General features: G+C 38.8%; 12 protein-coding genes and 2 long non-coding RNA genes across 19 annotated transcripts in view; 5 read left to right on the top strand and 9 right to left on the bottom strand.

The window, feature by feature from the left end:
• Positions 1-8,815: 8,815 nt before the first annotated feature.
• LOC146464896 (homeobox protein Nkx-6.3-like) lies at positions 8,816-11,231 on the bottom strand. 2 transcript variants are annotated; one of them, XM_085129326.1, is made up of 2 exons: positions 10,687-11,231; positions 8,816-9,752 (listed from the first exon to the last, which is right to left on the bottom strand). In XM_085129326.1, exons 1-2 carry the CDS (start codon positions 11,102-11,104, stop codon positions 9,406-9,408), a joined length of 765 nt encoding a protein of 254 aa, XP_084985452.1. In that variant the 5' UTR covers positions 11,105-11,231; the 3' UTR covers positions 8,816-9,405. The 2 variants fall into 2 exon arrangements, with proteins under 2 accessions (XP_084985452.1, XP_084985451.1); XM_085129325.1 differs by having other exon boundaries at positions 8,816-9,755; positions 10,687-11,223.
• Positions 11,232-17,344: 6,113 nt separating this feature from the next.
• On the top strand, positions 17,345-19,030 carry LOC146464895 (melanocortin receptor 4-like). The gene has a single exon (XM_085129403.1). The coding sequence runs from the start codon at positions 17,706-17,708 to the stop codon at positions 18,627-18,629; it is 924 nt and encodes a 307-aa protein (XP_084985529.1). The 5' UTR covers positions 17,345-17,705; the 3' UTR covers positions 18,630-19,030.
• A 3,857-nt stretch (positions 19,031-22,887) lies between these two features.
• Positions 22,888-53,946, bottom strand: LOC146464894 (uncharacterized). Of its 3 annotated transcripts, none has more exons than XM_085129215.1 (39): positions 53,713-53,946; positions 51,727-53,301; positions 49,885-50,282; positions 48,872-49,080; positions 47,831-48,057; positions 47,058-47,241; positions 45,965-46,611; positions 44,495-44,855; positions 43,265-43,478; positions 43,063-43,115; positions 41,964-42,014; positions 41,441-41,518; positions 40,527-40,658; positions 39,729-39,838; positions 39,268-39,345; positions 38,730-38,865; positions 37,831-37,938; positions 37,104-37,184; positions 36,589-36,702; positions 35,874-36,098; positions 35,337-35,416; positions 34,789-34,948; positions 34,149-34,221; positions 33,449-33,537; positions 33,192-33,294; positions 32,605-32,714; positions 32,387-32,484; positions 32,134-32,226; positions 31,922-32,030; positions 31,412-31,537; positions 30,992-31,093; positions 30,417-30,542; positions 29,806-29,859; positions 29,583-29,648; positions 29,293-29,487; positions 28,409-28,497; positions 27,209-27,295; positions 26,607-26,675; positions 22,888-24,078 (listed from the first exon to the last, which is right to left on the bottom strand). In XM_085129215.1, the coding sequence occupies exons 2-39, from the start codon at positions 53,073-53,075 to the stop codon at positions 23,727-23,729; spliced, it is 6,936 nt and encodes a 2,311-aa protein (XP_084985341.1). In that variant the 5' UTR covers positions 53,076-53,301; positions 53,713-53,946; the 3' UTR covers positions 22,888-23,726. The 3 variants fall into 3 exon arrangements, with proteins under 3 accessions (XP_084985341.1, XP_084985340.1, XP_084985342.1); XM_085129214.1 differs by having other exon boundaries at positions 53,785-53,941; XM_085129216.1 differs by lacking the exon at positions 22,888-24,078 and adding an exon at positions 25,627-25,698 and having other exon boundaries at positions 53,785-53,942.
• Positions 53,947-59,520: 5,574 nt separating this feature from the next.
• On the top strand, positions 59,521-69,288 carry LOC146464892 (twitchin-like). Its single transcript, XM_085129369.1, has 7 exons — positions 59,521-60,361; positions 60,457-60,867; positions 63,571-63,858; positions 64,222-64,533; positions 65,203-65,502; positions 67,174-67,473; positions 67,759-69,288. The coding sequence occupies exons 1-7, from the start codon at positions 60,301-60,303 to the stop codon at positions 67,869-67,871; spliced, it is 1,785 nt and encodes a 594-aa protein (XP_084985495.1). The 5' UTR covers positions 59,521-60,300; the 3' UTR covers positions 67,872-69,288.
• Positions 61,444-66,651, bottom strand: LOC146464893 (uncharacterized). Its single transcript, XR_014868419.1, has 3 exons — positions 66,585-66,651; positions 64,304-64,349; positions 61,444-62,894 (listed from the first exon to the last, which is right to left on the bottom strand). It is a non-coding gene; the product is annotated as an uncharacterized LOC146464893 (long non-coding RNA).
• A 2,766-nt stretch (positions 69,289-72,054) lies between the features above and the next one.
• On the top strand, positions 72,055-76,827 carry LOC146464891 (chymotrypsin B-like). Its single transcript, XM_085129516.1, has 5 exons — positions 72,055-72,227; positions 73,175-73,291; positions 73,985-74,038; positions 74,857-75,285; positions 76,324-76,827. Exons 1-5 carry the CDS (start codon positions 72,179-72,181, stop codon positions 76,689-76,691), a joined length of 1,017 nt encoding a protein of 338 aa, XP_084985642.1. The 5' UTR covers positions 72,055-72,178; the 3' UTR covers positions 76,692-76,827.
• Positions 76,828-77,103: 276 nt separating this feature from the next.
• On the bottom strand, positions 77,104-78,987 carry LOC146464890 (ATP-binding cassette sub-family C member 4-like). Its single transcript, XM_085129548.1, has 2 exons — positions 78,879-78,987; positions 77,104-78,401 (listed from the first exon to the last, which is right to left on the bottom strand). Exons 1-2 carry the CDS (start codon positions 78,979-78,981, stop codon positions 77,491-77,493), a joined length of 1,014 nt encoding a protein of 337 aa, XP_084985674.1. The 5' UTR covers positions 78,982-78,987; the 3' UTR covers positions 77,104-77,490.
• A 161-nt stretch (positions 78,988-79,148) lies between these two features.
• Positions 79,149-84,765, bottom strand: LOC146464889 (ATP-binding cassette sub-family C member 4-like). Its single transcript, XM_085129604.1, has 6 exons — positions 84,211-84,765; positions 83,273-83,652; positions 81,399-82,672; positions 80,675-80,913; positions 79,778-80,109; positions 79,149-79,221 (listed from the first exon to the last, which is right to left on the bottom strand). The coding sequence occupies exons 1-6, from the start codon at positions 84,763-84,765 to the stop codon at positions 79,149-79,151; spliced, it is 2,853 nt and encodes a 950-aa protein (XP_084985730.1).
• Positions 84,766-89,917: 5,152 nt separating this feature from the next.
• LOC146464888 (TBC1 domain family member 24-like) lies at positions 89,918-99,881 on the bottom strand. The gene is made up of 10 exons (XM_085129547.1): positions 99,096-99,881; positions 97,476-97,789; positions 97,118-97,243; positions 96,199-96,298; positions 95,172-95,257; positions 94,320-94,490; positions 93,521-93,606; positions 92,941-93,013; positions 92,087-92,292; positions 89,918-91,634 (listed from the first exon to the last, which is right to left on the bottom strand). Exons 1-10 carry the CDS (start codon positions 99,463-99,465, stop codon positions 91,487-91,489), a joined length of 1,680 nt encoding a protein of 559 aa, XP_084985673.1. The 5' UTR covers positions 99,466-99,881; the 3' UTR covers positions 89,918-91,486.
• Positions 99,882-100,795: 914 nt separating this feature from the next.
• LOC146464887 (ciliary-associated calcium-binding coiled-coil protein 1-like) lies at positions 100,796-106,399 on the bottom strand. Its single transcript, XM_085129404.1, has 10 exons — positions 106,247-106,399; positions 105,661-105,752; positions 105,020-105,106; positions 104,759-104,841; positions 104,295-104,439; positions 103,604-103,676; positions 102,859-102,990; positions 102,324-102,351; positions 101,748-101,872; positions 100,796-101,362 (listed from the first exon to the last, which is right to left on the bottom strand). The coding sequence occupies exons 1-10, from the start codon at positions 106,358-106,360 to the stop codon at positions 101,288-101,290; spliced, it is 954 nt and encodes a 317-aa protein (XP_084985530.1). The 5' UTR covers positions 106,361-106,399; the 3' UTR covers positions 100,796-101,287.
• A 7,821-nt stretch (positions 106,400-114,220) lies between these two features.
• LOC146464886 (protein Mdm4-like) lies at positions 114,221-127,444 on the bottom strand. Of its 2 annotated transcripts, none has more exons than XM_085129233.1 (7): positions 127,276-127,444; positions 123,078-123,124; positions 121,759-121,818; positions 121,117-121,302; positions 120,469-120,546; positions 119,618-119,816; positions 114,221-118,618 (listed from the first exon to the last, which is right to left on the bottom strand). In XM_085129233.1, the coding sequence occupies exons 1-7, from the start codon at positions 127,305-127,307 to the stop codon at positions 118,141-118,143; spliced, it is 1,080 nt and encodes a 359-aa protein (XP_084985359.1). In that variant the 5' UTR covers positions 127,308-127,444; the 3' UTR covers positions 114,221-118,140. The 2 variants fall into 2 exon arrangements, with proteins under 2 accessions (XP_084985359.1, XP_084985360.1); XM_085129234.1 differs by lacking the exon at positions 127,276-127,444 and adding an exon at positions 125,683-125,778.
• A 4,286-nt stretch (positions 127,445-131,730) lies between these two features.
• LOC146464885 (uncharacterized) lies at positions 131,731-134,615 on the top strand. Its single transcript, XR_014868456.1, has 2 exons — positions 131,731-132,070; positions 134,306-134,615. It is a non-coding gene; the product is annotated as an uncharacterized LOC146464885 (long non-coding RNA).
• A 1,393-nt stretch (positions 134,616-136,008) lies between these two features.
• On the bottom strand, positions 136,009-140,090 carry LOC146464884 (small integral membrane protein 8-like). 2 transcript variants are annotated; one of them, XR_014868455.1, is made up of 3 exons: positions 139,968-140,090; positions 136,472-136,703; positions 136,009-136,439 (listed from the first exon to the last, which is right to left on the bottom strand). XR_014868455.1 is itself a non-coding variant. In XM_085129549.1 (2 exons), the coding sequence occupies exons 1-2, from the start codon at positions 140,055-140,057 to the stop codon at positions 136,560-136,562; spliced, it is 234 nt and encodes a 77-aa protein (XP_084985675.1). In that variant the 5' UTR covers positions 140,058-140,089; the 3' UTR covers positions 136,009-136,559. The 2 variants fall into 2 exon arrangements, 1 of the variants encoding a protein (XP_084985675.1); XM_085129549.1 differs by having other exon boundaries at positions 136,009-136,703; positions 139,968-140,089.
• A 254-nt stretch (positions 140,091-140,344) lies between these two features.
• Positions 140,345-140,522, top strand: part of LOC146464883 (short transient receptor potential channel 5-like) — a 9,580-nt gene continuing 9,402 nt past the window's right edge. Inside the window, exon 1 of the mRNA XM_085129583.1 lies at positions 140,345-140,522. This exon is cut by the window's right edge and continues 27 nt beyond it. Within this exon, the coding sequence (XP_084985709.1) occupies positions 140,345-140,522 (178 nt within the window).

Raw genomic sequence — 140,522 nt, 5'->3', positions numbered from 1 at the left:
TTGACATTCGGCAATATCTGTTGAAGGCAGTTAGTGCAATGGTGTGAAGGGTTGAGAATTCAATAAAAAGGGTCATGAAGCCTTGAAAGTCACAAACTTGTTTTCCAAAAACCCACTTCCTTCCTTTGAGCAGTGTGACCGTAATTAAGGGCCCAATGAATATGGCGAACAGAAGCCCAATGATAGCCATAGCCGCGATGTAAACGTTTGTGGGAGTTCGCAACCTCGAACTTCTGTATATCGTTAAGCAAACCAGAATATTTCCAACAATAGCAATCAGGTTTCCGAGTAGAGCAAGTATTCCGGAGACAATGTCTGAGATAGGTAATTCCACGTCGCCCATGCCGCTGAATTGCTTGCTGAGTTCTTCAATGCGGTTTCACCAAGAAGAGATGGTCGACTGCATGAAAACTTGTGGGAGCCACAGCCGCGACGTCGACATAAACCTATATTCTGTTCAGTTTATGTAACGATGGCAGCGCGATGATCACCGCCGACACTGCAAACCTTTTCACGGTCATACACTAAAATGTTTCTTTCACAAAGCTCTTTCAATCCTTTTAGTACGATTTTGTTTTAGTCAATCAACGTCAACACTTAGTCAAAAGTCATCACCTACTCTGGCACTAGCCGAGCAAGCCTTTCACAGAATTTTATTGAGCTGCGGAAGTTTTGCCTTGAATTTCTAATAAGCCATCTGCTAATGGAACAGCCTTAGAGTCTAATTTAATTGCGGGGTCGAAGAAGTCTTTTTTCCTATTGGCAGAGGTGGTATGATAACGTGAGTAGTTATATAGCAGTTACAAGGGGTGGTTTAACCCATGTCCAATCAGATTGCAGCATTCTTACCAGGTGACAACGACTGACCAATCAGATTGCAATATTTCAAATTCGGGTTAAGAATGGACAAGCAGTTTAAAACATTATTATCCAGCGTCTGCCTTTTAAATAATCCAAGAACAAATGAAACAATAAAGTCAACAGGGATAAAAACAAGTGAACATATCACCTGCGGATGTGACACAATTAATAAACGTTTAGTTACTGGTAGCCAAAGATCATACTGTGCATCAGCCTTTTTGATTATTGTCATGCGAAATAGCGAAATTTAATGGGCAACGTTATATTTATTACACAAATGACCAAATTCAACATTTTTTGGATAAAGTGAGTGGTCTTAAATTGTATTAAAGTTATCGCGTATTGATAATGGACGTCAACAGTTCAGCTCGGTGGATATTTGTTTGGAAGGCCTCAATCGCTTCAGAAATCCGGCTTCAGTCGTAAAGAAAGTCGGCGACAGTTTTCTTCGGCAAAATGGCAGCTCAAAAATTTCATAACACTGGAAAACTAACTAATTTCTTGTCGTAGGTCGTTAAAAATATGGAAATAAAGGGCGGGTAGCATTGGTAAAACCAACAACAGCTGGTATATCTGAGTTATTATAAAATTCTCATTCCTAAAACTTTCTGCAATTTAAATTTCCTTGCTCGACATGCTCGAGTGTGAAATGGTAGCCCTTTTTATTGCTTACACGTACAAGTAAAACATTTTTAGTTATAGTCGCTCCTAGGCCGTGTGATTATACCGCCTGTCATTACACAACTTTACATAAAAGTCAATGTCCATATTAGCATGAGATTCGCACAAGCCTATCATGACACAGTTTTACACAAATGTCCATATTAGACTAATCAAACTGGATACGTTAAAGACCGTTACATTGGTGAAACAATAAGATCTATTTTTGACATAATGGAATTTACTGACACAGAGAATGTTCCTGGTTTCATGATCTTTATAGATTTTCAAAAGGCGTTTGACAGTGTTGAATGGGATTTCATATTAGGTTGCCTTGAGGCCTTTAACTTTGGCCCGGATTTTATTTGATGGATTAAAACATTTTACAAAAATGCCCAAAGCTGTGTAATAAATAATGGCACCACATCATATTATTTTCTTCTAGAACGCGGTGTTAGACAGGGGGACCCGCTATCCCATATATTTTTGTTTTGGCAGCAGAAGCGCTGCCAATCGCTGTTCGTCAAGGTGCGAAAATAAAAGGTTTCTCTGTAGGAGGAGAAGAGACGGCCAAATTGTTTCAATATGCCGACGACATGACTGCAGCTCTTGCAGATGTTAGCTCAGCTCAAGCACTTTTTGATTTACTGGAAATATTTAAGAAAGCATCCGGCCTAACAATAAATTTTACCAAAGCTGAAGGTATGTGGATTGGATCCTCCAAGAATAATCAAAACCATTTGGTGTCAAATGGCCAAGCGAACCAATTAAGGCTCTTGGGGTCTTTTATACTTATGATCAAAAGTTACTGCTTGAAAAGAATTTCATAGAAAATTTAGACAAGATAAAGAAGCTACTTAATGTCTAGTTCTCTAGAGGGTTATCTATTTATGGTAAAGTTACCATAATTAAAAGTTTGGTGGTCCCTAAGTTTGTCTATTTAACTTCGTTTATGCCAACCCGGCCCGAACAACGTGATCGTTGAACTGAATCGATTACTGTATAAATTTTTATAGAATGGTACAGACAAAGTTACTAGATTGTCAACAATGAATGAGTTTGAGAAAGGGTGGCTTAAGAATGATAGACCTGGAATGTATGATTAAATCCTTGCGTCTGGCCTGGTTAAAAAGAATATTTAGCGAAAATGAGGGCACATGAAAAAATTATTTACGACATCTTTTGGTTAGTTTAGGAGGAATTTTTTTTTTCAACTGCAACTTCGGCATCAAAGATTACACCATCAATTCTCTTTTTTATTCCGAAATTTTAACCTGGTGGTCAGAGTTTCGTGAAAACTTTGCGTCAACTAAGGACTGGTGTAACATTATATGGAACAATAACAATTCTCCAATCTTCTACAAAAATTTCTTTGATTCTGGCGTAGTTCTGACGAGTGATTTGTTGTTTAATTCAAACAGCACTGAATCTTTCAATATTATCAAAAATAGAGTTGACAAAACAAATTTTCTTACCTGGGCTGGCCTTCGTCATGCTGTTCCCCGCGAGTTAAAAAATAATATGATGTCACTAATATCTTCACCATCATATGTAATTAATGGTAATGTTTTTGATATCACAAAGAAGAAATCAAAACATTATTATTCATTGTTAATTAATAGAAAGGCACAATTTCCTAGTGCCTTTAAAAAGTTGCAAGGTGAATTTCATTCCTCCATTGATTTTATGCAAAAGGTGTTTATGCTTCCACATATAAAGTCGCACTTGAGCCTTATGTTAAGGCCTTCCAATACAAGATACTTAATTCCATCCTTTATACTAATACTAAACTTTATAAAATTGGCTTCAGTATTTGCAATAAATGCACCTTTTGCCAATTAGATTTAGAGACATTGCATCATCTTTTGTACAGTTGTCCATACTCGAAAACTTTCTGGAATGAATTTGAACAGTATTGGTTTTTCATTACGAAGGAGAGAATTTGTCTCACTAAAGGGGATATAATTGCAGGTATCATAACAAGTTCATGCCCCTTGCTTAATTATCTTCTTATTATTGCAAAACTTTACTTATGGATTGCAGAAGGAATCAAGCCTTACCAAATGTGATGGCGTTTAAATTTAAAGTTCAATTGAAATATGAAACTGAACTCTATATTGCGCGTACTAGTAACAATATGAAATTTTTAAGAGAAAAGTGGGCGATTTTTGAATCGTCGTAACAACCCTTTATTTTTAGAAAGGAGTGCGGGGGAGGGGGGGGGGGGGGAATTGAGAGAGTTAAGGGTTTATGTCAATTAATTTTGTACTTCAAGAAGTCACGGTAATAAGGATAGTGTATTATGTGATGTATGTGTTATGTGTGTTATGTAGTATTGAAATAAAGCTATATTAAAAAATTAAAAGAAAAATTCTTGAGAGTGCATGTACATCATTATTCGAGTGCTCAGGTCTGTAACCTCGCGTATACAACAGCCATTGCGATATGCTAATTGAAATAAAAGAACAAGCAGGGGGCCAAGATGTCATAGTACAAGAGAAGCTCCATCAGGCTATTTCTCATGAATAGGAGACACCACCGTCTTTGTCCACTTGCAGAAAACAAGTTTCATTCAGGCAAATTTTACATCAGTCCCCCCTGGAAAAAATGATGTTAAGTCAATAACATAAAGGGCTGTGCTACAAAAAAATCCACTCCTACAAATGGCTCTTATTTCGGCCTGCCAAGCAAACGTAACTGGCTAAACCGATTCATATGCAGAAAGGACCCACTGCAACGAAACCAAAAATTGGATTGACTCTTCTCATAATCCCTCATGACGCCCACTTTTGAAGTCTTTGTTGACTATATAACCCTCACTTTATCAGGTCTAAAATCTGAACGAAAAGAATCGAACCTGCCTCTGCAGCTGTTTTAGTTACCATGCAAGCTTCATTCAAACAGAATGTGTCATGTCAAATTTTAGGGGAGAAAATTTTTTCCAAGAGGTTCCTCAGACATGTGGACAGTCTCGTATGCGTGAAAATCATTCGTTTACTTACTGATGTAATTTTGGTTCATAAAAAGGTTTCTATGTTGGCAAAACTATATGCGGCTTGCAGTCACAGCCCGAAAACTGAGGTGGGCCGTCAGCTCCAGTTCACTCCAGTTACAGAATCACACTTTTAGTATCAAAGAATGCTTTGAATTTAAAAATTTAACTTAACCTTTAATTCGAAAATTGAAAGAATCAGGGCTCCTGCAACAATTATTGTGTTAAAGATACTGAAATAAAGTTTTTAAAAAGCTTTAATTTGTGTAGATGCGTTATTCAACATGAAAATTTGAAAAGGCATATGCATGACGCAAACCCAAGTCCGTGTCATGGCGAGTTTCTGAACATGGTTACCATGGAAATTCCAGGTTTCCACGGAGACATCAAGTTTCATTAGCATTGACATCCAGCAATAAAATGCAAACATGATGCTATTAGAGATGTGCTTGGCGGAAAGTACCGTGTGTGGGCTGGGTGCCAAGATGTCATTTCCATGTGCCTCTTTATTAACTCATAAAGGCCCTGGCAAACAAAAGTTAATTATCGGTGAAATGAAGAGAGGTTAAAAGACTTAACACGTCTGGATGTGGGATTACACGATTAAAGCATCAATAGGCATCAGACTAGTGTCACGTTTGTGTCACTTACATTCTTGCTTTGTTGCTGCAGTTGTTGCAGTTCTTACTATTCCATGCTGACTGAGAGGTTTGAGGTAGAATTCTGACATGAAACGATGCATGATTTAAATGTTGCAGGCTAAGTCACTCTCTATGAGTCATCTTGTAATAAATTGGGTTCATTGTTAAGTGCGTTACAGTTACTCTTTACGTTTTATAGAAGAAGGCAATCTTATTAAATTTTGAGGAAGAAATTCAGATCACAATACCTAATACATTTCGTCGTTAATTGGTGAATTAAAATGCTGGTGGACAAAAACTTCTGCTAGCTTCAAGGTCAAGATAGTAATTCTCTTTATTTTGCAATGTTTTTAGAAAAATTTCGACAATTTGTACAACAAAGACTACATTTTTATGATAAAGATCTTTATTTTCGCCGTTTCGTTACGCCAAAATGTGTTAAACAGAAGTTTCCGGAACTTAGGCGGACAGTTTAAACAATTCAACGTTTTCTTGAATCAACAAAGGAGAAGACAAACAGTTCACATTTGCATTTCCCTTGTCAGTGTGTTTCTGAGTCTTACGCCTTCGCCTTCGTTCAGCTAATACTATTCGTTTGAACATCGAAGTCCTACACTTTTAATTTTTTTTGTACAAGAAGCTCGGGTATTTGCTTGGCCAACTCGTTTAACTTTAGCACGAGAGCCTTAATTATAACCTGGCACTTGAGTATTAGTTAATAGTTTAAAAATTTAATATGATTTTAAACTATTATAGCTTGAACCATAGCACCTTAGTGACAAAGGGCTATAATGTAATTTAAGTTAGTGGCACATCACATCACTTCATCAACAGCAAAATCATGAGAAAAAATCAATGTATGCGTATCCAAATCCTACATTTTGGAATAGATTTAGGAAATAAAGCTTCAAAATTAGCGTGCGCGATAAGTCAGCTTCAACGCTACGATTTAGATATTTCCGGAATGCTTTTGCCGCACCATAATTAAAATTAAATCAAGACAAAAGAGTGTAAGCTTTTTATTTAACTTTGTTTGACGTTTGCCATGAAATTTCCTGTTTAGCTTTTGTTTAATTTCTGAATGAGGTCAAACCCCATCTGATAATAATGTACTTCATTGAATGAGTGATTACCGAGATTATTGTCACTTTTCTTCGAACTAACAAGATGAGTTAAAAAAAGAACGATACCCCACGTTTGACTGGCACGCTTGCTCTAAAGGATTAATCAGCGCGGTGAGACAAGCCTTGTGATGTACGTCTGTGTTGATTTAATTTGAGTAATAAACTTGAGCTGACTTGATTTGAGTAGACGCTGCAAAGAGAAATTTTACGTTCGCCTTAGAAAGGTAAAGAAAACAGTCTGTATTTTGGATGAATCTTTTCAGTGTCAAATTTAAGAGGACATTACAAAAAGTGATTTTAAAGCTGTAAATAAACGCCAAATTCGATGCATGTAAAATATTGTCTACCATTTGTGTTGAGCTTTCATTTTATTTTTCGGTTATAGAAACTGGATCAGCACGTTCTTAGCCTGGGTACGTGGATGGGTTGGGGGTGGGGGTAACTCTAACTGTGAGCCATGGATGGAGAGTACGGTCCTAAGGATGATTTTGGTGCCGTTTTAAAGGAAACAGGTTATAGATATATACCGCTATCCCTCAAAGGGAAGATATTTAGTTGCTGGGCCTGAAACTTGAAGATATGGAAGTATTCTAGGATGAAAAAACAGGACCAGAACTTCAAGCACCGGAAGGGCGTCACTCCTCCCTCAAGAAGTACAATCCTCGGTCTGTAATTGTTGAATACAGGTAGTTTATACTAAAGGCGGCACTGACAAGCCGACTGCACGAATGTGTAGTCAAAGTCGTCAATCTGTACTAAAGAAGTAATATACGTCTCTAGGGACTCACACCTCTGCTATAGCTTGTTCTTAAATCATTTGAAAGACGTCCTCAAATAAACAGCCCACCTGTCAATAATAAGGCCGCTATACACCAGTGTTTAAAACCACACCGTCGCTTGTAAACCTACAAATGGTGCTTATCAAACTTGTAAAGCGTCGTCTATTTGATCGAATGCAGTTGTTTTACTCATAAACTCGATGGTCAACCGGCATAGGAGTAAGATCACTTGTCAACTTAAATTTTTAAATGCACAAGGAACAGTTTAATCAATCGGAATATTCGTTGTTTCATGCAACAGAAAATAACGACTAAAATCCCCAGAACGACTGTCTTTGCTACCGCGATCACTGTTCTGCCGTCTGGTGGGTTGGTACATTTTTGCTTTTTTTATATCTTGCACAATTTCTCCAGCGTTTTCTTGTGTACCATCCTACAACTCAATGTCATTAAAACGTTTCGTGGCTCTTTCCTGTAGTATCGCTAGGCTTTTCAGTTTATTCTAAACCCGAACAAATTCCAAAATTTCTTCGAAGTGCTGTAATCTCTTTAGGGTCCACCGGTGGGAGCTGACTAAGGGATATTTACACTGGATTCCACCACCGCAAATCAATCCATCCTCAGATCTCATGTCAATAAAATGCTTACTTTTTCATGCATCGCTACGTACACCACGTAACGTTCTTGTTTTTTTTTAAGTTTAAGTTCGTAATTTTACAAGCATCCTTGAGGTGTGGTTATATAATAAATTTATTCACTGCACAAAATTCCAAGTTTAGTTCCAAGAAACAAACAGTCGCTATCATAGTTCCGTTATGAATATTTGCTTTTATCAACAGATTTGATAACGTAAATTGGCCACTGTAAAGAAATTCAAATGCTGACGTTTGGAGCATTAGCTAGCCTTTCGTCAGAGCGTATCAGCACGCTCTGATATCTCTGATACGATACGCGCTGACGAAACGTCACCTTTTGTATCTCTTTACTTACGGCGGCCAATTTCTCTTATCAACAGGCTGTTGATAAAACCAAACATCACTCCCCAAACTACGCAGCGCCACAGTTTCTTTAGAAAATATCCTCGGTTAGTGTCTTCTTGTTTTTCTTGATTGCTCGTGCACATTCTTCGAGTCTTGAAAATACGTCCAACGGCGGGCAAAAAATGTCCAAAATGACAGAGAAAGTTCAACAGAAAAACAAACTAATAACATTGACATAAGTTTGGCTCCTGAATAGTTCACAAAGCTCATTATTATCGTAACAGGTGTTAGCCGGTGGCAAGCTTTAATTGTCTTAGCTTAAATATTTAACACTACAGAGGTTATAAAACGTTATACCAAAACCGCAGCCTTGATGGCCATATCGTCAACATGTTTTGCCACCTGTTAATTATCGCTCATAACAAACTAGCCACCAGAACCGCACAAGACATTGATGAAAACTTGGCACTTGTTCATTTTCTGTTTAGTTGATTAAAGGCAACATATTATTCACTTGGTTAAAAACAAGCTTGTTACATTATTTATTTCACAACTAAGTTGGAGGAATGATTTCCGAAACAGAGACTGAGGAAACGCATCCTAAAACATAAAAATTTAAGTGTCTTCATGATAAAGAATGCAGGCGCACCGAGTAATTGTTTATTGCAGTAAACGGCCTTTAAAAAACCTATTATTAAAACAGGGAATAGTTAATGGTTTGTTTAGGTGACCTACATTAACATGTATGTTCGTGGTGAAGAAAGAAAACAAAAGTGAAACCATTTTAACTATCATTTTAATAGTTCTGTTAAACCTTTCATTAACTTTGAAGGCTTGTTAAATCGGTAATAACATTGCAATACTATTGAAAGAGAGGAAATTTTCTCACTTTTCTAAGAACAAAAAATATCATCAAAAATTAACACTTTAAGCAATTGGCAAACTATGAAAAATTATCAAAATATACCTCAAACTCAAAGTACACATGTACACATCTACACATCTACACGAAATAAGCATTTGGAGCACTGCCGGGTTGGAGATATATATTGTGGTCCAAGTAGTTGTTTTTAATCACTTGTGTGGTATGGATTTATATCTTCATGTATTATCAAAACGCATTCATTTCATCATGCAATAAAATATACAACATGATGATATTTTATAGCCTATTATTTTACACTTCATGTCATTTGATGCTTTTGAGAACACGCCTTATGAAGCTGAAAAGCTCAGCTTTTCTCGATCGGGGAAACCTGCTAGTGGATCGAATAATTTAGTTCGTTATTGGTGTGTTAATATTCACCTGGAATTGCCTCACCCTAAAAATATTTTACAATGGAACGTTTTGGTGTTTCGTGGTTTATATTAAAATCTATCGTCATCTGGAGACGGACTTCTGTGTCTTTCGTCCTCATCAGCAATTTGCGATACTTCACGTTCTTGTTCCCCGCTGCTATCGTTCGGCTTCTTCGCGCCCATTTCTGCTGCGTGCCGTTTGCGCCACTTGGTTCTTCGGTTTTGGAACCATACTTTGACTTGGCTCTCTGTCATTCCCAGGGAATAAGCCAGACGCGTTCTCTCCGGGCCCGCTAAGTATTTGGTCTGTTCGAAGGTTTTCTCAAGGGCGAAGATCTGATGGCCGCTAAACGTTGGTCGAGTGTGTTTTCTTTTGCCGTCTGCATCCCTTTCAGCGCAGACCGAGTGGTTCTGTACTGCTAGAAACATAAAACCAAATGGCTATAGCTTAGTTTATTCGGGATTAGCGGTATTAAGTCTGGTTAGACTATGTAATTAGCTAAAACGCAAGACTTAAGGTATAATAATTTCAGAAATATTGATACGATCATCAATTTCGCGCCGAAGTAAAAAAATGCTACTTTCGGTCGGTTCGCTGTTTAGTCAGTACGGGTTACGTGAAAGCATTTCATTTTTCCTAAACCTGAAACAATCAATTTGCCTTTTCTTCAAGATGCTTTTTTAATGTGTAAACGTGGTTTGTTTAGGTGAAGACTCATGTGCAAATAAAAAGCGTACAGAGGAAATGAAGAGGATATATGTTATTCTCAAGGATTATAGTAGCCATTATCGTAATACTGTCAAATTAGTGAAAGGGATAATGACATCGCTTTAGTGTAAGCTTTTATACAAAATAACTAATAAAATAAGGTAAACTAAACTTCAGTAAAACTAATTTTATTACTCCTGTGGTCGGCTTTAGGAACGGCAATATACTATCTTTTATAAACGCATTAAATTCCTCTGAACGTTTAAAAAAAAATGAGTCCGTTCATTAATGGTAAAATATCGCTATTAGATCATTACTTTAGGCTTTAAGCCAAACTGTGTTAGTTTCTGTAGTTCAGCATAAAAGTAAAACACGTTCGCTCGAAGACGAAACTTCACGTCAAAATTTTGTCCCGAATTAGCAACAACTTAGCGATCGCATTGTGTCGCCTCTTCGCCTAAAACCCACCTCTCAGTAACTGTTCAATCATGCACGATATAGATATCTTGGTTTAAAAGGTATTCCGATAAGCACTGAGTTAAATCTTAATTCCTCTTTACTTTGTGGCTAGTAATAAGTAATGATAGTTTCAGAATGACTTCAGGCAACAGATACGCGAAGGACGGAAACACGTTACATACCATTGAATCTATCTCGCCACTGCGACTGCAACATAGCGCTCCAAAGCAACGGTACGTTAGGGCCATAACCGTACCGGCGCGGCGGTGGAACGGCGGGGTACGCACGGAAGTGAGCTGTCGTTGGTACACCAGCGGGTGGAGGAGGGTCCGGCTTGCTGAGTATATCGTCGATTCTGTAAGATGAGGTCGGTTTTGTGATGGGCACTCGAGGTGTTGGAGTAATCGGTTGCTTTACTGCTGGAGTTAGCGGTGGGGGATACGGGGGTATATTCCTAGGCTTCACATCCACGAACGGGCTGAAGAAGAATGAAGGCCGTTCCATCGTAACTTGATGGTTCCTGTTCGTTGGTCTATCGTCTAGAAGTGTTGCTTGGTTCTGTGTTTTGTACTGCTTGGGCGGCAGAGAATAAGTTAACATTAATAAACTAGAGTTGACTTTAGTTTTGATGCGCCTGTCAGCAGCGCCTCCAAGCGTAACGTGTTGATTGACAGGCTGTCGCGGCAAACATTAATTGATATAGTAGGTTTGTAATGGAAGATAGCGAATAATGGAGTGGTCATAAGCCAATGGCACGAGCTGATTGGTTGAGCCGTGACAGGTGTTTTGGGAGGAAGCCAGCTAAAAGTCTCCTAAGTGATTGAGGGTTTGTTAATGAATTTGCGTTCCACCTCAAAATGTTGGCACGGGACAGAAAAAGATATAGAGGGACTCGCTTGATAACGCCAGAAATGCAGGAAGACTGACTGGCATCCACCTTAATAGAACTTTCTTAATTGGCATCCTTGAAACATTGATCAATCCGTTTACAAAGTGGCTTCATTTGAGAAGATGAGATGAGCCATATCAGCAGTCTATTTATAGACCAATTGAAAACAATACGTTGGCGCGTGATTAGCAATTTGGCCGCCTTTATGCAATAATTGTTTGCAATGAGAGCAGCGCATGTGTTAAATGTGTATATTGGTTTATTACTCAAGGTAAACTAAACAATGGGTTTGCCAAATGAATAACAAAAGGATAAAAAGCTGTAATCTTATAAAACGATAACATCAAAACAGTGTGTTAATCACCATATCCAAACATATAAGCAGTGTTAGAATCCGCCACATAAATTAAACCATCTAAACGAAGAACCTACTCAATCATCCATACGAGCAGTTTTGGGGAATCGTTTGTTATCAACCACAATTAGCTATGTGATGGCGCTCTTACGAAATTTGACACAATTTCTTAAAAATTTCATAGCAGCTTGGGACTGATGATTGTGTTCAGTAGCGTTAAATTGAATGACCACGCTTAAGAGGTTTTCTTTTTTTTACTCTCGTTTTAAGAAAAAGGGTCAATGAAACTTGGTCTATCGCAGCAAAATTCATTAATAAAATAAATCCCATTGAATTGCCTTTTTCTACAAAGTATTCATATTGTTATACATTCTCATTTAAATTAAAACTTTCTTCTTTCATTTTTTACGAGTTTCAATTCTAGGAAAATTTATTATTGTTTGACTTCCCTGCTTGCTTAAATAAAAATCTATTACAAATTAAATTAAATAAACACCATTTCGATAAAACAAATTGAAACCTATTATCTCGCTGAGCCTTTTATCTTAGTTTATATCTAAAAGCGAACAATTATTGAGGCCGGGAAAATTGAGCGATCCCAATTTCGATTCTGGGATAGTAATAGTAAAGGTAATGAAGGCAAGTCTTACATTTTCCAAGAAAAATTAGTAAATGCATTTAAACAGTATAAACAGCGAAGACTCATGCCAATTTCCTGCATTTTTCTGTTTAAAGGCTAATATTTTTGAACAAGTTTTTATTAATAGTAGTAATTCAATTGTGGAATTGGTATCAATCGATAAAGCCGTTCAAACAAATTCGCGTTTTGAAATTTCAATAGAAAAAATAATTTGGCGTTAAGTAGTTTCTTTAATTTGTTGAGTTCAATCTACATTTAATAATTATTATTTGTCTTTCATGTACCCTCCTTTCGAAAAACGAGCTGTCAAGGATGTTTACAAGTTTTCACCAAATTAGCCCTATCATAAGATGAATGATTCAATTTTTACCGAAGGCCGGGACAGGTGAAATTTAAAAAGCATTCATCGAGATTCAGAAATCATATTAAAAAAAAAAAAAAACGACAAGAGACAGTTGAAAGTTCCTTTTCGGCTCCGAAGCGCGCTACTTTCGCCTTTTTTCCGTAAAGTTAAACGAACTGACGCGGTGATACGAAGCGTTTTGAAGACACTTTCAAAGGTTGAGACTTTTGACTGGAAACGATGACACTGTTCTAGGGTCATGACAGGCGAAAAATGAAGCGCTACAAAAGTATGAATTTTCAAACGAAACCGCACTAGTAATGATACGATAACGAACAAATTATACCACCATTTGGAGAATAGCCTCTAGTTTTCAAAATGTGATAGTTTTGTTTAAGTATCTTGTACACCCATTTTAGCCAGCTTTAACCGAACCAAAAGAGCTGATTGTTATGGGGAAGTGCCCAATGATATTTATACTGAAGTGAAGAAAATATTATTTTGGAGGGAGAGAGAGGTGCAAGTAAATTTTAGCCACTTATATTTTTTTAATTTTGTGCTGAAAGTAGAAAAAAAAAAGAAAATTTACTCACCTATCCCAGATTGCAAACATTTAGTCATTGTAAGATCCTAAGAAAAAATATAAACTGGGTAAAGATGAAAGTGAAAAATATTAGTTAAATGTCATGCTGATTCGCATTCAAGCTTCAGGATTTCGTTCCGCAAACCCATGACGTCTATGATATTTTTTGAGGTTTTTTTTTTCATAGCTGCTGATGTTGCGCACATAACTGCGGTTGTTTCTCATTTATCAAATGAGATAAATTTCAACAAAACTTTCATTTGTATTCAAATAATGGATAAATCGTGTTCAAAGCATAACAAATTATCATGGACCGCTCGCTTGAAAGCGTTCTATCCGATGTCCCTGTTACAGGGGTAAAGATGACATTAGTTTTGGTCTCCCTGGAACCAAGTGAATTATCTTTAACATTTCAGTAACAAAGAAGTATCTTCAGTGTTGTACACACACAGTAGATTGCAATTAATAAATAAAAATGAAAACCCTGTCCGTGTTTTCAAAGAGTTTTTAGTATATATCAACTGATGTCCAATCACTTATGTTGTAATCTGATTACTGAGATACGTTGCTTACTGCCTATTCTGTGAATGACCACGGTGAGTTACAAAAAAGGTGCTCCACTCACGCAGTTTCTGAAACCAATTCAAAAACATGATAACACTGTAATGAAGCAAAACTTCCAGTTGATTCAGGCTGCTCTGTCTGGTCATCAACTATCACGAAATGCAAATCACGAGCTAATAACCTAGTTGCTAGGGAGAAACACGCACATCTCGAACTGTTCAAACCAAAACCTTCTTTTAATAACTGTAGAGAAGCATGGGCAAAATATTTCCTCAGGTCCTTTCCTCGCCGTTTTCATAGAAACACCATTTTCTGCCAATCAGAGAACGGCCACCAAAATTTATATTTTATATGATTGAGTATTTTAGTCTTCATGCAATTTTCTTTCACATTTTCACGATATTTAACACTGACATCAATTTTGCTATTTTTCTGTTCAACCGAGCACATATCATCGCGGCTAGTTTATGTTGTACTTGTGGGACCATTTGACCTCTCTGCGATAAGGATGTGTTTTGGTTAACGAGTGTCCGTAAGGATAGGTTTGAGAATTAAAAACACTCGCTTCAAATTGTTAGTAGGGATTACTGAGTCTGTTCCCCAAGATCGTTCTGTCATTTATGTTTACGTTTTTTGGTTCCACGAAGACTCAAGGAATGTTCTTTCAAGCCGCCCAAACCGTAGACGTACAAACAGTACAGTTAATTACGAACGAAATGAAATTAATTAACAGGTCTTAAGTTAGGATTAAAGGATTAGTGTCAACAAAAATCAAACTTCGCTGTTTTCATTGCGTCTGATGTTTTGAGCACCAGATACAGTTTGCACTGAAGGATGAATAACTACAGTCTAACTACATTGGTTTTTCAATCACTGCAAACAGGGAGAGATGAATTACTTAAAAGATGGAATAAGCTGGTGATATCTCTGTAGCTAAACAGTTGAAGAACTTTTTCGCGTTCGTGGCCATTGGGTGGAAATAATTGCATGATTTTTGGGAATATTTTGAACAAACAAACGCCAATTCTGTAATTAAACGCTTTCTTCGCTTTCCATTTGTAAAAGAGCAATAATGGACACCAATTTAGGGTGAACAAAAGAAAATGATTTAAGCTAACAAAAGGGTTGAGCCGCTTTTCAAATGTACTTTATTAGAACTTGACTGATGCAGTTCATGTACTTTTACCTTAAAAAAGAAAAACAGGTATGCCACAACGTTTAGCGCAAGGGGTGGTGACTAAAGTTGCCGTCTAGTATCATGGTCATGAAAAGTTAATAAACTGAGCTGGCAACTGTTATATAACTCGAATGGCAACATGAGCTTTTTGAGGTTAAATTAAACGTGCACTAAACACGATAGGTTTGACTGTGCCAGTAGGAAAGCTACCGTTGAGTTATTCAACCCGCCAGTCAGTATCGACTAAAGCAAACATTGCGCACGCTTGTGGTCCCCACTCTAGTTAAGCTTCCAGCACAACATGCAGTACATCTGTGATCAGCACTTCAGTTGTTTGGAAGGGTTTCATGTAGACATAGAACAGTATTAGTTGTTTTTCTTCAAGTCTACGACGTTTAAGTTGATTTTCTCGTTTATTGGACTGATATATGCATTACCGCCCTCTCAGTGTTATCCCTGAACACCCAGTATGAAACATCCTATTTCCTCGATAAAACACCCTCTCGCGATAAACCTTCCCTTGTATCGCGGAATCTGTAATAACTATAGACCCTTTAACAATAAAAAGAAGTAGTTATCAATATTGCGTGAGATACGAGATTGTTAAATTTATCGCACGTTTACGCTAAGGACAATAAATCGCCGTCGAAAGTTCAAATCAGTTTATTGATTAAATGCAAAAATACGAAATTTAAAGTAAGCGTCCCGCTTGTTCGAGGCATTGCAGTATTGGATGAAAATATCTTTGAAAAAGAAAGGCGCGGTTCAGGCCCTCACCTGTGTAACGAAATTGCGTCAAGACATGTGTATGACTTCCACGATGCGATGAAGTTATTTCCTGTTTACTTGTCATAAGCATCGTCTTCATATAAAAGCTTTGGACTTGTTGTTTACCTGTGTTTGACAAGTTTCTTGAGTCGAGTTATTACGGTTTGTCTTTGTGGACAATTACCGACTGGGGTCGAATGTCATCCAAAAGTAAAGGTCGTTTGATCAAAGTCCCCCCACTCTCGTAGCTCTAAAAATAGCCTTTAGCCTAAGTAAATCTGTAGTCAATTTTTTCCTTCTTAATTTTTTTTTCTTATTGTGATCAGGATAAGAGGACATAAGAGACATCAGAGGAAAACCAGCCAGGAGTTGACATTTTATTATTCTCGGCCCGTGGTCGGAAATTTCCGAGGAATTCCGAATCTTACAACTTGGTCCCATTTATCGCGATAAAAGCACAATTTAAGCAGCGCTCTTATTTCCGCCGATCTTATCTGGTCACTCACTAAAAATTTTGTTCTCGTTTCCCGTGGGCGATGGTTTACGAAGCGAACTTGACCGCAGGGGGAAGTACTCAATAAAAGGAACCCCTAGGGATACTTTTTCAGTCTGGAGGGATATAAAAGGGTAGGGATTTAACGAGTTGAAGTATAGAAAGGGGCGCCAGGGAAAACTGTTATTTAGTTGCCTGAATCAGGCAAGTCATTTAGGTGCTTTCAAAATATCTCGTATAGACAATAGATGCAGAGATGCAGTGTTTCTCTTGTATGTATGTGTAAGGGGTACCGTTTTCTATGGAAGATATATGAAAGGGTCACCTTTTCTGTCAAAAACGGTATATAAAAGGGTGAGGGTTTGGACCTCTATCTCTCCTCCGCAGAGGTTCGATGGGGTGTTATGTATATCCGCTGAACGAAGTGAGTGCAGGCACAAAAGCTGAAAGAAGCAAACGCCTGCACTCACTTTTCTCAGCGGATTCTCCCACGCGGAAAGCCCTTGAGCCTCTGCGGAGGAGAGCCCCCACCCCACCTCGGGTAATTTGAGATGTTTGCACGTTCGTGTCTGGGTCAAACCAAATGGAGCATCATAAGTTTCAATACTTTCACTAAAAAGAAAATGAATTTAAGAAGAGGTTCGTGCTGAGGAAATTATTTCTTGTTTTTAGAGACCCTATTTTGTTATCTGCAATTTATTGGCCTTGTCACTAAACGCAATAATTTAAAAAAAAAGAGAGACACTCAATGTTGTTGTTCTGAGATTCTTGCTTATGAACATGGTATTTCGGAAGTTTACTGTAGAAACAATCTGACTTTATGAAAAGAACTTCTGGACAAATGGCAAACATTGGAAATTAAATATAATTTGCATATTTCACAAAACTGTTCATTAAATCTTGTCTTTTTCAAATTTTTTTCGTTTGTCGGTGGACTATATTTTTGCGACCAAAGAAAAATAAAGCAAAAAAAGCTGATACAAAATATCTCATGCAATTATAGTTCAAACCAGCGAGTCGGTCGAAACTGGCAATTAATTTGATGAGTAATATGCAATATAAAGATGAATTAAATCCCCTATATTTGAAATGTTTGTTTATATTTCATACCACGAAACAATTAAAACGTAATGTATTTTTTCCCAATATATCACTGATATATGAACGTGGAACACAGTTGCCTATGTTAATCTTTAGTTTTGCCATCGTATCGTTCATAATTTAAATAATCATTTCTATAATTGTTTCCTCATGACAGTTCGAAAGTAAAATAAAGTTATATTTGTTTTGCAAATTGTGACATGAAGATTTGGCAATGTTAAAACCGCTTCTTTGACATCTGTGCTTGACTAGTTGACTTTGTTTCGCTTTCGGAATCAACCCCCTGCAATGATTTCCTTCAATTCCTCTTTTAACGAGAGTATCATCTCAAATTATTCCCTGCCTGATCATGATAGCAAGGAAAAACACAACCTTTACTGGTATGTACCTGTAATTGTTAACTGTGCGTTAAATGCACCGTTATCGATCACTGCAATCATGGGAAATGCAATAATCATCTACTCGATATGGAGCAGCCCATCGCTACATTCACCTTCCATAACGCTGTTGTTCGGCCTGGCCATTTGTGATCTTAGCGTGGGAATGATCGTGCAACCTTTTTACGTTATCTATCGCATGTTTTACGTCACGAATCAACGGCAAACAGGGGCTATGATGAAGGCATTTAACGTCATTTCAAATTTGTTATGCGGTGTTTCCTTCCTCACAACAACGGCGGTGAGCATCGACAGATACCTTGCAGTTCATCTTCACTTACGCTACCAGGAACTAGTCACTGTGCGACGAACTGGCCGGCTTCTCGTAATTCTCTGGTTCGTTGCAGCTTTGGTCGCTTCAACTCTTTTATGGAACAAGGATGTAACTTTCTTTGCGGCGCTCTTTGTTATTGCCACCTGTCTCGCAACCACCATCGGCGTCTACGCAAGAATTTTCATGGTAGTACGAATTCAGCAAAAGAAAATTGTCCAACAGCGTGCGGGACAAACAACAGGAACAGCTATGGAAAACACCAAGTCCGCTTTAAGCATGTTTTACATTTGTTTTGTCCACACGCTCTGCTATCTTCCCTATTTCGTGTTCCTGATTCTCAGAGATGGTTATGCGACCACTGAATTCACGTACTTGGGAACAGAATTTTCTCAGACCCTTATATTTTTGAACTCCTCCTTAAATCCTATCCTTTACTGTTGGCGTTTGAGGGACGTTCGTGCAGCTGTCAAAAACACGCTTAATAAATTCTGCTGCAAATGAACGGTCCGAATTTGTCGCTGAAATAAATATAATGTAATTGGCCATTTCCGAGTTGGTTTGAACCTCAGTATGACAACGAAGCTTCGTGCAAAGTTTTTATTATGCAATTTAGTTTTCATTCATATGCAAGCGAAAACTAATTTTCACATGAAAAGATTTGCCCTTAGCCTCGCTTTCATAATGGGGTTCAAAGCAACCGGCGTAAATGGACTATTTCTGTTGTTTTATTTCCCTATCCTCGTAGCGAAGTACGATTTTTAATACATCGACACTGGTCTAATCGCCGCAACTTCCGACTTTCTCTCGCATAACCTTTAATCTGGCTCTATTAACTCAGTAAAGAACTTAAGTTCGAAGTTGTTACTGCTTAAATAATTTGGAAATAAAGTATTCTAACTGTGCTTGTTTAGCGTGCTAAAATTTTATAGAACTCCCTGATACCTGGTCTTACTGTTCGAAAGTTAAAATCAACTATGCAAAAGCAAATGCAAAACCACTGCATTGCGCGCACAAGTAATCTAGCTGAACGAATCTGATTGGCTTATTTTTGCGCGCGCGCTGTTCTGCCTTTATGTCACAAAGGAAGAGGTCATTCGCTAAACGAAAATCATTTGCTTTAGACGTGTTCTTGTGAAGAGAAAAATGTCTGCTCCATAAATCAGGATGGAAATCTCTTTTCGCTCTTTCAAACAACGGAGTGAGGAGAAAAAGGAATTTGAAAGGTATGTTAGACTTCATTTTGTTTTCTCAAAGGTGTTTTTAAATTTCGTTTGTAGGCAACTGACAAGATTACGTACTTTTATATAAACCATAAAATCAACTCAAAGAATATCCCCCGCACCCCTCAGCCTCCCCCTTCCAAGAAGCTAAAATATTACCGCGATGCCCTCTCGATTATAGATTAGACGGTTGTTATTGTAAACTCAACCAGTTTTGAAACGCGACGTTTCCTCCCCGAAAGCGTGTAAAACTCTAAAGATGTTCTTTGAACGAATTAACATCCTGGACTTATATTCGGAATCTTGCGTTCCTTAGCTTAAATTTACTGGCTTGTGTTGCGAGATGGATTCTTTGTTTCATTTAATCTATTTAACGTTGAACAAATAGTTGTTTTATTCAGTTGTTTTGTATCAAGCATACGTTACTACAAAACATTATCGCGTCATTAATTGAAGCGCAGGCGCGCGCATATTCATCGGAACATGGCGCTTTTTCTTCGACGGAGTTATGCAAACCTACCTTTCTGTAAACCGTGAAACGCCGAGAAACTCCGAGCTAGACTCATGCATTCTCCAAAACGACCTTGAGAAACTAGCCCAGTGGGAGCAAATGTGGGATATAAAATTCCACCCGGATAACTGCGAAGCCATCCAAGTTGGCCGGAAATGATCCCGCACGACTATATTCTCCACAGTTCAAACCCTACAATTAGTCGACACTTCAAAATATCTAGGGGTTACTCATTCTTCACACCTCAGTTGGCATTGTCATATTGATAACATCACAGGGAAAGCAAATAGCACTCTTGCTTTCTTAGACAAAATCTACGGGTGAATTCCCCTAAGATCAAGGCCTTAGCTTACTTTGGTCTAGTTCGATTGGCCCATGGTGGAATATGCAGCTACAGTCTGGGATCCTTACATGGATATAAACATCAGGAAAATTAAAATGGTACAGCGGCGAGCTGCCCGCTTTGTAGCCAGAAATTACAATCGTACGGCGAGCGTAGGAGTTTTACTACACCAGCTGGGAAGGAAGTCATTTCAAAGCAAAACGAAAGCAATGAGACTGCATGTTGAACAAGTTGCACCAAGGCCTAGTGGCAGCAGATGGAATGCCGCAGTTAATCCCAATGCGACGGGCTAGCAGGCATCTGAATTCAAATGCGTACGAAGTATCCTATTTAACAGGAGTACCCAACGACTGGTGGTGCACGCGGGTGGCTTTCGTGACATCAAGGGCTTCAAGCACGGATTGGACTTCGCTAACCGTGAGCGTTAACAGGCCATTTCCGAGTTGCTGTGAATCTCACTATGAAAGCGAGGCTAAGTGCAAAACTTTTCATATGAAAATTAGTTTCGTTTACATATGAATGGAAAATAATTCTCATAACAAAAACTTTGCACTTAGCCTCGCTTTCATAAGGAGGTTCGAAGCATCTATTCCAACATATCAAGAGAAGCTGGTGCAATGTCAGCGCTTCCAGATGAAGAAGGGGGGGGGGGGGGGGGGCGAAAGGGGGTGTCATGGGCGAAAACTGATGCGACGTAGGAGTTTAACAGATTGGCTATTTCCCGAGGATTTTCAGCTGAAGATCTTAACGACGTACGATTACCTGGGTCAGTGGATGCACTGGCTGATATTAGCGTCGAAACTCGATCAGGAATTGTGTGCGATTTGGAATTTAGCTTCAATATCGATAAAAAACGCTTTGGGTTTGTGTTGAGGTCGGACTCGACGGAACCAAGAAAACTCTCTGTTTTGTGCTTTTTTTTTTTAAACTCCTCCCTTAGGTGGCTCGAGGGAGAAAGGGTTTTTAATCAGGGTTTTTGGTGAGGCTTTTATAAAAGCGTGAGACTGGAAAATAATGACGCTATGGTCTGTAAAAAATCCCCGTAACTTTTGGGGACAATATGTCGGTTACATTGACACGGTTCGGCACGCGCGTGTATGTTGTTGCCACGAGTGGTTTTTTTATTGAGTTGTGCATGTCAAGAGATGGTTGTGAAGGGTTTCAATAAAGGCTAGTTCGTTAACACCCAATGCGCTGTCAATGGAGTCCCAGAGGATGTCTGGCAGATTAAAGTCACCCGAAATTACCATATTGTCGAACTAGTCACAAATTTCATGCAGAAAATTATCGAATACATCCACCCAACTTGCAATCTCGTACCCAGAGTCTTCAGGCTTTTTGGTCAGCGGGGAAAGGTCGGGAAGACTCTGGGGACATCGAATTTTATCACTGCAGGATTTCTGCGGTAAAACAATGGAAACCGTTACGGAACAGCCAATCAAAAAAATTGAATTTTTTCGATGTCCCCAGAGTCTTCCCGGCGTTGCCCCGCTGACCAAAAAGCCTGAAGACTCTGGGTACGAGATTGCCCAACTTGGGTCTTCATTGGGTAGCCCATAGCAAAAACAGAATAAAATTCTTCGACTAGTAAGCGTAGTAATTTTGGCAAAAATGATCTCAAGCTGTTGGAGCTCGGCTTCCAATTCAGGTTTAAATTCTTTGACAGCTTTGAAGGAGGCTGTTTTGATTGCGATAAGAACTCTACCACCGCCTCGATCAGACCGATCTCTCCTAAATATTGTAAAGCCAGAATGCAAGATTTCAGAGTTGCTGATATTTTGGTTGAACCATGTCTCATTGACGCATCGGCGTACACCAGGTCCTGGAAGCGATGGAGGTTACACACGGATTGCCAGTTTGCTGAGCTGTCTTTGTGATAACTTTTTAAGGTTCTGGCATTAATCACGAGGCAATTGATCTTACCAACAGTCGAAGCAGAAACCGGTTCAGGGTTAGCATACATCAAGAGGCGAATGGTAGCATCTGAGTTGTTGTAGTAACAAACGTGAGGCATTTTCATTACATGACACAGTAATAAGTGTTGACGTAATAACCAAAAACAGAAAAATAGCAACGGCTTTCACAGAGCTCTTCGAGTGACGTCCTGATTCCCTTAACCATGTCAACAATCCATCGAAGGAGCAATCGTTTTCGGAAAAACGGCAAAAAAATTGTAAGAATGAAAGAAGGTAAAAGGAGTCCAAGACTAACGGCACCTCCAAGACTACAGGTCGTTTGACCACGAGTCGTCCTTCTGTCATTATATCGTTTGAGCCCGTGCGCATGCTCAAACCTCAAAACGTACCACATGGAAGACAAAATGAATAGATTGTCATATATATACATAGCTGAATCTCAGTTTAAGTCAGTAAGGTGGAACTGAGGTGCCAACGAAAGGGGTCTGTCTTATATGGTCTAGGAGCCGACTTTTTTCTCCCTCACTGTCTTGTCGGGGACAAGGTATCGGAAAGCAGCGCGGGACCATCTCCAGTTGGCATAAGCGAACCGCGGACCGAAATGACGGAAAAATGTCAGGGAAGCATGAAATAATTACGGTACTGCAGGATATTAAAACTCGGGTAATTCGAAATCTTTTCCGTGAATGTCACCGAGAAATTGGGAGGATATTTCAAATTTCCGGAAGAGGGTAATGTTATTGGACAAAAATGCCTGGAGAGGCGCATGTGTATTTCACGGCCTTTTTGAGTGGTTTTATTGGGCAACAACATCAAACATCGAGCATCTTGGCAAATTTTACAGTATATATGTTGAATGTGTAAAAATACAATCATAAAACAGTAATAAAATAAATGGCACAGTATATATATATACGTAATGCAGCTATTTAGTGTAATAAATAATTCTTTTCTAGGAAGTTTCTTTCCGCGCAACTTTGAATTCACAAACGTTTTTCTCCCTTTAAAGGATCAAATAATTTAGTTATCGTGTATTAACAAAAATAAATCGTCCATTGCAGTCAGCAGAAGGAATAACGGATGGTACAATGTAGTATGAATGGCGAAGGTAAAGGAGAGATTAAAAATGCTGAAAATTCTTCGCATGCTGAAGATATAAATAGAATATGTACATTAAGTACTGTATGTCCGAAAGAGGACAGGATTTGGAGCCTTGGTTGGAACTCCTTCAGCAGAAATTCCAAACTTTGATCCAGTCATCGAATCGACTTCACATCAATTGGACCAAATGTATCATCGTAATCAATGAATGATGAAAATGAACATTTGGTCCAATTTGCCACACGCCACAAATTAAACGGGCGCAGTATATAAAATCCTCTATAAATTTTATAAATAAACTATAAATAGTTAATGTAGTAAAGGACGGAAATCGAGCTGAATAGTTACACTTCAGCATTTTGTATACAGACTAAAAAGTTACAAGAACACTGTACAACATAACAAAGTGCCTTGAAGAGGTACTGCTCAGTTTTCCTTCTGACTTACAGAATACACATGACACAACGATTGTCTGTACGAGTAAGTTTTACAGGTTAAACCGTTTACTCAGGACTGTGGATCCTCGTCATCTCTCACTCGTCTTCTGTGCTTTTTACCCGATTTCTTTCTGTTCTTCTCCGGCGAATCGCCGAACACTTCGTCCACCAGTTCGTCATTGGTTTCCTCAGTAAGCTTCTGATAAGATCCCTTTCGGTTACCGATCGGTTCTTCTCGCTGATCATCGTCGCCTCTCGGTTCAATTCGAGTGGAGTTCGGATCCTCTTCGGTGAGTGAGCGATAACCACGTAACGATTCGTTAAGATTAAATCCCTTTCTGCTACCTTTAAAATTTATAGGAGGGAGAGATTGATCGTTGTCTTCGTTTTTCTTTGTCTTTTTCCTCTTTTTGCTTTGTTTTCTACAAGAGAAAATATTTTATAAGAAAACCGTATTCTGTGGCGTCAAGCAAATACATCCCATGAGGCGGGGGGTTGGGGGAGACAGGGTACTCAATAAAGTTAGAAATGGGGAGGGGGTGGGGCTCCATGGGGCTTCCACCCCTTATCCGTTCTTTTACCGAAATGGTACCTTTTCTTAACCCTTTAACCCCTAACATCAAAGAACAAATTCTCCTACTGGGGATAAGTTATTGAAATAGCAAGGATCTTCACCTTGGGTGATCATATCCTCTGACGACCTCAGGGGTTGAATAAGCATTGATATTACATTTATTACAATTGGATGCTGATCACTGTTTGGGCTTAAAGGGTTAAACCTCAGATAATATAAGCCTAAGCCTCACTTTTTCGGGCGGCAAGCGTAATCCTTGCGTTTGAATTTATCAATTATGCCAGGAATTTCAGTGTAGTCTTGCAATCATTTTTTATTCTTGGATTTAATGCCACCTTTTCGGTTCACAGTCTGTTTTTGGGCCCTTTTAAAATGCTGAAATGTTAAATTTTGCTACATATCCGCATACTCAAAGATGAAAAAGGCAGGCCTTTTGGGCGCCGGGCCGTCCCTGCATAGCCCGGCATTTGTGGGGCAAATACCGTATTTCTCGATCAAACAGCCGACCCGAATAAAAGCAGAGTCGGAAGCCTCGAAATGAACTTGAATCAAACGCGGGGTACCAGCGTTTATTTAAACCCACCCTTATGTATGTGACTCGTAAGTTATACAACGCGGAGGGATATACAGGTTTCTATTACCATCTTCGTATTTTAATTGAAATATCAATTATCTCCGGCAAATAATATGGCTGCCAAAACTGACAAAGGAACCCCAGTCCCCAATCAGACGCTGGATCAAAGATAAAGAGAAAAATACTTATAGGGGCTTACAACTCCTGACAACAGCAGTTGTATTATAAAGCACAACAATAACACAATTTACTATATATTAGTATAAATCTACTAGTGTTCTATCACGAATGCCGTTCTCTGATTGGCTACGCTACTCGCTATCTATTCTGTGATAGATAGTGAGTGGCGGTTTTCAACAAAATGGCGGCCGCTTCGTCGCGTTTTCGAAGTGTCTGCGATGAGGATATAATTAATTTACTTGTTTAGTTTTGAACGACTAGTAGATTTATACTAAAACAATTAGATTATTCGCTCTCGATTTCTATGCGTGATAGCTGATTCGGGCTGCGCCCTCATCAGCTATCACGCGATAGAAATCTCGAGCTCATAATCTAATTGTTAAATAGAAACGTTACTTATTAGGTCTAGTGCACTTACAGTTTTATGGTTAAAAAAGAAAATTATATGCATGATTGATTTATTGCAAAATAAACTGTTAAAGATTTTACTTTTAAAGAAATCATAACGAAATTAAAACACTTTAATTTTATAAACCCGTCCGTCGAATAAATAACGTCGAAACTCAACAAAAATATCAAAATCAGTGTGCGTGACAGCGTTGCGTGATTTGTGCATATTGTGATGGTCACACACTAACTGACCTGTAGATGTCACGTCCGTGCCCTAAGCTGTCCTCTTATTGGTTGTGATTCAGATCAGTCGCAGAGCTCTCACTGAAAGCAGTGAGATCAAATTTGATTTTTATACCAAACATGGTAAGGTACCCAGTCACCCAAAACTATTTCCTAAGTAATGATCAAAAACGGTCAGCACATGACGAAAGTGATGCTTTAGCGATGATCCAACCTAAGGACTTCAGCCAGACTCAGAATTAACAGCCGCCTCATACTACATAGGAAATAGCACCACATAAAAGGTCTGGTTAACGACCGGTCGTGAGACACGGATAGAAGGGTCTTCATATAGACTAACAAACAAATCGCGATATAAATTGACTAACGCACCGCGGTTTAACAAAACTTCAGTGACAGACTGAAAGAACTTCAAAGGCACAGGGTTCTAAGAGTATCAGCCACTGTTTATTAACTTTGCTGCTGTTTAGCTTATTAAGCGCATTTCATGGCATATTACTGGATTGAAGCAGCAGTAGTCAGCTGAACATCTTAAAATTTATAGAGGACAAAAATTATTCTTATTAATTAATTTCACATTTTAATGTCACATTCCCCAGATACAGCTCCTTTAAATCACCAAAACCCGTTCAAAACGCACTTTCACTCCCGTCCATAACCAAACGACGCAAAAAAACCTTTTGAAGTCCATTTCCAATCAAAGCAACGTTTCGATCATCTTAGGGTGTGTTTGATTGACTTCACTTAACAATAAGAATCGATAAATATAATTACTTTAAAAAAAATCCCTCACAAGACGTCTTTGGTGTTACCGGAATGCAGAAAACGAGAAATCCCAGAATACAGTCAATCGAACGCGACCTGTGCGTGCAAATATTCATTTGAAAACGACAAGTAAGATTTATTGTAGGCATTACTATACAGCTTAGCTATATAAAATGGTAACTTATTCGCTCGATCTAAAGTGACTCTTAAAGGAAAAAACTCACCGTATAGGGGGTGTTTCAATAGCAACAGAACTTTGCCCTCGGACCCTAGCTTCTAATGTACTTGGTCTTCTGAATATCAGCAAAGAATAACAAAGTTGCTCAGCTTAACTCTATTCTCACTTACGTTACGACAAAGAAATTTAAATAAATTTTTTCAAAAAATAGTAACGCGTTACATTTGACGTCATAATTGCCAAAATATGCGCCATCTTGGACTTGTTACTGTTTTGCAAAACTGCCTTAATTGACTCAAAAAGGATCAAAACCAATACAAGAATGTCATTAACTACCATTAAAATATTAAAATGTAATTCTAGTGCAACACAGCTAAATGATTTCATATGAAGGGACAACTAAGCAAGAAAACTAAAAAAGTCCGATTTCGGGTAAAGAAGGTTCTCATGGAAACATCAATGTTGCGTGGGCGACAATACGTCACACCAAAATATTCTCAGTTTTTGTTGTTAATAATATGACACTACAATAATAAAACCAGCTCACTCTCCCTTATCTCAACAGACTTTATCTACGATAGGTTATGAACTAAATAAAGCACAAATGACCAAAACAGAGCAAAAAAGCCCCAGTTGTTGGAAGTTTACCTTGGGCCCAGTAAGGCCTGTCGGCTGCCCTTGGTATGGTTTGGACCATATATCTTCGACAAAAGTTCCTCAATTTCGTTTGACGACCTGTATATACGTGAAAGAAACAAGGCGAGAGAAGGTGTCAGCCTGTGAATACCGATTTGTGTCCAAACCATTAAACCAAGAGTCAGTAAAACACATTTCCTTCTGCAACTTTTTAAACGAGTTAAATAGAAAAAGTGATAATTACAGTCGAGCTAAATGAGCGTATTAGGCGGTTGCAATGTGTTCTCTTTCCCTGTTTCCTACCTTTGTGTTCAACTTCCTTCCATTTAACTTGCGTCTTTCAATTTTTAACATTCCCTAACTAAGAGTGCATTCAATTCTTAATTCATCCCGGGCCACATGACAAAGACAGTCGCCTACAATTGACAAGAGTTTACACTCCCCTCCCCTTTCATTAAGGTGGACTCACAATCGGCGACTCTCATTCTTGAGTCTGAGCAAACTTTTAATTTTACTGGAATCCATGAGCGCTCAAACAGCCATCCACATCAAAAAGTCTCACGCGACCTCAAAGTATTTGAACTCTCGTTAGTTCACGTTTGGCCCGTAACTCTCAAATCCTCTTACAAACTCTAATGACCTGTATGTCTCACGCATACTTACAGACTCAAATGCGATCTCAAAGAGTTTGGTCCGTCTCGTTATTTCTTGTTTTCATTTAGCCTCAAAGTCTGATGGACAGTTATTGACTATCATGCGATCTCAAAGAGTTGCAACTCTCGCTAACTTTCGCGGCTATTGTTTTTCTCCTGTAATCTCACTGACTCTGATGCGCTGTGAAAGGGTTTGAAACTATCTCTCCCGTTTGTCCTGAACTTTTTGGCAGTGCCAGAGTACTACCCTCGTCGCTGGGCAAGGCACTAGTGTGAACAGGATTTTGTCAGTTCCCACGCTATTTCCTCATGCCTCCTTACGATACAGTAAACTGACAAAATGGCGGGCGCTTAATTAACGAACGAGAACACGATTGCTTTCAGTGCCCGGGCATAGGGCCCTGGCGCGGACACCTAGTCTGAACAGGGCCTTACTCCTTCACGTTCTTAAAGAGTTCAACTCAAGTTCAACTCTTGTAGACTCTTGATTTCTCTTTACTGGCAGCGGTTAACAACAGTTTTCTGTAACAGAATCACACAGATGACGGTGACAACTTACTTTGTGGGGAAGAGGAACTTGAGTACCCCTTCGATCTCGTCCTCTTTTAGTTTACCTTGCTGGACTAAAATTGAAATCAACTTTAAGTTCTGAAATAGAAAAAAAATCAATTTCACGACTGCTGCTTTACGACTAAACTGAACTGCTTGTCATGTCCAATGTACTACATAAACGAACTATTCAAACCATCAAAACGTTATGACAACTACTCGAAAACAGTCCAGTATCGACCCTATTTAATGTACAAATGTAAATATTCTACAGTAAATAGAAACTATACAAGATAAGGTGAGACACACTGCCAAGTTTCCAAAGGTGTTGATAAATTTTTAACATAATGACAACATAATTTTATCTGGTTTAAATAAAGGGTTTGATTTTGATTTTGATACCTTTACAATACCAAGAACGCAAATTTGAAAATCGTAACACTTATTTCCCAAATTGTTGAGAAATACACAGCACAACATGAAACATTGTTCATTACAATAGCTTCAATTCAAATGGTCACACTTGAGGATTTTATTCGCAGACTCAAAACTTAGAATAACCTTGTACATCATAATAAACAGCACCACAGAAAAGTACTGCTCAGTAGCTTTCATTTGAATGGTCACACTTTAGAATTTCATCCACAGATTCAAAAGCTAGAACCACCTCCACATCATCGTCATCACCATAACATTAAGTTATACACGAAGTCGTATCATTACATCAAATGATCTTCCTCGACTCCGTGTGGAAAAAAAAAAGCGTACAGCTTGACAGCTTTCATTGAAGTGCGGGCCAAACGTTAGGAATTCGTCCACAGATCGTAACCACTTTATATGATTCTAGGGAAGGGAGGGTTGAGTGTCACCAGTGTCATCAAACCAAACGTTTACCTGAGCCTCTACTGCTTGCATCCTTCGGATGTCTGACGTCATCTTTAACTCGTTAATTGATTGGTCAATCTCCTTCTGCATGCGGTTTCTGAGATCATTGAGTTCTTTTTGGTGTCTTGCCTTCAGAGCTGCTTTTCTCAACTTCATGGCCATGTTACTCACGTTAAGGTTGCTGACATAATTAGAAAGCTCGTCCTTATTGAAAAGAAAACAAATACATTTATTATCTTACGAGGACACAACACAAAGCTTGCCTACACAAACGTTTTTGAAATGAATGTTGTGTATACCTTTTGTTTCAAAACCAGTGTTTCCTCTCGTTGTCTCATTCTTTCCTGGAGACGATCTCTCAACGCCTGTTAATAAAAAAATAACGCATCACGCATGCTCAGAATAATAAAACACAAAGACGATGAAGTTCTATCCTTTATATCAGCACATACAAAAGGTAAGGCTGCTTGGCATCCACCAAGAAGTAATAATACAAATGAAGAAATAATAAATGTCACCAACCTTTTCCTGTTTTTCTTTCTGCTGTTTTAAGTTTTCTTCCAGGTTTTTCGTGTCCTGATACGAAAAGAAATTATGAAAGAATTGAATAAAACGCCCATGCGAACCACGTAAATTACTGCGAATCTCATGCACCTGTGAGAAAAACGTAATCGGCAAGGAACAAAAGAACATTGTCTTTGATGAATATACGAGCGAATTATAAGTTTCATTTGACACTAACATCACAGAGATATTTGTCTCCGGGGATTAGCCATTCGATTAAGTGACTGACTGTAAAGCTTATATGAAGGAAGGGGGAGGGAGAGAAAGGGAGGGACGAGGGAGGGAGGGCGGAAAGAAAGGAGAAAGGAGGGAAGGACGGCGGAAGAAAGGAAGAAAGGAGGGAGGAAGGGAAGGTGGAAGAGAGGGCGAGGGAGGAAGGAGAGAGAGAGGAGGGACGAAGGAAGGGGAGAAGTTAGGGGAGAAGAGAGGGCGGGAGGAAGGAGAGAGGGAGAGGGAGGATGGAAGGGAGGGCGGAAGGAAAGAGAGAAGGAAGGAAGGAGGGAGGGAGAGGGAGGGGGGATGGAAGGAGGAAAGAAGGGAAAAATTAAAATTCCGAGTTGACAGAGTACCTTTTGATACTTGTCCATAATCCTTTGTGTCTCGGGGTCTTGGAATGTTCCCTTAGATTCCAGTTCATCAACAAGTCCCGCTTGAAGCTGTCCCAGAGCCTCTTGCTGCATGGCAATCTTAGACATCTGCCAAAAACAACGGGATGTGAGAAAACTTAGTCACTCCCATGTGGCTACCACGCCGGCCCTGATTTATACAATTAGCTCCGACTTCCGTTGCATAAAGTAACTAGGAGCATAGTTATTCTCCGCGTCACCCTGAAAGGGTTGCCAGTTGATTGCAGTCTGTATGTCACTCTGCGAAGCAAACACTTGGGTGGGTTTTTCTGTGCGTTAAAAGTCCTTTTCCCTTTTTGGCCGCACTGAAGCTGGAAATTTAAATTATGCAACTTCATCATCGATTTTTTCTTCACTTCTTTCGTTCGTTCGTTCGTTCATTCTTTTACTCACTAACCAGTTGTTCACCACCGCGCCAAAGGAAAGGCCAGGAAAAATGTTTTAACATAAAAAAGCCCTTTCAAAAAATACATCAGTCAAAGGAAAACGAACGTGAATAAGAGTAAATGAGGGTATACCTGTTTGGCTTTCTCTATCTGCAGCTGTGCTATTATTGAACCCAGTTTCTCGTGGTGTGCCTCTAGCTTCTTAGACCTCTCTGCGAGCATTTCTTCACGAACCTGCAAAAAAGTAGGCAAAAGAAGCAACATTTTAAAAAAATTGAAGATACAACATCACGGACACAGGAAGTGTTTTGTAGGCCAAACACCATTTTCAAGCCTACGTGTAAACGGTTCTACGGTGGTAAAGTAAGAGAAAACGACATTCGGTGAAATCGGAATCACAGTATAAGTTGTGCTAATGTTTTACCATAGCTCTTAACAAAAATTGTCAGTGTTCTTCAATTTGCCTACAAAGTGCAAGTTAATAATAGGTTGCAGAGATTTTATCTCCAAGATGCTAAATCAGAGTGATACGTGGAAAGTATACGCCCATACCGCCTCCATCTCATCTTCAATGTGTAGTTCATCTTCCTTCATTGCTGCCATCTTCTCTTGTTCGTGTTTCTTTATCATCTCGATATCTTCACCTTCCACCAAGATTTTGTCGTCGTAATCGCGGTCCTAGGGTGCAAGGAAACAAGAATCCTTACGTACTTTGGCGAACTGTTAAAAACAAAAACGGACTAACAGCTCAGACGGATTTCATCCCCCAACGCATAACTCATCCAAAATCAAACTAACAACCCGACCCGCATCCGACATGTAACCTGCATCTAACATAAATGTGAAAGCTAATTATTATCTAGCATAAATAACTTGAGCCAGTGTAAATTGAGGAAATTGAGTCTTTATTTAGCGAGGTTAATACATAATAATCCTTAACACCAATAAACTTGTAAATAAAATTGAGGAACGTAGCAGTAGTGGTAGAGTCTTTATTTAGCGAGTTAATACATAATAGTGCTTGACACCAATAAACCTGTAGCCCTCAAAGTGACGCCGTACCTTGGTCTCTTCCACTTGTCTTTTTTCCAGCTGCTCCATTCTTCTCTTTCTCCGTTTTGACAGTTTTTCCTCCAACATCTGACGCTGTCGCAGCTTAGTTAACGTAAGACTTATGTAGAGGAAAGATAAATATCATGTGGTTAACCTGCGACTTACTCAATACTGGAAGGATTATTTCCAATTTATTTTTGCAAGACAACAAAGCATGGTACCTGCTCTCGAGCTCAGCCAGATTCTTCTCGTGTTCCTGGACAATCCTATCTCTTTCCTCTTCTGACATCACGACTTGGTTCACTATCAAATCTCTGCAAAATTTAACAACGAAATTAGTATTAAACGAAAACATGGAATATTGCATAATTCAGTCATTCTCGAACTATGCCACCTCTCCTAAGCCCACTACGGCTGTTACGATGAATTACTATATTTCTTAACATCTCACATCTGTCCCAGTATTGTACATACCCCACTATCTTGTCCTCTTGTTTTCTTATTTCAGCCTGTTCCGCTTGGTCTTCCTTCAACTTCTTTTCTAACATGGCGCGCTGCTTTTCCAGTCTTCTCTGTCGATGAAAAAAAAAATTAAAATTAAAGAAGGTTAATGAGTGTGTAAAGAGGAAACTGAGAAGATTTCAAGCATCTTTCTCCGCCCAGTTTTGACTGTTAACAGTTGCTTCACTTACTTCAACCATTTCTCTCTGCCGCCTTCGCTCCTCTTCCCGGGCCTCTTGTTGCATAGCAACGTCTGCCATATGTCGCTCAAGAATGGCTTCTTTCTCAGACTCCGACAAACCTACCATTGTGGAAAAATGTAAATATCCTTTAACTGCTTAGCGGTTTTTATCCGCTTCTCAGGGATCTTCTCTGTTCACTCTTCATGGGGTGGGGTGGGGTGGGGAGGGGGATACCAAGAGAGTTGGCTTTGAAGGGAGATCACCTAAAGAAACAAAGACGTTTGATGGCACAATGGATGTAAAAAATTGCCAGGAACATCAATTTTAAACTGTAACCAACTTTTCTTTCCTCTTCCCGTTATTTCATCAAGGGGTGGGGGCACCTGAAGGGGGCTTAGCAAAAACAGTTTTGGATTGCTTTGTACGTGTGATTGTAACATTCGTGTCTGAGGTGTGGCAAATACTCCAGTACGATTTATGTAAGTTTTACTGGGGGCTAGTGCGGTAGTTGTCACGCAATCTTGGCCTCTTTTGACTCTTCCACCTGATGCTATATTAAACGCATGCACCTGTCATTAGCTGCTGTTGGCAGTTACCTTTATTCACCAGTTCCTGGTACATTTTCTGAGCATTTCCCTTTATCTGTTGGTTTGCCTCACGAGTCTGTTGATCGCGGAGACTTTCAATTTCTTCAGCGGCCTACAGAAAAATGGTGGTACAATGATTCTAAACGCTATAGCGACAGACACATAAATACAGTTAGTTGAATTGAACCTAAACAGTCAAAGGTTGCAGTATCAAAAGCTGTTAGAAGAACGAACTTTGCAGAAACACTTTCAGGAGAATAACTTACCTCTCTGTCTGAATTTCTTTCGATTTCCTCTATTTCTTGGCGCTGTTTATCAAGCAGTTTCTGTTTTTCAGTAATCGCGGTCACAGTGTCTAAGGGTCAAGATAGATGATTAATGACATTCTTATGTTCACTTCGTCATAAAGTATCGTTACTTGACTGTGTAGCTCTTTACTGCTTTTTTTTTGATAGACTAAACCAAACTTAAACTCGAACAGTTAACTTTTTTTTAGGACAACCGTTCACGCTGGTCATAAAACATGTAAAGGAGGGGGTGGGGGGGGGGGTGGGGGGGGCAATCTCATACCCAGAGTCCTCAGGCTCTTTGACCAGCGGTTGCTCGCCAGAAGGGACTCTGGAAAATCGAAAAAAAGTAAATTCTTTGGTTGGCTGTCCCGTAACGGCTCTGACTTTCACTTGCATTGTTTTACCGAGGAAATCCTGCGGTGAAAACATTTCAGTAACTCAGAGATTCTCAAACTGACTAACCGCAAGCCAAAGAGCGTGAAGACTCTGTGTACGAAAATGAAGGCGTGGGGCGGGGGGGGGGGGGGGGGGTTGCAAACGTAACGCTGGTAGTGTTAACGTAAAGGCTTCGAGGATAATTGACTAATCAAAAAACAGCAACAGGAGTAAGGTAAGCTGCTTATTACCACGACTGATAAATAGAAAATTCAACAAACTAAAAGCGTTCGGATTTTACCTATCTCCACTTGTTCAAATTTCTCATCCTGTTGACCATCAAACTCCTTAATTTGCCGCTGATGCTCGCGAGCCTACAACAAGTAAAACCAGTTGAACAAGTTAAAAAAAAAAGACGCCAGAAAATCAACAAAAGCATGCAAGCTAATTAAAAGCAAACCGCACAGTAGATATATGTACTTTTATCTTTTTCACTTTCTCTCTTTTTCTTTCAGTTTTAGTAACCATTTAAGCTTATTTGTAAACATTACTAAAAAATAAATGAATAAATAAATAAATTAAACGATTAAAAATGACTGTGTGGGAGGCTTGTGTTTGTAGCACAAGGTGCTAGTGGAACCGAGCATTTAAACTTAACAGAATAATTATTCAAATTGTTAAACTTGTACTTGTAGTATGTAGTTTCTACTTGTAATTTTGTTTGTGTGAAGTACAATGTATATTTCTTTGCAATGGGTTGGCCACTTATGTAATAGATGTGAGTGTTCCAATAAAAAAGTTAAAAAACACACTTGCATAATTTGGAGCCCTCCGGTTTTACCAGCTTTGATAAGGTATTTTCAGAGTTTCCGCTTACTAAACCAACTAAATAAGCAATTCTTTGCTCATTTAGGAAAATGCAACTCAAAACACATCAGCACCTTTTCCTCGACTTTCTTCTGTTTGAGTGCAGTTAGCTTCTGGTGTAATTTCTGTTCCTGTCGTTTTCTGTCCTTGGCAAGTTTGCTATCTACAGCTTCCATTTCTTTTCTGAGGCGTTCTAGGTAGATGGCAGCATCCTCAGAGCTAAGCGTAGATGATCTGATGGTAGGGAAGTCAAATCGACCATGAATATGAATATATGAAACATCATATATTTTTTCGCAACTACTTAAGTGGCGTACTAACTGCGAGGATCTTTCTTCTTTTTAAAATAGGCCATCATAAGTTGGTAAAATCTTTGATTATTGGTATGATTTAGGGAAGAAGGTAAAATTTCGAAATCCAAAGCATCATCGACAATTTGTCTGTCCACATCAAATTTCAAACTTTAGAAAGTCTTCGAATTGAACAAAAACAGGGTACACTGCCAAAAATACAGATTCACAAAACTGGATTTTTATTCTGCAACAGGCAAATGAGGCAATGCTCAAACCTAACAAGTTATATTCCAGGCATGCCAAGCGAATAAAGGAATATAACATCACACCTGACAAGATTCTCCAGCGAGTCAGAATGCATTTCCTGTAATTTTCCCAAATCTCTCTTTTTCCGTTCTTCATCTTCTTGCTGTAGAAAAACCATAAAAACTGGTAAGCTACAATTTAAAAAAATAAATAAATAACGAGGAGAAAAAAAATGCTAATGATGAGGTCGATAGTCCATTTCAGACTTTACATGTATATGTATATCTATTTATCTTTAGACCCAGGTTCAAATCCTGGCTGAACCACATTTTCACCCATTTCTTTAGTTGTGTCGACTTCTGTTCTCCCAAATTAAACGTTATATGTAAATCTTTGTATATCTCCCCCTCCCCTCCCTTCAACCACCATTAGAGTAGATTAGGCCCCAGGCCACTCTCCTGACAATACCTCCTTATTTCGTTCCATTACAAACGTTTACTAAGTGGAGCGTGTTCTGATAGGAAAATCCATTTGAACAATACAACACTCCCCCCCCCCCCAATCCCCCCGTGCAAACTGACGATTATATTCCAAGCATAACTGAGATGTCCATGGCTCACTTTCTGTCGAGCCAGTGCTCGTCTTTCCGCCAGTCTCATCTCCAGCGCCATAACACGCCTGGCTCTCTCCTCATCTGTTGCTTTATCAATGGCCGCCATATTGGCCAGGTGATCTTTCATGATGGCACTCGCTTGCTCTTCGTTTAGATTTGCGTCCTTGATCAAGCTCTGTATTAATTTGTTTTGAGCTTCTTTCAGAGCGAAGCGCTTGCTGATTGATACCTCCTACAAAATAAGTAATTATAACAATCTGTATTTTAGTTTGTCTACGGTTTAAATCAGGTTTGTATATAACGTGTGTACTCCATGTTTTTTGTTTAAAAAAATTTAGACATGCTCCTCAGCGGGGTAATTTTTTTTTTAGTAAAAACGCAATTTGGCTGATAAAGAAATTAAAAAATATGCACCAGGCAAATACAATTGGCAGTCTTTAGCAAGTCCAGGCATTCGCCTCTAGCCAAAAGACTCCATATTCGCCAATATTTAAAAGTATCTGTCGAATTTTCATTCACTCAACCCTCGAGATTGATAATATGATTGTCAATTGACCAATCTATATTGTTGATTGTTGATTAATCAATATTGCGAGACCAAACGGTTCACAAAGATTTTCCGAGTGTTTGCAATGAGTCAATCACTAAGTCAAGCAGTCTCCATTTTCCGTGCCTCCACCCAACCCTAACCTTAATACAGACAAATGAAAAATAGTTTTAACCTTTCTCAATTTCTCCATCTCCACGTCTTGCTCCAGCTTCAGGTTTTGTTTCAGCTCTTGTTCTTGTGTCTCATGCCGTTGTTTCAGAAGTTCAAGAATGTTTTTCTTCTCGCGCTAAAACAAATAAAATTCACTATGAGCGGAACGTCTTCCTCCAAGCGAAATATCCAGTTACCAAACAATGCAATTTTTGCGACAACCAAATTTTATTAATTTAATTTTCTGCAGGTTACATCAGCATTACTGTGAAAACATTGTTTCCTTAAAATTAAGATGTTCTGTTCGCGAAAGTTAAACGAAAAACGTTTACAATAATAACAACACGTTTCTCTTTTACATTAAATCGTTCTACTTCTAAAATATTCCAACCTAGTTGCTGAACGCAGAAACCTCCCGTTGTTAACTCAGGTCACCTTTATCTTCTTAGCAAAGACATTATGTACTGGGTAAGACAATTCTCTTTGGTGCACACAGTTTATGGAGGAAGTTTTAAATATTCATAGCAATAGCCCCACCTCGTTTACGAGACCTTTAATCTTATTTTCTGTTTCCTCTCGTTCTTTCCTTTGCTCACGATGTAAGGCATCTAAACGATTCTGCAAAATAGAGCAGTTACAACGAAACTAATGTGAGTTATTTGTACAAAATAAATCAAAGAAAAGTTAACCTCTTTCATTGGCTCAAAACTCGGACATGTTAAATGAAGCGAAGTATTGAGTACGTGGATTAAATCCTACAATAACACTTAACCTGCCTAACCATTCTTACAAACATGGCAGTCTGTGGTAACAGAAAGAAAAAATTTAGACCCAAAGTGGCGCTCTCAATCCCCACAGAATCGACGAATGCTTTTAACTGGACTGATATATTTTTGTTTTTCACGTTACGACGCTCTCATAATAGCGTGGCTCCACTGGTCGCTATATAAACACACAACCTACAATTCCTTGATTCGCGAAGGGCCAACGCTCGAAACATCAGCTCCCACTGAATCACTTTACAGTTGTCAAATTACCTTATCAACTCAGCCTTGACAACACCAAATATTCGTTTTTACTCCCCACCGACGCTAGTTTCTCTCAGAAAGTAACCCCATTGTACGTCTCACAATAACCTTTCAAATGAAAGCTACTCAGGCATGGGCGCATCCAGAATCACCAACCCTGATGTGGCTTGGAGCATCAGTCAGTGATAGGCTCTACTGCTCTCGTGCAACATACAAGCAGACAGAGAATGTTTTACCTTCACTTCAATTGCAAGTTTCTTCCTAAGTTCAGCAGATTTTCGTTTGTATTCCGCGGACATCTTGAATGCCACTGCGCCGATTGCTTGTTTGATTTCCAAACCAAACTAAAAACAAAACAAACGTCACGAATATTATGCTGATGTGGCACTAATATAACTGATCCATATAGATAAGCTGACAAGTTTCAATTTAATTGAATTTAATAAATGAAAATACATTCGTTCTCCGTGTTCTAACAAGCAACTATTTACATTCTACCTTATTGAAAATTAGTACTGCTTCCCTTTAAGTAAACACTGTTTGCAATTGTTTTATCCAGATTGTTTGAATTTATGTGCTATGTGAGTGAGCAGATGTTCCGTATGACAAACTAGGTATACCAAATGTAACGAAACAAGAGTTCGCTAGCATTATCGTTTGGATTACAGTCTAAGATTGGTTTATCCCCAAGGGAAATTACAAAGAACTTTTCGACTGCGATGACTGGGAATGGGATTGGCTTAAAGGCAACGTGCTACTGATTTGTCATTTGTCGATCTGTGGCCCATTGGTTACAGCTTACGACAGGCTTGATGAAGATCCTGTTCTGCCAAGAAATAGAAATTTTATCCCGAGACTCTATGCAACGACTGAGACAGCATACTCTACTTAGACCGCATTTCCAAGATCGGCGATAACATCATTTATAAAGCAATTATTTTTATTGCTTTACAATGAGTTGTACAATAGCAAAAAAAACTAATTATTTAAACACAAATGGCGTGGAAGCCCAAGGGAAGCCACCGGGCTTATATAACTGTTTCCATGGCTAAAATTCAAATCACGTTCTTTGACAAGTTTAACTAATTATTCTGAACACGTTTAAGTTTTTCGCCCAACTTGCTTTTCAACTTACATTGCTTTCTTTCTCAGCGGAAATTTCTCTCTTGACTCGCAGTTTTTTTGCCAGCAGTTTGATGGCTTTAATGAACATGTTTTGCCTCTGAGTTTCCAAGTCAGCATCCAAGGCAGCAGTGGCTTGCACATCCAAGCTGAAAGAAAAATGTGGCAGAAATTCGCCTCGATTATGCGACAATTCACGCGAGCAGTTTATCGATAAATGGCTACTTTTGTTACCTTACCATTTTGTCTCGTTTTGGTGACAAAGTGGGCGAGGTTACCCAAGCCATAATTTGTATTTTGGTAAGACACTGTTTCCGTTAACTTGGTTGGAATTGTTTTGCAACGACTTGCTTCCGAGCAAGCCAAAAAACCTCATGAGCCAAGTGCTGCGTTTCAGTCGTTTAGTGCTCCATGCCGAAATTTTGGCGCGGAATTGTGATAAAGATTGCTGTGAGAAGCGAGGAGCGCACGCGAGCACAACTGACATTCTAAAACGGACAAAACATAAGCAAAGAACGTTGAGAAGTCTCGCACACAAGTATCATGATTACCTGTTTAATTCTTTTTCTGTTTGAGTAGCGTTGTCCAGAGTCAGTATGGGCACGATACTTTCATCTGTTTGAACAATGCTGTAAAAAAAAAAAAAGCGTAACGAAATGTTAGCTCCACTGTTGAACCTTCCACTTGAATAACACAGCAACAAAATGTTCACTGTCAGCCCTGTTTGTCCCTTGATTTTGCAGGAAGGTCTAAAAGGACCATCATGTAAGTGATGTACTAACTGTAAATGGTTTGCAAAAATTAGTCTAGTATCATCAACTGAGTATGGAACCTTTTCGGAATTACTGATCCAAGCAGTATACAGGACGCGTAACACCAAGCAAATGACCTAGGTCACCATGAATCTCCCAAAAGCTCAGTGGTTGTAGCAGTCCACCGGTACCCTAACGCTAATTCCCCCGAATAAGCCGACAGCCCAAAGTGACGGTTCTCAGACGCTGTCTGATCTCACCTCGTTTCCGCGTGTTTTTCTATTGGGTTGTTATCTGGTAACTCTCCTCCATGATAAATATACTGTGATCCTCCGGTAAGTACTGTCATGGTAGTGGTATTAGTGAAGCGCTAAGAAATTACAATAAAAACATTTCAAAAATCTATAGCTTGAACCAGAAATCATCATGAACTGGATGCAAGAGACATTGAACTAAAGTCGCAAACGAGGAAAGAAATGTCTCTAAAAAGAATCAAAAACATTTTTTTCTGTCTCGGAAGCAAAAAATGTTTCTGCAACAAATGTTTCGTGCGCGCGCAAACGAAGAAACATTAAGGAAATTATGTTTCTACAAAGATGTTTCCTCATTAGCGGAGGCCGTAACACAGAACAGGTCACTTGTGTGTGGAAAGTCAAGAATTCAACTCAAACCGCCGGGGAATCCATGCAAGTTTGTCTTTATGGTGTATCTTTCCATGCGGCGTGGTCGAGTGGTTAGAGGTGCGGACTTGCAATGCAGTGATCTCGGGTTAAAGTCCACTCTCTGACCACTATATGGATTTGTTTCGGGATAGTCCCATGTTAAAATCCTCGGCCACACTGTGTAAATAGCCAACTGGTAAGCCTCCCTACAAGTTGGGATTTTTAAAAGATGTTTATATTTAACTTCAATATTCCTTTCATTCATTTACAGTGTCCCCTTTAAAGTGCTAAATAAATTGACACTTAAACAAAGTTAACATTATCATGCTCATGATAAATTGAACACTATTTATTTAAGAAAATTTCAATCTGCAGTTGAGTGAACGAACACCTTACCATGTAGTAAGGCGCCATCTTTCCCTTGTCGCAGCATTTAACAATCACCAGCACCACGATGGCGGCAATCACTGCACCAAACAACAATCCAAGCACAACACCAAGAGCGAAATAACCAAACACTTTACGAGGCTGAAAATGAAACAGAAACAAGAAATATTAAACCAGTTTTCAGAATTTGCAGTCATGTACCTTTCTCATTAAAGGTCTTTTTTGAACCGAGGCTAAAAATTCTTTAAACATTCTTATTTTTGTAAGAAAAAGAAAGAAAGGGGGAAAGCAAAAGCACTTTGAACATATAACAGACCAGTGTCGAGAGAAAGGTCAACGAGAAATAACCGATTAATTAAACGAAGGAAATTGACAATGAGGACAACGGATCAATAACGTCACATTTCTAGTAATGAGGAGTGTAATTTTCAACTGATTAGAGAAGCAGAGACCGATACAACATAGAATTTCGTTTTTAAGTGTACTATATTTCGGCTGGCCAAACCAGCCTTGATTAGGTCCCTATGCAAATTCTCATTGTACCTGAAGAAGGCTGGTTTGGCCAGCCGAAATATAGTACACTTTAAAACGTAATTCTACGTTGCATGGGTCTCTGCTTCTCTCATCATTTGTATTTGTTAAGCCGATCAGACTAACAATTGATCCAACGTATACCAGCAGGATTATCGTCCACGGTTGTTGCTTAGATTTTACTAATTTTCAACGAACTTTTTTTTCTCTTCCGAGAAGAAATTTGTATGGAAAGTTTTACACATGTCAGTCATTGACTTTCTTAAATAGAAAAGAGTTTGCAAGGCTGAAGAGACAAGACCAGTGGTGGTGGTGGAGTGATGGCGCCTGTGTTTGGATGCACGCAAGTCTCCAAACACAGACCAGACTCGACACACTACTGTTCGCCCTACCTCAGCTTCATCCACGTTATTCCTCTGCAGGCAAGCGGTGCTGGTATCACTCTGAAGTCGGTAGGTTTCGCTGTTTAACTGTGAAGCCAAAGAAAATACGTTTAAAAGAAAGTGCAGGTGAAGGAATTCATGTAGAACCCAAAAGTTCGTTTCATTCAGTTGATCACAGTGTTTTTTTTTTTTTAAATACGTGTTTTCGGCAGGCAGAGGACGGAAAGAAAACCCGTTTTAAAACTCTTCTTTTTTGGTCGTTTGTTGTAAAATGTTAAAAAAATTACAACTTTGGGCAGTGTTTGTTATAAAACTTTGTTTCAACTACTTACGAGTAAACAGGGGACCTAGTGAAATATCTTTTCTCAATTTTCAACTAAAACTGCGCACGTCCAGACGCTGAGGGTCAAGAAAGAGGTTTTAAGGAAATGTAACTAAAGTGCGAAACGCAATGAAAACAAAACTCGCAGACTTTACAAAACAAGTAGTGAATAAACTTTTTAAAAACAATAGATCATGTTCCTTTTTGTACCTGTACACTCTTCCATGTAACTTCAGCAGGAATTCGTAACGTGGTCGGCTCCTGAGAAAAGGTCAGAAACAAACGGTTCAGAAGTAAACATATGCCAGACAAACACTTGCGAGTTTTCCAAATATTCCCCATCGGAAAGTCTGGCTTTCCTGCGAAAATTTGCCTATGTTTGTCCGCTACTCGCCAAAACAGCTTGCAAAACTTTGTTGAGTCACTCTGGCTAGACTCAGGACTCTGATCACGTGTGCAAGTTACACCACTCGATGACGTCATTCATGTTTCTATACTCTAAACTGTTACTCTATACTTTAGTCACAAAATATTCCGCTACACCAATCAAAACGCGAGTTTTACACAGTTAATTGAATAATGGAAAGTACACAACACTACGAACCAATCAGAAATCCAAGGAAACACAAGAAAACGCGCATGAGCAAGTCACGATTGGCATTGGTTTGACTTCTGATTAGTTAAGAAAGTGCCGCGAGTTTTTTAACCCCATCAACAAAGGGCAAAATGACGCAGACCCAAAGATAAGGCGCAATATCTTCGAAGCTCAATTGAAAACCGCTCTAAAGAGTTAGGTGGTGTTACACTGGGTAGCGTGTCTCGCAAAGATTCGTACAACTTCAACCTCGCAATGGTGTCAGGAGACAGGTCGCACAAAACAACAATATACTCGTTTTTTCTCTAAACTTTAAATCAATAGACGTGAATCAACGAAAACACGAAGCTTGCGAGGCACGAAGCGTCCAGAGCATTTCCTCACTCGCTTCAGGCCTTATGTTCGAAAACCGGGCATGTTCGTACGCAGATCAAAGCAAAACAGCTAACTTTTTTCTGTGTCATATTACACTCATTTTTAATAACTAGGGATAGTGGAGCCAAATGACAATTTCCGAGAACTCCATGTTCAGAATCTTGTGTTCGCCATATCCTTCCCTTCTGTGTGACAAACTCAAACATACAGGACAATTCTTTCCCAATGACTACTGGCTTCAATTTAAAAGACCAAGGCGGAAATAATAACATGCCTAACTATGTAAAAAGACGCTGGAGTAATAAGCCGAAATGTTAAGGTAAAATTCACAGCACCAACCTTTACATCGACTTTGAATCGAGCAACGTATATAAAAGACCTTGTCTCGCCAACTGCAACAGTACAGAAGAGAAAGAAACAAAGAATGGATCGTTATGATAGTATACTATGAAATAAGATGAACATACCACCATTAGAATTGTCAAAAGGTAATTCCGTGTTCTATTGACAACAAAGAAAAATTTGCTCAAATTCTACTTGCCTTTAAGACTTGGCAACGTAAAAGTGACCACAAAAGTGTTCCTTATTGGAGAACTGACAAAGGCGCCTTTCGTTGAAATATCAGAATCGTAAAAATCCATGCCTCGAGTTGTGTCTCTGACAGTCACGTTTCGTGCATGGTAAAGAGAACCAACAATGTTACTAATTGTCACGTTAAACACCACAGGAGGGGAGTCACCTTCTTCCTGTAATACCTGAAAAATACCAATGGGAACTTGAGAAAGAAATCCAATCATTATACATGTAGTGAACACTCTCGAGATCTCTCCTCTCTCACAATTATTATTCAATGCTTCTTTAAAATTCTCATACTTCTGAAAAAATATTGAATGGCCTTTAGGAGGGGGGAGGGGGTGGGACATGAGTCCCTCATGAGCTCGTGTTTTCGTTCTCTCCGTTTTTCTGCGGAGTGGGGTTGGTGGGCCTCGTAACTTCAAGAGCATCAAGACTAAGACAATTAAACCCAGTAGGCATACAAGATATCCAAAGCTGTTTTCTTTGACATCTGCAAAAATGGAACGATGACGTCGTATGACATGACAATTACGTCACTGGTATTGCCCATCCGCCATCTTGAATTTCTCGATTTCTCCAAAAACTGCTCAAATAACCAAAATTTCACACCAAATTGTTCCTTCATAAATTTTGGGAACGTTACGAAGTCTGGTTGTGTTAAAAAGCACAGACGTTCGTCAGCCACGGACGGCATCCGGAAGCGACATGTTCCCTGTGCTGCCTCGGTTCCTACTTCCGCCTAAGACTGGAAAACTCGTTTGGTGTCCGGTGTCTTTTTGTTCCACATGCAATGGTGTCAGACTGTCAGACTGCGCCTTGAGGGAAACGTTCAACTTCATGCCCTCCCTCGTCTGTGACCCACGAACGTCTGTGCTTAAGTTCCGGTCTGCTGTATGGTGTGTTACCCAAAGTAAAACATTCTGACCTTTAAAAAGGTTGGTTGCACATGAACAACTTTCCTTGACCATTTTTTTCTTTCTTTTTATAATCATGGTAATGGTGATTTTTACTTGCTCATGTATAAAAGGTTAACAAGTTTTCAGTGAATTTGTACAAACTTGGAACAAAAGTTTCTGAACAACGAGACTCGGTCAAAAAAAAAAAAAACTCGACTAATTTTGTCGCACACACGACAATAATTATGTAGACTTGTCAAGGAAAATTTCCTCGTGTACAAGCAGCCAAGCCTTCTTACCTTTACCGTCTTGTTAATTGTCAGAAGCGGTTTTAGAAGCGGTCCTACTATGAGAAACTTCTTAGTTATCGTATTAGAACCAGCGTCAAAGTTCAATATGGCCGTCAAATCCAGAGGCCGGCCACTTAGAACTAAAGGTTTGTTTGCAGTTTTAAATTGCAGGAAAATCTCCACAGTGTCATTGGGACTGGAACCAGGTAGATTCACCACCAAACCAAAGGGAATGCTCAAAGATGCGACGTTTGGCTGTGAAATCGTTGGGGGAAGTTGTAATATTAAACCATTTCCATGCTTGACATAACTTTGATTGAGCAGAGGAGTCAGGACATACACCAGCCCAGCAGTGCGTTTAACACGAGACCTGATTAACACAAAACAGAGAAGACCCTTATGCTTATGTTTCCACTTGTGCTTACTTAATATGGTTACATATCTAAAGATAAGAGGTTAACCTCTTAAGAAACTATGGTGTTGCGTTGGTGGGGGATTAGAATGAACGTTTGGTTTATCAACAGATGACGAGGGTAATTTGGCCACAGTAAAGAGATTCGAGTGCTGAAGTTTCGAGCGTTAGCCATTTACTCATTTTTAAGAGCTAACACTAGAAAAGTCAGCACTAAAATCTCTTTACGGTGGCCAAATTACCTACATGTATTCACCTCAGTTGATAAAACCAAGCAATATTAGTAATGGTAATAGGACTGAGTGGAGTACAATTCAGGGAGTAATCGGGCGACTAATTTCAAATCAGCCGAGCGCGTAGCGCAAGGCCGATTTGAAATTACGAGCCTGATTACCCCTGAATTGTACGACACGAAGTCCTATTACCAATTAATTGTGCCAATAACAAAATGCGAGAATCTAGCTCAGTTAGTGTCCTCCATTTTTCTTCTCTAGTTGAAGCTGGACAGCTTACCTGGTCACAGATTTTTCATTGATTTTGATTGGTTATCATGTGCCATTTAGTGAAATTTCATTGGCTAGTGGCAGTTGCTACTTGATTTTCATTGGTTCTTTAACTGTCCGATTTGACCTGTCCGATTACAAGCTTCTAGTAATCGGACAGGTCAAATCGGACAGTTTTGGAATTACATAGCAAAATTAAGCTATAAATATGGGCTGTTAAGAACCAATCATATTCAAGCATTTTGTTATTGACACAATTAATGGTTTAACCGGGTGCGGACGTCCGCATCCGCGATCAATCCATTCGTGATTTCTCATCGCCTGTCAAATCTATCTGATCTACACTGTATGAGTGAATGTGGGGACGATGGACTTCAACATGGTTTGTTCGTTCTATTATCTACTTTCCCTTTGCATTAAAGTATATTTTTATAATTTACATGATGTCAAGTGTTTAAAATAAAGTGATGGCATACTACACTCTCTACGCTAATTTAGAACAGCGATGTGTGTCTTGCGTGACAGTGGAAGAACTCCAAATATCAAACTGCTAGAGGTCTTCACCTGCGTCCAGCATCTTCACTGTCAATACCGAACAAAGATGCATCCCTCTTTCTACGAGACAGATCGATGACACTGAGGGGAACAGAAGGCAAATTAAAAACAGCAGTTAAGTTGGTAACACATTCTGGGATTTGTAAATGAAGTGTAAAATTCACAGGATCACCAGCTTGTAACTCTTCAGCATTCTGACTTGTCACAATAGTGGTATTAATGGGCTTGGTGGTAAAATTAGCATGTTGTCTCTCCTTGTAGCTTGCAAGCTGTGGTGGAGCATTGCTTAGAGGCAAACTATAGTACTCTATGTCTACCGTTTGTGATATCAAGCGCTCAGGACTGATGCGATTCTGAAGAAATGATGTATAGTTGCAATCGACACTTTGCGATGGAGCAATGGAGGAAATAGACAGTGTAGACCCTCCGCTAATGTGGTTGAAAGTAAGTGAGCCTGCGCTGCAGCTAATGAAGACTCTGTTTGTATCAAGAGCCTCGAAGGTCACATCGACGGAGACATGGTGAGCTGTGGTTGTTGTATCATTGTTCCTCAGTGTTAGATTATACTGTACTCTGTCGCCAGCATCAAACGAACCAACGGGAGGTTGAAACGTTACAGCTACAAAAGGTTCAGGTCGGAATGTTAGGAATGTGCCCTGTGTGAAAAACACTAGATGTTAAACAACTGTCACTTTGTAAAATACCACGCCTAATGCTATGAATCTCTAGAACAACTGTAAATATGCTATTTCCTGGAACAAGCACTCTGCACGTTCATTTCAAATTCACCTTCACTTAGCTCGAGCGCTGCACCTAGTCATCTTGTCATGAAGAGTTCAAGGTTATTTCAGCAAGGGTGCTTAGCCAAGAGGCTGGCAAATAGGCCAGGAAACATTAGCTATGTACATCTTTTACAATTTAAAAAAAGTTTCCCTGTCCTGACAAGCAGACTTTTAAATCGTGTTTGAATCTGTTTTCCACAATTTTCCATCCCTTATGTGAAGATGGATGGCCTAAAAAGGCCATTTTCAAACAAAAACATTTTAGACACATGGCTTGGACCCAGGTATCTTAATGTTACAACTTTCAGAATTTACCCCACCTGAATGGAGTTATGTGTATACTTTCGTCCTTCCCGAGGAGTGAGATTTTTAGGAAGTGTTACATAAGCCAGATGAACAGGTGAAGACACATAAACGCTTGGTGGAAGGTTGCTGACTGTTGTGGCTTGATACTTAAAGGAGACTGTCTCACCAAGCAGCAGTTCATCTGCCTGGTACACGAGTCTAAAGAAACAACACAGTGAAAGAGACTGAGCTTGAAATCATCAACCATGCGATCTGACATACATCATACAAACAACTACAGTTATATTTAGCAATTATTCCATGAGCGAGCGTTGGATATGAGATGATAGATAGCCAACGAGGCGCGTAGCGCCGAGTTGGCTATAATTATCTCATATCCAACAAGCGCAAGTGGAATAATTGTTTTATTAAAAACAATCAAGAAATATTGCTAGATCTTACTGATTTCGCTGTGCAAGAATAACCAGCAGACAATTTAATGGTCGCCATTTCTCAGCCATGGTACAATGGCTCATATACCATGGCCGCTAAGCCAATCAAATCCCTCGAATTCTATTATCCAATGATTCAGTTTTTAATAAACATGTATAGACCACTGCAGCTCCATACAAGCAAGGTATGGAATTATTCACAGAAGGGTACCTTAAAGTATTTGCTAGGGTTGGGTTTATAGAACTCTATGAATGAATACAATATATGTCTGATCCAAATAACGGCCTGGGAGGACACATCACTGACACGCATCTAACACAAACAGTAAAAAACTTCATACAGAATATAGCAATACCTGGAATTACCATCTAACAGTGTTATGCCCCCTTTTGCTGGTGACTCTGTTATTCGGGCATTAGTGAGGTGATCACGAGGAACTGTAATTTTAAGAAGCACTCTGTATGCATGTGAAGTTGACTGTATGGTATGACTCAGTTGCACAGTGAAGGACATGTCGTAATTTTGTGGCACTCCAGTAAAACGAGATGCTGTAACACTCACTGACAGGTCAGGTTCGATTATCTTTAAATAGCAAGAAAATATGCATCAGAATAGTTCTGTCATGCAAGTAAGGGAAAATGTGAGGTCAGGTCACACTTAACTGCAGGCTGCACATACAGCCGAGATTAAGCTTCCCACCTTTGGGAAGGGAGGGGCTACTATTGTTCATATTTAATTATCTCAAATATAAGTTATTGTCTTTGAATGAAAATTGACAATGTTTAAACAGTAAGGTTAGCTCTTATCTCCAGGTTAAACAATGGCATTCTTTTCTTCGCAAAATATGCAAAGTCAAATTAAAGAGGCCATCTTCATTAGAAGAGGACAAACCAATCTGAATAGAGATGATGTCTATGATCTTCCAGATCTGAAATTATCACATTGCAAACAAGTCATGTGACTAACAAATTCCATAATGATAAGACAATAGTTGACTTAAGTGAATCAGCCTCAAAGAAACACCAAGTTGGTGGTTAGATTCTCATGAATCAGCTGGTCCCAGTTGTTCAAAGAGTGGATAACTCTATCCAGTGGATAAATCTATCTCCAGTGCATAACTTGAACTCCAACCAATGTGCAGTTCCAGAAAAAATCCGTACCCACCTAGGGGGAGGCGGCTTTTAGAAGCCAAAATTTTAGAAGCAAGATATGAAGCTAAACTGCAATTTCCTGGGGGGAGGGTGGAAGCAAAACAAAAATCTTCCATGGGAGGAGTATGGATATTTTCTGGAACTGTACAATACATGTTATCTGCTGGATAGTGATTTACCCAATGGATACATGTAAGTTATCTACTCTTTGAACAAACAGGGCCAGGTTGTTAGTGATTAATTACCTGCAAAGAAAATGAATCATCTGCTTGCTTTTTGCCACTAGCAAACACATCAAAATCAACAGACACTTGTTGACCATTTGTATTCTGGCTGGTGTTTGAGACCCGTACTATTGCCTGATACTCAATCTCACTGTCAACAGCTTGGGAAAAGTTTCCAGTATTCACAATAGTGCCAAAGTTGCCAATGACTTCTGAGGTAACGTTAAGATCTACACAAATCAAAACTTCCAGTAAGGATTATGATACCATAAAATTTAGGAGTGCGGGGATTTCATTTCAAATCAGGTTAAGGAGGTTCAAGAGCATTTACTTTAATACCCATTCTAATGTACAAATTTGGTTACTATTGCAACAGGTGACACAGGTGGGCTCCACAAAAAGTACCTTTAAATTTCAGTTTATGAAAATTATCTCAAATTCATTCAATGACCTACAATTTATCATAATTTTTATTGTTTTGTTGGAAAGCCTCACATTAATCTTTAACTCCTCTGCAAATATGACAAAAAAACTTATCCGGTACATGTAGATCTTCTGTTATATAAAAAAACCTCTACTGGATAACTTTCTGCCAAACGTTTCTTAATTTTAACTGGTATTACTCAATATATGTTGCATCCACAAAAAAAAATTAAGATGGTCAGGTGTACATGTAGGCCACCACACAAAATTCTGAGATCAAAACAAACATTTCTTGCAGGTATTTGAATTTCTGGTCTGTACAAATAATATTTTATGCTGCATTTCCACTTGTTGCACTACACACACAACTTTTGATAGAAAGTTGGATTCATTTCGCTGACACATGCACCAGTTAGCTATGGAGGGGGTGAGTTACATGTCGCAACATGTGGATGCAGTTAAAAACCCTTTTAAGCCTTCTTGAGCCCATTGTATGATCTGGCAAACATTTAAAACAGATAACATTAACAGTCCATGGACTCATATTCAAGAGGATTAACATCAATGGGATGATTAAAACTCAACCAGCAAGGCCTTCTAATTTCACTTACCAGCTCCCCTTATTTGCCCATGAAGAGACTCTATATTGTTACCAACACGAGTGATGTTCCCAGCTACACCTTCAAAACCTTGTCCAGATATTGTTATGATGAAGTTTGCATTTGTAGACAGAGGAAGAGATATAGTCCTTTGGAAAGTCACATCTTCACCAATGGTGATTTTGTTTAAGTCTTGAGATGGTTTAGGCACATTCGTGCGTATAATGGAAAGAGATTTAGACGTCACTGGTTCTATATCAATCCGCAGTGCATCCCCAATATTTGATAACGGTAACCAGCCAGTGCGAGTGTATTTCAGAGTTAAGTTGCTGTAATGGACACTGCCAGCAGCCACTGAGCGTTTGATGAGAGTCACAACCCTTCCATGCACCCAGGAGGATGAATTTAACCTATTGACAAGTTCAAGAAAAAATGATTTATTGCAATGTACATGTAATTTTGTGAATTGGGCAGTCAATTAAGTCACACTTAAAGATCACCTTGTGTCAGAAAGGTGACCCAATTTCTTTTCACATCATGCAAACACAGTCACTTACACTGTGTACGAGTTGGATTAATATTAATTTTATGTAATTATAAATTATATGTGTGTAGGGATTTTAAAAATGATATTTTGGCTTCAACTCAATTCTGATGTCCTTTGTTCGAGAGTATAGAAACTTTTGATAAGACAAAAGAAAACAAATAAAATCTTACTTGACCCTGGGGCTTCCAATTACAATCATAGCAAAGAACCATCAGCTCCTTTTCAGTTACACTGACAATGGCCAGGTGTTAATGGCACTTAAATTATTTTTCTGACAAAAAACCCGGGCCAGGAGTCAGTCTATACATGAAGTCTATACATGTATCACATGAGAGGGCAAAAAGAGGTACCGTTGACTGATTAGCTGACAGTTGGTAGAGTACCGGACTACCGTGCGGGAGGTCGTGGGTTCAAACCCCAGCCAGACCAACACTCAGGGTCTTTAAATAACTGAGGAGAAAGTGCTACCTTTGTAAAGACATCTGCAAATGGTTAAACTTTCTAGTCTTCTCGGATAAGGACGATAAACCATAGGTCCTGTCTCACAACACAATTAACACAATATTCCTGATAATAATCTTTGGGACATTAAAGAACCCTTGGCACTGTTCGAAAAGAGTAGGGCGTGGAGTTCCTGGTGTCATGGCCTATCTGATTGGAGCTGTTGTTTATTGACCCTGAAAAGCCCCAAGGGGGAGTGGTCAATTACATATACATAAACACATACACAATCCATGTACTTTGTTCGTTTGTTGAGTCCTTACAGACTTGTTCCTTTATTTGCAAGATACTCAAATATTTTTAATCTTCAAGTAAAATACTGATTGCATATGTTATTGGAACTCTACCCTGTGAATTTCACTATGGAAATCAGGTGCCATACTTTTTATTGAAAATTCTGCTATATTACGCTTATGTTTGAAAACGTACTGCATCTTTCAATAACATACACTGTACAGACTCTAAACTTCAATCCCAACTGCTGTCAATCATAATTATGGTGACAACTGGTTGACCGCAAAAATACAGACTGACAAAGTCACGGATCGAAATCCGCTAATCATGGTGCATCGAACATGATCGTTCGACAAAGTTGAGCCAAACGTTTTTGTTCTTTTAGTGGACTCCACCACAGTGATTGACAGCAGTGAAAATGTAACGTTTGATTGAATCATGAACTTCAGGGTCTGCATGTAATATTGAAAGGTGCAGTAATGGCTAGGACAAAAAATCGCCCCTCTCAAAAACTGCAGGTTCATCAATAACAACTATAGCATTGAGAACAAAATTATTTACTGTAATCTTACCTTGATACATTCACTGTCAATGCAGAGGTAGTATTTGTCAACCCGTTCCCATTAGTTCCGTTAGTTCCTGTTAAATCAATACAAACCAACTTGCTGTATGCAGAACTTTGATTTCCAGTTACATTGGAAAAGGTACACAAGTCAGCTGAAATCTTCTGTATTACTATGTCCGCTGAAGCAACATCAATGCCAATAGTGACATTCAATGCAGGGGCTGTAGAAATGTTAGGATTCGTGACTTCAAACATCAGTGCAACATTATCATACCCCTCATGGCAGCATCTGGAACCTTCAATCAGAAACTGGCGCTCAAGTAATGGCTGGCCAAGTTTTAAAGTTAACACAGCTGTCTCACTAACCACAATGCCGCTCAATGAATGATACATAAGAACACAGGTGACATTCCCTTCTACCTCAGGAACATACACTCCTTGCGATGAGTCCACCATTCCTGTGACTTCCACAGTTATCAACCCATTTAAGGAGTCATTTGCCTGGTTAACAGTCTGTCCAAATAAAAACTTTGCAACATTCGAAGAATGTGGAAACCGGTGCAAGTTCAATGGGCTGATGCTTAACTGTGGTGGTGACCCAATGCCAAGACTTTGTGATACAATCCCTTGAGACAAGTTCTTTACTGATCCACTATTGACAAGAAATTTCATAGGTGTGGAATTTCCAAAAGTAGGAAGCGTTATCGCAAGTGTAAGATCTGCAGTTATCCTTGGAAGTTTGAAGCTTGCAGACAGTGTTACCTGTTCCTCTGATGTCAGGGTGATATTTGGTGTCTCAGGAATTGATGTACTTGTCAGTCCAAGCTGAAGATTTCCAGGAATTGGAGTTTGGTATGATGCAACATCAAAAAGCCTTGTTTCATTTGCAACAGTTGCATTTGCTGTGATGTTTAATAAACTTCCAGCCTTGGCCGAATGCAGTAATCTTAGCCGCACACCAAGTGCTGCTGTCCAGCTAAGATTTTGTGAAAAGATGTCAAATCTTAAAACAGTAAAGCCTGGAATGTTACTTCCAACAACCACTGAGTTTATCTCCAGAGATGGAGTGATTGAACAATTTGAAAAATCTGTGACGATGTTCCCAGTATGGTTTGTTGCATTTTCTGGATATAAAATTTCAAACACAACTGGCAAAGTTATAATAAACTTTAGAAATACAGTTGTTTTGTTCAGCTCTTGACAGGCAGTTGAATTCTCAAGCAATGCATCTCTTGTTCCATTAAAATCCAAGTGAAATGTCAAATTTACCAAATCACTTCCTTGGATTAGGGTCTGAGGAGGAGGGAACACCTCCGAGGTTATTGAAAATCCATGACCAGCAAAAGCTAATGCCATTTTGATACAGAGTGACAACGTTGTGCAAACAATGCTATTTTACATGCTGGCATTAAAGATCATGATGAAGATCATACATGTTTATAAATTACCACAACTTTATACAAACAAGATAACAAAAGAAGCAAGTGATAATTTAAGTCTTTCGCCGACACGTTAATCCCTGTCGTACCAAAGATGAAGATTGTGAGGCAGAGATGAATAATAAACTTAACTTATATATAACCTGCAAAGTAAGAAGATAAAAAAAGGTGTGATGGAATGATAAATTAAAGTTCTTAATCAGCTTACATTTACTAAGAGTGCGAGGCAAGTGTTCCCTATTCCGGAGTGGAAAAAATTATCAAGGTACATCGCAAGCGATTTAAATCAAAGGCAACATCGCTAATTTTCAACAGCTACTGAAGAAACTTTGTAAACTGGCGGCCGAATTTCCGAATCGTACTGAATGAAGGACATCATCAGCTTCCAAAGGAATCAGGAAATACTTCTGCATTTTCAGAGAATCATATTAAACTGTCGAACATTTAAAACGTCATTTGATTGCAAAAATAAGAAGCTTAATAAACCTTTGAAAGGATCTTTGCAATTATCGTAATCAACGATAAAGATAATATAATATAAAAATCTAGCTTACCCCAGTAAATTGTAATTTTTCGCCTAGGCAATTGCCTCGAAATGATTTATACAGACGTACAAAATTACAGACCTGACAATGCCAGTGTAACGTCACTTTCTTTATCCGTGAAGTGAGCGTCAGTACAAACAAATGCTTGACGTTCGGAGCTCAATATATTTGCATGAAAAACAAAAGCTTCATGCTCCTTGATATTAGCGCGCGAATACGCCATTTTTCTTTTTACTCTGTTGTCATGGTTACACCAAATAGACCAAAACAGCCGCTGGACAGCGTTTTGTTTTATCAATTGCGTAGTTTTCCTCTTCTTTGTTTTTCTTTTCTTTCTTTCTTTTTTTTTTTCTTAAAGAGAAGACGAGAAATCCACTGGAAGGTTTCAGTGTTTTGTGGGAAAAGTTGTTTTCCTTTTTCCTTTATGTATTTATTATAGGTATGCGCAAGAGACTCTTGGTATGCGTTATTGCTCTAATCAGGAGGCCATATGCATGGCCTAATCTGGTCTAATGCGTGGTCTAATCTGTATATTTTTCTATAGTGTGTAAATTGCAAAAGATGGGTGTTAGCAAACAAAACCAATTAAATCAGTTTCCAACCGCACTTGATACCGCAGTGATCGTTCGCGAATTGTATCCATGGACATCAGTTCGTTTGGAAAAACACTCCGTCCTCTCACAATTTCACGCTCATTGTTTAAGGCAGCAACGCAAAATAAACTTATATTTTGCCAACAAAATTATCTCAATGACCTGTTTCGAATTCGATGCGATACTGTAACATTCTAGAGACTGAAACTCTCTGCAGAGCTAGTTTTTAAAGCACATGACAGTTACTCATGATAAAAACTCAAATCACACCGACTGAAATTTAAGTTGAGTTTTGATTGTGTGTCCCATTGCTTGTTACATTTCTGGTTATTACAAGGTAGTGATTTTTACTTTGAAGATTTAAATATATCGCTCCGTGGTTATAAAACTTCCTTCTCTCCGCAATTTTACTTTCATTAAGGCAGAAAAGCAGTAAACCGTGTATTAAGAAACAACCTTAATTTCGATTGTGAAATAATTTAAATTAGCCAGCGATATGTTATTTTTACACACGGCGTCCCTGAAAAGCAGGTGTTTTCTTTTCATCTTTATTATTTTAGTTTTTATCTTAGATTCTAGTTTAGTTAGGTAGTTAGTTTTCTATGCTTGAATACCTGAAGGAAATACCGCGTATAAATAAAGTTGCCACCACCACCACCAAATATTTTGACATTTTTGCAAATATTCGGTAGTACATCTCTCCTCAGAGGTTTCAACAGCATATTACAATTTTTAAGTTTGTTACAAGTTTTACTACTGACAAGAGAGGATGAAGCCGGTGTATCCTCTCTTGCTACTGATAAAATCATATCATAATGAGACTTAAAGGTTGTGAAGGACACCTGAGTTAGCAGTCGCTAGAAAGGGAAAGAGAAGATAATATTTTAAGGAAAACTACGACAAAACTTTTGAGTCTATAAAACAGGTTTCGACAGAAACTTCTGTCATCCTCAGTAAGTTAATTAAAGTACAAAGCGGTAGAAGTTGAATTTATAATAATTAGACAAAAATGTTAATTATGGTAACGGTAATAACAAAATGAACGTGAAACGTGACAATGTGAGAGTTATAAGGATAATTTAAGATTTACATGGTGTAACTGCTGGTTCAAGGAGGGTTGTCAGGCCCGTAGCGGAGGGAGGGACAGGGGGGGACTTGAGACCCCCCCCCCCCCCAAAAAAAAAAAAAATTTGGAAGTTAAAAAGCAATGTGCCCAAAAACATATAATTAAAACCAATTAATGTTGAATTCTGACGCTGCAAGTGCCTTTTCACAACCTATAATAGTCAGTTTCCTTCGCTAACAGGCACTCCTATCTTGTGAATCGGAAATAACAATCAAAATGGATTGAAATCAACCAATCTGAAGCCGTGAAAGCTGTCGAAATAAACTACTTGTTTTCTAAGACATCCGCTCATTTTGAGCAATACAAATGTCCTTAGTTTATAACAATTTAGTGTTCCCCCTTGTCACACAAAAAAGCCACACAAATATGTCCTCAAGACCAGAGAGAAAAATTCTCCTGCAGTCGGATTCTTACTGCCCGATTCCAAATTTAAAAAGAGAAAGAACAATTTGTCGTCGTTTGTCTACGTCCTCCTTCAAACGTGAAATTAAGAAACTTCACGTAGTAGTCCACGTTAAAGAAAAGGCAAAAACATGCACCTAAGAGTGTGATCCAGGTGCAAAGTTGTTGTTTTACTTACTAAATCTACGGGTTTTTTTATGTTCTCGTTGCATCTTAAACTCCCAAATCATTCTTTTTTTGAGTGACAAGGGGGGGGGGGGGTAGTTTTGTTTAACCTTTTTACTAAGCCCCCTCAGTTGTTTTATCCTTGCTACGGGCCTGGTTGTTCTTTTGTTTTCATCTTTTAGATCAGGCCTCTACCACTTTCTAACTTAAGATAAAAGAGGCTATTCATATTCAAAAAGAACAACCCTCCTTGAACCAGTAATTACACCATGTAAATCTTAAATTATCCTTATAACTCTCAAACTGTCACGTTTCACGTTCATTTTGTTATTACCGTTACCATAATTAACATTTTTGTCTAATTACTATAAATTCAACTTCTACCGCTTTGTACTTTAACTAACTAAGGATGACAGAAGGTTCTGTCGAAACGTGTTTTAAAGACTCAAACTTTTTTCTCGTTTTCCTTAAAATATTAACTTGTCTGCTACTATCAAGACCCTTTGGAAAGAGAAGACTGATGAGAATCAGAAGCGCGCGGCCTGGATCCCATCTTCCCTTTCTTAGCCCAATTCCCCTTTCCCCCCTCCCCTCCCCCCACCTTTCTAGCGCGCGCCTGTCATGCAGGCTATTGTATAGGTTAAAACAGATGTCTCCGTGATTTTGTACACTGACGGGGAGACCAGCAAATAAACTTACTGTAAACACTGATAAAAGTTGTGAAAAAGTGATCGCAAATGGCACTTAAATAATGCACTTGCGCATTACCTCCGCTTTGTCATGTTTACTTCTTTGATGTGCTTTTAGTCTGTAAGGCTAGACTGTACAACAGGTTCTATGCTCTGCATCGGTCTAAGGTCTGGAGCGAGCAAGGAATTGGAAAGAGTGGTTTGCCACAGTCGTATTTCGCGAATTGGCGCTTTCGTTTTCTTCCCGGTGTGAATTTCAAGAGTGAAAACGACTGCTTTCTAGTCTACTGTAAGGCATAAATAATTCATAATTTATGGTTTTGATAAGCGTTCTTGAACACTTCAACAGAAACCTTTCAGGGCCACCGAGATGTCGTTTTCTAGTATCCCTTTAACTGCACATGTATGATCTGTTAAAATTGTTAAATGAATGTTGTTGAAGTCGGTGGAAAATTTTAATTTTGCAACCTTATTCCCTGAGTTGTTGTTCCCTTTTGCGAAAATCCCGGCTTACTGCCAGGAACTTGAGGGTTTTTTTGTCATGAAAACCAAAAGGTATCATTATACTGACATCCGAAGGATCGAGGTGAAATAACAAGAACTTTGACAAAGTAGGAAGTCTATATTCTTGTTTTTAAACTGGATACGTTCCACCCGTCTTTACCTTGATCGTTGTATATAATTTTTATAATTAAGGCGGCTAGTACGTTGCCACTGTTGTGGATTCGATGTTATTTTAATCGATAAAATAAGGAAAATACTAACAAGAGCAAAAATTAGTAACTATGAATTAGTCCATCGCTGTAAACCCCTCGTTACCATGCTTGCATTATACTCACTTCTCTGCAGAGAGAACGAATCCCCCAGTGGTACCTCCCTTGCCATGAAAACTGATGTTCTCGTTGATCGATCGGAGGACATGGGGCAGGTGGGCGTGGTACCATACCAGGCATAAGTGGCACAGGATGGAGTGACATGTTCTTTATTAAGATTTGTTTCGGGTTAGGGTTGGGGGATTGCGTACTGATAATGACTGGATCAAGAGCCTTGAATCGCCTTGGAGAAGGATACTTATGTTCCAAACCAAGGCAGGTGGTCCAGGAGTTTGTTAGTCAGGTCACAGTCGTGAAAAGGATAGAAATCCTGAGAAAAACCATGGTCAGCTCCAGCTTGGAGATTGGGCTTGGCGCTAACTGACTTTCATACAAACTAGCTTATAATAGAATGGAAGACGTTCACAACACAAATCATCATCGGAGAAGGTACGAGGTCCTAGAGTAGCAGAATGAGGTATCTGGGTGAAAGCCTCTGGAAACCCAAGGGCCGACAACTTCGATTGTAATATTTAAAACCATTCTGATTGACAAGATATCGTGAAGCTGTCCTTAAGTTAAAATGAACGCTAAGCATTTTGTAATTGAGAGGTTTTGTTGTTTCCACACAATAATTTTGAGGACATCTTATATTCCAAGAGCACAGCTTCCTGAATCTGACGCCATGTTAGGAAACTGGAAAGTTTGAAATTGGACTGAAAAGCAGCTCAAATATCAACAGAGATTTAACGATACAAAGTAGATAAGGCCAGAGGGAAAACGAACAGCTGGGACCATTTCACAAGTGCATGCAAAACAACGAGTTCTCCGCGATCAATGTTGTTTACACAAACTTTCTTAACACTGTTTACTGAACTCATTTTTGTATGCGTTTGTGAAACGAAGGGCACAGCTGAATTGTAAATCTGTTGAGCCTTTGCACTTGTGCAATTTTGTACGCGTGTAAGCCTAACGTTTGATTGCAAGAATTTGATAAAATAATCCCCTTCAGTGAAATTCACAAATATTGCCCAAGTCATGATATAAGTGCAGCCACAACAATTGACAGCTATATATTTGAAGATTTCACTTGCGTGCAGACGTCTTTGCAAGAGATTACACGATAGGAGACGTCTACACGCAGGTTATTTTCCCTGATTGTTCTCATATCTTACAGATGTAAACAGTATATTACAGTTCTTGTTGCCGGAAGCCTCCAATTGAAGCTCGGAAGTTTCGACACTCAGGAATACGAAACTTGTCATGTCGATGAATTTTTTTTTAATGGGAGCTAAATAAATATAATACAAAAACAAAGAGGTACACTGAAGCAAATTTTCAAGTCGAGGTCAAAGATCCCTTTTTATCAAAATTGTTAGTTTATCTAATCAAACCAGTTTTTCATATAGCTTCTCTAGTTCTTGTTCACTTAGAGAGAATATATGAAAATGCTTTTTAAAAGTCAAGAAGCTTTCAAGTGACTACTTGAAACTAATTTGCCGGCACCGTTGTGGCTTATCAGTCGAACTAATGCCGTAAAAACTATATACATCGGCAGAGATAGTTTTCTTGAATTGGAAAGCCTCAAAATTCAGGTGTGGCGCTGTACCTGTACGTAACCCAACTCAGAGGCTTGTGACAAGAGCTTGTAACTATGTTTATTAACATTGTTTTGTTGCATGTTCTTTGAAAACAAAGGCCAGCTTGTAACTAAAAGTGCAAACGTTTTATTGAACTGACCTCAAGACGATCAATTCAAAACAAAATGGAGGCAAAATAGTGGTCGTACGGAGTCGTGAAAACTAACATTCATAGCTGACATCATAAAATCTGCTTTTTCTTTCTAATTCGATTTGTTGACTTTTGCTGTTTAAGATTATTATTGACGGCACCGTATAACCTGGTTTAAGGTGACAGATATGATTTCACAGTTGAATTTCGATGTCATCATATACTCAGTAGATACTGATAAATTGTGGTTGACGCATGTCATAACATTTGGCGCCAAAAGAAAACCGCGCGTGGTTGTCTGTTCGATCTTTCTTCCCGCCAAAAGATCCCATACGCTGAAACAGATGTCTTCGCGGGAAGATGTTTACTCACAGGCGGTTAGTGTTTTAAATTAATTTACTTTCTTTATTTGTAAATGTGTTTCTTGCCGTCTTTTAATGTCCTTCCAAGTAGCATTGTCAAACACGTCGCACCTAGTTCATAATTTTGCCCTCTAAAATTTATTTACGTTGAAGTCTTGAAGTTAACGGATTAACATTTAGTAGGCAAAAACTCAAATATTAGTGAAATATCAGCGCAGCTTGAAAATGGCTCCCAAAAAGTGAAAATTGTCTTTGCTACCCCCACAGAACAATAGTTCATACATTTCCCTATATTCAGAACAGCGACATTTCCGCGAATTTCTGTCTATAAATTGAAATCAACAGAAGGCGCTCAAAATAGCACAGCCGTAAATCACCAGGGAGATTTTCGATTTGTTGGGCTTTCACCTGCGTCGTCATAATAATAATAATGCCATTTTGAAAGTTAAAAACATTTCAGAAGGAAACGTTCAGAAACGAATGGGCGTCTGTCGTGTGATAAAAAAGAGAAATGAAAACATCATTATTTTTGTTGAATCAGTTAAATTCTCATGCCGAAAAAACAATCCATTAACTCTGAATCCAAATTAAAATAATCACGTGCACGTCTTTGACCAATTGCGCCTTGCGCAGTTGAAACGCTATTGCGGTCGATGTTGTCAAAACATGACGTTCTTTCATTCCGTTGATCAATAGCACCTTCATTCAAAAGTCGAAATGGCTGCTCAACTCCACCTTTTCATTAAAGCGTTAATATTTCTGTTCACCTTTTTCAAAGGTAAGTACAATACTCGTTCGATAATTTGTTTGTTGCCGAAGCACGAGCCTCCTTTCAGCTAACATGTTTACAATCTTTGTTCTAATTTCACTCAGTTTCTGTGGCAAACGAATTTGCTGTGAATTTTACCACAACACCGAGGGATGCTGAGTATTTCGTCGGCAGCGAAGCAATACTCCAATGGGAGTATTCTAGCCGTCCTTCTAATGCTGTGCGAAGGGTGAAATTCGGAATAGTTGCTTTGCCAGAAGACAGCGCCAGTGCAAGTGAAGATGTCGCAATTTTTGTGAAAGATAAAAAATCGGGTGATGTACAACGCAACACCAAATACCGAACAGACGTTATAGCTTCGTTGAATGGGCGAACAAGTGTGCTTAAAAACGAAACAGCTAGTTTCAAAATAGCAAACCTGACAATGAACGACACAGGGAAGTATTTTTGCCGTTTGGAACCAGTCAGTATTACCACGAGAGATAAAACTCACTATGTTCACGTGAAAGTAGTTGGTAAGTCAAAGTTTAAGAATAATTTTAAATCCATCCCTGACTCAACTGCCATTTTAGAGAACACATACTGTGTCGATAGCGTCTGGCGTTCTTTTTTTTTTTTTAATGTTAATTTTAATTCTTATTTACGTTTAGTCTCTCCTGCATCTTAAAATTTGCCTGTTTGACTTGTTTGTTTGTATTTATCAGTTGTATAATTTGCGCCAGTTTTTCACCTTGGACAAATACGATCACACCGGAGATAAGCGTACCATCATATTAAATAGGAAGATGTCTGCAAGTTTGCACATATGAATGAAATTCTAGTTAGTGAATTCTAAGAAATATTTCTGTCATCTTTCGATTATTACCGTACCTTTGTTTTAAAACTAGCCGTGTTATGCCTAGTTGCTTTGGTGAAAGTATGCGAAAGTGATAAGTAATTTGATTTGTATAGGAAGTCAAGGCGAAAAACCCATGTTTTCAAAATATCGTTAAAGAGCAAGAGTAAAATACACTTTTAGAGGTTCGAACCATTTTCTAAGGACAATTTTAAAAACCTATCTTTTATATAAATCAAAACCCTGAGGCGTTTTATTCAACTTTGTTACATTAAATATTAACAGAACTGCGTGTGAATCTCTATTGAATATTCAAGACACGCGGTTATATTTACGAATGCGGCGGCACACCAAGCACGAGGCGTACAATGTATTTACGATTCCTGTTTCCAGCTTCCACATAGTCAAAGCGTTTTAATTTAAACTGTATTATTTTTTATAACATTGCTTCTTTTTTCTGAAAAACGCCAAGCTGCGATTTGGCTGCGATCAAAATTCACTCGCTCCGAATGTTGCTGTTTGTCGATATTGTGGCTTGTTAGTTGGTGGAGAAATCTTTTAAACATACTTAAACCGAAAAAGAAAATGTGTTTGATTATTTGTTTTATGGTTGTCGGTTTTCTCCGACAAAAGGAAATTTCATCAGCAATATTGCAAAAAATTGTATACGAAAAGGAGAAAATTAAGGTCAAAATCCAAACGTCAGTAATCATTTTTTTCATGTCGATCAGTGTGGTCCCCTCGATAGATTGATTTTGTTTCGTTTAAAAATAGAAATATAAAAAAAAATCAAACAGACTGGAATATAGAAAGGAAAGCCGGCTCTATGGATTAGCCAGGAATCCAGAGTTTCACTATGAAGATAACAATCATACCCCAAGTGAGGGAAACATATGGTGTCTTCTGTTTCAAATTAATTACAAGTTTTCATGATCAGTTTATATGATAATCAACCGATCTCCCGAAAGCATTGATTTCACACTTTTGTTTGAAAAAAGGCAAGAATTAATGTCGCCATGCTTCAAAATTTGTGGCTCAGTCCAAACTGATTGACTGGCACGGTTTGGGTTCAAGTAACTTTGGCGTTCAATGTTGCGTGATACAGAGTTAAGTGAATTGAGTCTATGAAAATGGAAACAAGTCTAAAAGCAGTATATTCAAAATGAAAACATTTCAGTGGGCCTTACTTTGCGGCAGGTGTTTAGAACTAATCTGCATTAAAATAAATTCTAATTGTTATTCTCGATTAAGTACCTCTTTTCTGTTCCATCGACAAGATTGCACCAAAGCTCATTGGCAGTTTCACAGTTAGTCTGTCACGCGCGCAGTAGTCATGAAACAATACTATCCATGATTTTGCTTTCATTTTTCGTTCGGTTTAATGGCGAAATCAACCCGGCGATATATCATGACTTAAGTCTATTCACTAAGCAATTATTCTTCAAAATTCTGGAAAAGTCGTCGTTTTTTAGTGAAGAAGAGTGACAAAAATGTTTCAGAGCACGTACTAGTAATCCCAGGCCCCGCACAAACCCTCCGGCATAAATTTTTCAAAATGGAGTTTTCGTGAGGTCGAAGATTTTCGATCCACAGTAGCGTTTCCACATAAGTTTTGCAGTGCAGAAAAATTTGACAAAGGAAACTTCTGTCCTGGCATTCTCTCCACGCTAAACTCACGCTTTCGTTGTCCAAAAACGGCTTTTAAACCTATTACAAATAACGTCGACAGGACGTCAGCGTTTTCGAAAAAGTTTCATTTTCGTTGCCCTCACAACACCAAGGAAAAGGTGTGTCAAAAAGATACGTTTAAGGTGATGAAAACGCAGTGTTAGTGTGGATGGAAGGCCAGTGGTAAACGGAGAAAGGTTTTGTTTTCAAACGATTTCCAGCCTGAAGTTTGCTTTTTGGGTGATGCCTTGACCCATTTACACCGCGCGGCGAATTTCAGCCCAGGTTAGGCGGGAGGAGAGGGGCTGAGATTTCAGCCCAGATTCTTTTACTGAAATCCTCATAAAAAACGTTAGCAATTACATTAAAAAATTTTCAGCCCGGAGACCAAGTTTGACCAACCGGGCTGGAACTTTCAGCCTCCCCAAACAGGCTGAAAAACGTCATACATTCAAATTTCAGCCAGGGATGAAAAGGAGACTTGGCCAGGCGAAATCGTAGTGATAATCATGCTTAAAGGAAATGTCTTATCTTTAATTTATATCCTCCACATATAATCCTATAATTTCCATTACGCCTGGGATTAAACTTCATCATGTCATCTGCCAACGAAATGTAATCGGGCCCTTAGCAGAAACGTCGTTCACTGTAGAAATGCTTTGATATTGCCGAATTTTTGATTGTTTATTAGCTGCTGTTTCATTTTTGTCACCAGATCTAATGATAGATCATCAAAACTCCACACAAGAGGTTGAGTCGTGGAAAGGACATAAGGCCACCCTCAAGTGTGCTGTGCAGAAGCCGGCCTTTCTCGTTAACTCGATGGTTAGATTCTTTTGGGAGCAGGGCGGCCGTACGTCTCCAATTGGAAAGCAAGTCGATTGGAAAACATTAAGTCAAATGACGTTGGTTACTGAGACGGACGATGAGTTTGATCCAGTCACGTGTGTTGCTAAGACGAATTCCACAACACAGAGACTTGAAATTAAAATAAAACGACTCTGTAAGTATACTGTCATTTTCAATCTTCTCGTTTTATAGGATCAAATTCAAGTGAAATCATCTGTGTCAGTTCTCTCCAGGTATCTGAGGATTGTAGAGTTTTTTGACTTATGTTTGCTCACGAAAGGTCAGATGACGTACCTCAAACGCCTAACTGAACAGCACAGAAAATGCTCTACACCAATCGAAACGAATATTCAGTTTTATCAACGGAGCTGACGGTAGATTGGTCACTGTAAAGAGAGACAAAAGATGACGTTTCGAGCGCATCGATCGCGCTTTTGACAGATATACACAGAGTTCTCTGCATGGTAGAGCATTCTGCGTTGACTGTGGTAATCTTGTTACTGTTATCATTCCATAGATATTCCGTCCGAACCAGTTAACATCACACTTGAAGAGATACATAGCAATGACACTGAATGTAAAGTGTACAACAGACTTACCTGGAGCCCCCCTCTGGATACAGGTGAAACGCCAATCACAGGATACCTGATGGAATATAAACACCCTGCAATCAGTAGAATCACCAATAGGAGCATCATTCACAACACAGAGCACGTGATCTGTAAGCTGAGGGTCAACGGTCAACCTCGTGTCCTGAATGTTGACGTCAGAGGAATCAATAAAGTTGGTCATGGACTCAGATCAAATACCATTCAAGTTTCATTCTTCAGTGAGTTTGTGCTGGTAATTGAACCGAGATATCCAGATAGAGCTTTTCACATTTTCCGACATCATCTTGGCCTTTTGTAGGCTGGGGGGGGGGGGGGGAAGGGGAGAAAACAGGCGAAAACTGTTCAAATGTCGTTGGCGTCGTCCGGAAACTGCTCGAAAAGTTCTACTTGGAAGCTGTGGACGATTTCTGATTGGGAAACGGAGGAACTAATTGGAAGAGCTTACAGTTTTGCACATCCACAGATTGGCTGTAAAAAAGGATAAGGAGAACGTCACACGTGTGTGTGGTTTTTTCTTTTTTTTGCATGATCATCGGTGTGATAGTTACACTCATGGCTTGTTTAGCTCTGAGAAAAAAAAATACGGTAAGGTTTTTTTGCGTTTCGGGCGAAAGAAGACTAGCAGGAACCGTTAGTCAAAATACGTGAGCGCAATCTTATTCAAAGGTTCAATAAATTCACAATTTCACTAAAACTGAAGCTTTCTAAACAAAATTAAAATTAATGTTGATATGATGTGCAAAAGGGTTTGGCATGTAAATGTCTGCTTGTTTGTTTAGAGAAGTTAATGTTGACGCAAAACCTGAGCAAATGCGTGATTATCAGTCAGTGCTAAGAATCATCTCAAAGTACCTTACATGTCAATGATTTTCCTTTCTAACGTTTAGGCACCCCGTCAGCTCCTCTTAACCCAACGAGCAGTTTAGTTCCAAAAGAACAGCCTCCATTTGACGTGTGGCTGTATTGGAATCCGCCGGAGGAGGATGGTGGTATGCCGGTTCTACAGTATTCACTGGAATACAAAGTTCCCGGCCTGCCTTGGGAAGAAGCTGAAGTGGTGCAAATCAACAAGACGGATATGTTGTTCCTGAAATATGCAGACAGTTACATTTACGAAGTGCGTGTTAGCGCCAGGAACGTGTTTGGACTTGGGTCAGCAACGGAGGTTATGAGAGTTTATTTCGCAGGTATTTGAATCTTTGACCGTTCATTGATCCACACTGAATAACATTTGCTTTATGCTAATAGTCCTACAGCACAGCAGTTAAGATATCTGAACGGTGTACCAAACGCCATAGGTTCGACTCCTGCGGGGGACTTTATTGTATAGTCCACGCATAAGACAAACTCATTGCAGACTTTTACTTAGGAGCAAGTAGTATGGCCACCATTTTCGTGAAAACTTGCGGGGCAAAAAAATTTTGCGTAACAAGTTGCGATTGTTGGTTATTCATGCTCCAAAACGGTAGAAACTGCAGCTCCTTTCTCTAACGTTAAGGAGCTTTAGCAACGACGACGGCGACGGCGGCGAAAACGTCACTGTTAAAATGAATTCGCGTTGTTTCAAACGTCGCCCGATTATTCTAACTCGCTTTAAATGTTGAATGTAGATGAAATTTCCTGGAGTTGAATTCTTGGAGACCGCACCCAAGTTTCAGAAAGAGAAAGATCAATTCTTCGTCATGTGTTTAAGTCCTCCCATCAGGAAACGTCCCATCAGGAAATTTCACGTCCTAGTTGTGTAGTGACGGCAAATAAATGTTCCAAAAAGTGTAATGCACGTGCAGAGTTGTTGTTTTGGTTACAATACCTATTGCTTTTTTGACGTTCTCGTTGCCGTTGTCGTCACCGTTGCTTAAGTTCCCTGATACGATTTGCTGCGCGCGGACGGGAGGTGGTAATACGCGCAAAAAAATTGACAATTTGCAATGTAGCGTTTGCTGCGACAGTTGGTAAAATATTGTCCATGTTACTTAGTGTTCATACAGTAGACGACTGAATACTTCAGACCCATTTTGGTGACCCGTCGTGTTGTGTAAATATATCCTTAACTCTAAACAAATGATTGGTTTTCTCTAACTGTTACTGTTACTGGAAAATCGATCAAAAGTTAAAGCTAAAAGTTAAGTGTTGCCCTGTTAAAACAAGACTCGGTTGAAAATCGATTCTGATTTACCCAGTCTCTGGAGAATTCAAATTTTCATCAATAGATGTTTCACTGCTTAGATTCACCCGTAAATGAAGGCAAGAGTTAAGAAAAAAAAGTCACTTGTACGCAGCAGTCGATAGGTACGCATTGATTTGGTTTGCGCTCCCTGCAAGCTGCTGTGTACACAACTTTGCCGTCTGTGACGTATTTTTGATGCTTCAATGCTCGCGCTGAAAGAACGCGTAAAAAGAAAATGAATCTGATTCAGGTCCTGATTTTCTATTTTTTATTTATTTTGCTTGTTTATTTATATATTTATTTATTCATTTATTTTTTCGATTAGACCAGGAACCCAACCGTTTTTTTTTATCGAGAGTTTTCGTTTCTTTCGGTTTACGGACGCGGGGGTCTGGAAAGGGATTGAGCTGGCGAAGAGTTCCTGCGGTACGGCCCAATATCCATTCCTTGGAGGTTGTTCTTTGAAATTTGCGTCAGACAGCAACTAATCGAGACTCACTATAAATGGTGGGAAATTGTTTCATTTCAACTTAGAACCAGCAGTTTTAGCGTTATACAAAACGTGATTTGAGGTGAAAACATGCTCACAGAAAGAATTCATAAATCGTTCGAAATCTGTCGTCCTTTCGAGTTTACACTATCTCATTTCTCCGCCGCAAAGTTTTTGTCCTTAACTTGTCTTCTCTTTCAGAAAAACCGGGTCCACCCCAAAACTTGGTCAGAGCAGAAGTATTTTACGACAAACAAAAGACACCAAATCTGAAGGTGACCTGGAAACCGCCGAAATATGATGGTGGCGCGGCAATCAGCCATTACATCGTCGAATACAAGACTGTGAAAACGGAATGGGGCACTGCAAACAACGCATCTGTTAATGTGACAGAGTTTGTGTTCCAGGTGGGCAAGTCTCAAATCTATACCGTTCGAGTGCGAGCTGTCAACAGACTGGGCGCAGGAGAACCTGCGGATGTTATCAACGTTAAACTAACTGGTTAGTTTATTTGAAACTTTTCTTAGCTTTTGCTATGGAAAATAACTCATAAGACTGTTGTAAGCATGCTATGCATACATGACTTATAAATGACGCCGAATATGGGATTCAAACCTGGCAATGTGCACACTCAGTGGTCAGGGGAGAGTGCCGTCATCACAGACTGAACCAATTCTAAGGAAACCCTGTATCAACCTCCTCCCCTCCCCTCCCCTCCCCTCCCCTCCCCCCCCCCCCCCCCGCAAAGTGACCCTGTGGCTAACCTTTGTTTAATTCCCTTTTTAGAAGAAGACATGAAAACTCTTGCAAGATCGAACAAATCAAGTTCAGTCACGACACAGTCTGGAGTCTGTGGAGCCTTTCTGCTTCTGCTGGCAGCTTTCCACTTCTTAGTTTAACATGTTCACAACATGGTGTTCATTCGTATTCAGCGAAAATAATCTGTTCAAAAAGAACCACATCGCCAATATGCTTCGTTTTACTTGCGCCGGGGAAACATACCAGTGACAATTTTTGCGGCTGGATCCAAGAAAATCGACTGAATTGATGACGTCATGATCATAAAGTTAACAGCTATGGCACCGTAACTTACGTAGCATGAATGTTGGCTTGCGCGATTTTCACGGGGTGGAATATAGTTTGCTGTTCTCTCAGTCATATGCTAGGCTCTCAGCATCGTTCACGGCCGTGATCATCATGAAATTTTGAAACAAGTTAGACTGAAAACATTCTTACGTGTACGACATTTTGCATGTTGTCTTGTTTGCACGCCGGAACTGTAAATGCGTTATGGGTAATGCGCGAGGGTGTTGCATGAAACATTTATAAACATAACTTGTTCCATCTAAATTGTAAACGCTCGCAAAACAATGCAATTGCAATCCAACAGATTGCTGCGATGGAAAGTTCCAAACCGACCATTTCGAGGTAAAATCCGCCGTTTTAAATCAGAACAAAAGGGAGAGTATTTAAAAGGGAAAATACCGAAATTGAAGTCAAATTCAGAGTTTCCATAAAATTTGAAGTAAATGTAATTGTAAGATAAAGATTAATATCATAGGAAAAAATGACGGTTGCGGCTGGGCTGGAAGGGATACAATGGCCCATTTATTTATTTATTTGTTTATATTATTTTTAGTCATGCTCCACTTCTTCGCAAAACCTTGTGAAAGTGCGCGGGAAAAGTTGAGCAATGTTTGAATAATTAAAAACGCAATTGTACACTTTCTAGCCTAGTTGTATCCTTCAAGCCTACAATTCATGTTTTTGTGTAGCTATATTTGCCCAGTTTCATAACAGTGGGTACTTTTTCTCAAAAAAGGTCAGATATAACTTGTATGGATTATTATCAACCGTTTCAGTAACTAAAAGATGCCCGGATAGAATGTGTCCTTTTTTGTGGCTTTAAACCGGTTTTAGTGGTAGTCAGCCTTTCAGCGTATTGATGTTTAAACAGCCAGTTTTTCATGAGACAACAGACATGTCTGCATAATCACCAAGCCCTAGAACTGCCTTTGTTACCTGTTGCGTTGAGTTCAAAGTCTAGTTGTCTTGTGTAACACGCATCATTGCCGTGTTTTTACAAAATATTTATTTGCCCAATTAGTTGACATTGTTGTGTATTCACTCAGTTTGACAGATAGACTGATCAAATGCCTTCATGCATCATTAAACTAAGCTAAAATTCCCGCGATTAATTTTTAAGAAAATCATTTTTTATCAGTAGATAAGCCGCAATTCTGGCTTTTTGAATTCTTTGTAGTTGTTGTTATTAAATCTGTTCATGTTTGGTAAAATAAACGGTAAACAAACCAACTTTGTCCTTTGAGTTTAAATCAGTAATGATTGGAAATGTTTCGCCAGCAGATCGCCCCTCCAAGTTCAAACATTAATCCCTTTTTGTTTTTCGTTTTTCTTTTATCTGTAATTTTTACGACATGCATTGCATGAATTCCAAATAGAACGAGGACTAACATTTGATTTTCCAACCGGATTTTCCTTGTAAATGGTAAACAGCCCAGAGAACCCAGGTCTTGCACTCCCGGCAAACAAACGTTAAACGTCCTGGTTGGATAACAAATTATTTTAGGATTTTTGCCCCAGTTAGAAGAGCCGTGACGGACGCGGTTTGTAGCATAATAGACAACATTACAGGAAAGTACTGCTTAGTAGCTTTCGTTAATGAGTACATTTTAAGAATTTAATCCACAGACTCGAGAGACTCCTTACACTGACCTTAAACAGTTATAAAAATGAGTACTGTATAAGAAAGCAATACAGCACGGCTAAAAACGTTTTAGTTTAATAGTCCCAGTTGAAGGTTTATGCCCAATTTTTTAAAGTGGAACAACGTCACAAAACATAACGAAACGAAAAGAACTGAAAATGACAGGCAAATCATTCCATTCCGAAAGGACGTACTTCAGGGTTTTAACCATAGCCGGACTCCAAAGTTTATAAAGATTCCCCTCGCAATGTGAACACTAGATTTTAGGCCAGACAGAGCTATCGCGTATTGCATAAAACAGTGATATTTATTTCGCGGATTATATGGAGACTGGCGGGTGTACTGCCGTCTGGACCCAGTTTATGCGATTTACAAAAAAACAAAAAAAGTTTTTGTGATGATAATAGCACCCAAAGGTCAATGTAAGGTTAAAAGAAAAATCCGTAACCATGCCATGTTAAGTTAATTAAACGAAGGTAATTTTTCACCGGATAATTTCTGTACTCCTTAATCAAGCAAATGCTTCCGGGAAAATAATGATTTATTTAGTCCTGATTAAGTACAAAAAATAGAAGATAGAATTAAGGCGCAACTTAATTATCAGTAAACGGTGATCGCACAGAAGAGGAACACCATTTTCCAAGTTGTGCGGTATTTTGATAACCGCAATTTTATTTGAGTCAACTGATAAAAGATTCAGCCAGCGTTGAAAATGTAATAGCATAAACTGAGGCAGCTGAACCAACAAACACCGTAAACATTCAAACACTAAAAATTTGTTTCAAAGGCAATTGCCAGTTTTTAGTTTCAGTTAATTAAATTACGGTAAAGGAGCTGTTATATTAGAAAAGTGGACATGTGTTCGTTGCTTGCAAAATACAAACAATAAACATAAGAAATCATGACTTTCAGTAAGCGGGCACGTACAATTAAATTATCATTTTGAATCCCCCTATAAATAATTTTGCCTACAAATGAACCTCTTTCAAGAGAAACCTGCAGTTTTAATCTAAAGCCACAAAAAAAGAAGAACCTTAAAAGATTTGTGCCTTCCAAACTTGCAGCCCGATGAGGATTATGTTGTAGCAGTAAAACTGAAAACATCTTTAGCATCTACCATGTGAAAGTTGCTAAATGGACTCCTCATATAAAAAATCCCTGGATTCGCCCCCGCAAAATGGTTTTCCAAAACGTTTGTTGGTATGTACATGCGACAAAAAATCATACCTGATAAAGAGTACTTTAATAATAATTTGAGCAAAAAAAGGTTCATCTGGGTGAGTTTCCAAAGCCCTTGTTTAAGTTTACATGTAATGCTGTATTAAAAGGCGTCACAATTTAAAACTTTTTAAATTGTGGACAAAATCCTCGCTTGTGAAATAGAGTCCGCTAAACTGATCTTATTTCAGAGATGTGATGCTGTCTCCTCCTCAAATTGGAATTTGACCTTTTTTGGTTGATTGATAACAACAGCATGAAGGTGTGAAAGCTTTCAACGTTCAACTAAAATGCTTTTGTGAAAAGACTTTGTATGTTCAGCCAACAGCCTGAGGAACTAAACACAGAAAATAAGGAAATTATATTTTTTCAATCAAATTAGCTACATGTAGAAAAACAGTTTGAACTCGAAATAAACTACTAAACGTTGCTTTTTAAACTGGATTTCAGATAGAAATTTGTTAGAGTCGTTGGGAGCTATAGGGGCGCGAGCACTGTTCAAGTAATAAAGCGTTCTCAACTTCTGAGCCCGAGTTTTATAAATAAGTGGATCCGAAGTGCACTCAGTTGCCCCAAGTTAGTTTACAGTCACTTTATTCAAATAATCGGAATGAATTGCCATAAAATTGTGAGTTCCCCTTATTGAACTGCGAAATATAATTATAAGATTTCATACTAGGTGGAAATTTTGGATGAAGGATTTTTGTCTTGTAAAAATCCTTGCAATGGTTTCAATAGTGACAGAAGTGAATGTTTTGTTTTTACAGACTTTCTCTGCATCTAACAAAGTTTCCAAATGAAATCGAAGGTTTCTTTAGTCTTTCAGCACTCATGTTTCGACACACAAAAAATGTATACAAACAAAGGGATCTCTTCTACAAGGTCAATTTCTTTATTCAGGCTGCTAACAAAAACAAAGAGCATTAAAAGGTATTCCCTATAAAACTGAGTGTAAAGAATGGTTTCATTTCCTTTGCAAACAAAAGTCCATTTAGCGTCTCTGAACTACTGCACTATGTACAGTCTTTTGTGTCCCAATGTTTTGGAGCAAGCAGATGTTAACAGTTTCCTTTTTAAGCCATCTTTGAAATATGTACTTTTTCTCTAACCTCAAAACTACGAAAAACAATGTTGTATAAGCAGCTGATTTATCCATGGCGTTATGATGAGCATAAAAGAGGTATTTTCCATATTATCGGCCTCTGTTTTTACGATTACTACACGGAGTGATCACTGACTCGGTTGTAACGCTAACTCAAGATGTGGTGCCTTGTTGTTGGTTTTTTGTCGCTTTTTGCTGTGACCTGGGGTGAGTAAACTAAATGTTTTCCTTGTGACCACCCAATAGACGATACATTTAGCTTTTACCATCTCCGCTTTGAGACCTTTATAAGTCTGAAGTTATTTACTGAAACAAGTTCAGCTTCAAAGAAAAGGATAGGGCCTTGTTTGGGCCATCATGGACCAACACTCCCTGATGAACACAGTTTACTAATGTCCAGGTTATCAGTTTGAAATCAGGATTTGTGTTCTTCGTTACCTTGCAGGTTTTTTTTTCAGTCCGCCAATAGTCTATTATTGAGAAACAATTCTCAAGGTCATGATATATATCAGCTTAGAAGGGCTTCGGGAATCTCACCCCTGCATGGTTCAGTCTCATTTTGAAGTCAAAGTTTTGCGTTACAGTCAACCCAGGTAACTCGTGAACGATATTTTTGAAATTTGAACGGAGTTTACATGTCAGTTTTAAAACTCGCCAACGAGATTTCAGAGTTCCCGCATAAATTTCCCTAGCTTATTGACGGTATAAAGCTATGAATTTTTCTTTACATTGCAAAATTGAATTTTTCAAGAATAACAATTGTTTCCCAAGTATTTTGAATCTTTTCAGTTAATGCGTCTTTTTCGGAACGATTTCCAGAGAAATGTCCAACATTCCATTCACACGTCGGACATTACAAAGAGAAATTCGAATGTTCATTTCATTCTTGGAAATACTGTTCACGCGTGACCTGGATTGACTGTAATCGTTACCATGCAGTTTAACAAGAAAATTAATCAAACGGATATGGGATAAAGCTCGTCTTTCACACCAAGGAAATTAATCAAATGATTATGGGATAGAGCTCGTCTTTCACACCAAGAAAATTAATCAAATGAATATGGGGTAGAGCTCGTCTTTCACACCCTTTCTCTTCATTGCGCCCATAACTTTGTTAATGCTTGGACTAATAAACTGAAACAAATATTTTTCAGGTTGTCAAGACTACCAGGAACGTTTATGTACGTATTACGATAGCAGAGGACTCTGCTATATCCCTAAGTACTTCCAGACAATGAAGAAGTACTGTGAAAAGACGTGTAATTTCTGCAGTAAGTGTACAATGTTTTAATTACTTTAGACCTAATTTTTCTTACTCCAATAAAAATAGTATAAAACATAAAGGAAATGATTACCATCTCCTTTATAAAGCACAATAAAGTACAATACGATACAATATATTTCATCTATTCTGGTAAAACGTTGAATTTCCATCAAAAATAATGCCTGGCAAATTGGGTTTAAAAGAGTTCTCAGAGTGCACAGAAAGTATCCATACTACGTTATGGGCAAAATGGAAATGGACACTAACTTGAAAATCGAAGATTTCGAATTTATCCTTTGGGTCTAGGATATAATATTAATAATAACCGGGATAAGTGGTAAAATCTTATTCAGCTCTTTATGCTTTTGAAAAATTTTCTTCTTGAGTTCGTTTCATTGGTGGTCTAGTGGCATTCTTGTGTAATTTTAGACTCACCCCCCTGTAGTCGCCATTTATTTGTTTGAGGGTAGAGAGAAGACTGGTTAGGAGAGTGTATTGAGGTGCACAAGGATTGTGTGCCATGTCAATCAGGCAACTAAATGCTAAATATGTCAGGCTACAAAATCTCAGTTACAAGATTTGAAAAAAAAAACTGTTAAATTCAACCTACAGTTACATTGTTTTAAAGCGTTATACAGACGCATTTCAACCAATCAAAGATCGTGCTTACTAAGTGTTGTTTTTATCCTCTATGTTTTAGATCTTACTGCACCTGAGCCCCCTCCGATACCAGTGCAACCTGGGATGGCATTGGGTGAGTTAAACTCACTATGAAGATGATTCGTTCTGTTCCTTAGCAGCTAAGAAAAGCCTTATCAGGAACATAGAGGTTTTGAAGAAAAGGAATGTCCTTTATCTAAATACGGTAGGACCTCTATTAAGCGGGCACCTATTAAGCGGCCACCCTCCATTAAGCGGCCACTTTCCAAAGTCCCGAATTATTATTTTGTCAGTAAAGTGCTGTATTCGATACCTCTATTCAACGGCCAACCTCTATTAAGCGGCCAGTTTTCAAAGTCCCAAGGGTGGCCGCTTAGTAGAGGTCCGACTGTACCAGTACTCGTCCTTTTTTCGCACTGTTAACATTAATGACGACACGAAACACCAAACCGTCAACACCAAGACCCACTCAAAAAGACCCAGGTCATCTGCAGAAATGTTATTGAAATGTTATTCTAAAGTTATCAGTTATCAATCTTGTAATACTACCCTTGCAAAAATGATGGTGGATAATATTGGAAAATTTATTGCGAATGATCCTTGGAAGATGTCTTTTTTGAAATATATCCCAAAGGAATACCAACATTTAAAACCCTCGACAATACGTATGGAATTAGTTTCGTATCGGATTTATTTTCTGAGGTTTGGATTTTAAAGTACATGTAAACATGAGGGAACCCTGCTCCTGGATTCAAGGAGTTGATCGGGATTTGGGTTTTCCGAAAAAGACGATTACGTGACAAGTTTTAAGCTTTTTGTTCTGGCAGCACCGATGGTTTTTCCGTTCAAATTTGACAATTTAGAAACCTACTAGGTGTTGATCTGTTTGCTGACACCATTTTCCAACTGCAGGCGAGTGTGGCAGGTCTTTGGTTTCTCAGGGCCGTGTTATCGGGGGCGTAGATGTGATGCACGGTTCATGGCCCTGGCAAGTAGGCCTGTACGCCGGAGATGACGATTCAAGGTTCTTCTGCGGAGGCTCCCTTATCAGACCAGACTGGGTCCTCACAGCCGCACACTGCATAAACCCTAAGATGCCAATAAGCGGTTACCGTGTTCGCTTGGGAGACTGGCATCGATTCTATCCCGATGGCACGGAACAGGTGCGCAATGCGTCCAAAATCATTGTACATTCACTGTACAATCACCCGTCTCCAATCAACAACGACATTGCATTGATCAAGCTTGAGAGCCCAGTGGTGTTAAACAGTCATGTGAATACAATTTGTCTTCCAAAGCGAGACATCAGTGCTCCTTTAAACAGCAAGTGTTTTATAACAGGTGAGCGTCAACTTTCTCCATAGCTAAGGCATCAATAAGATATCAGAGAACAAGTTTCTTCCTATTCTGGTCTCCAGTTATACTCTCTCGGACTGGTCTCACAATACATCTAGAGAGTTTCTTAGGGAGTAGCAATCTTCACCGGTAAATCTTAATACATCCACTACTTGCAAGAAAAATAGCGGCTCCATTTTTTTGGTTGGGAGGTTACTTATTGTACTTTACTCTCTCATATCCCACGAAATGAAATCTTACAAAAGTTCGCCGTTTAAAGACCATTGTTTTTAAAGTTTTTTTAAACTCTCATAAGCTTTCACAATGTTACCACAACTTACAAAAACAATGAGAAATAAGAAAGCAGATTTTGAACTTCTTCCATTTGGCAAAAACTAGGTAACGTAAAGATAAAGTCACACGTGAGCCACTGGTTGCCTAGTCCATAGCAGGGTTACCCCCAGCTGTTTCCAGCCGGTACCCATTTATACACCTGGATGAAGAGAGACAATGTGGAGCAAAGTTTCTTGTGTAAGGATTTAAAGTACAGCTGGCCCCAGTTGTTCAAAGGCTGGATAACTTTATCCGCTGGATAAGGCACTCTTCAGCGTCTAAAATATATTTCACATTGAACGTTGTCCAAGGTTTTCGTACACTCCCAAACTTAACTGTGGTTAGAGTGTGTATATTCGCTTGTTCAAGAGAAAATACTGAAATCTTTGCACAGATTGAAACTGTCGGATAGTGACTTATCCACCGAATAAAGTTATCCGGGCTTTGAACAACTGGGGCCTGAACTTCAGATTTGGCATTAAATACGCTAATCACCCCATCATTCCAGGTTGCACTCCATAAAATTATGGCAAATGGCTATTAACAGAGCCAGCGTAGTATTTTATTATTTCATGACATAATAATGACATTCAATTGTGCATGTTCATAACGGTGATTTTAACTGAAAACTTCTTACTTATAATAGTGAAATTTTAGCATACATTACATCAGAGGGTTAGAGCTAAAACCCATTATTCCTTTCCCGTCTAGGGTGGGGTAAAGTGAAACATCCAGGAGGTTCATATCCCAAGCTTCAACAGGCCCAGCTCCCACTCGTCTCCAACGCTGAATGCTCTGCAAAGCTCGCCGCCTCACCCGCGGGTGGAAGGCTTAACATTACCGAACACATGGTCTGCGCTGGAGAACTGGACCCCAACCAAATGCAAGGTGGTTGCCATGGTGACAGTGGTGGACCTTTCGTTTGCAAGGACTCGACATCCGGGAAGTTTTTCTTAGAGGGGGCTGTTAGTTGGGGGTCATCAAATTGTAACTTTATTCAACAGAATAAGCAGTACACGGTGTTTGCGCGTGTCAGCCAGTTCCGTGATTGGATAGATCAACATCTTGCGATAAACTAGTTCAACCGAGAAATCGTAATTGTGTCGAATGGACGGAAAAAAAATAGGAACCGATGTGACATCTTTGCTTTTCTAGTTTCTTCTTAACTATTTTGGTTATCAGTGATGTGAAACAAAACATCTGTAATGACAAGGAATAAATGGATTTGAACAAAAACTTTGTGATTACGAATATGTACCTAACTGCACCCTGACTCTTATATAACACCTTCATTGCACTGAAACTCTCACCAAGAATCATCAACGTAGAAGTAGGAGGATGTAGTATGGAATGATAACAGCTGGGAGAAGAAGAATTGAAAAGTGAATGAAAACTCTGTCGGGAAAAAGTGTAAAGTATTAGCGATTTACACAGTACAAACCTTGGCACTTAACAAACTTGTTGGCATTCTGTTTAGTGAATTCCAAATTTTCTCTTTCCCAAAACGTGTTTAGTGTCTGGCATACGAACACTGTGTTACTATGATATACACTCTCTCTATATAACATGATGTTGGGAGACTTCTATACAAAAGTGATAGGGATACCCTTGGGAAAATTATAAAACTGGCGAAATACCCTTTTAGGCCTATGGGTGGAGTTCATTTTTCACCCCTAAGTATGACAAGGGCACAAGAAAACTGAAATAAGTGCACTGCCTTCAATCTGAAATCCTGAACAGCATTTCCATGTCCCTCATTCACAACTCTCCTCTGTTTTTAGTAGGTTACCCTGGTTTTCATGGATATCAAATTCTTTTCGCGAATTATCAGCCATTTCTTGCATCTTGTGTCCCGCCTAATTATCTCTATGTTATGTTTTAAGAATCTATGAGAAAATCCGACAGCAGACCGTCTTGTCGTTCAAGCAAGGCTGTTGGAGTGTCCGTTGCCACCAATCTTCCTTTCTCCATAACAACCACTCGGTCGTGATACAAGACCGTGTCGCGACTGATCGGTCCATAAGCGGTAGTAATCACCGTGCAGTTGCTTAGCTGCTGCTTCACTACATCACGAATTATTCGGGTCGTGTTGAAGTCGACGCTTGACATGATTTCATCTAAGATTATGATTCGCCTATTCTGCAGTAACGCTCTAGCGAGAGTTAACAGCACTTGCTGAGAGTGCGAAAAGTGAGAAGGCTGGGTCATAATATAGTTTAACTGCCTTGGAAGTTCTTCCACGTAATGTTTCATCCTAACAGCCTCTAAAGCGCTCCATAACTCTCCATCTTCGTGGATTCCGTTTGGGTCAAGGTTGACTCTTAGTGCCGCCGTGAAAATAAATGGCTCTCGCTGCACCACGCTGCAAGCTTTCCTAGCTTCTTGGAGATTGAGAAATTTCAATGGCATTTCATCCACTGTCACCGCACCGCACGATTCGTTTAACAGCAGCATGTTGGAGACAAGCGAAGTTTTCTTCCCACTTTTTCCCCCTGTTACACAAACCTTCTCCCCTGCTTCTATGTCCAGAGTCATTGTTTGGAAAGACACCCGTCGGCGAGGGGTGTATGCCATAACACCATAATCTCCGATGCTCACCGCGCCTTCACGCGGCCATTCTTCGGTAGGCTTCGTGTCATTCTCGTAACCAGCCTCGGGACGCAGGTTGAAGTAACTCAAGAGTCGGGATGCCGAAGACATGCCTCGCTCAATCTCAGTAAAGAGAATTGGAACTAAGGCAATCCCCACGACCAGTTGTCTGTCGTAAGTTAAAGATAACGCCACAAGAGCTGAAGGAGAGGAAAGAAACACTTTGCAAGTTAGAGTTAGAAATATGCTTTCTGTTTTGATAGTTTATGTTTAAAGAGTCCACTTGTCTCGAACTGGGTTCCAGGGAGACACTGGAAAAAGGGACATGGCCAGAAAATCTGCTTGTTGGTCTTCTCCAAAACGAATACCTGCCTGCCCAACGAAATTCTTAAAAATGGTCATTGAATTGAAAGTCATTCAGCGGCACTTTCTTGTGGTGCTGTTCATTACGTGCACAAGGTGGTTCTAACTTTTGAGTCTGTGGTTTTGACGTTTCAGTCTGTGGTTGAAATTTTAAAGTGTTACAATTCAAATGAAAGCTACTGAGTCCTGTGGTGCTGTTTAGTATGCTTTACTGGCAAGGTGGTTCTAACTTTTAAGGCTGTGGATGACATCCTTAAGTGTGAGCTTTTCTCTACTTATGACCACCATTTTCCTTTGCATGTGGCACTACTTACTGATATCGCTGGTGAAGATGACAATAACAGTGGCTATACACATAAACAGTGACATCACACCCAAGTGTCTGAGTGCCAACCACTGCTCAGCAGCTGACCGCATGCATACTGCTGCCGTGTATTGGTCTTGTAACCTGGAGAAGCATTGAATTCATACAAAGAATTTAGACAAAAAATAATCTTATGTAGACTACGACTAGCTCCCTATTTTTCTTAGGGATATCACAGTAAAGCAAGAGAAACACGTGGAGCGTCAAGCCCACGTAAAAACTACCTCGCGCGAGGAGACGCGTGGCGCGGGAGCAATGTTCGCGCGCTCGGTGTGTCGCTTACTTTACTATTCCTTAGAAAAGAAAGAAAGAATGAATAAATGAATGAATGAATGAAGGAAGGAAGGAAGGAAGGAAGGAAGGAAGGAAGGAAGGAAGGAATGAATGAATGAATGAATGAATGAATGAATGAATGAATGAATGAATGAATGAATGAATGAATGAATGAATGAATGAATGGAAGGATGGATTCTGAAAACGTGCTCTGAGTCTTCTCTTAGTTCTTTCATGGAAACGAGGGGGAAATTTATAAAAGTGCAACAATTTCCAACAAAGAGCTCGAGCCACCAAAACGAGCGCATCTCCGTGATTTGACCAGAATCTTACGCATGCGTACAGCCACGACTTTGCTTTTGTTTTTTGTTTTTTTTTTTTGGCAGTTTATAAATTTGATAGATCCTTGGATTATTTAATTTGTGGAAACAGGCTAGGACATCGAAATGTTCCTGTATTCTGAAAGAAAAAAATTCAAAATCAGCGTTTTCTCATTACCGTTACCATGTTCCCATCCCAAGGGATGGAGGGAGGGGGAGGGGGGGGGGGGGGGGGCGCAGTTGAACAAAACCTAACCTGTAAAACTCCTTTGAGAAGTAATTTTCCTTGCGGTAAGCTCTGATGGTCACAGCGCCGTCAATAGTGTCAGCAACGTGCGCCATGATAAGCTTCAAACTGCTGTTTTCTAAAGCCCTGGCTCTTCGTTCTAATCGAAGGTAATACCTTCCAATGAGTAGCAGGATCACCAGTGCGGGTACAGCGGCAAGGATGGCCCAGGGAGCCGTTATCTTGATGATAATCAGCGCTGCAGCATGCTCAATAACAGACTGGAAGAACCGCAAGATGTCTGGGGGAAGCTTCTCATCAAGGTATTCCATATCCTTTGAAAACGTCTTCAACAGTGCGCCCTGTGTAAAATCGTCAAAACAATGCTAGGTATAATATGGGGTAGTGTGAGAAGCGACCGTGCAAGGGCGTGGAGCACAACAGCGAGTTGATTTTTTTTTACTTTACCCCAGCTTCAACATGTGAGGTTCGGCGAATTATCAGAAAATATAAGGTCAATGGTCAGGCAAAATTAGCATAATATAGGAATCCGCAATAGTTTTGTTCGAGGTTGAAAGCGGGATGATATGAATATTTTAATGGTATGATACAGAACGAAAATTACCGTGTAACTTATCAGGATGTGCTCTTCTTGTTTGTTAATGGAATTAGAGAAGAAAAAGCGGAATCAAACTTAAAAATATCAATCATCAGAGTTTTGGATTAGTGGCCATGGGACATTGGCAAGATATAACAAACTATTTCTTGGTTGTATTAGATAATACAATTATTTCAATCATGCTTGGTGAATATGGGATAATTATAGCTGACTCTGAATGGCTAATTCGCCTCGTTGGCTTGCTATCATTTCAAATCCAACGCGCCCTCGTGGAATAATTGTTAAACATGATACGTGTAAACTCTTACCTGTTTATCTTCCTCAAACATTTGAACAGGTGCCTTCAGTAGAGTAGAAATGGCTCCCTCGTGAATTCGCTTGGAGGACCTCTTCCCGCAAAGGAGCAGAAAGAAAGCTCTCACAAGCAGCAGGAAGAGAAAGCCTCCTACAAGGGCTGTGGTTATTTGAAAGTTAACGTGATGTTGCTGGTATGTTTTTGACAGGTCCGCAATTCGTGCAAACCAAATGCCGAGGGCCGCCATGATGCCTGTGAAAACAATCGCATATTTTCACCATCTACGCTACGCCTTTTCGAAATTTCCAGCTTGGCTCAAGTTTATTTAATTATTAACAGAAAACGTTCGAAACCATCTGATCGTCGACCTTTTTGCTATTAAACATCTATTTTTAACTCTAATTTTTCATTGAAACAAAGAATAGCGCAGCGCCAAGCGTGATTCTTTTTCAGCTTATAAGTGGGGAAGAGGATTTTCCTAATTATACGTATAAGTAAGTAAGTAATTTATTTAGTGTCAAATACACAGGGGGTGGTCTCCCAGTCCCCCGAGCCACAGGCTCATGATATAAGTGTTTGACAGTATAATCACCCAAATAGTTTCCTTGTTCAAGCATATTTGGTAGAAATATACAGCTATTTTAAACCGGAATCCACTCTAAGCCATATCAGAAACGCTGCGATTCCTTTTTCAATCTATAATGACTCCCACGCGCGTTTCGTTGGTTGATACATACCTCCTGGAGCAGCTATCAGCAAAATTCCAATAGACAACACCAGTGGCAGTAGTCCTACCTGCCTGGTGTATTTGAGGTAAACAGCAAATCCTTCCTCTGCGTTGATCATTTCATCGCTGACTGTGACTTGGTTAGCGGCTTGGATTCTTTCAGGTATCTCCAGCTTTTCCTCATCATCTTGTTCTTGTCTAGTGTCTGTTCTTAGCCAGGTAAGATCCTCACCGGACTCTTGAATCTTAGCAAGCGATCCTTCCCTAGTAATAATTCCATCCGTCATGAACAACACGTGTGAAGATCGAGCTAGGAAATCCAGTCGACGTGTGATTAAGAGACACAAACGAGACGCGAGGAAGCCTTGGATGCATTCTTCAAAAATTTGATTGGCTCGTACAGTGTCCACGTGACTAACTGGATTATCCATTAGGATGATTGACGCAGATGAGTAAGCCGCGCGTGCTAGATTTAAACGTTCCCGTTGACAAAGGTTCAGCTTAATACCGCCTTCACCAATAATTGTCATATCTCCGTCGCTCAAAAGGTTTATGTCTTGCTCTAGTTTGCAAGCTTTTATAACAGATAAGAAACGATCCTCCCTGTACGGCTCTCCAAAGAGAATATTCTCGCGCAAAGTTCCTGAGAAAATCCACGGCCTCTGCCCAACATACGCTATTTTACCATCTTGTTCTATTTTGCCCCGGTTTAAAGGTACTTCCTTAAGTAAGGCCTCAAACACCAAAGACGTGCCAGCCCCTGCGTGAGGTGGCCCAGTAATTGTCACCAGTTGAGAGCCCCTGTAGCTAAACGTGATGTAGTTAAGTTCAATGTCAGTCAGTTCGTACTCCCCCTCACAACAAACGCTACAAAGCGAAAGATAAGGAGACCTTTCTGAGGGAGGGGTCCAAGTATGATGATCCACCGTTTCTCTATCCAAATGTAATCCACTCCTTCCTTCTTCTCTATGTTCGGAAATATTTGTCGTGTGTTCAAAAAAGGAGGGCGCTGGAAAGTCAACGACAAGAAACTTTTCTATTCTTTCGATGCGAGCTAGAGTTTTTACTAATATCTCTGCTCCTTTGACAAAGGTGTCACCACAAGAAGAGTCCACAATGTACATTGTTAAAATGATCAGAAACACATTGGTTGCCGTCAAGTCTTTTCCCCGTAAGAATAACGCTGCTATGGAAACTATCGAGCTAATGATAGGGACAGCGTGTTGGACAGAAAATAGGGTCCCAAGGACCAGGGCTTTTCTTTTGATGTAAAGCAGCTCTCTCCTGCAAAGAGAAAATGGATACGTAGAGAGTCAATAATTTAAATTTGAATTGCTTCCCAACAGATTATCGCCATTAATGGAATATTCAGGCCCCGTAACTCCATTGCACCGTACCTATTAATATATTTTCTTGTAATGTAGTATAACCTGGAAATCTCTGCCTCACCCTGAGATTTTGCCTTGCTCCATTGAAGTGTGTCGAAAAAATTGGTTTGTTGGCCTATCACAGCCAAGCAACAGAGTGCTATAGCAGCGTCAGAACTGAACCTATTAAACCTTGTTTTCTAATTGAGTGTCCGTCGCATTTTCGTCCTCTTTTTAATTTCTTGGGTTCTGTAAAACGTGTTTTAGCCAATCAGATGAAAAGCTTAGTCAGATCTTCAATCAGCTTCCGTGCGTTTTCCCATGATTCTCACTACTTGGCCGGCGTTTTCCCGCGCTTAGCACCGGGTGCATGTTTCTTTACGTGTGACCGCGGCCAGTTACGTGGTTTGGTTCGAAATCTGTTTGGTTTATTGTATTATTTGTACTTCCTGAGATTGGCCAGATGTATTACTTCGGTATTTATTGGACAGAAAAAATACTGCATAGCAACACCAACCTTCGAACGTTCTTAAACAGGCGCTCAAACACCTGTTCCCAAACGTTTATCTTGACTGCTCGAATACCTGAAATAACTTCAATCAGTAGACGAAGCCGCTGGTCAGTAAAGAATGCGGTGTACTGGCGCAGTTTCCTGTACACTCTTCCTACGCAACAGCGTAACAGCGTACAGAATACCATGTAACCAATCCCTATTGTGGCTTCCCAACCAATCATCGATATCAGCAGTAAAAGGAAGGCAAGCAGTTCAATCGGTGCGGTGAAGAGGTATGGGGCGAGGCACACACACTGACCAATCGGATCCAAGTCTTTGGATATTAAGTTCATCACGTGGCTTGTCGTGTAATCAGCAAAGGTTCTCTGTTTGAGTTGTAACACCTAAAAAAAATGACAAGTTAATACGATAATGTATATCTAAATGAAAGTAACCTTTAGAGTTATATGCAATTCAATGGTTTAGGTCTGGCTTGATAGTTCGATAAATCAGTAGGACTTTTAACAGCGTTAACGAAGAGGATATGGCTTCATTTACAATTTAGACTGTTCTATGATGGTAACTTCTTTGAGAGTTCCCCCCACCCCCCACCGCGATATATCCTATTCCGGAAAAGTATTACTCCTAGTAGTTTTCTCATCGTAAAGACACAAACTGTTAAGCCCCGGTTGCGAGTCACTTGGGTTACGAAAACTTGACCCTTTTCCCGGCGCCATGATGGAGCCAGCAGAATACCTCATGTTTCTTTCACAAGCGGTACCCAATCAAAAGCTGTAAAAAGATTTTACAGTATCCCCCAACAATGAAGTGGACGTGATATAATACAAGGATCTTTTAGAAAGCACACAGTATTCATAGCATTGTATATCTTTGTTCCGACCGTCGTGTGTAATTGAGGTAATCTGATTTCAAGTTTTGTATTTCTAAAATTTAGTATTTACCTTATGATATACCAAACCAGTCAGACCGGATTTTACCGACGCACTTGTAAGATGCGCAAAAAAACAATAATGACTCCTGGCGAGACCCTCTAGAGAGACCGCAAACCAGTAGCCAGCGGTAACGAAACAAATCCACGGGAATGGAGACCCATACAGCTTCAACGGCTCAGAATTAAGGACAGCGGCAAACATGGTAGGCTGAAGAACACGTGTGCTCACGATGATTATCAACAACAAAACCAAGCGAACGTATTCCTCACTGGGAACGAAATCCAGGATAGCTTTCCATAGCTGGGGGTCTGTCTCGCGTCTGTGTGCGTCTCGCGCGTGTTTCTTCCACGCCTGACGCATGTTCCACGAGTTCGACCAGGATAAGTGTTGCCCAGGAACCAGTCCAACACTTGACTTCTGATCAGTTCCCAGTCTTCCTGTGACCCAACCAAATGTGCATGTAGTATGCAGTGGTACGCGTGCATCCGGGGCCTTTTCCTCAGCATCTTTTGGTGGTTCCTCGGGGATCCTGTTATAATGGTGCTGCGGTGAAGTATTAAACATGGCCCGTTGACTTCAGGTCCTAAGAGAAAGCATTTCATTAAGCGTGTGAGGAGCAAACTTATGAACCCTTTTTCGCATACTTTCGTGGGATGCGGGCAAAACAAGGTTAACCAAGGCTAACCAAACAGGTTTTCAGGTTTTCTCGCAGTTTTGGTTGCGTAGATAACAGCGAGAATGTTTCTTCTATATAATCATTTGGTTTTCTATAGCTTCCAGGAAGTCAAAATTAACTTTTCTCTTGACATAAACTGGAAAAGTCATCTAATTTAAAATTTTGACGGAAAAAGAGGAAACAGTATTCAGTGCCACACAAAACAGGATTTGATTACCGCTGAATTGACGCTTTTACTATGGTTGTACTATCACGATGATTGAGCTCTTTTTGGTCTTACTCTGTACTATTTCCAAGATTTTAGCGTCAATTTGTTGTAAGAGTGGAGGTTTCCTTTAACTTTGTTTACTGGAGGCTTTCCTCGAAATCTGATTGGACGACTTACTCCCATGAGGACACAATGACGGTGCATACGTTTCAGTTCGACGCCTGAGACTTTGGCTTGATTGTGCAATTCCATTCCCGTCATCAGTCATGCGCAAAGGGAAAGAGCTCTAGGGTCGAGAATGTGGCAAAAGGAAGAGCTCTGTATGGGGTCGAGAATCCCCGTGAGAACACCAAGCCCCGACTACCGCAAAATCGAAACACAAAATAGTTGTTCAAATCGACAAAATCGAGAAAGAAAAAGGGAGAATACTGCTAAGAGGTTTTCCGGTTTGAATCTACAGGTGTGACGGACTTGTTGTCATAACAAAGCATTTTTTCTTTTTATCTGTCGCCAAGCGTAAAACAATCTGAATCATTTGTTCAGACATAGTACTAACTATGGTTCAGACCACTAATCCCCTAACGTGTGCTGAAATTAATTCTTTTGTTTCAAGGAATATGCATACTTGCTTAATTCGTAAATGAAGTCAACTGTCTGCAAATATTTGCAAACTAGAGAGATCTCGATGCAAGCATAAGCCAGCTGGAACGTGCAGAAACTACAAGCATCGGTGTAACGGATGTAATCCGGTGCAATGGAGGCAGCGAACCGCAATGAAGGCAATGAACCTTAACCATACATGACATACTTAAGTCTGTTGATCATAAGTCAAGATGACCTTACAAAATAATTCCATCATAATATATGTATAAAAACAAATTAGAGGATATATTAATCTTTTCACCTACAGTCTAACTTGAGCTGCCCATGTAAGGTGCGATCAAAGACTTTCGAAGTAGTATATCGTAATGCAAATAACAAACTTGCTACGCTCTACTTCCTTTCATTAGTGCCGTATGTTGGAGAGTTTTCAAGCTGAAAATTTACAAAAAAATTTAGCAAACCACTTCTCATGAGAGTAATGACCCTTTCACAAACCCCCAGAAATCACCCTCCCAAAAATCTGCACACCAGTCTCAAAGATCCCTATGGCATATTCACCTTATTCCGTAACTCGAGATTCTCGAGTGTACATGTGGCATTATGTCCTTTAAATATGCAATTACAAACTGTGTGCAGTGTGTGGATGAAAGCGCAGGAAGCAGTTCCTTCCTGTGGAGTTGTTTATCGCTCCGCAGAAATCACTTCTCAAATAGAATTTCGAAGTTTTTTTGCCAAGTTTTGAACTTGCCACGGGCTGCATGCCTAGTGTCGGGTGACTCATTGGAAACACTGAGTTGAAAGAGTTAAAGGTCATTTTGCTGCAAACCGTTCTCAGCCAACCCGAGAACGTCTTCTCGGAGCCTTCAAAAGAACAATGATTTTCCGTTTCCCCTTCTCAACTTAATTCGTCATGTGTAATATACTACTTTTTGGAAAAAATGACAATTCCTCCTAAATCAGTGCGACTTTGCTATAAAATGTTAGAGGAAAATACATCTTTGAGATTTCTAACTTGTACCACTGAGATGTCTGGAAAACTGATGAGAAATAGTTGTTGATTGAAGAGTAAGAACGAGTGATCATGAATCATGGTTTTAGAACTATTCCAATCTTGTTCATCTTGAAATTCCTCGATTGGCAAACAAAAATCGATTTATTTGCGTCGCCTCCCATGCATAGATGACTATTATGATCTGGTGAAACGCTTTGGACCGTACGAGAAATTAAAAACGCTTCAGGGTACATTACTCAGCCGTGGCTTCCATCGACCTTTAGAATGAGAAATATACAACAACTTCAGTTGCAGTTTTGCTTTGCGCCAAACTTATCGAAACCTGGCCACGCCAGTTCCCGCTAAATGTGTGCACTCAAGTGTGCAATTAGTCGGAAAAGCTAGAAGCGAAAATAAAATACGCGGTGAAGCTGGCTGTAGAACCATAGGGGAAACTCTTAAAACGCTTACCTGGAATCTATGTTGGAATTGGTGTCCAATGAAATGTTTTCAGTCAGTTCAAAAATAGTCAGTTGCGTCGCTTAGAAGTATTTGTCTATTTCTAAAAGCTTCGCGCCCGTCCGCATAGTTTCCTAGGAATTAATTCAATTTCAAGGTCCTTTTACTTCGTTAAACAAAGAACACAGCATAAATCTGAGAAATCTCTGAGGAAACAGACAAAAGAAGAATCTCTAATGGACAATTGACTTCCTATTGAGCGCTCAGGGGAGATCGGATCATTCTTTCACAGACAATATTAAAAGAAGAATGGACGAAGACAATAATAGTTTGGCAAACAAATAGGCTTTCCATACCTTTGTTTCATACTCTAGTCTATAATTGTAATGAAGACAAAAAATTCAATTTGGTTAAAAGGAATGTCCATTTCTGGAATACTAAGCACCCCGTGAACTGGGGGTGTTGTTTCACACAATTGTAAGAAGGAGCTTAAAATTTTTGGAAAAAAAGATCGCTCAAGGTGAACAAGGCAGAAAATAGATTGTTACAGGTTTTTTTTAACTGCCCGATTAGATAAATATGTTTGATATTGAACAGTTCAGACTTGAGGCTTAACTCACATGTCTGTTTTTGCTTCTTCTTCTTCTTCTTCTTCTTCTTCTTCTTCTTCTTCTTCTTCTTTTGTTTTGTTTGTTTTCTTTTTTTCATTAGACCACAAGTTATCTGATTGCTTACTATAATCGTTCAGTGGCCCCTCACAATAAGGATATTTGAAGCAGTGAGCCAATCAAGTCAATAGGTGCGGGAAATCAACGTTCGGTTAATGTTAATGTAAATGTAAAAATAATCATTGACAATAGACTATGACCATTTACCAAGTGGAGCCCTTTGAATTTCTCTTTGCGTCTTTTTATTTTTTGTGTGTCTCGAAACGAGAAGTTTCTGATGACCGATGTCAATCATTGACTGGCTTATCGCGACCAAATCAAATCAATGGGTGTGGTTACACAAACCAAGGCGGATGGGATCATGAGATTCATGGTAGTAAATCAAAGCTCGATGAATCCGTTGCATGTGATATGTGTGCAAGCTCTCTGAACCTCTCGGCGCTTTTTGTTCATCTCGACCGGAGTACACATCCATATCTGTACTGTCAATGTTCAATGTGATTGTAAATGTCAAGGGCGCTTTCTTCTTCTCCTTTTTTAATGTGAAAACAACTCAGGCACCGCTGTATTATTTGTCAGGTGGCAAGCGCTGTAATTTCTGCCAGAAATTTCAGTTTTTACTGCCCTTTCAAATACTTGGTTTTAATTTCTACACTTGCGGTTCACTGTCTAAGTTGTTCATAGAACTTTACCCATTTCGGGCTGCGCCTCCCCCTACAATAACCCTCTTTGTACAAACCCTCTATTGCCACGGTCCCGTAAAACGAAACCTAATTGCCAGGTTAAGGTTTTAGGATAGGAGGAGGCATTTTAGTGTATAATTTAATTAACAATCCATACTTTGGTAAATATACGTGACTGATCCAAAAACGTGTTCTGACGGCCTGTTGATCAGTCACCACCCAGAGGTATTTTCTTCAGGAAACATTAAAAATTTTGTTCGCGTTTCCATAGAACAACAAATTCGTTTGCCAGACAATTCCTTGTGCTTCTGTGCCGGACTAACCTACTATTCAGCTCAAAGGTAGTAAGACATGTCCGCGTGAGGGATAGTCTGTAACTCGGCTTCTTGATTTAAACCAAACCCGGAAGACAAACGTCCAGGATTTGTACATAGACATTTTCACTATAGAAAAAACAACACTCATCTTATAAAATTAAACATCCCTTTATTCCATATAGATCAACCAGCACAAAGAAAAATCTTACACTGTACCATAAAACCAACAATTCCCCCCTTTAAGTATAATTATTACAGTAAAACGTAATGGAAAAAGTATTCAAACTATCTCCATAAAATCTGGCCACCATGTAAACATTTTACATAAAAATTGCACGAATAATATATTATGTTGTATTATTCATCCGAGTTGTACTCTAGAAAGTCACATTGCTTTAGCCGTATATATCTTCTTTATTTGTATAATTTATGAAACTAACTTGCTTCCCGTTTATACCTAATTTATGCATACATTCTCAGTTTCGTCGAACGCAATTCAAATCACACGTTAGTAAATCTGCAATCTTTTCTACTTTCAGGCCATTCAACATAAAATTTTAGGTGAAATTACTACTTGTTTCTGTGGTTATAGGGCTGATTCCCTTGGATTGTTCGCGGGGAATGGGGTAGCATCTTACGCAGACCCTCTTTGGGCAGTACACAGACATAATCGGAAAACGACATCCAAGTTCTCCCAACAGAAGTTGAATCTAAGACCTTCCGATTACTTCAATGTAGTTCGGATGTTCTACCACTGAGCGACTGGTTCAGGAGCTAAGGCGATTAAACTAGGTTCATGTGACAAACTATCCTGCATACTACTAGGATTGGAATGTTGATGAGTGTTATTTGTAAAAGAAATGTGATGTTATATTTTAAGCCTGATGAGTAAATCTCCGTTGGGAGAACTCGCATTTTCTTTTTCTGAGTTTGCCTGTGACACTGACTGAAAAAAAAGCACCTATCATTTATTCACCAAGTTTAAAATAACATTTCTTTCACATTATCATCTAGTTAATTAATCATTTATTATATTAACTTATGTTACATCTTATTTCTTTTTTACTTATATTATCTCTTTAATCACTTGCACATACACCTTCGATTTCAGTAAATGGGTCTCTTGCCTATCTTGGGGAACGTGACTACTACTGCCACACAAATCAGTCCTTAACAGGGCATTAAATAACAAGGATAGTCACCAAGCTTTGCTTTCCTTTAGGCACATAGACTCAATGAAAAGTCTCACTAAAAAAATTCATAATATTTATAATAACAACAGTACTTAATTTATTTCATGCAACAATATTATTTAGATGTACCCATTCAATTGTTTAATATAACTTTTGTGCAAAAAGGCTTTATCCATTTTGGCAAAACCTAATACATTAAATAGCTGGCATGTAACTAACAATATTAAGACTCAAAAGTAGTCTACTGGCGGTCACATATAATATGCTATAAAAGAAAAGCCACATAAAATGCTTTCTAAACAAACGCAAACCTCTAAAAAAATTGTTAAAAACAATAAAAGGTCCTTTAGCCCTTTACAACTTGTAACCCTTGAAAATGAGCAGCACCTAATATCCCCTAACGATACCATGACTTTTTAAAACATACAAGTCATGAGAATACACGAAACGATCATCACAAGTTGATGTTTCAACAAATTCTCCCAAACAGTACCATAAGAAATAAATGGGAAATATAAAGAGAATTTGCATATTGATCTTGGGATGCAAAAGGGTCAAGTCAATTAGATGTCATATATGAAATGTGCAAATTATTTCAACCCCAGCTGTGGTTGAATTTTGCAATGCAAGAAGAACACTAACCCAGCCTCTACAGTGATCAGCAAGAGTATTTAACTAGGCACAACAAGAATTTTGTTGAAGACTTATGCTTAGTCTACATGTATTTCAAATTTTGAACCCTACAAAAGAAACCTAAAACTGACAGCTAACTTGATGGAACCAGCCATTTCAAAATACTATTGTCTTCAACCAGCCATTAATAAAAAAATCCTCTTTGAAAATTCTTACTTACAGCATATAATTATTATGCTCAAAGATGCAATAACAATTTAATCACCAGGGTTTTCTATTATGTAGTCAGATATAATATGCATAAATGTAATAAAATTTAATAAGATTCTCTGAGAGTAACTATTTCCATATGGCATGTTGTGCCAAGTGGAAATGAAATAAGGAATTCATTTTACTTTTATTATTAATAAGACATTTTGCATTAATAATGGCATTGAGTGTTTGGGGGACAATATACTAGATACGCTATTAGAAGCGACTGCTAAGCTTACAGTGCAAATCCAACAACTGTGAATTTTTTTTAATAAACTAAAATAACTAAAGAAAAACAGAAGACAAGCCATTTGCAAAAATAGCGGAGAACATCAGTCACAGTATTGATTGTTTCAACAGCAAATACAAAGATCTCCTTCTCTGATTCTTTGGAAGGGGGCGGGGGGGGGGGGGGGGGGGCGAGTGACCAGCTGTACAGAAGACAATGTGCACAGCCATCCCCTGGCCATTGTGTTTGGTGTTGCGGTAACCTTTGTTTACTAAGCTGATTTTGTTTTGCTACAGATTTCTCTAAGCCTTTGTTTCTTGCAACAACGGTTTTCACAACACCAAGAAATGGCTACCACCTCAGATCTGTATGGTTAATGTTCTGCAACAAACCCTAACACCTCGACTCTTGTGCAGAGGAAGTCTGCCGTCTCTGTAAGCTGTTCATTACCAAATGTTTGACTGAGTCCACTGTGACCTCGACAGAGTTCATTGTCCAACCAAATAGCATGATCACCGCCACTGAAAATGATAACATCACAGAACCTTGTATTTAACTACCTACAGTAAACATGTCCAAGCAAAAGTCTTTTAACATAAATTTGACATAAATTTTAAAATTTTGCTACTGACAGTCAGTTGTCATAGTTCAACAAGGCTCACAGGTTCTTAAAAAATATGACAAATAAGTTGCTTGAGTAGATTTAACACCATTAACAGATGGTATCCCTAAATTTATTTGTTTAATAAAATATTATTCAGACATTTGCAAATGCTGTACAGCTGCAATATCGGTCAAATTTCAAGCAACTAATATTGCAACTTTTTGTAAATTATAGCTACATAAATTTAGTAGAGTACCCCAGTTCACACGTGAAATGTATTTTATCACATTGGTTAGTCTTGGGAAAATTCTAAGAATTTTTTTTTTTTGGCAAGAAACTCAATTTGAGTGAATCTGTGTCTTTACATACCCTCCTCCGAACATAAGACTTTTGTCATCTCCAGCCATGAACAAATCACTGGTCCCTGGTCCTTCCTCCTGTAGTCCTGTCCACAAATACCTGACAGGTCTGGGACTGAGTCTAAATACAAAACTCTCCCCTGTCCCAAAGTACGTCAGAGTCTTGTGCCCACTGTTCCGCTCCCTCCAGCTGGTACTTGCAAAAGCACCAATGATCTTTTGTGGGGTGAAAATATGTATTTGCTAGTCACAAGTATTTTTCAATCAAGTCTTACCAAAATTAAGTGTGCTGACAAGACAGTGCTCTGGTCAATCACAGACAATCCAATAAAATTACAAAACAGGATGCATATACATGTACCTGGCATCAGTCAACTGGGAAATGTAAATTCACAAGCAACTCAGTACATGTAGTTGAAGGACTTGGTGGAAAATGAGTGCAAGTGATGATTGGCCTCGGAATATGAATTTCTCTAAATTTGCTCTAACTTGTCATGTACACAGACTGGTTTATTTTGTGTCAGAAATGTAGTTTCACATTTTATGTTGTGATTTAAGGGCTTCAATTCGCTAAAACAGGCTTAAAAACTGAACTAACTATTAAGTGGCGCTTGAAATGATTTCATTTCTTTTCTGTTAAAAGCTAATCAAACAAAAGTTCTAATTAATGTGATAACAAGTCTGTAGGCCAAAGTGGAGTGTTTTTGGAAAACTTTGGGTTCTAAGGGCAAAATCGTCAGTTATCTCAAGAGCTACGCCAACCTGGCCCCTGAATTAACATGGCCAGACTGATTTGGTTTTAGACAATTATATCAAAGTCATTGCTCAACAATTTCTTCTCGGTAAGATGTTGATTGTCCTCACCTCACCAACAGAGGATTTGACCAACAGCATTGTATCATCATCGGCCTCACACTTTTTGTAAAGAGTGCGTATGCTGAAAGAAATCAAGAAGAAACTTCAGCGTTGTTCTAGAGACAAGAAGGCAGAATGTTGGACAAAGTCCCTTTCCAGAGCAATGCACTTTAAACAGACCACAAGGTTTATCAGAGCAAGTTTTTATCACAGATCAACCAAGGCAGGATATTTGCTGAATTTACATTTATCAAATACTTAAGAAAAATTCACGTTGAGCAAGAAATTAAAGTCAAATTGCTAAATACTGTAAGTAAATAACACATCACATGGTGTTCTTGTCTATCATTACATAATTTGGGTTAGAATGCTTTCTCATGCAGTTTTGGGCCATTCTAAGTGTATGCGTTTTATGCACATTTTACCACACCTCAAGAGATAACATATAACATTATCATTATTATCGTGTATCACCATTAATAATGATGAAACAACTTATGAATATAAATTTTATGGATTTTTTCATCAATCTATACAAATGTATATGGTACTGACTTTACATTAAGCCCAAATTTATCTTTAAACATACCTGTATCCATCAGTATCACTTGTGAACAAACAAACAGGTTTCTTGATGCGCAATCTGTTGGGCAACCATGAAGACAGTAATTCCCACTGTAGAAATTGCAACAATGTAAAAATTAATGACAAGTAGCATATTGACAAAATCACAAATGGCAAAATAATACTTGAAATTTCAAGGCAAATTTTTTTTCTGGTATTCCATATTAATACTGTTTTCAGTGTCAGACATCGCATATGAAGCAGGAACAATTACGTATTAACAACTGATCCATTTGAAGTATTCCCTGTTTTTTATTTTTGGTTGTTAAAACTAATAAATAGACCAACATGTTCTCTTGCTTCCTCTCAGGGCTGAATCCCATCACGGTTTCCCCCAGACTTCCCCACCTTGGTGAAAAGAGACCAAGAGGCAGGACGCTGCCATTACACAGAAGGGGAGAAAAAGAAGAGTGAGATGTACTTGGATGAAAGTAAAAAGTCTCGGGGCCAGTACTAGGTATATGGAATGTCACTCATTCCTTATGTCCAAAAAACATTTACCTTATTTGAAACCAAGTTGATCTTAAGTTCAGTTTAAAACAACAACATATCCATTTTGATATTACACACCTTCAATTGTTAAACCTAGCCTGAGTAAACATGTTGATTGGCGGTACCGTGCTGGTTTCAGCAAAAGTGACATTTATGGCTGGCCAGCAGTGGTGCTGCAAAGTGTATCTGTTTATCCAGGCTATGGTTAAACCCTGATTGAACAGCAACCCATGTAGAACATGTATTCACTCTGTAAAGTTAAAACAACAAACCTCTTGCAGAGACAGCAAGTTGGAGCCTTTGACAGCAAACACTGTAAGAGGTTGAGGAGGCTCCCAGGTTTGCTTTGGAACATCCAATAGCCCGTTTTCCAATAAAGCAACATTCTTACTTTTTAATCTTTCCAACTGTTTCCTTGAGAGTCCTCGAATTCTAAATGCTGTCTGCAATAATTGAACATCAACTTAGTTAAGGCATTAACATCGTGCAAGGCCATTTTATACCTCAAAGTCAATGAATACAATCTCCTGGAATGAATTTCTGAAATGTGTTATTCAAACGAATATACTGAGCAGATTTATGTGCTGACTTTTAACACATGTGATACCTCTTTGCGTCTTTTGTTTACTAAATAGTTCTAAGCAGTGTGAAATAGACTTAGGTTGACTTTTGACTTGAATTGGTAAAGCTGTGGTAATGTTTAAGGCTCGTCTAATCTTTTAACTCTGCAGATGAAACCCTAAGTGTGACCATTCAAATGAAAGCTACTGAGCAGTACGTTCCTGTGGTGTGGTTTATTATGCTGTACAAGTTGGGTCTAACCTTTGAATTTGTGGACAAAAGCCTTCAGTATGACCATTCAAATGAAAGCTACTGAGCAGTACTTTCCTGCAGCGCTGGTTAGTATGCTGTACAAGGTGGTTCTAACTTTTGAGTCTGTGGATGAAATTCTAAAGTGTGACCATTCAAATGAAAGCTGCTGAGCAGTACTTTCCTGTGGTGCTGTTTATTATCAAATGCTGTAAAGGGTGGCTCTTGCATTTGAGACTGTGGATGACAACCTAGCAAATCCCCATTTAAACAGTTATCAACACAAATTAAGGCCACATGAAAGCAAAGCATACCTGAAGAAGTTTGCATCCTCTCAAGGGCATTTCTGCGGCAAACAGTTTAAACAAAACCTCTAATTCACAGTTCTCTGATAGTTTGGCTGAAAAAAATAACATTTCTGGGATAAATATTAAATAAGACATATTTGTATGTAGTATCACAAAATAATATAAATCTGCAGTGAGGTGGGACATTGGCATATATCTAGAGGGACTTCTACAAACAGTTACAAAAAGGTTGAAACACTCTCAGCATTTTTCCTATTTCTTGCAAAAAATGCACTCTAGAAGGCCCATGAACAATGTAATACACTTGAAGCCCCCCCTGCCCTCCCTCTTTCAAAGTTGACACTTGCTTGGTTGAACGTCATTGTGAATTTCGTCCAACATTGATAAGGGCGGGGGAGAGGGGAGTGTCTCAACTCTTTTTGCAACTGCTTGCAGCTGGGATATAGAGAAATTTAAGAGGGTTACTGAAACCCAAGGTCAACACATTTACCGTATGGTAAACTACAGCTTATTTTACCCACCAAGTTAACAGTGTAATGCCAAATTAAAACAGCAATTGATTTTCATTTTCATGGAAAAATGTAAGCCAACTTAAGTCTAAGAAGTAAATAACAACTTTCAGAAGTAAACAACAACAAACTTAAGAAAAAACTCCAAGATGTTTAGAGAAGAACGGAGCTCCAACAATTATTTTCATGGAGTGTGCTTTGTATCCAAATCAGACGGACTGATGAAAATATGGGCCAAAAATATCAGCTGAGGGCAAGTTTTTTGAAGGCCACAGAAGCCAAAAAATGTGGCAAATCTCATGAATTTAAATAAAAATGGACCTAACATTTGTAAGATGGTCACATTCCCAGCACTTCCATTTAAACAAAATGATAATCAATAACAACATGTCTGCAGTATTTAACCAGCTACATGAAGTACATAAAATGGCAGCCCTAGACATGCTAAGGTGATAGGCAAGTGCTCTCACTGCTTATTTTTAGGCTTGGTCCTACTGTACATACAATTAAAGACAGATTAGTACCTTCTTTTTCAATGAACTTTGCAAACTGGTTGAAGACAATCAACCCTACACGCACAAGAACTTTGGGACCTTGGACAAGAAAACTATCAACAATATACACCTGTAAAATATAACATGTAAAAGAATATTCGACTGAAGAACTTGAAAAAAAATGTAGTAACAAACTTTGTGGGAAGAGTGGATCCCATAAACTAAAACTGCTTTGACGTATACAGCAGAACCCGGGTAACTCAAACTCTGCTCGAACTCTGAAGGGAAACGAAAAACTGTTTGAGTTATCGGGGTCGATTAAAATATTCAATTTTCCAGGTTAATAAATTATTAATAGTTTATTGATTTTCAGCACTTCAGTATGACTCTTATGATCCGTAAATGTAACTGTGAAATACGTAATCTGTTTTGTACTACTGTACTTAAAATCAAATTGCTCCAATCTTTGATCTAATGTTAGAATTTGATCACACGATAAGAAAGGCTAATGGGATATCTCAATGGGTATCCGTGGGGAGTTATAAGAACCAGAAATTCGAGTTATCGGGGGTAAATTTTAATTAAGGGAAATGAAATTTAGTTTGAGTTAGCGGGGTTTTCGAGTTATCTGAGTTCGAGTTAACTGAGTAAAAATGACTGAAAAGTTGGGTCAAATCCAAGGGAATTGAGACTCAGTTCGAGTTAGCGGGGGAGTTCAAGTTATCCGAGTTTGAGTTACCAGGGGTTCTACTGAATATCCAATGTATTTGAAAATTGCTCAAACCCAATTAAGAAAATGTACAGTTCCCAATGTTGCTCAAACAATCTGTATTTATACCTCCAACAACAATCAGGCAATCCTGGTATAGAAAAAACCTTGCTAGTAACAACCCTGTAAGATCAATATAATATTAGATAAATTGAAGAAAACAATAACATTTCTACTTACCAAAGTCCAAAAATCAATGTAATGGAACATCCAAGTAAGCCAATCATGAATAAGAATAGTATTTTTTCGTAACTGCTCTCCTTTAGTTGTCTGAATAAACTCCTTGATCAGTTTATAAGACGGCATCTGTAATTGAAAATATAAGAGGTTTAAGTGACCATTTACATGCAGTTCTCGTCGCAATCCCATAACTAAAGTTATCAAATCATTGAAACCAAGACATTGCCCACAAATTATATATTTGGAAACTGCAAAATGTCGGAAACTCTAACCATGTTTAAAATTTGAAAACTGAGTGAATCTGCCCAACTATATGTAGTTCAATTATTAAGTAACAGAGTCTAAAAATGGAACTTACAAAATAAGACTTGAAGGAATCTTGAAACGTTTTTGCCATCACAACAGTTGCCCTCCAGCTCTGATCCAACATAGATCTCCTGGAATTTACCACAGCAGACAAGCAAGCATAGCAAAGATCTTCCTCCATGAAATGAAGGAATAAAGAAGCCAAAGGAGGTATTAAAGGAGCAAACTGGATATCAGGATGCATGTGGGACAGAATGTACAGGATTTTTAGACAGGTCTTCTCTCCATCTGGTGATAAAAGGTATGCTGGGACATCTCTGGTACCACTGAAAACAGTTGAAGGTATACTGGAAGGAACTTGGATACCTGCAGAGAAATAACAAGCTATGATTACCAAACATAACTACATTTTCAGAAGAAATCAAACAATGGTAAATGGGGGTAGGTGGATGGGATACAGATTATGAAAATTGGAAATAAAGGACCGAGGACCACGAGAAAACACCAATAAATTTATTGTGAGAGCTTGACAGGAGAAAATTAGACAATGTTGAAAACATACTGTACAATGACATAAAAAGGTTGGCACACTAAGGGCCTCTTCATATGAGCCTGGTAACTGGGCTGGCCCAGTAGGCGGGATGAATTTTGTCTTTTGTTCATATGGGAAATTAAATCCCAGTTTCCGTGGTGCGAAAGGCAACCTCTGCCATGGATAAATGTAGATGTAGATGTACCGAGATGAAAAATGTCCAAAAGGCCCCCAAAATACCCATGGAACCGCATTCCAGTTGAAAATGTTTCGTCATCGACAGTCCCAGTATCATAGTCCGTGCTGGCTTTTGGACATAAAATTCAAGGAGTGTTCAAGCACTAAAAACTGAGTTTTCAAGGAGTACTCAAAGCAAGGCTACTTTGTCTTTCACTGTTTCAAAATGTTTCCATTGGTCATGAATGTCAACTTTAAAAAAGCTTCCCCGGATATAATCTGTCCCCGATTTTGAAATCTACGCTCAATCCCTGAATTACTTTGATACAATCACACATTATTTCCCATCTGAACAAAAATTCAAAGAGTTTTCATTATTTTCAAGCACTTTTAGCAAAAATTCTTCTTTTCAAGGGCTTTTCAAGCGCCCTTCAAATATAAAATTAAATTCCAGAGCTTTTCAAGGACTTCAAGGAGTAGCACAGTATCCGCGCTGGAGTGTTCATATGGAAAAAAATTTCCAACTCGGTTACCAAGATCTCGGTAACTGGGCCAGCCCGCCTTCTCATATGAACACATCAAAATTTTTGTAAAGAAAAGAGTGGCAAGGCGAGATCTCAGAATTCGAGCCAGCCCGGTCGACCGGGCTCTGCATATGAAGAGGCCCTCTGTGGGAAAAGTCCCTTGCACTTAGTCCCTAGGACACGTGACAACTTCCTTGTGACGTTCACATGACAGTTAGGGACTTGTCCCAAAAACAGATTAAATTTGTGGGACAAGTAACATAGACTAAATCCCCTGTGTCTAGATTTTTCTTACCACAATGGGGGTAGTACACTAATTAAATAAGCCAAGTAAGTGTATGTACAATAATTTTAATCAACTAATTTTATTTTTTATTTCATTTTTTTTTTTCTAATCGCCTAGGTTAGATTCCTGTTATACTTTAGATTACTCGCTTACCCATGTCATCAATCATTTCTTCATAGTAATGAGGGGAATTCAGAATGATATCTGCTCCACCACTTGCATCTTTCCACAGCTGCGATCTGAACTGCGGCAAGACTCCTTGTCTAACTAGCTTCTTTAGCTTCATTGTTTCCTCATGTTCAGGATACTCTATCCACCTCTGCAAAATCTCCTTAAATTCCTCTTCTGAATATTTTGCTTTATGATACGTGTAGTAAACACTACTGGTTGAAGATCTAGAACTTTGCCTTGAGGTTTTCCTGGACTTCTTTGAAGTTCTAGAATCTTCTCTGTAGAGTTTTCTTTCGGAAGAAACCTGTACCCACCGTGAAAAACAGGCGCTGTTGACCTCCAACAATTCCATTATTGAGCGCTTAATCTTTAGACGACGACAGCGTACAATAACAACAAGACCGTACAGCTAGAAAAAATTATTACTTCGACGATGAAGTGATACAATTATCTGAATTATACAACAATAATTCGAGCTTCTTTACGAAAACAAAGCCAACTCTCGGCATCTATCGTTCGTTGTAGTCTTCTAACTTCAAATCCATCGGCGAAGAAACGTCGTTGTCAGCTGGTTGTTTCAATTCCTCGAGTTTTCCAAGTCCAATTTATAGAAGCGTTCGACATAGCTCGCGGCAGAACCAAATGTTTACCACATGACTTCTGTCCGTGTATGTTCCTACAAATCAATGTTTATTTTACTTCCTTTCAGAAGCCACAAAACCGGAGGAAAATGTTTCCGAGAAAGCCAAAAAAAAATCCGCCATGACCGCCCAAACTCGTGATTTGTAATAATATACCTCAAACCCAGTCCCTTGGAGCGTGAACTCTGATCGTGTACATGGACAAAAATTTTTAAAAAACTCGCTAACTACTTGGTGTGAGTGTTTTTACGCAATTGCCCAGGGGAATAGAACTGAATTATTCTTCTTAACGGATTATGCAAACGGAAAGACTCCGGGAAATGTCATTTCCAGCAGTGTTCCGCAAAAAAAAAAAAAAAAAAATGTACACCTAATGTTTTTTTAGGAATCAGTGCCAAGTTCTGTTTTCCCGAAATAACATTTTGTTTTTTCTGTTTTCAACCTTTGTTTTCCCGCGAAGTCAAAAATATCTCTATTTTAGCAGGAACCGCCGTTCAGAAATTCGGCTTTCTCGAAGATACACAGAACGTATGCGCAATAGCCGGGTGAAACGAGGCAACTGCTATTGATATCAACACTTGAATAAAGTTATTTTTATTATCTGTCATTTCATTTTATCCCCCTTACACAAAGTTAATCACAATTTTTTTTGTTGCAATCAAGAAGTGACTGTACCGTAAAGTGAAAATCACGCGGCTATATAAAGCCCCAGGGGGAATACCCAGCACCCCAGCACCCAAGCCGACAGACAATGAGGAAAAAATGCCCCGGGGGAATGGGGGGTGGGCGCAGCTGGAATTGACTGATGCATTACGGTGCTACTTGTGATGTGAGACTAACCGTTTCACGTGTAGAGGGATTCGGTCTGATGTTGGAACTGAAGAGTGTGTCAATGTCGTGCGAGCAAAATCTAAACGCACAGTCATACGTACGGGAAAGCTGAGGGTTTCACAGACTAACTTCAGATATTCAGCTCAATGAACCACAACTTCTCGCGACCACAGGAACAGAGTTGGACGAAAAATACCAAAACCAAAACGATTCAGTAAGTCATAGGTTTATTTTAAACCAGACATAAATACTACAGATTCTTGGATTATTATTTACAACAGAGACATCTTAGATGCACACAACTGACTTCAACTTCACACATTAATTAAACTATCCTACACTCTAAAGTACTCTCTTTGTTTTGATTTCTTTGTGTACATGTTGCAAATTAAATTCGTTTTTGGTTCGAATTTTTTCAAATCAGTTTCATTTTATTTTCTTGTCTCAGATTCACTGATGTAATCCGGAAGGCAGTAAAATAAAACTCAAACTGGCTTGAAAACTTTTAAACCAAAACAATTTTCAGTCAAATGTACGGAATGTGACCAATACTGCAATACTTATTGAGGCTTTGCTATAAACGTTTAATTGCAATCACCATAAAAATTTCGAGAAAAGTTATGCTACCCGATTGAGTTTACAATATTTACAGTTCTCATTTCTCAGTCTACATGTATTTACAGAAAAAGTAGTAATGTACTGCTATCTTGTCTGAAGTTTTCCAATTTTTCCCGCTAACAACGTTTCTCTTTCCTTGAGTTTTGCTTCAACTTCAGCCTAAATAACAAAAACATAAAAAATGGTTAAAGAATCATTGCGTCTGATCCAAGATGTACAGTAACAATTCTGCTATCCTGGCAATCTTCAAACTTTTAACAGTGCAAAGTTTCCAGGGAACTAACACAAGATTGCTTGTGGTCTTGTATTGGCTTCATAAAAACTATCCTCAAATTCTGCTTGGAAACTCCAAGAAAGTTTGCAAATTAATGTGTAAAAAAAAAAAAGAATTTTGTGAAAATCCACTAGCATGTCATGCTGTAATTAAACTATCATCCAACAATTTATGTTGCCCATCCTGCAACTCCCTACCTGTTTCAAACAAAAAGACAAAATTAATATCATTATCAGTAATCATTCAAATACAGTACAAGAAACAGTCTACCTTAAAATTTCCTAACACCTCATCTGCTACTTTGTTCACAATATTTTTGACATCCTCGGGTTTAACAGATGCTAAAATATCTTCTGCAGTTTGATTCTCAGGCTGGGATACAGCAGCTGACTGGGCTAAAAAAACAAGAAATGCAATGAAAAGAAACTCTATGTTCCTAGTCAAATTGGTCAAGTAGCACCCAAAGGACTAGGTGGCCCATACAATGAGTGCTTTACCAAGTTCCTGTAGCATGTAGCAAACTAGGAGTATAAACTACTCACTCCCCTCCCCCCCCCCCCCTTGATGAGACGCAAGGCCATCGCAGGGTTAGCCTTCACCAGCACCCATTGATAGAAAGACAACATGGAACACTGTTTCTTATCTCATAAAGCAACATACCTCCTAAAATCATTGTCAACTTTGATGTTAACATGCAATGTAGTTGTTTAAAAATAAAATTATAAAATAAAATGCTGGACTTCCAGGGAGAAATATTCATAATTTAAATTAGACATGGTCCACAATGCTTTTGAAAGTGAGTAGCAGTATTACAGACGTACTTTCAACATTTAAAACCTTACATACCTTCCTCCCCTTTTGAGTCCATTTCTCTCTACAAAACAAAGATTGAAACATTAAGACAGATGTTCACCAGGAAGACTGTAACCTGTTACATCCTGGATCTAAGCCTTACACTATTTCCTCTGTTCAGGACAATGAGACAGACTGTCTCCTATTTCAACCAAGTTGGCCAAAAAAAAAAAAAGAAAAAAGAAAATGGCATCAGACCTTAACCTGTGTGCAGTGTGCAAGAGGGTTAAACAACCCATATTATCCACTGGGGAAGGGTGTGGCACAAAATGTATAGCTTACATCTCGGGGGGTAAAACACCAGCTTCCCTTTAAAGTATAGTCTAGTGTAATCCTCTCCAGTCTGAGCAGAGCAAACAATCTCCAAAGTTTTCTCCAGTGCATTTAGTTTTTGTGCAGTCCATTTCTCTTAGTCCTTTCAGTGTATTTGTAGGAATAAACTTCCCAAAGTTCACAAACTCTGCATCAATCTTGGCCTTAGTAGTACACCTTCCAGAAAAAAAGCTTTAAATCAGGCTGTAATTCTTACTTCTTTCTTTTCTTCTAGTTGAGGTGACTGAGGTGGTGTCATCACATGTTCCCTCCACACCTCCTCTGTCATTCCTTCATCTAGTGGAGGTGGAAATGGGACGTCGGCCAGAGGTGGAATTTCAACAGCCAGCTACAGAAAGAAGAGGTTAAAAAGAAAAAAAATCAACATAAATTATGCTAAATATACAATTTGACGGAGTGGTGATGAGCAGTGGTTAGAGTGAGTGGAGGAGCAGGGAGCATCACACCCTTTTTTATTGAAACAAAAAAAGGATTCAATTCCCATTTAAGGGAGTCAGATTTTTAATTTAGTCCATGCTCACTGGGTGTTGACCTGAAGCCTTATCACTACACAAGACACGTTCAACACAACTGCTCATCTTAGTAGTATATGCAGGAGGTGTGTTACATGAAATGACCTTAATTGCCACAAGTCTCCTTGTAATCCAATGGTTAGTTCATCACTGCATCATCTCAATGGCTTGTGGAAGGTCATGGGTTTAAATCCCATCTGAGACTCAACATTTTTCAATATCCCTCGCTTATGACAATTGTTCAATACACCTTCCTTATTTGACGACAAAACTTCAAATTTATCATCCTTCTTTGAAAATTGTTCAATACCTAGATGTTCCATTCTATCCCACTTGTTTTCTGTTTACTCAGACGACCCCCTCCCCCCCCCCCCCCCCCCTTATGTGAAGTTCTGGACTTAACACTGATCAGCACTGAAGACGACGCACCTCAGATACAACAACTTCCTCTTGTGGATCCTGGGTGAAGAGAAACTGGTACAGTTTGTAATGCTGAAATAAGCTGCAAAAAGAAGAAATTAAGTCATCACTTTACAGAATATACACTGTACATGCACTGGTATTTTTCTATGTTCCAACCAATCTTGTGATCAGTTTTCAACAAAAAAACCTTGGGTGGGAAACATAGGGGGTATGAATTTAAAACAATTCAAAATAAAAGTTAGAGCTCCTGATTATTCTGACCAGTCTGGTTACCTGACAATTATCGCATTTGAAGGGCTCACTAGAAAAAGGATGCGAGTGACAATTTGTAGACTCACCACCCCTTTATCTCCTGGGCTCCCATCACCCATCCCCCTGACCCCCCCCCCCCCCCCCCTCCCCCACAACATTAAAGAGAGTAATGAGAACTAAGCTTTAATCATGGACAAAAACACCGCCTGGAGAGTAGCAAACCTCAACTCCCCCCTCCCCTCACTCAATGTTGCTTTGAAGGCCGGACAATGTCCCAGCCTTTTTTACAATGGCAGACCAACATTGGTGAGGGGGAGGGGGGAGGGGGCTGAGTTGTTGATGTATCACTGTAGCAGTGGAATTTGTAGATCAACAAAAAGTTTCTTAACAATTTTGTCCAAGTTTGTAGATAGATTAATTACTGCTGGGGATACAAAGCTTTTACCTGTCAGTAAAGTAGTCAGTAATGAGTTTAGCTTGAGTCACATCAAAACATTCAAGGCCTCCATTCTGAGAACAGTTCTCCACTCCAATTCCTGCCAGAAGTGACTTGAACTTTTGAATGCTCTCAACCAATGAGAACTGTTTTTCTGAAAAAAGTAATAATAAAAGTTCACTGGTCATCAGTATATACTATTAATATTATTTTAATAGCTTAATTTTATAAATACTAGTACTGTGCAATTATGGCAAAATGCATGTGGTGGTAAAATCCCTTGCTCCTTTACACCACTTTTAATCCTGAGTATCACCCCTGCTTCACACTAGCTTAATACATGTAAATTATTATTTGTATATTTTTCAAGCAATATCCCTAACTTGAAGATCTTGTCCTCTCATTCTCATATAATTTGCATAAGGAGAACATTTATAAGGTTTTTGATTATGTATTTACAAAATATTGCTTACCTTTTATGTTATCTAGCATCACTTTGAGAAGAGTGAAGAATGCAGAAATCTGCTGAAGTGTAAAATTTTGTTCTTTGGCAAACCTTGATAGAAGGATCTTTGTCAAGGATACATGTATGTAAAAGTCATGGTAATGCAAAAATTTTTATAAAGCAAATAAATTACACAACTTATGACACCAGGTGAAGCATAAAATCACCAAGAAAAAAATTTTAAATGTTGATTTCATTATTCATTAACGATAAAAATTGAAAAGGATACCAAAATCCTGCAACATAATAGTCCAGTACACAGGCGTCAGGAAGAGAGATGTGATAATTTTCAATCAGGAGTACTTCAGCCAGTTTTCTGTTGTCAAGACAACATTATTAATTTAAACAAATAAATTAAATAAATTTATGCATTCAGTTTTCAACATGCTGAATTAAGGTTGGCAGGCCAGGTTACCAATGAAGGTTTCATCCTGGAGAGTCTTCAAAGTGGTGGCAAAATAAAAAAAAATTGTCTTCTGATATAATTACCACCACCTCCAGCTAACCTAGATATAAGAATGCCTTGTCTCCACGTGAAAAGGTCTTTTAGTTTGTAAATGGTCTCAGATATATTTCATAAATTAAAATCAATTTGGAAAAATAAGAAATTTATACATTTCAATAGCATCTCACAAAATTTCAGTCAAATTTTGAGCCCTCTACAGGTCACAGTCTATTTTTACACAAAGCCATCTCAGGGTCTTGACTTTATTTTCTTTTTGTTGGTTTTTATTTTTTTGTTGCTGCGAGGCTAGGAAAGCCTCAGGCTCACAGAATATAAGAATGCTTTAAGTCTCATTACAGTCTTGCAAAGTCTCAAATTTACCAATTACCACCACAACACTATAAATAGTGTTTGTACAAACTCACACTTCTAGCTCATGGACTGTAAGTTCCTTCAGTGACTGAGTTTGTTCTTCTGACAAAACTTTCCATGCTAAGGATTCCTTCTCCTCTTCTTCCTGTGAGTTACAATCAGCAATAATGGTTGGAGATTTACATCATATCGCAGAAGATGAACATTACTGGTTGACTGATCATGATTCATGAATCCTTTTTAATTTGGATACCAATATGTTTGACAATAATGTTATCACAGTTTATAATGAAGGTAAGGAGTAAATATGATCAGAAACGATGAAGGCTTAGCATGTTTACAATAGCTAGCTAACCTTTCAGCTGCAGATAATAATACGTTTAAGAACAACATTGTAAATTAACAAATTTTCACATCTAACCACTTGATCACGCATTTTACTCGTTAAATTTCTAAATCATAGTTTAAATTTAGTTTAAACTAGTCACTTTAATTAGTTTAAGGGGCTTTCCACCTCTCAAAATGTACGTACATTAGTTAAAACAAAACAAATGAAGTAGGCACAAACTGAAATATCTGTGACAAACAACACAAAAACAACAAAGCAAATCTCGAAGCGAAAGACACAAGGATGCTAACCGACTGGTTTTTGTTTCTCGTTGTCGCCGAATCTCTTTTACTGGCAGATTTTTTCCTTTCTCTTTCCGAAGATTTGATTCGAATGGCCGATCGAGACTTCTTCGTGTCCGCCATTTTGAATGCTGCGAACACGGGGCCACTTGTTGCTATGCAACGATACTTGTCAACAAATTTTCTGAGGCTTAGGGAGGGGTGGGTACGAATACTTGGTACGTTTTGAGTGAACCTCCAAAACGCAAAACAATTCTTTTGCAGCCATTACGTTTTACAGTTAAAATAATATAACTCAAACTATTTTGCTGATTGTAATATCTTGCTATGGTCACACCTTTGACCTCTCTGAATACCCGTTCCAACACAAAATTACAGGCAGGCTGAATCCCGGTTACAGAACATATCAAACTCGTGATCATATACAAGCTTGTCGCAAAGGAAACATCATTTCGTTCAGTCGGTTACTACGAGCTTAACCACGTACTGAAGACAAATACTGAATGACCAACCTGTCGCCATGTTTCACTTTTCTTTCCCTGCCGCGTATTTTTACCGCGTTTAGAACGATTTGGAACCTCTAAAATCTCCATAAAGCTTGCAATTTGTTTATCTAGTGAGTAAGCTTTTACCATCGACTAGAAAAAACAAAACAACACTAGCTGAACAATGTTGCACATCAGTTTGCCGCGTAACAGGATCATCCAGGCTTGTTGGCGCTAAATTAAGTATCTGCTTCCCAAAGAGAGCCATTAATTATTGTTTTAGACGGAAATGTGAAAGTTGAAACGCCGACGCTTTGTTTATTTTAAAAACCATTGGGAATCAGCAAATTTGCCCCATTGTCGACTAACAATCAGAAATTGTGAGCTTGCATGAATTATACGTATATAACGTTCAAGAATTTAAAAGCATGCATACTGATTGACGTGGGCACCTGACAATGATTGCAATTGGTCAGTTTTGAAACCTCGAGGAATGACAACGTGTTTTGGTCTGTTAACTGCAACACTACACACAATGAAACGAAAAAGAGGTTTGCAACATTGCGCGGAATGATGTTGAAATTTTTCATGAAAACGGCAGTATTGGAGAGTGTGTACTGAGTCTTACATATCCCATCATGCTACGGAAAACTGGTTAACGTTCGTCATTCTTTTCCTGGGAATATTTTGCACCAAGAGAACATAATGTATGAAAACGAATCCCAGTTCCTCCTGAGGATTGATTTCAATTTACCAGTCAGCTCAGTTTTAACATGCCGGGCTAAAATTAGACTAATCATTTAAACCAAATTATGACGAGAGGCCAATTTATAATTATGGGGCTTTGCTCTGTCACATCATATTCTCTTGGATGCTGCGTGGACGCATTAGCGTAAGCCGTACTTTGAACCAGACTTCTTCAAATGCGAAAGGCCTTATGTAAGAGGCAACACCGACACTTTACGCCTCCAAGGGTACCTCAGTTTTCCAACTGTCGCAATTTCTGCGCGAGCGCATCTTACGATCTTCACTTCTCGACTCCAGAATGTTCCGGTTTGCGGAGTGCCGCGAAGTGCGCAAGACTTGAAGGCTCTGTCCTTTGGTCATGCGCAGAGAAGAAATCTGGAGTCGAGAATGGACCCGATCTTGAAGAAAAACCGGCCCTGCTAGTAAAGGTTAACTTTTCGTATAACTGTGTTTGTAAGGAGCACCGAAAAAACTTGAAAATAAAAGCATCGGATCCTGTCGTTAAGGATATAATCAACAATAAAGTGATGAACAAATACAGGTACACGAAAAATATGATAAAAAAGAAAGGTCGATGCCCTGAAGAAGAAAGACGGGGTCTTTCAAACTATATATATTGGATTCTGAAATAAGTTTTCCCTTACAGCCAGATGCTATATTTATGCTATTAATATTCTTTGTACAGTAGGAGTTCTTCATGAAATAACCGTTACTGCAAGAATATTTCGCAATTAATCGATTGATCATTGAATGTCCATCACACAAATCTCGACAAATAAATTATCAAAAGATATTTTGATTCAATAATAAGAAGAACGAAACAAATCCCCCCGCCAGACTCACTTTCTTAATTAACACAACGGCGACTGGCGCAGACACGTGCTTCTTAAGAATCCCAGTCGGAGGTTTTCTCAACTTCTTTGTGCTTCTGTGACGCTCCATGTTAAACGGCTGCAGCAGTGTTGGTACAATGCATAATGAGATGAATGCAGTTGTAGTTTTCAATTTTCATTAACCCCCCATTAAAGAAGACAAATGAAATACCGCTAGCTTTCAGATGCAGATTACACTGCGTAAGCACTGCATTGTATCCTAAACAAACTTTTCTGTAATTTGAATGGTTTTAATAAGAGTTTAGTTGACAAATTTTCAAGTTTGTGCAAACATCTCTATATTCATATGCCATGATGATTTCATTCATCCAAATATTTCGAATTATTTCTCATTCCTGATCTTAACTTTTTCAGTAAAGTTCACTCATGCTAAGAAATTTAGTTGCTGCAACAGCATTGTATAGTTACAACTGGTTACACAGTATGACGAAAAAGCCAACGTAGCAAGCGTTTCCAGCGGGCGCGAGCGAAAAGCCATTTTTCGGTGTCTGGCCGCGCGAGAAATAGGGCGAGCGCCAATTTTTTTGGGGTTTCTCGCGCGGCCAGAAACCGAAAAATAGCTTTCGCTCGCGCCCGCTGGAAACGCTTAATACGCAGACTAGGCGATACCGAAAGCACCCAGGCCGTATCCTGCCTCGGATTTGACTAAATTTATTCTCACGACAAGGTAAAACCATGTAAATGTGAAATACTGAATATCCGAACGCCTCGCGTGATTTTTGAGAAATTCAGTCACGCGTACGATAGCCTCCCACGCAGTCGTTTTCAGGGGACTCGTTTGTGGAGAGGAGATAATACGAGACCCCTAAAAACGACTGCGTGGGAGGCTACGCATTCGACAACCTGAACCGAACGCACCGATTATCAAGGAGAAAATTTACCGATGATCGACCGGTTTCCAACACTTTCCAATACTACTTTATCAGTTGATACAAGCACATGATAACGTTTACTTATTAAACAAATGCCTAGTTATTGGTAAACAATTCATAGTTGTCTTACAATTTTTTTTAAATTTGCTAAAATTTTAGGTGGCACTGAATCCTTTCCTACAAAAAGTTGCGTTTTATCACGCTGAAGTCGCTATCCATGGAAGAAATTGTATTAGTTGGGGTACATTTTATCCTCTTGTCACCGACTTATCCTCTGGATCATGATAAGGTTATCCGCTCTTTGAACTACGGGGCCAGGCTTAAAACATAACATCACATATCTTTCACATGAACTTAATTTGTTTACCACTTAGAATTTTCTTATATCCTTACTACTGTTGAATAAAGAGTGATAGTAATGATCGATTTGTAACTGAAGGGAAGTGCTTGGAAACCGTTGTATATAAGCCACCCAAGTAATTCTTCAAATTAATACATGCAGTCTTTACGAGGTTATCCGTTAGTGTACACTTTACAACTGCATGATGCAATGAGCCAATCAGAACCTGTTATCAGACCCGGGAAAAGCGAACGAAAGTAAGCGCTTGGGTTTGGCTTCACAGCCTCTGATTGGTTGAAAATTAATCAATATCTTAACTCTGATTGGTTCATAAAGCACGTTACACAAGAGTTGAGCAGTCGGTAATCACTAATGACACATGACAGACCAAACACTTTCGACGATTACTTTAAGAATATGTTACCGTTATTTTGTAATTGTTTGCTCAATACAAATAAACTAACTACCACTGCAATTGCATGCAAACCCGAGGCTAGAATCACGAATCCCTCCTAAAATAGGATACATCTTTAGTATTGTTTCTTAATAATAGGATATTGTTATTCGAACAACAGAGTTTTGTCAAAAAACCATACCGGCTTGGGATACATCTCTACTTCGGAAAGCTTCGGGAATAAGTCTGGACTTCGGTTCCCTCCTTAGCCCTTTGTAGCTAACGGTCATATGGTACAACATCCACTATGCTGGAGAGCAAGCTACTCCGTGGGACATCCAAAACAAACCAACTTCAACCAGTCAAACTTTGGATGTCCCAGTGCGTAGCTTGCTCTTCAACATAGTGGATTTTGTACCATATGACCGTTCAGTTAGCTGCAAAGGACCCCCGGCATTACTCCCTGAAAGCTGTTTTGCTTACCTTGGACCAAATAAAAGAAATTCAGAGCCATTATATTTTATGCATAAGACCAGTTTACCTTCTTTCGTTGTTCTTCTATTTCTCGCTTCTTTCTCGCACTTCGCTGTAATTTTCGTTTGGCCATTCTTCTTGCGGTCAAGAGACTTGCCATGTTTGGCGACTTTGATGTATCCATACTGATTCGCCTTCCAAATATCTTTAACCAGGCACCTTTTGTCTAGTCTTATATCAGGACTCGGTGAACATGAACTGAAGCTTGAATTATCCACGGTTATCTGGCTCAGTAAGACATCGACTGGTGCTGGTCTCTGCAGACAGAATTGACAACATTTAGTTCAGTTCAGACAGTTCAGTCTCTAAAACTGACACAAGAGTGCAGATCGAAAGAAATAATGGATCGTGATAAAAACAAGATAGAATTGAAGTTAGACGGATACTTAGTTGAGTATCCTACTTTGAGGAGATGTCTTCTGAATAGCAGCCCGAGCAGTATTATTTGATTACAGATGTTTGCGATCTAAACCGACTCAAATTCTGCTTAACACCTTCAGTAGTTGGCTTTGAAAAATTAACAATGTTTACATGTTGAAGCTCCGTTGCTATACTTAGTAAATGAGTTATTTATGGGTAAAAAATAACTCTGTTGAGCCTTGTCATTCGTGGTTATACGTCAAGAACTTATTTAAATTTCCTCGAACGTTCAGTTCACTTTTCTTAATTCTGCATTCATAATCCAGAAAAGTAAAGAATCGCTTTTGGTCCTAGTTGGCTAACATAACTAATGCAAGAAATCGATTTATAACCTACATAATTTAGCGATTTCACAAACAAATCTTGTTGGGGTAACTACTAAAAAGGTGAACACCCTCAGTGGAAAAGAAAATCTTTTAGATGTATGTGCTAAAATTAAGCAAAAAAAAAAAAAAAAAAAAACTCTGGCGAAATGTAGGAAATAATGTTTTTTTTTTTCCACATATAATTGAAAGAACGCTTGTTTTAAGATTGCTCCCGATCGTTATATTCGTATTCCAAGAAACTTCTTTCTTTCAATTATTAAATAATAACAAACAACCTACCTGCCGTATGAATTATTAAGGTAGGGTTAAACGCAAGAAGATTTATTCAGAACAAATTCCCAGATGATTTTTCGATTGATTTTTCAGCGCAAATCTGAAAAAGTGAACACTTTTACTAATACTTTGAAAATCGAGAGAAGTTGAGAAACGGGTAGGCTAATTGCATGTACACAGAAAATGTCTTAGTCAGTGCTCGGTCGAGCACTATTAATTTGACGGCCAGATAGGAAAATTTACACAGTGGTTCATTGTAAAATCCGCGGTGGCAAATTACCTTGAAGTTTAGTCTTTGAAACTGCAGGTGTTTTTCAAAGTCCCATGGGTTCCAAAATGGCGAGCTAAATTTAAAATAATCATGTAGGTGACATAAGTAAAACCCATTAACATGGCTTAAAACTAAAGACCTTGATCCAAATTGTTCCATATTTATAATAATGATTGTATGACCTGGGAATGGGAACAGCTTCTTTCCGAGTCACACTTTTTCTTATTAAATTTTTAATTAACGTTTTTTTCCGATTGAAAGGGCTTAAGGACTTGTACAAAAAACTATGTAAGATTACAAAAAAACTGGAGCTCTTTCCGGTGTTGGCGTCGCCGAGATTTTCCCGTGACTTTTAATTTGTTTGAAACCGAAAGTTTTAGGAAAGGGTCTTTAAGCGGGGTTTTGGTTAGTGAGCTGTTGTTTGCAACGTGCTGCGAATAAAAAGTTTTCCGCGCTATGCTGAATTTCGGATTTCGCCAGCGATCCATATTAAACACAAATGGGCTTGATATTTACTAAAAATACTCGGTATACGGAAAGAGATTTGCGAATCACGTTTCGGTAGAACATCAAAGGTTACTATGATATAATCAACACGAATCGACAGGGAATTTACCGACAGTTTCCTCGCGCGTGAATTCAGTTAGTGTAAATCGACTTGCAGATTATTGGGGAAAAAAAGGTGTAAAAAGTACAATCTTTAAGCTAGTAATTTTTCGGTCCTTAGAGACGTACATGTTCTACCAGTTAGTAGCAGATTGCTCGCAGATTTATAATATATTTTACAAAATAAAAATAATAGCGGTGCCCAGAGACAAACGACCTCCTAATACAGAAAAATGTCTCAACAAAACCATTCGCATTTGTTTAAGTTGAGATCACGAAAAGTGGTTTCGAAAAAGGCAAGGCGCTTTTATACAATTTCTCCAAACTGGGGAACATTCAGCGTCCCGAAATTTCGCGACCCTTCCAAAAATCGTTAATATAAAACTTGTGCGAGATTTTTTTCTGTGGTAAAGGTAAACACGCTGTATTGTCACAACACTCACCTTATTATCAATAGTCAGCGAAAAAGAACTCAATTGCCAGTGAATTGAAAATATTCAGAAAATATACAGCGACGAAAAAAGCTTTCAGGGGAGCAATAATTTTATAGCTAGTTTTTCTTCCTAATGGAACATTGCACTTTATTCAAGTCGAGTCCTTTGTTCCATTTTTCTTCCGGCGTTTTGTTATTGCTATCGTTTTCAAACAAAAGTGATTGTCAGTGACTCACCGATAAGGCGCCAGTTACTTTGCAGGCAATTTTCACCTCTTTCAAGATTTTATCACTTTGTGCAAGTGGAATAAAATGAAATTCATACGCTTTGTTTTCTGCGCGCGGTCTGGTATTAGTGGACAGCAAAAGATAGTTAAGGGTGCAATTTGTTTTCGAAGATCTTTTCTCGAAGTTACTCTAAGAGATGCACTTAAGGAAGGTGCCTATTAATACCGAAGTACTTTTGCACAGTTTATAACTATGCGGAAAAAGCAGATCTAAGCAAGAGATTTTGAAATCCAAAAAGAATATTGGGGTAACCATGCATTTTGCAGAGGTAATTAAGCAACAATAATTCTATTAAAACATATAACAACGTATGACCTTTTTTTTTTTCAAATTGAAGCTTAATTATCTCTGACAAATGCCCCCAACTTTTTATTTTAATAACCCTTGCTTAGATCTTATTTTCCCGCATAGCTATAAACCGCGCAAAAATATATTTTAATTGGTAGGCGCCTTCCTAAAGAAATCGGGGTTTCTCGGATCGTTGCGAGGTGCGCAGAACATATCCAAATTAAGCACTGTCCTTAATAAAGCTTATGCGCCGATCAATTCGAAACTTCAGCCCCCTCCCCCCCCCCCCTCAGCGCGATTCTGATACACTGTTTGGATTGTTCGAAACTGGTTCATTTACATTGTAGTAAATTTTCTTCGCAAACATTGCAAAGTTTGTGGAGACCCTTTTTGGTGAGCCAATCGCTCATAAAAGCGAGCGACATTTTCCCTCTTGAACTCGTTAATGGGGTCCGGCACCATGTGTGTGCCGCCGGACAAGAAAGGTACTGGTTTTGAGTTCGTCTCGATTTCGAATTGAATTAATGGGTCGGTGAATTCGAACCTTTAACATTATTTGACCATTTTGCGTATCCGGGAAGAAGGACATTTGACGCGAAAGTCCTTCCAGATGGTGACGGATTTGAACTTTACCTAGGTGGGATGGGAATTTAAACCATCTCCAGACAGAATATGTAAGCAGGCGATAAGGAGAGAAAAGGCGAGAAAAGGGGGACAAAAAACGAGGAGCTTAAAGCCCGAATGCGTTTAGCCAATCCAGGAAGTCCGACGACCGTAGTCCAGTATCTGATAAAATCAAATATCACAAACAAGTATTATTCATGCATTTTATTGAATGATATTTCCAACACAGAAACCATAACACGTTTCATGCTTTTGACAACAGACGACGATATCGACTGCAAGCAATCATAACTGTACAACAAAAGTACAAACTTAGTAAGCTACTTTCTCTCACAGAAAAGTGCAGAAGTGTTAAGAATTCAGAAACAGCGCGGGGAAATCACCGTAAAAACTGTCATGCCAAATCACACAACAAACTACAGTTTATCTAACCGTTGTCAACAAAAGGGACAACAGTTTTAGTTTCTAATCTCACCACCTTTTTCAACTTCAGCAAATCTTCATTTGAAGTGTGAACGTTTGTTTAACATGTGTTTTAATCAGAGGCGGGATGAAGAAAGGTTGATAGAATTACAGGTAAGCAATAACTGGACTTTTTTGGATTGCCGTGTGAGAGCATTGGTTGCAAAGTTTTTGGAGCATGGCAACACAAGTTTGCCCATTCTAGCGTACCGTGTCAAGGTGCCTCTGAGACATTGTCAGATTCCATTTTCGTCACGCTACATAACGCCATCTTTGGCAATGCTGTGACGTCACATCACGCCATCTCAGGCTTAAAAGGGAAAAGAGTCATTTCGCAATGATTTTTAAAACACAAAGTATGGAAAATGTTAGTTGTAATGCACTCTTAAAACGCAAAACAGTACTAACATAACAAATTTGTCTATGATCAGCAAGACAGGCCAGCCACGTAAAAACTGACAGTTTGATGAACACCTCGTTCTTTTGTTGTCAAGGTGACTCAACTGTCACAATACACAACCTTAAAAACCCAATAAAAAACAAAAATATACTTTTCATTTTGCAGTCACTAAAAATACCTATCTCTACGTTTCATTTCTTCAACTACAAGCTACGAAAGCTACACTCCAGTAAATTATTTTCTTCTCGCTATTTTTGTTTTGGTATATACTGTATTGCAACGTTTTGACATCTTTTTAGTTGTTTTCCAAGCCTCTTGTCGTGTCATCCTTTCCGATGGTCACACTCAATTGGTTATCACAAAGAGCCAGAACGTGTGGAAAGCAAAACTTTAAAAAGCTTTGGTCGGTGGACACTTAATTCGCTTGGGCTTTATGTCGGTGCTCTTACTGATTCCGATTTTGTCTGAAGGATCTAAATTGTTAACCACTCCCATTTGCTTCTTGAAAAAACTTATATCAAAAGCGGTATAAATCCCCGGTTTTATTTGTAAGTGAGGCTCTTTTGATTTGAGGTAAATTTAGCTGTGCGATGTATTGTCTGTACATGTCGTATGCCCTGCTAATCCTTTGGTTCTCCATTGATACTGATGGAAGCGTCTCAGGTAAAATAACATCACGAAAGGTGATGTCTGTCCAAATGTGTAAGGACACGAATGTCCTGCTAATTATTCCTGGCTCTGGAAAACTGCTTTGTGACCCCCAAAAGAGCTTGTGCAAAAAAGAGGCACAGGAAAAAAAACAAACATGTCAAAATCGTTGCTCAACAACAACAAACAACTGTTGTTGACAGTTTTAAGACTTCCAATAAAAAAATATAAACTATATATTGGATGGTTAACGCTCGTCCTTTAGTATTTGTGATACAACTTTCTGCTCAGCTAATAAATGAAAAAACCTGTCTTTCTCTTTTAAACAGATTTCATAATCAACACTGCTTCAGTAGAGAACACTACTAAACACGTAATAAATGAATACCTGCTTCCCACAATGTTATCATTATCAACTACCAAAAAGATGATTAAAACCACCCAGATTATTTTTGTCACAATGTGGTGTACACAATAACCTTACAAAGGCATATTTATGAGTAATATGAAGGGATATAAAACCTTTATCGAGACTACCATGCAGGCTATGCAATAATTATCAGCTATATGGCACCAAGGCCTGGGACAATAATTGTTAATTTGAATGCTTTTTATGAATGCAATAACCTGATATTGATAAAATAATTGCAGTTATTACACATTTACTTCAAATGAGTTTAAAAAAAAAAAAAAATGGTTAGCATCTCAGCGGCATGGTGTCACTGTATTCAGCCTCAATCTTCAAACCATTGTCTATGTCGCTCTTTGCTCAAAGAAGCATCAATACATTTTGAATCTTTGTGGATTTTCAGTTAAGATGAGTAACCAAAAAAAAAAAGTAAGTAAATTCCTAAAATAACTTTCAAAAATTTAATCTTTTTAGGAAAATATTTATATTAGTTTTTTGACTGGGACACATGCTATTGTAACATCTGCTATAAAAGTTAACGTTTTCTTAATTTCCTGTTTCCATGCACTAAAAGCTCCAGTTTTTGTCAATTATTAATGGTTTGCATGTGACGTCATGGCGGCCATGTTGGTGGACAGGAACAACAAGTTTTTTCTCCTCTGGGAGATCACTGCCATTTTCTTTTGTTTTGTCCACCAACATGGCAGCAATGGAAATCATCTATACTACTGTGATGTTCACATCAATGACTATGTAAAAGTGGCCTATTTTTTTTGCTAATGTACTTAACACCTTAAGCTAAAATAACTTGCAAATAAAAGCAACTGTCTCCTATTTTCAGTTATAATTCTAACATAATAACTAAGCTACACTAATGCATTGAACTAAGTCAAAAATAATCATTACTATTATGCAACTACATGACATCTACCAGTTAAAGATTTTCAAGGTAAGTTCATGAATTGTTGCTTAATTTAAGCCAATTATTCATTTCAAACAAACAACCCTGAAAACAAACAAAACATTACATAATGTGTTCCCAAACGGAAACTACATCAATGTTAAAAACATAATTATACACAGTATGTAATACGACATTATTACATAAGATTCATGACTGACCTGTCTTGCTGATTCACATCATTTTTGAAAATTCCTTCTTGAGCTCATTAATAATTAATGAGAGAAAACAAAGGCATTCACTACAGTGAATCACTCTGGTGAACGTTTGCTTTGAATTTCTCCAAGAATTGTTAATGGCTTGAGAAGCTACCGGTATATCACACACTTGAAGGAATGTTTCATCCGATTTCTGAGCATCTCAAAGTTGGTTAAAAAAACTAGGCAAACCTACCACCCTGTGTTTGATATATTACAGCACATAAAGGAATTCAAAGTTAACATCCACACCAGTGACTTGGATGGCTGAATGAAAGTGAGCTGAAAACTGGCGTGAAAGAGATGTTCCCAGATTTCACTGTCGTGTTTTTGTTACAATTTTTCAACCAAGAATAGTTACAACAATTATGGGTTAACATTTAAAAGTAATAGCTGTAGTAAACAGACACTTTCAGAAAATATGGCTTAAAGGTTAAGTTAAAAGGATAAGAGTCTTACACACCACACAAGTGCTTGGCCAGTGTTTGAGGTGTAACCTTCCCTGAATGGGATTCAAGTTGCTACACCGCAAGTTACCCTCTAGCACTGGGACGAGCTGCTACCATTTATGTAACTGAGTGGATGTTACATGTATGAATTGTGATGAAGGTGTGTTGGCACACTGATTCAAGCTCTTAACCTGTAGAGCTCAAATCACTTTCAACAGCCATCAAACCATGAACCTTCTGCCAAGCTGATGTTTACAACCAAGCACCAGCCTGGCAAAAAAGTAGTAGAAAACAACACTTTGAAGAAGTTGCCTGAAGAAGCCATGCAAACTTATGCTTGGCCAACAAAGAAAAGGAGAGGAGGCATCTGAAGTGAGGCATGAAGAGAAAACAGCTACTGCATGGAGATCTTCGAATATGGAAGGATGGGAAAAATGACATTCAAATTACATCTTAACGGGATTACCACAAACTAATTCCCTTGTAACATCAGTCAGATTTTGTCAGAATGAAAATGGTCAAAGCCCTCACAGAACTTTTAAAAGTTATAAAAATTCTACTGGAGAGGGCACAGGGACATGAATTAGAAGAAATTTTTGACAATGAGCTTAATTTTCTTACGGCATACTGGACATTTCTTTTTGTTTTCCTTCAGTTTTTCTGCACATCCAATGCAACAAACCTGATGGCCAGTTCTTCCATGTACCAAACTAGCATTTCGAGGTTGCGTCAAGCAAATGACACACAAGTCTGGAGAAAAGGCAGGCTCAGGATCTTTCTTTTCAGAGCTTATAGTTACACTCTGTACAGTGTTATTCAGACTTGATGCATGTCCTGAACGATGCAAATGTTCTTGATGATCTCTTTCAGCTGATGCAGGAGCAATCATAATATTTGAAGCAGCTTGTGAAGTAAGAGTTACTGATTGTGATGATGATGTCGATGATGAAGGATTTTCAATAGTTGGTGCTACAGCAAGTGAGGGACATTTTTGAAGTGATGGCAAAACAGATGAATTTCCTGTTACTCTGGACAGATCAACAGTTGGTTCTGAAGACAATCTGCGAAAAAAAAAATGTTTGTGGTAATGGACAGGACGCCTACAGGGTGGCCTCATTTTCTCAGGAAAAATGATTGTGCAAATGCTACAAAGCTTCTTAGAATCAGGGTGCACAGCATAATGGGTGACACTTTTATTTAAATGGTCTCACGTCTCAACAGTTAGAACCACCTTGTAAAGCATAAAGAAACAGCACCACAGAAAAGTAATGCTTAACAGCTTTCTATCACATGAACACAATTTAGGACTTGATCCACATCTCCAAAGTTAAAACCACCTTGTATGGTGGCATAATACAGGGGCACCTAACGAAACTTTTCTCTCAAATCCTTTAAAACGCAGTTTTAGTCTATCTGGAGTGCCTTTAAAGCTCTGTAGGTTCATTTCAGGCCGCGCTAAAATATTTTTATCTGTTCGGTAGTTCTAGGGGAGCTTGAGTCTTTTCGAAATTACTAGGGCATCTTTGTCCATTTCCCGAAAACCTTAGGTCTTATTTCCCTTCCGAAAATCTTAGCTGACCTTTTTTCGGCACCCGAAACGACATTTTTATCAATCCAAAAACACTAGGCCTTAAAATTCCCCTTTTAAGAAAGTTCGAGGTGAAAATTCCCTTTAGAAAGTTGTAGGGGATTAAGGGCCTTACGAACAGATAATTTACCTAAACGATCTGTTGGGTGCCCCTGATAATAAACAAGAGAGCAACAAAGCAATGCTTAATATAGCTTACATTTTGATTTTAAAATTTGTAATTTAGGATCTCATAGCCCGATTCCAAGGTTAGAAGAACCAGGGCTGTTGCCAAAATAAGTAAAACTTCAAGGAGCCCAGAAACCCAAAGGCTGAGCCCAGCCTATGAAATGCTAGACGCTACTGCAAAACAATTTAGGTGCCCAGAGAAATGTCTTAGGTGCCCCAGACTACTGGGCTCCTGATAGGCAACAGCCTTGAAACTTTTCAATGACTCAAGGTTTCATATAAAAATTAAACAATATATACGCACCTTTTCAAGTGAGGAAGCCACTCATGTCTTTCAACCCAGCAACGAGCACACTGCCGTGACATTGGGTGGTTTTTGAGGTTACATTGTGGGCAGGACCACAGATCCTCTTCGTCAATATCTGAATCAGACTCCTGGTCTTCTTCATATTCATCTCCACCCTCTGCGCCGGGATCCTCATCTTCTGAGCTGCTTACAACAACTAAAACAAGACAGAAAAATGACATCAAAGCAATCAATACATTATACTGAATATTTATCTTGAAGATTTCTCACACTGAGCAAAAATACTTATCACTGAAGTCAAACATGGGGACACCTTCACTGTACATCATCGCATCAATATCAACGTGTCTGCCTCCGGTCAGTTTGGGCCCACTTTTTTAATTGGCAAAGTTTCTTTTCTTTTATTTATACCCATAAAATTTGTTGTCATAATTACATACATACATGCCACATGCAAGACCAAAACACAAAAAGAATAAAAACTTAAAAGAAATTACAGCCGCAGGATGCTCGTTATTACCCTGAGTATAGCTCAACTTGGTGACACTTCTACCTTCAAAGAAGCTAAACATTTAACTTTCTATCTCATCTATCTATCTTTGGAACTAAGGAAAGACAAAATGTCATGATAACTCAAGCAAGGCAATCACGGAGCATACACTGTACAACATGCAACCTTTTTATCTTGCCATTTTGTTTTAAATAGTTTCCCCCATTTAGTGCTCTTCTGCAGTAACTAGTCTTTCAGCTTGATACTTAATTAAAGGTACATTCACTCATTTGTAGTACAAAATTTCTCATGTCTTCAAATTGTTGTGGGGAATCCTTGCCAATCTTCAGCCCCATACCTTCATCTTCTGATTCTTCTTCATTCTGGTCCTCCTCTTCTTCACTATCAGAACCAGGTGGCTCAAATTCCACAGTTTCTGTGTGTAATTTAAGTCATTTGATTAGACAGTCAAACCAACAATCAACTAAACATTTAACCAAATAATCAATGGACAGAAAGACTTGTAACCAACTATTTTTTCCAATCAAAATAGTGAACTGATCAGTCAGTCAGTCGGTCAATCAGTAAGTCAGTCAGTCAGATGGTTGGTCAGTCAGTGAGTCAGTGAGTCAGTTGGTCGGTCAGCCAGTCAGTTACCCTTAACCAGTCAGTAAGAACTCAAACAAACAATCAATTAGCCAACCAACCAGTTGATGATAAACTGGATGAGAAAACTAACCAGCCAGTCAAGCACATGAACAAGGTTTAGGAAAATTAAAATGACTCATTCTTTTCCGCTAAAATAGTTTGCATGATGTACAACTTGGCGTATCTTATGGAGATCCTCTTGAAATGCTTTCCAGTAGTCCATGCAGGCAGCAAAACAGGATTTGTGAGTATTGAGGGTAAAGTTCCCCTGTCTGCTAAAGGGAGAGAAACGAGAGGGGGGTGGGGAGGGATTCCAGTAAAACATGCACCAAATAATTAACTATACTGGCAAACTCACCATTGAGAAAAAACAGGTCATCTTCAGAGTCTGTTATGATGGCTGTCACGGCTGATTCGTACCCTTTGACCAAATACACTGCACTGTAAGGTTCAGAGTTTTCACTCTCACTTTCTGATATGACTGAAGAGAACCCCATACCCCAACCAATTTGTCGAGGGGGAGTGTAGCTTCCTTTTGCAGCATCTAGATAAAAAAATGCCACTTACTTTTTATGTTCACACTTAAATTACTTCTATAAACAAATAGGATATATATCTTTAATAAAAGAAACCAAAAACGTTTGCTGATCAAATGACCAAGGGAACGTCACTTAAAACAGTTTAACGTGGAAAGGTCACACACCCAAATCAAGCAAACTATGATATTCCCAAAGTTGTAATCCTGCCCAAGAGCACAATACAACAATACAGTTATGGTAGAGGCATCTGAGCTGGGGAGAGGAAGCTGTATCGAATAAAAACGTTATTTAAGGGTGATTTAAGGGTGATTTATTTAAGATGGCATCTTCAACTGTTTTACAAATTGTCCATATACTGTAGCTTTTTTTCTCATCATCATCATCATCATCATCATCATCATCATCATCATCATCATCATCATCAAACTGAAAATACATAAATAAATGTTGCCAAAACATACCTGTCAAAGATTCTCTTTTCCGTTTCCTCAATGGCTTTTTAGGTGTGTTACAAAAACTTCCTGAAAAAAATTGAAGGATAACAAAAACCTTTTGTCAGGGAATTTTGAACTTGACCTTTTGTTTTTTCAACTTCCCTGTTTATCTCATTTGCAGCATTCCTATGCCTTTCAATAACAAATAGACTCTCAAGGTCAAAGTAAACCCAACTAACGATTTGCGTGTTTTACTGCTGTCAATCTTAATTATGGCGACAACCACCTGACTGCAAGAAATACAATGTACAGAAGTCGAGGAAGTGGTTCGAAATTTGCCAACCACAGCACACTAACATGACCTTTTGATCTGGTGAGCCAAATGTTTTTGTTTTCTTAGAGGTCCACTGCAGTGATTGACAGCAGTGAAAAGTGTATTGGTTGGTTGAATCTTGAACTTCAGAGTCCGGATGTTATTGAAAGGTGTAGTAAAGATACATTTTTGTGTGGCTCTGTTTACTTTAAGCACCCAATAGTTTTACACCCTGTCATGATCTTGCAAAATTTGCTATGCTCGACCCAGCCATTTGTTATTGTTGCAGGATGGTATGTTTCTTGTCAGGAATATTTGTGTTTTGGTCACATTAATCCTTTCATTGATATTGAGTTAACTCCCACTCTTGCTATTGCAGTCTGAAAACAGTTTGGGACATAAGCAGTACAGAACAGAAACTGCAGTTACAATGTATTTTCCACTTTTAAAAGCTTCTTCTATGCTTTTGTTTACAGATAGACATCGTTTTCACTCAGAAATACATAAAACAATAACGTCTTGCAGTCTACATACCAAGTGGACTTTTGCAACATAATAAAATACTAACAATAAACAAAGCTTATACACTGTGTAGTGCTTATCACCAAGTCCCTCAGTGCTTTACATTTTCTAAAAAGTTAAGTTACAAAAAATCATATCCAGATATTTACAATCCTGTATAATGTCAAAATTATATGGGGTCTGCTAAACAGGTTTTGTGCTACCTTTGTCAACCACTGACTGGTGTTTTATTTCAAGGTATGTCTGGGAGCAGAAAGACTAAAACAATGATGTGCATACAGGCATTATTTTCCCCTTCTGCTTATGCTTGGCTTTCGTCCAAAAAAAGCATAAAAAATGATAAACCTGAACTGCAGGTTAGAAACTGCAGGATTGTCACTAACTTTTGGAGTAGGTGGAAAATAAAAAGGAGCTGTGGATTTGTTTCTCGCGCTGTGCCAATACTTTGTATTTCTTGGTCATGAGGGCATACACTTTAGAGAGCACCTACTTTATTTTGTTTTGTACATACCTTGCTCATTGTCGGAACTGTCACACTGTGGAGCTATCAGTACTTCACTGTAATAAGAAAAGTAAAATTACATTTTGATTTTTCTGTTTAATTTTTGCTTTCACCCAGAAAGAGAATTTTCCAGGTTGCTACTTTAACTTGGGGTAGAATTGTTGAGAAGGAGAGAGGTAAGATTTATCCTGGAAGAGTTGGGAGGTAACCTGTAAGTGGCATGGTGGCCTACAGAGAGGAGCGGAAAGCACTCAGCGATAAAAATTACCCTTTGTGCTAGTTAGGCATGAATAGAATGATCATGATATCGATGAACTATTTAAACCAGGCCCAAAGCTAGTAAAGAAAAAATGGAGGCAGCTACCCTGGAAAACATTACCATGTTCAAGATACTCAAAGCATTGCGAACTTAGCGAAATGAATGCCAAGGCCTTTCAATGGAAAACACGCTTAGAATATGTAAAGAAATAATAATTATTATGGTGATAGCCAGCCACAGTGGTTTGTTTCTGTTAGATTAAGTAGAAGAAATTTCTTTGCTGCAGACCTAATCTACTCATTATAGTGAAGACTAAACTTTGGCTATAGACATCTTAAGCATTCAAGAGGTAACATCACATGAAAAAGTGTTCTATGGACATTGGAGTTTGCCTTACGTTATTAATAACTATGTTAAATTATTTGTTTTGATTGGTTGTTGTCGAATGGTGTTCTATGACACAGTCATATGCAAGGACAAAGATGGCAAAAACTGGGTACAGAGTTCACTGTCTGAATGGCAAAGTGCATCAGAACTTTATGAGCTACTTTACAGATTAATTAGAAAACTTCAACAAGAACTTAGCTAAAAAATCATCCCAAATGACACACTTGAGGTGACAGTTTACACAGGAAAAATCTATGAAAGCTGATGATCAGATGCAGTGATCTTTGCTCCAGACAGCTTTCCAAATGGATTCCAGGTTAGATTCTAAACCTCTTAAAGATATTGGACTAATATCAAAGGGTGTAAAATGTCACATAACTTTTGCACCACTTTGAACAACCATAGAACAAATTTGTATCAAGGGAAGAGTTCAAATAATGATCCAGTTTTATTTCAACAATTAATTATAATTACATGTACTCTACTAGTGAACAGAAACTCAAAGTAAATATCCTTGGCTGAAGATAACCAGAGTGAAAAATGGACTGCAACTTTAAAACATGGGCCAATGTTTTCAACTTTTCAAGATTTGTACCAAAAAAATATGCTAAAATCTGATTAGGTTTCTTCTTCCCCAGAGAAATCACTTTAAATTAATTTTCTTCTTGATGCTCTAAGAGAAATTTTATATTTGAACAAAGGCATCTTATCAAAAATTTATTTAATTTTGACTACAACAAAGCAAAGTTCAAGTAACAATGTTCCTTTGAGATTACAATACTACTCCAATTTATCTTAATTTTTTTTGTAATGCTGTGATATCAAATTGATGTTTCAGTTGTTGTAGAAAACAAAAATACAATCTGTTTTTCTCAGGGTCTGTTTACTTATGGATCATGGAAGATGTAAAAGTCACTTATTGATCTTACTACATTTGATGTCATCTGCAATCATGCCTGAATCCCTCTCTCAAGATTTTGTTTCCTTGAAATGATTTTTTTTCAGTCTTCTGATCTGATCATTAAAACCCTGTAATTAAGCTTAAAAAGTGGTTTTAACATTAATTATAAGTCTGTGGATTGGTAAAATCCTTAAGTGTGGCAATCCTCAAGAAATTAACCAAAGCTTCTTGGCCATGCAGTAAATACCCGCCTTTAAATACATCCTGTTAATATTTCTTTTCATTATTGAGCTATACAAGGTCGTACAAGGTTTGCCTCTTTGGCTAAAATCCAAACCACCTTCAGCACAAAGTTTTTGGATGCATGGCAGAAGGGTAACTATTTAAAAATGAAAGCTAACAGCAGCAGCAACACTTTGCCATTGAAGGGCATTAAACTTCATGGCCTTTTTCTCAAAAAAATATTGTTGGATCTTGGAAGAAAACCACATAAAAATAATATAGGTGTGTGAGGCGGGTATTTAAAGAGAACATTTTATGAAGTCCAACTGAGATTACAACAGATCAGCCATCTAATTAATTTCAGTGTAATTCCAGTTATGCCTCACATGAAGTATCACAGTTAAGCTAGTATTGTTGAAAGAATGACATAGGATTGTTGAATTCTGCTCCACCCTAGTGAACCCACAGGGGTTTGCAAGCCCATTCAAGTTCAAAAAACATCCGTCTTAAGGGAACACAAAAATGTGTTTGTTGATAGGGCTATATTGATTAAAGTTCTGTGGTAGAAAAAGCCAAGGAAACATGTTTGTAAAGATAATCTTGTGGGCATTTCAGCTATGACGAAAATTAGGGAGAGCACAGTCAACATTCGTACAGTTATTCAAAAGATTTGGCCACTTTTCTCATTTTTGTTGATCAATATATTATGCAAATGAATGGGTCCAAAAATTTTTGAACACAAGGGAAAAACCTTGAAGAGAGCCCACAATGTAAAAGTGGCTATAAGCATTATATGTTAGTTGGTTAACAAAATTTGTAGGTTTAACTTATACATTTAAGCTTACACTGACATCCCTCAGAAGCAATCTTTTGCCAGCACCTTTGATCACTCGCGGGCAACGAACCAGACCAGGCACTAATGACTGTTTTTTCTAAACAGCGAAATATCTGCAGGGCTGCAAGCTCTTTGTTTAGACATGTTTATAAGACAGGCCTCGACTTGCTACAAATATCAATACTTCGCAGTAATCTCGGAAGAATGCAATGCCCGATCGTCATTTCTTTCTTGTATTTCACTTCCAAATCCAACTTGGCGCTTTTCTTTTTGCAGAAAATCGAACGCATCGGGTTTTCACTGAGGTCGACATGGTAAACAAGAGTATTTGCAAAATGCTAATAACACGAGGCCTGGGGTATTGTTACAAAGCGTTCATTTTCAGCAAAAAATGAATACTACAACTTTGGAACTCAATATACTGAATTTTTCTGTGTTTCATTGCCAAGAACACCAAGATCGACAAGTAACAAAGTAAAAACAGAGAATAAGAGAGACTGTCACCAAGATTGTCTTCCAATAACATTAGCGAAGATCCATTTGAAGGATTGCAGCCACTTCACGAAAATCGAAAAGAAAAGAGCTTAACCTTGTCGAAGTTCAGCCCTTTTAAAAATTGTAAACAAAATGCTTTGTAATCTGATGTAACTGAGAAGGAAGAGGAATCAAGAATGCGCCGAAATTAGATAGGGGTTATAGTCTAGCGTGGGAAAGCGACCTTTAACACTTCAGCTAATGGCGGCCAAATCGACAGCTTCAGCTATAATGTCTGGGATTTATTTCAAGCGCGTGGCGCGATGAGTAAAATACAGTCTCATTTAACAAGCTCTACAATGTCACAAAAATCCAACAAGGTTGTCAAAATCATAACGAAAATGAAACTCCACCAACAAGAAAACATATTTCTTCATAACGTCATATTACTCGCTGTGTGGTTTGAATGGGGAAAAAATTGAATTCAACGTGGTCATATTCTCTGACCCGTGAATTTTTTGAGAGTAATTTTCAGGATAGAAAACTTTTTCTCTAGCTCATGTAGTTTTCCCAACATTTTCAGAGGCAAAGCTAATCTACGTGCGTGTTTGCATTGATGTGTCCATTCGTGTTCGAAAAAATACTCAACGTCAAAACTAGTTTGATCGTTGTAAATCTTAGCACTCGTAAAATACGTGAATTAAAAGTCTTGCCGATATGAAGCGTTGGGAATGGGATTAGTCAATCCTACAGCAAATTTGATGGCAATATGGCTTTCTAATGTGCAATTTCGGAAAGAAGTTTGCAGCAAGAACGAGATTAGTTAACTGTGCGATAAAATTGAAAAACAAAATACCCTTGTTCGTTAAACCAACACATTTTTCGTACTCAAAGATTCAACGAACATAAAAAATTTGCCCGAGCAAAACAGGTTGGGATGGAAAAGGAAAAGTTACATATACAGGAGAGTTATAGTAATTTTGCTCCAATTAAGCTTCCATAAACACACTTCGGCCATTCAAGAGAAATTTGAAAGCTCGCTCACTCAGGAACCCTTGATGAAACAACATTTTTTAACCCGACGAAAAATTAACAGCAATACAAAGTAGTTATAAGTTTAGTCGCCTACCAAGCCTTCTTCTCCACCAATCCACCGTCCATAACCCTCACTTCTCCTGTCCTTCACCCGGTCCGCACAACTCACATGGATTTTCTTGCTTTCAGCACAAACTTGTTCCCGAAGCTGTGATCCTGAGAAAGACCTAAGGAGAATCTACGTATTATCTTAATCTCCGTTTTTTATTCGACGGATTTCTTGGCAAAAATCTGACGTAGACTAAACAAAACCATAACAGATCGCTAAACTAAGTTCACATAGAAGAGTTCAACAAATGTTTTGCGTCCTAAATGTCAGTGCTTTCCAATTTTTGTTTTAAAACCAGTACACGCTTAGGTATAAACCTCAATTTTCTTCCTCGCAACGGAAGCTATGTGGATCAAACCGGAAATGACAGGCTTAACAGAGTACATGAACTTGTCCAAGCATGCCCCGATTGTTATTGGTTGTTTAAATGTTTATCTGAATGCTGATTGGTTGCACGTTTGACAGCGTTAAAAAGGTGTCAATTAACTTCGTTTCATTTTCGCGCGCTTTTTGTTTCAGTTATCAATGGAAATTTCGCGCGCATCAATGACCTGTCTAACCTCAAAACTGGGTTAAACAATAGCAATTCGCTGAATTTACAATTAATATGCATATGTTAGAGAGAAAAAATGTTTCTTGATCTTATCATATCATGTCAACAAAAAGGTTTCTTTTTCAGGATCGAAAATTTATGTTCAAGCACGAGCTTTCGATTCCCTCACGGAATCTTTGTCAAGTGGTGTTGGACGTTTTTGTTTTGAACGACACATTCGAGACGTTTTGTCACGTGATATTTTATCAGCTTAAATCATATGACAAAAAAAAATACAAATTTCCGCAAAAAACTGTCGGCAGAATATAATGTTCTTGTCAACAAATAATTATACTGATTTGAAAGCTGGACACTAAAATTTTATAATTTTAACGAAAATTAAGCTGCAGCCACTACGGAAAACCTCTTCCTGGGTTAAAAACTCATACACGGTGTGTTTTTGTTTTCTGAGAGGAAAAATAACAAAATTTTGTCCACAGGATCGCCTCTCCGTCAAACAGGCCAAAACGTATTCAGTTCCTGTCTTTTGACAGAAAAAAATACTCTGGCTTGAGATGTTATTGAAAGTTGGAATTTTTTTCTCATTATTAATTGCAAAGGAAATTATATAAGTATCTTTAAAAAATTCAGTCCTTAGACTTAGACAGTTGCTTTTAAACTCCAGCAAACAGCAAGAACTAAACAGCCATATTTCAAATGCTGACCTTCAAGTAATATATAAAAAGCAGTACGAGTGCTCCATCCTATTTCCAAACACCGAGAAGCCGGAGAAACATACGAGCCTCAAGGTGTTTGGAAATCGAATGAAACACTCTTTCGAGTAGTTGACTAGCTTCTCAAGCCATCCATAATTATTGGAGAAAATCAAAGCAAACGTTTAACATAGTTAAAGATAATTAGTGATTTCCATTTTTTCTTATGAATTATTAATGATTTGAGAACTTAATTCCGTCGCGTGCGCATTTGCTCAGTTCAGAGGAGGCGATTTGCTTGCCCAGGACAAAGGTCAATAACTGGTTTAATTTTTTTTTTTTTCCTATGAAGCCTTCAGACAGACGTACTATGATAATATTTTTGTTGCAGTTCAAAATGTTCATCGTCTGGACATTATCCTACCTAGCTTCAGAAAATTTTCGTTCAGTCAGCTTGCAAAAAAATCAGAGATTTTTCAAATTACCACCATAGGTTCTAAAAAATGTCAATAAAAGTTAAACGTTTTATGCTTGCAAGCAGAGTTCCGTCTTACTTTCCGTGGGATGCATATGTTACATGTATAACAGTACGGCCTGTTTTTAAATTTCCTAACGAGGTTGACCTTTACCCGGCCGTCTTGCATGATTCACTGGCACCATTGCATTTTGGCGATAAGAACTACTCGAATTGTACAACTTAACTGTTTAATCTCCTCTTTTTTATACTCACCGATACAAAGGGAAAACTGCGTTGGAATCATATTTTAATATTTCAATAACATTGTACTGCGAAATCAGTTTGCGTTTCGAAAATATACGAAGGAAAAACTTTGCCGTTAGCGTTTTTCCAATAAAATTTATAAATGCAAAATGTGCATCTCTAGCATATATGGAGGGAAAACTTTGCTGTTTAATTTTGCGTTTCCAAAATATGTACAGAAGTAAACAAATTTTGCCGTAAATGTTTTTTTATTGTTTTTCGATAACTACAAAATTTATGTTGTCTCCATATGTACGAAAACTTTGCCGTTATTGATAGTTCAAAACTACAAAATCTGCACTTCTAATATATACTGACAGAAGGAAAACGTCGCCGTTGATCTCCTGCAAAATTTGCCTTTCATGTATACTGATATGCGGAAGTAAAATCTTGACGTTAATCTTTTTTAATAGCAGCTGCGAAATTTGCGTTTCCAATAGATATAAAGATGGAAACTTCCCCTGTCAATTAATGACATTTTGATATCTGCGAAATTTTGCGCTTCTAAAGTATATAGAGGGAAAACGTCTTCGCCGTTGACGAGAATTCCATTTTTATGACGGGACGAATTCCAGAAATACCCCCCCCCCTGCCCCACCCAGGTCCTCGGTGGAGACTGACAAAATAACGATAGTTTTAACAGACTTGTAGCTTGCCTAAAGAGTTACTCCAGAGCATGTTAATATTTTAATTCCTCATTGATTCCATACACTGTGAACTCAAAACCCTGGAAAACTATCTCGAGTCCCCGTCTCCCTCGTTTGTTACAATCTCGTTCTCTTGGCTCCTGGACTGTCCTGTTGTGCCATGTAGTACAGCTAGAATTATGGCTCCTGGTACAGCACAAGTCGCCCAACTGTTGGAACTGAAAACCCTTGAAATCGCCTCAAATCGACCCAAAATCCACACAGGACACAAAAGGTGAGAAATTTTAAATGAAAAATCGCTTCTATTATATTATTGTGCCTTCAAATACAATAATTCTTCTCCCTTATAATTCGCTGTTACACAACGGTCATCTTGATGCTCAAATTACGTGACGCTTATGTTTGCGTTACAAAGTTCAACACAAATCGTAGAGCTTGGACTGCAAGCAGTCCCTTTCTGGATAGTCGAGAGGTAGCCTACGTGTAGCCGTACCCACCCCCCGTTTTTCTTCGGGGGGTGGGTACGGCTACACGTAGGCTAGTCGAGAGGTCGCGCGAAATAGCCGAGCGCGAAAAAAATAACTAGAGCGAACGAGCGGAAGGGGGCTTGGGGAGAGGCGGAAAAAAGGGGAAAGGAAAAGAAAGGGACTGCGCTCTTAGCTGTAACAGACGCGTTCAGAGTAACTCCGCCCACAATTACCCATTAAAATCCAATTAAAAATGACAGCTAATAGATAACATTCTCCACTCCTTTCTTTTCCTTCTCTCCCTCAGTCTCTTCTCGTTTATTTCTCCTCTCTGCGCTATAAGCATACCATCTCGACTGAAAGGGATTGCTTGCAGTCTACGTAGAGCTTGGGCTACCTCTGCACGGCCTCTGCAGTACAAGTACTTAGAAGAATGGGAAGAATGATAAAAATCGTAAGCTCAAGGCAGGACTCGCAATCGACTTCTGACTATTCCGACAACCTGGCTTTTTTAAAGAAAGGGTTAAAAAGGGGGAAAATTGATTTCCAAGATTATGTCAAATGCCATGAAAGAACCTTTGACTACCGAGAAAAAAACCGCATTTGCGACTTTACCCGCTCGGCCAAAGCTGATGTGAGGGAGAATATGATCACTCACCTTTGTTATATGCTGCCGCCAGGACTACAGCAACGAGACCGTCAAATTCAAAAGATCCGCGAGGCTTTTGCCTGCCTCTTTGAATATGAAACATACAAGAACTACGTAAAAAGAGTAGGACAACAAAAGCCCGAGTTCCTGAAGATGTTGATCTTCAATCACAAGCAAAAGTACGTGGCTCATGTTCAATTTAGCAGCACTACTGTTAGAGATGGCGCAGACCGGTACACTGTAAACGCCACCCTCACATGCCAACGTTTTACTTATTTCCCGGTACAGAACCCAGGCGTCGACTTTGACGATATACTCCTGATCAGACCAATGGAAAATTTGCATGTGGCTTAAAGTTCGGCTGGGCATAAAAGCACTGCTGGCTGAGTACTGTTTCGACTGCTCGAGAACCCGAGGAGAAGAACGCAAGATATTCAAAGCGCAAGCCGCGAGTAGCGCGCGCGACTGGTCTACACCTACTTAAAATACTGTTTATTTCTTATTTTTCTCTGAACTATGTAAGTGTACGGTAAAACTTTTAAATGTGACCGAGTCACTTTGCAGTTCCCAAAGGCAATTTCTGAATTATTTCTAAGATCGTTGTAGAATATTTTCGTCTCACGTTTAGTAGTCTAAAGTGTTTATTTTTATCATTGACCTATTGCAGACGTGAGTTTGGTTTAGTTTATCACGTGCTGAAGTGTTACATTTGGGTGAGGTTCACTATTTCCTAGCCTTGGTTTCCTTGTATATGGGATTAGAAGACAGTTTTCTGTTTCTTGTAGCAACATTGCATGATATCATCAGTAGGTCATTAGGGCGTTCAGTTATTTTAATCTTATAATTATCAAGTAGTGTGTGATGAAAATTTACGTAGCTAGCTATTATGTAATCCCGGGGGGGGGGGGAGGGTACACCCATATACGTGCTATATAGGTATGTCCCAGGTATGTGCCGCCGTAATCTTTCTGTTTGTTTTGTGACAATCCTTTTCCTGTCACATAAGCAGTAGGTGTTTAGGGGCTATTCACATGATTCCGGAATGAAACTCATTCCGGAACGAGTTTCGTTCCAGAATGAAGTTCGTGCCGCATTCACATGTGCAAATCGACCGACTCTGGCTCACGTGGTTTAAGTTCCCGCGCATCAGTAAACAAAGATGGCGCGAGTCTGCACGAAACATTGTTGTGCATATTAATGGAATGGCTTTTGCCAAAGTCTTCAGCCAGGCCACTGTCCAGCTAAAGCACTTCGAACGTGCTAGACCAGCACTACTTTATCCGAGTCCCATTCCACTTCTTCTCCCAACTTTTGCCTCTTATAGCTAATGAAAACGTCCAGCAATTTTCTGTTTTCGTTGCGTCCCATTTCCATCTACAAACCGAATCTTTTAGTCTGAAATGTCAGCCGTCTCCTCTCCCTAACCCACAGGGGGCGCGGGAGAGAGAGACGTCTGAATTCCGAGCGTTATAATGTCGTCCGTTGACGTCACACAGTAATTTATGCAAATTTGCATAAATAAAAACCATTGAAACCAAATGGCGGCCACTAGTCCTGGAAGCGCATGGAAGCATTGCAGCATGCATAATGTAGGAGGTTGTGTGCGTTTTGTGAGCCGTAAAATTTGAAGACAAAGCGTTAAGAAAGTATGCACGGGATCGCACTTCATTTTCCACCGAAGATGAATTGAAAAATATTCCGATAAATGTTATTAGTAAATAAAGTGTTGACAGGCCAGACACGACTCATATTAACGTGGTATGGTGGTATGAAATGTAACTTCTCGTTATGGTTTTGCTGTTTTTGACTGGTTTTTTTTTTTTTTTTTGTATATATGAAATAAGAGTAGGTCCTCCAGAATATTTCTCGAAGCAATGGTTGGTTTTGAATTTAAAGTCATTTGCTCCTCAAGATGTTTTTGAGGTTAGGCAACGCCGGGTGGTAAGTTATGACAAAAGAAAGAATTTTGTTTCGCACTTTATCTTTTTGTTGTAAAGCCGACTTCCGTTCAGCGAAAATCGGAGGTTATTTTTTCAATGAGATTGTGAGGGTAGCCTCTAGCCCAAAAGTGCGTTTTGAAGTGGATGATGTTGTAATAGAATGATTTTGCAGAGGAGGTGTTTCGAAGAAGTCTCAGGGCTTTATTTTTTATTAGTCCTTTTCTGACCCCGGTGGGTGGCAGGAAAAAAAATGTGTACTGGAAGGTCTCTGTAGGTTTAAAGTGCGTGCGAATGTCAAAGATTCCCGCATGATTATAGAATCGCTGAGACTTCTGAGAACCAACTACTCAGTGAAATTATTCTATTGCAATACCACCAACTTCAAAACGCGCCTTCAGGCAAGAGGCTATCAACACAATCTCATTGAAAAAAATAACCTCTGAGATTAAATTCACTGAACGGAAGTCGGCTTTGCAACAAAACGAGAAAGTGCGAAATAAAATTCTTCCCATCTTCACAACTTACCACCCGGCTCGAGAAATATTGAAAGAGCTTCCCACTTATCTCATACCAAAAAGGAAAATTTTTAAGAGATATACTCGCGAGAGCAAAACCACGTTAAACGAGAAGTCACTTTTCTCACCAGGAACTTACGAGTTGTGTCTGGCCTGTCAACACTTTATATTCGCCGCCGAAATAAAATATCTGTTTTCGCAAGTTTGACCAGTAAGAAATGGTTATCTATTTCAATTAGGGAAGAACCAATCAAAAACTACCTACCATATTCGCAAAAGTACGTGACGTCAACGGACGACATTATAACGCTCGGAATTCAGACGTCTCTCTCTCCCGCGCCCCCTGTGGGTTAGGGAGAGGAGACGGCTGACATTTCAGACTACGAATCTTTCTTCACTTTCATATCCGCCATCTTGAAAAAGATACGCATGCGCTACTCGCCGCAGGCGATTTTTCATCTCGGAACGAAGTTCGTTCTCACTTTACATGATACCAGAATGAAATGTCATACCAGAACGAAAAATTCATTCGGATTGAAAACCGGAATTAACTCATTCCAGAATGACTTGTGCGAGGGCACAATTTCATACCTGTCAACCCCCGGAGTACAAAAATCTGGAGACATCTAGAAATCTATTCTATTTGTTCCGCGGTCCCAGCAGAACCGTGTCATCAAGCCTACATTTAGGGCTTCAGTGGGGGGGGGGGGGGGGGGGGCAGATGCAGAGAAATATATGGAGATGGAATGAACTCATTCCGGAATGAAACTCATTCCGGAATCATGTTAATAGCCCCTTACTCCGGTATAAATACAAGTTGTTTAGCTCAGTTTATTTGAGTGGAGCAGAGTGTTGTTCGAGTAACCTGTGGTAGCTCGCTCCCCAGTGGTAGTTATGCTCTGGTTAGTGGAGTTTGTGCCGTTGTAAAGCATGTACATAACTCATTCCTGCTTTTTATAACTCCGTTTTTGTAATAGTCCGTTTTTATATGTTCACGTGTTTTTATAACATTCCGTTTGTTTTAGTATTAGTTCGTTTCGTTTCTTTTCATTTTGTTATAATAAGCTAAGGGTTTCACTGTAATAAACGTTCTTTTAAGCCCTCTCCTTGCATCCACGAGTTCATGTCTGTTGTGCCATTGCTCGCGCACTCCGCGTTGGCCACGCTAGACCGCTCTCGCTGTCATCGGTTAAATAAAGGTACAAATTGTAAAACCTTAGTCAGTTAATAAGAGCCGAATAAATTACTGGAGCTGTTAAGCGAAGCCTAATGATATCCCTCTCCACAAAAGACACAGAATTAGGCGTTTAACGGTGGCTCGCTCTTAGGTTAAGTACAGTTAACGGCCTTGATGCAGACAAATCGCCTCATCATTTCTAATGTATTGCCGCCAAGCTCTAACCATTTCCCGAATCAACCGATCGATTATGCAAACTTTTACTGCTCTTCCGATAAAGACGACATTTTTCTCTGAGAAAAAGAAAAAAAGGAAAGCCTCTATACTTTGTTCTGACTACTGTCACAAGCAGCTGTTTCTCGATCCAGATACCTTTGTCGAAATCAGGAGCCATGATTATGGCTCTTGTCGAAATCCATTGATCCGGCGTAGCTTCTGGTATCTCTTACACGCTTCACTCACACGCTCTTAACTTCCCGCGTGAATCCATATCTTGGATCACAGACCGTCGCAGCACTCTAAACGCGAATCCTTTTGCATACTCGGTAGAAATAGGCGTAACCAATGAGAAGTATGGAAAAAACGTATGGACACCAATCCATTATCAGACACCCTTACGTAAATCCCCAAACTCTCTGGGGGTGGGGGGTGGGTGTTACTTGGGTTTAATCTTAAGTGACTTCTCGCAGAAGGCCGCAAATGTTCCTTAAAAAATTCTGAATAAGGAAACAAGGAAGTGCTTTATTTCCTGATGTTGTATCTGCATACACTGAACCAAAAAACAATCACAGTGGTAACAGCAAGTTCTTGCAGGGGTTCAGGCAGAAAACATGAAATCGTACGATTCCCAGCTTGTTCCTCCATTTCAATTCTGTTCACGCCTTTCGGTGCTTAACCAATGTTCAAAGAGTACCCTTTCCTCGATTTCGCATGCCTGTAAAACGTGGTTTCAAGGAAGTAGATACCACAATTATTAGATATCACCTTTGACATAGACATGCCTTTCACCTTGTTCCTCTCCCGTGACTGCCCGTGCCACCGTTCGTAATCTTCGTGTTTTTTATTAGTGTTCTCAATTGTAATTTTTACTTGATTTTTTTTTAGGTTGGGGTTGCGCCTCGCATGGGTATCATATCCCGTTCGCGCTAACCCTTTTGGTCTTTCGTTCCACATTTCTTTCTTTCATATTTATAGTTTGTTGTTAATTAATTAATTGACCAATAAAACTGAAAGAAAAAAAGTCCTTTTTAGTACTTGGCTTACAGTTTTTTGGCCTTTCTACGCAAGATACTGAAATACATATGGGCATACGTAAAACTGAGCTAACAACACACGCTTTAATATTTTAAAACATGATGATGGAAGTTTCTTTCAAAACTTGTTTCCCTTACTCAGATGTTGACAAAAACAACCCTATTGTGTTAACAAATATAACTAATAATAATTCATTACAGATAAATTAAGAATAACACAACAATTGAAACTTTTTAACAAGCTCACACCAACAAATGGCGTGAAAAGTGTACTCAAAATCAGAATAAAGTCTTCTTCATGGTGTCAAGAAATTAAGTTGCTATTTCAGGTTCCTTGTCATGTAAGGCTTGTCAATAATTATTGTTTTTCTCTTCGGAGATCTTGCACCTGAAGTAAAAGACAGTCAGCTTGCTTTCCATATTTTCACTGGATGATTGGAAACCAGTGGAGAGGGCATCTAAATTCACCTCAAACAAGGAAGTTGTACATCTTAGTCTCTCACTTATGTCTTGTAACAGCTTTTCAACGGTATATTCCTGGTCATTCATCAAGCACTAATAAAGTTAATGAGTGATGATATATTCTTCTTTATTTTTCTTGAACGTGGCTAGCAGCTCAGTCCCACTTGCTTTTCACAGGTTTTCCATTTTGCACTGATACAGAGACTGTCCCTTTTTCTCCTCCAGTTAAATTCATGTATCCCAGGAACAATACACAACCAACAATGGCCACAGTACCACCAACCATGACTACTTTGTTCTATAATGATAAATTTGAAAACAAAATGAAAAAAGAATAAGTTATGAATGAGAATCCTTCAGAACAGATCACAGTGAAGCTCTCTAACAGCTTGGAAGTAAATTTTGATAGAAAAATCCCCTGAATAGAGCACTATTACATAACAAATTAAAAGCAATCATTGTTAAACAGAAACAAGTGAACAAAATAAGACAGTAGAATTAGTGTCCAATTTGTAGGTGCCTAATACATGGTTATGTAAAATCACTCTACTACTCAGTCTGAAGGAGTCCTCAAAGTTATAAAAACTTAACCACCAATAATTTATTACTGTTATGACCCTGTTGATGTAATTCTACATAAAATAGACTCATGAGCCATGAGCAGATGCTTGTGGTGATCCAGCCATGTGAACCCCAGGCAAAGGGACCACTCTAAGGGGGTGTTTAAACGATACCAGTGCGACTTTCAATCTGGTGCAAGTTCATTCTGGTTTCCTCTTGTGGCTCTGTATTCATTAACAAAATACCAGCACAAAATCTCATACCGGAGTGAGTCAAACAAGTGCGAGTTCACCCTGGTCACTGTACTGTAGCGAGATTTTCATTCTGGTATGAAACTCATTCTGATGTCATGTTAAGGTGGTACGACTGTTTGTTCGAGAAATCACTCTCCTGAGTGTCTGGAACAGGTTTTGCATGCATAGTCTTCGACATCCAACCTAAGATGGCATCACAATCACAAATTTGTTCTTTTCAACACATTTTGGCTGGTGTGAAGTGCCCCTGGCCTTCATGCAAATGCCAGATGGAATCTCATCCCTTCATGTAAACAGGATATGAAATCACAACGTAGTACCGGAATAAAACTCACAGTGGTGCAGTTTTCACATGTAAACACCCCATAATATAGGAAGTTCTACTCAGTGGACAATTTTTTTTAACAATTTGCTAACACGAGTTTCCCTGGTGGCAAAACAAAAACCGAGCCATATGGGGAACTTAAAAAAATATTTTCTTTGAGAGGATCAGGAGTTCCCACTTTTCACAATTGCAAAACACAAATTTTACTGAGTAGCAGCAAATCTCTGATTTTTAGCCTGAATCCCTGATGTGCCTTCATTTTCTCCCTTTCCTCTCCTCACACTCACGAAATAAACTTGACTTGGCTTAACACCCCCAGACCCCACCACATGCCTGATTACTGGGTACACACTGGAGACTTCATATTTCCAGAATTGATATATAATGCTCAAATAGCTCAATGTCCTTGGCCAAAAGCAGATTTAACGTTGGTACACATGAGCTGATGAGTAGACTCAAGTTTAAAAAAGGAGCCTCTGGACAAGCCTGGCGGGGGCTTGTTCCACGGCTACTCCGTAAAAACTAAAATCTTAAACTAAGATTTTACCTTACGTTTCCCGTCTTATGCAAGACCACCACCACATGAAATTGAGACGGTGATCATCTTTTTTTAACACAGGAGATCTTAAATGAAGACTATCGGAGTCTCAGTTAGTATATAAGATAAAAGATCGTCTTAAATATTGTCTTTAAATCGTCTTCATTTGAGAAGCGCTTATCTTAATCAACATTGAGGCATCTTACTTTAAGAAAGACCAGTCTTAATTGTATTAATCTGAGTCGATGGGGTCCTTATTTTAAGACGTTTTTTGGTCTTGTGGAAATTTTAAGACGCCGAGGCAGGCTATAAGATACTGCCATCCTACGTAAGATGCAATACGCCTTAAGCTGGCGACACACCTGGGCATTTTATACGACGATCGCAGCGAATTTGATCGCCAGCGAAAATCGCAAGTGATTTTCGCCACCGATTGATGCGGACACACCTGGCGATTTTTTTTTCGCCGATCGCGGCGTTGTTCATGTGATAAAACCGCCCAACCTGACTGATTGACTTAACTGGCAATTCGCAGTGGTGAGCGTAAAAAAATCACGGGAACGGGCACACTTGGCAAATTTAATCGTCGATATCTGACATGCCAAATATCGGCGATTTAATACGCCGATCTCTACTCTCACCATTTTAGTTCTCGGTAAAAAACAATAAATATATAAAAAAAAGGCTAACTTGGAAGAAATAGAAAACGCCATTTTTCGCGCGGTCCTTGCTCGGAAACAGCACGGAAACGCTTGCTACGCGCGCAGGCTACAATACAAAAGGATCCAAATTTTGCAAAGCCCTTCCTGATTGGTTCATTTAAAAATTGCAGACCTCATAGGATACAGGACGTCTTTTCTGATTGGTTGATTTTGATCCAAACTCTGCAGACACGGAGTCTGGAGGTTTGATCCATCGCAAACTCTCACCTTGTTTAGAACAAGGTGATTTAGCGCAATATACTCCTCATGATCAAGCAGCGGAAATTGGAGAATTTACAAGAATTTCGAGACAGCAACTTCAATATTCAAATAACAAGACATCTGGACATAAAATACGGGCTAAAGCCCCGGTAAACGTGGTAACTTACACGAATTTGACGGCATGCGCGAGACAGAAGATTGAAAATGGAAATGAAGAAGTTACTGTCGCTTTTTATTGAAAACCAAAGATGGGTCCAACAATTCTACTGCATCATGATCACCGCGATCAGAGGAATGAGTGTAGTGACAATCTCCATTCCCTGCTATCAGAGGTCTCTATGATTTAAAGGACTTTAAGACCAACAAAACAGTAGTTATTGGCCGCGGCCCGGCCTCTGTTTTCCGATGAATTTACGGTAAGCTGATTTCGATAAGTTGCCTCATTTAAATTAGATTTGGTGTAATAAAGTACTATGGATTGAAATTCGTTGTGTTTTCGTTGCTCCATATATCATGTTCAAGCTTAATGGTATTAAACGCTCTCTGTCAGTTTTAATGTAGTGACCGTTGCAGTTAGATTTATACCTTGCGTCGAAACTTAAATCAGTTGAGATTCTAAAGCATCTAGAATAAGATTGTTCAAATCTTGAGTTAAGATGAAAATATGACTTACCACAGCACTTTGAATCTAAGAAAAAATCATCTTAATCTAAGACGCCATCATCGTATAAATAAGAAGAAAGTCGTCTTATCCTAAGATGAATCGTCTTCAAATGAGATTTACGCGCTGTCTTACCACAGCACCAGAATTAAGTGTAAAAAACGTCTTAAAGTAAGATTTTAGTTTTTACGGAGTACCAGCCGTCTTCTTGCAAAAAGTCTCTCCTCCCTAGAAGCAGTCGTGGGATAAGTCTACTCCTCTTGTGTACCAATCTTGACATGATTCAGTTAAGATACTCACGGGTTTGATAAACAATTCGGGATTAATAAGCCGAAAAGCAAAGGTAGATTGCCGACCGCTTCCACCTCTCTTTCCTGGCGAAGACGCCATGTTTATTCCTGCGCCAGTAGACCTGGGCCTGGGCACTAGCACCTAGTCTATCTCCATAGTATGGAACGCCTGCTTGTTTCCGCATGTTTCTTTCAAAGCGAGAATTAAAGCGAGAATTATTTGTCAAAGAATTTCACAGCTCCAACGGCAATATTCTTTCTTTTCCTCACATTTTTTGTTATGAAAATGTCTCATAGAATCTTTAGGAATTCAATGCATGTGTGTGTCACTATACAAAGTGAATTAATGAGAATAGTCTTCGGTCCTGCCAGACTCCCAAGGCCGTCATGTTCTCTTCTTCGACTTCGAACGCGACCAAGAAAACGAAACGAAGTCGAGCTTCAGGAGCGCCAAGTACAGTTCTCGGATATGACGATGAGGTTGACACTGGAGACATTTTTAACGTAGAACAACAAGAACTTCTTGATCTCATTGAGAAAGAAGACGTTAATGAAGTGAGAGAAT

This window comes from Pavona decussata, unplaced genomic scaffold (genome assembly GCF_977016875.1).
Source record: "Pavona decussata unplaced genomic scaffold, jaPavDecu1.1 SCAFFOLD_161, whole genome shotgun sequence".
Lineage (NCBI taxonomy): Eukaryota > Metazoa > Cnidaria > Anthozoa > Scleractinia > Agariciidae > Pavona > Pavona decussata.
Note: the sequence above shows the minus strand (reverse complement) of the source record. Positions and strands in the feature narration are given on the sequence as shown.

What these genes read in the sequence shown, in the direction of transcription:
- LOC146464896 (XM_085129325.1), bottom strand. Translation starts at nt 11,104, where the DNA reads ATGTTAACTTATTCTCTGCCGCCCAAGCAGTACAAAACACAGAACCAA. An exon ending in GTGGCGAGATAGATTCAATG is followed by an intron (nt 9,756 to 10,686) that starts GTATGTAACGTG and finishes TTATGTTTCTAG; the next exon opens with CAGTACAGAACCACTCGGTC.
- LOC146464895 (XM_085129403.1), top strand. Translation starts at nt 17,706, where the DNA reads ATGATTTCCTTCAATTCCTCTTTTAACGAGAGTATCATCTCAAATTAT.
- LOC146464894 (XM_085129215.1), bottom strand. Translation starts at nt 53,075, where the DNA reads ATGGCATTAGCTTTTGCTGGTCATGGATTTTCAATAACCTCGGAGGTG. An exon ending in TTACATGGAAGAGTGTACAG is followed by an intron (nt 41,519 to 41,963) that starts GTACAAAAAGGA and finishes TTGGCTTCACAG; the next exon opens with TTAAACAGCGAAACCTACCG. An exon ending in TGCAAGCAGTAGAGGCTCAG is followed by an intron (nt 28,498 to 29,292) that starts GTAAACGTTTGG and finishes TTTCTATTTCAG; the next exon opens with AACTTAAAGTTGATTTCAAT.
- LOC146464892 (XM_085129369.1), top strand. Translation starts at nt 60,301, where the DNA reads ATGGCTGCTCAACTCCACCTTTTCATTAAAGCGTTAATATTTCTGTTC. An exon ending in CATTCAAGTTTCATTCTTCA is followed by an intron (nt 64,534 to 65,202) that starts GTGAGTTTGTGC and finishes TCTAACGTTTAG; the next exon opens with GCACCCCGTCAGCTCCTCTT. An exon ending in TATGAGAGTTTATTTCGCAG is followed by an intron (nt 65,503 to 67,173) that starts GTATTTGAATCT and finishes CTTCTCTTTCAG; the next exon opens with AAAAACCGGGTCCACCCCAA.
- LOC146464891 (XM_085129516.1), top strand. Translation starts at nt 72,179, where the DNA reads ATGTGGTGCCTTGTTGTTGGTTTTTTGTCGCTTTTTGCTGTGACCTGG. An exon ending in GCTTTTTGCTGTGACCTGGG is followed by an intron (nt 72,228 to 73,174) that starts GTGAGTAAACTA and finishes AATATTTTTCAG; the next exon opens with GTTGTCAAGACTACCAGGAA. An exon ending in GCAACCTGGGATGGCATTGG is followed by an intron (nt 74,039 to 74,856) that starts GTGAGTTAAACT and finishes TTCCAACTGCAG; the next exon opens with GCGAGTGTGGCAGGTCTTTG.
- LOC146464890 (XM_085129548.1), bottom strand. Translation starts at nt 78,981, where the DNA reads ATGCGGTCAGCTGCTGAGCAGTGGTTGGCACTCAGACACTTGGGTGTG. An exon ending in CATCTTCACCAGCGATATCA is followed by an intron (nt 78,402 to 78,878) that starts GTAAGTAGTGCC and finishes CCTCTCCTTCAG; the next exon opens with CTCTTGTGGCGTTATCTTTA.
- LOC146464889 (XM_085129604.1), bottom strand. Translation starts at nt 84,765, where the DNA reads ATGTTTAATACTTCACCGCAGCACCATTATAACAGGATCCCCGAGGAA. An exon ending in CTGGTTTGGTATATCATAAG is followed by an intron (nt 83,653 to 84,210) that starts GTAAATACTAAA and finishes CATTTTTTTTAG; the next exon opens with GTGTTACAACTCAAACAGAG. An exon ending in TTCTCAAAGGAGTTTTACAG is followed by an intron (nt 79,222 to 79,777) that starts GTTAGGTTTTGT and finishes TTCTTTTCTAAG; the next exon opens with GAATAGTAAAGTAAGCGACA.
- LOC146464888 (XM_085129547.1), bottom strand. Translation starts at nt 99,465, where the DNA reads ATGGAATTGTTGGAGGTCAACAGCGCCTGTTTTTCACGGTGGGTACAG. An exon ending in AGAAATGATTGATGACATGG is followed by an intron (nt 97,790 to 99,095) that starts GTAAGCGAGTAA and finishes ATTTCTCTGCAG; the next exon opens with GTATCCAAGTTCCTTCCAGT. An exon ending in AGTGATACTGATGGATACAG is followed by an intron (nt 93,014 to 93,520) that starts GTATGTTTAAAG and finishes GATTTCTTTCAG; the next exon opens with CATACGCACTCTTTACAAAA.
- LOC146464887 (XM_085129404.1), bottom strand. Translation starts at nt 106,360, where the DNA reads ATGGCGGACACGAAGAAGTCTCGATCGGCCATTCGAATCAAATCTTCG. An exon ending in TATTATGTTGCAGGATTTTG is followed by an intron (nt 104,842 to 105,019) that starts GTATCCTTTTCA and finishes CCTTCTATCAAG; the next exon opens with GTTTGCCAAAGAACAAAATT. An exon ending in ACTGACTACTTTACTGACAG is followed by an intron (nt 103,677 to 104,294) that starts GTAAAAGCTTTG and finishes TTCTTTTTGCAG; the next exon opens with CTTATTTCAGCATTACAAAC.
- LOC146464886 (XM_085129233.1), bottom strand. Translation starts at nt 127,307, where the DNA reads ATGGACGGTGGATTGGTGGAGAAGAAGGCTTG. An exon ending in TTGGTGGAGAAGAAGGCTTG is followed by an intron (nt 123,125 to 127,275) that starts GTAGGCGACTAA and finishes TTCTTATTACAG; the next exon opens with TGAAGTACTGATAGCTCCAC. An exon ending in CAGTTCCGACAATGAGCAAG is followed by an intron (nt 121,819 to 123,077) that starts GTATGTACAAAA and finishes AATTTTTTTCAG; the next exon opens with GAAGTTTTTGTAACACACCT.
- LOC146464884 (XM_085129549.1), bottom strand. Translation starts at nt 140,057, where the DNA reads ATGGCGTCTTCGCCAGGAAAGAGAGGTGGAAGCGGTCGGCAATCTACC. An exon ending in CCGAATTGTTTATCAAACCC is followed by an intron (nt 136,704 to 139,967) that starts GTGAGTATCTTA and finishes TTATCATTATAG; the next exon opens with AACAAAGTAGTCATGGTTGG.